This window comes from Girardinichthys multiradiatus, chromosome 7 (genome assembly GCF_021462225.1).
Source record: "Girardinichthys multiradiatus isolate DD_20200921_A chromosome 7, DD_fGirMul_XY1, whole genome shotgun sequence".
Lineage (NCBI taxonomy): Eukaryota > Metazoa > Chordata > Actinopteri > Cyprinodontiformes > Goodeidae > Girardinichthys > Girardinichthys multiradiatus.
In genome coordinates, this window is record NC_061800.1 from 11,608,692 (window position 1) to 11,749,026 (window position 140,335).

The following is a 140,335-nucleotide window of genomic DNA, read 5'->3' on the forward strand; positions in this document are numbered from 1 at the left end:
GAGACCTCTCCCCAACCCGAAGGCGCAGGGATACGATCCTCTCATCCACTGGGATAAACCCCAACACGAGACGGCTCAGGTGGGGGGCAACAAGCAAACCCACACCAGCCCGCCGCCTCTCCCCGTGGGCCACTCCAGAGTAGAAGAGAGTCCAACCCCTCTCAAGGAGATGGGTTCCAGAGCCCAAGCTGTGCGTGGAGGCGAGCCCAACTATTTCTAGTCGATATCTCTCGACCTCCCGCACAAGCTCAGGCTCCTTCCACCCCAGCGAGGTGACATTCCACGTCCCTAGAGCCAGCCTAAGCATCCGGGGATCGGGCCGCTGAGGTCTCCACCTTCGTCCGCCACCCAATCCTCTTTGCACCGGTCCCTCACGGTTCCCCCTGCAGGTGGTGGGCCCACGGGGGGATGGCCTCGCATCTCTCGTTCGGGCTTGGCCCGGCCGGGTCCCGCGAGGAGCAACCCGGCCACCAGGCACTCTCCGACGAGTCCCGACCCCAGGCCTGGCTCCAGGGTGGGATCCCGGCTCCGCCGTACCGGGCGACGTCACGTGCCTCGATATTTTGGTCCTCATGAGGGATTCTTGAACCACTCTTTGTCTGACCCATCACCTAGAGCCTGTTTGCCATGGGAGACCCTACCAGGGGCATTTAGGCCCCAGACAACATAGCCTCTAGGATCATTTGAGCACTCAATCCCCTCCACCACGTTAAGGTGGCGGTTCAAGGAGGGGTAATAAGTATGAATATATTTTTTCATTGCAAGTTGTGTTGCTTAATAAAGAGAAAATATATTGAAATATGTGGTTGTACAGCATCACTTGTGGAACAACATTATGGGGTATGAATACTTCTACCAGTGTTTTAAGAATGACAACTAGACTAAAAAGTGTAGTGAGACATTCTTAAAATATGTTTTCAAACCACATAGAATTGGTTTCCCATGTGGTCACATGGGAGAAGTTTGAAACCACCAGGACTCTTCCTAGAACTGGACGGTTATCTGAACTGAGCTATCGGAGGAGAAGAGCCTTAGTCAGGGAGGTGACCAAGAACCCCATGGTCACTCTGTCAAAGGACCAGCATTCCTCTGTGGAGAGAGGAGAACCTTCCTGAAGGACAACCATCTCTGCAGCAACTCACCAATCAGACCTTTATGGTAGAGTAGCAAGATGAAAGCTACTCCATAATAAAAGGCACATGACAGCCTGTCTGGAGTTTGCCAAAAGGCACCAGAAGGACTCTCAGACCTGAGAAACAAAATTCTCTGGTCTGACTACACAAAGATTCGTCACGTTTGGAGGAGACCAGGCATCGCTTATCACCAGGCCAATACCATCCCTACAGTAAAGCATGTTGGTGGCAGCATCATTCTATGGGGATGCTTTTTAAAGCAGAAACTGGCAGACTAGTCAGGATAGAGGGAAAGATGAATGCAGGAATGTACAGAGATCCTGGATGAAAACCTTCTCCAGAGCATTTCTGACCTCAGACTGGAGCGACGGTTTATTTTTTAGCAGGACATCGACCTGAAGCCCACAGCCAAGATCTCAAAGGAGGGGCTTCAGAACCACCCTGTGAATGTCCTGGAGTGGCCCAGCCAGAGTCCAGACTTGAATATGATGGAACATCTGGAGAGATCTGAAAATAGCGGTGCACAGACCTCTCTCATCCAACCTGATGGAGCTTGAGATGTTCTGCAAAGAAGAATGGGCCAAACTGGTGTGCTAAGCTTTTGGTGTCATATTCAAAAGGCTTGAGGCTTTAACTGCTGCCAAAGGTGGATCATAAAGTGTTAAGCAAAGGCTGTGTATACTTACAGAAATGTGATTTCTTTTCTATATTTAATAAATTTGCAACGATCTCAAACAAACTTCTACCAGATTGTCATAATGGGTTGTTGTGTGTAGAATTTTGATGAAAGAAATTAAATTGATACCACTTAGAATAAGGCTGTAACATAACTAAATGTGGAAAAAGTGCAGCGCTGTGAATACTTTGCGGATGCACTGTATGTCATTTATTTTAGTGACAAGTACACCTTCTGAAAGAGAGGTATTATTAAAACTCTTCACAAATAGATCACTGGTTTATATTGCAGATTTGTTGATTTCCAGTCATGTTTAACTCAGTAGCTGATGTGTGAGAGTTTTACTTCTTACATTGGCACAATATCACAATAAACAAACATATATATTACCTTTGGTTAACTGTGAGGAGGAAGCTCTGTTCTGTCACCAAACAGAATCACACCAGCTGTGGAGGGATTTAGGAGGTAACTGGCGTCCACCACTCCTGATGCATGGACAGCCACATTAAACAGGCTTGCAATATTCTGCATAAGCAACATAATCATTTATAAATATTTAAAGTGGCTAAAACTGTCTTTGCCAGCAAATCTGAACATTTGTTGATATCAGTTTTAAAATGATGAAGTAAATGTGAAAAATAAGTGAAATATGAACTTAAAAAATACAATCACACACACACCTCTCCTGTCAACTGCTGATGTGGACAAAAGGAGCATAGCTCTGAATGATGGACGAACGCTTCAACCCTTGATTTGTGAAGGGATGTCTGGGCCCCTCTTTTTCCAAGGTAAGGTTAACTCACAATCAGATATACCACGAAACTGGTTCATGCATTGAAGACTTATACAATAAAGCTGGACTGTTTAAAAAAAGCAGGTGTGATCTGCTAAAAGGAATGTTTTACATTTGACTGTAGCTTGTAAGCTTTAAGAATTACCTTGCAACTGATAGTATGTATTATAATGCTATGTTTAATCAAAATGATCAATTGTGATTACAAAAATTCTTTAAAAAGATGTGAGTCTCATCTATTCCGTGTAGTAGAATGATTTCACATTAGATTTGTATCATTGGGTCATGTGACCTAAAAGCTATTGAAAACAAATCATGATTTGTGATGAAAGAAATTTATAAAAAATAGAAAATGCATTAAAATCAGATAGAAAAAAGAGAGTGCCTCATCTATCTAGTCTAGTAGAACAATTTCACACAGATTTTGTGTCAGTGGGTCACATGACGTGGAAGCTATTGAAGAAAAATCACAAATTTTGACCAAACAAATTCCTAAAAAATGTAAAAAGATTTAAAATGGAATAAAAATTAGTGTGCTTCATCTATCCAGTCTAGTAGAACTATTTTAGACAGATTTTTGTGTCAGTAGGTCACATGACCTGGAAGCTGTTGAAGAAAAATCAAAATGTTTGACAAAAAACATTCTTGAAAAATATAAAAAGGCTTAAAATGGAATAAAAATGCATGTGCCTCATCTATTCAGTAGAACAATTTCAGACAGATTTTGTGTCAATTGGTCACATGACCTGCAAGCTATTGAAGAAAAATAGTAATTTTTAATGTAAAAAATAGGAAATGCATTTAAATCAGAAAACAATCAGTGTGCCTCTTTCTTCCAGTCTATTTGGATGATTTATGATTGGTTTTGTGTCAGTGGGTCACATGACCTGGAAGCTATTGAAGACAAATGCTAATTTTTGACCCAAACAATTCCTAAAAATACAGAAAAGATTTAAAATGGAATAAAAATGAGTGTGCCTCATCTATCCAGACTTGCAGAACATTGTTAGACAGATTTTGTGTCAGTGGGTCACATGACCTGGAAGCTATTGAAGAAAAATGCTAATTTTTGATTTTTTTAAAAACTAAAAAATGTAGCCTTAAATTGGAATAAAAAAGGGTGTGCCTCATCTATCCAGTGTAGTAGAACAATTTCAGACACATTGTGTGTCAATTGGTCACATGACCTGCAAGCCATTGAAGAAAAATAGTAATTTTTAATATAAAAAATAGGAAATGCATTTAAATCAGAAAACAATCAGTGTGCCTCTTTCTTCCAGTCTATTTGGATGATTTATGATTGGTTTTGTGTCAGTGGGTCACATGAACTGGAAGCTATTGAAGAAAAATCACAATTTTTGACCAAAGAAAACCCTAAAAAATGTAAAAAGACTTAAATGGAATAAAAATGAGAGTGCCTCCTTTATGTAGCATGATTTACTATTGGTTTTGTTTCAGTTGGTCACAAGACAAGGAATTTATTTATTTTTATTTCCCAAGAGTGTTTGGTTCGGAAACTTATTGATGGTCCCTAAGTAAACAACCGCGCATCGGAAGAGGCAGCAACAGAGAGCAGCTGGCCGAAATCTGAGTGCCTGAAGCGGATCAACTGTGAGCTAGATGCCGCTAACTCTGCGGTGCTTGAATATCCAAAAAAGCGGAGCCTTGGACGGTGATGAGGAAGAGGAAATGCGGACTCGATGCTGATTGGTTGGAGCGAAAACGAGTCATTGGACGGAGCAGAGGAGGGGGTGAGTCTTCCAGACTAAATTTTCGTCAAAACCCTATTATGTCCCAATACCCACACTACACCTTACGCCCCTCTATGAAGGGTGTACTTTGTACAAGTGCATGTAGGAGTTGAAGTGCGCAGGTTACAAGCGTGCAAAATTGGAGAATAGGGGTTACGTCATCGACTTGCACCTCTGCATCGTAACTGCAACATCAAAAAGGGCGGGAACCAGCACTGTTTTCACAGTCTTGCTGCTGAAAAAAATATTTAAAACTGCAACAAGCAATTGTTTTGAGGAGAAGAAAGTGCAGGAAGCGAAGGAAGCTTATACACCAGACTCTCGCTGCGCCAGTTTGTTTGAAAGGTAACTTCAGTGTTATGGCCTACTGACTGCCCAGACTCACTCTGAACCCAGTGGTATCTGTCGAGGTAGGAAAACTTTACTGGCCTTCCGTTAACTCTTACATTACTCCTCACCTCTCATCGATTCTTTTTATTTGGCACCCCAAAGGACAATCCTCAGTCAGAGATCAGTTGTACGTTTCCACAAATTTATTAAAACCAATCTGAATTCAGAGAGGAGACACACACTTACACGGGTACCTGGAAACGTGTGTTGTCTCCTTTGGAGGTGCGCCACAATACCTTTATATATATACCCCTCGCTGCTATGCAGTACACATACACAATCATTCTGTCTGTGGGTGTCTCCCAGCAACAATATAACCAATATAACCATTTCTCATGTCTAAAGCAGCACTGTTCTCCAGACCTGGAATCCTTCGTCATAAACTGTAAGCCTTTCTATTCCCCCCGTGAGTTCGCTTCGTTCATCCTGGTCGGTGTTTACATCCCGCCGCAAGCTAACGTGCAGGTCGCACAGCGCATGCTCGCCGACTAGATACTGAGTGTGGAGCGGACCAACCCGGACTCCTTAGTTATCGTCGTTGGCGACTTTAACAAAGGTAATCTGACCCACGAACTCCCCAAATATAGACAGTTTATAAAATGTCCGACCAGAGAGGACAACATTCTGGATCACTGTTACACCACCATCAGAGACGCTTATCACGCCGTCCCACGTGCTGCACTGGGCCAATCCGACCACATCATGGTCCACCTGATTCCTGCATACAGGCAGAAACTAAAGCTCTGCAAACCTGTTGTGAGGACGACAAGGAAGTGGAGCAGTGAGGCTGTGGAGAATCTCCAGGCGTGTTTAGGCTGTACAGACTGGGATGTGTTCAGGACTACTACCAACAGTCTGGACGAGTACACAGAGGCTGTGACTTCCTACATCAGCTTCTGTGAGGACAGCTGTGTACCATCATGCACCAGGGTGAGTTACAACAACGACAAACCCTGGTTCACAGCTAAACTCAGAAGGTTAAGACTGGATAAGGAAGAGGCCTTCAGGAGTGGGGACAAAGACATATACAGAGAGGCAAAGTACAAGTTTGGCAAGGCAGTGAAAGAGGCCAAACGACTGTACTCTGAGAAGCTCCAAAACCAGTTCTCAGCCAACGACTCTGCGTCTGTCTGGAAAGGGCTCAAGCAAATCACCAACTACAAGCCGAAAGCCCCCCACTCCATCAACGACCGACGCCTCGCCAACGACCTGAATGAGTTCTACTGCCGCTTTGAAAGACAAAGGGACAGTCCTGCAACCATCCCCCACGACGCCCCCCAACAGCTGCAGCCACAATCCACCACCCCCACCTCCCCAACCTCAAGAGGGGCCTTGGCACCTCCAACCCCCACCCTGAAGTTCCCCCCCACCAGCCCCCTACCCACGCCGAGGACGGCTCTTTCCATCCAGGAGAGGGACGTCAACAAACTCTTCAGGAGACAGAACCCCCGGAAAGCTGCTGGTCCGGATTCTGTCTCACCAGCCAGCCTGAAGCACTGCGCTGATCAGCTGTCTCCAGTCTTCACAGACATTTTTAACACCTCACTGGAGACATGTCATGTGCCAGCCTGCTTCAAGTCCTCCACCATCGTCCCTGTTCCCAAGAAGCCAAGGACCACAGGGCTTAATGACTTCAGACCCGTCGCCCTGACCTCTGTGGTGATGAAGTCCTTTGAGCGCCTTGTGCTCTCACACCTAAAAGACATCACCGACCCCCTCCTTGACCCCCTGCAGTTTGCCTACAGAGCCAACAGGTCTGTAGATGATGCAGTCAACCTAGCCCTTCACTTCATCCTCCGGCACCTGGACTCCACAGGAACCTACGCCAGGATCCTGTTTGTGGATTTCAGCTCTGCCTTCAACACCATCGTCCCAGTTCTGCTACAGGAGAAGCTCTCCCAGCTGAGTGTGCCCGACTCCACCTGCAGGTGGATCACTGACTTCCTGTCTGACAGGAAGCAGCGCGTGAGGCTGGGGAAGCACGTCTCTGACTCCCTGACCATCAGCACCGGTTCCCCCCAAGGCTGTGTTCTCTCTCCTCTGCTCTTCTCCCTGTACACCAACAGCTGCACCTCCAGTCACCAGTCTGTCAAGCTTCTGAAGTTTGCGGACGACACCACCCTGATCGGACTCATCTCTGATGGTGATGAGTCTGCGTACAGATGGGAGGTGGACCATCTGTTGGACTGGTGCCGCCAGAACAACCTTGAGCTCAACGCTCTAAAGACAGTGGAGATGGTTGTGGACTTCAGGCAGAACCCAGCCCCACCTGCCCCCATCACCCTCTGTGACTCCACAATTGACACTGTGGAATCTTTCCGCTTCCTGGGAACCATCAACTCCCAGGATCTCAAGTGGGAGCCAAACATCAGCTCCCTCATCAAGAAAGCCCAGCAGAGGATGTTCTTCCTGCGGCAGCTGAAGAAATTCAACCTGCCAAAGACTATGATGGTGCACTTCTACACAGCCATCATTGAGTCCATCCTCACCTCCTCCATCACCATCTGGTACGCCGCTGCCACAGCCAAGGATAAGGGCAGGCTGCAGCGTGTCATTCGGTCTGCTGAGAAGGTGATTGGCTGCAGTCTACTGTCGCTCCAGGAACTGTACACCTCCAGGACCCTGAAGCGGGCAGGGAAGATTCTGGCTGATCCCTCCCACCCCGGTCACAGACTCTTTGAGACTCTCCCCTCTGGCAGGAGGCTGCGGTCCATCCGGACCAAAACCTCACGCCACAAGAACAGTTTTTTCCCATCTGCCACCAGCCTGGTTAACAAAGCCCGGAAGCCACCCTGACACTCTCCCTTCCCCCCACACCCCCCCTTTTTTTGCTGACAGGACACTTGTAACCTGTAACTCTATGTGTTACATTAACGCTCAGCTTGGACTCCTGCTTTACTTGCACTGCTTTACTTGCACAATGATCACCTGCACTGTTGTATTGCTCTTGCATCTTATACTGCTCTATATTTACTCTCACTCACTTAAAACTGTGCACATATGTTTATATTATATTGTAGATATGTTTATACTGTTTAATTTGTACTGTATTGCACCGACTACGCCAAAACAAATTCCTTGTATGTCCAAAAACGTACTTGGCAATAAAGCTTTTCTGATTCTGATTCTGATTCTAAATAAGGAGTGCTTCTGGTTACTTCCTTCTGGCAAACTCATCTTCTTTCTGCTTCACCCCCATCCTCCATCTATTTACGACCTTGCCCTCTCTCTGGCCTTTCTCCCTTGTCATTCACCAATTTATGACCTTGCATTTTCTATGCTTCAGTCCCTAAGCTTGACTCCCCTATTTCTGCACACAGGTTACACACATAGATAGTTTATATTCTACATGTCTTACAATGTTGAGCCTGGAAAACCAGTAAAAAGTATATAGATTTGTCGGCTTGCTGTCTAAAGTTTACGCAGTTCTTGTTATTCTGATTCGATGGCTGATTACGTTGACGGTTGTGATTGGTTTTTGCTCAGAACGTCATCTGCAGCAGTGAATTGTGGGTAAAATATTTCGGCGAAGTCCGCTTAGATGCGGGCTTCGGCGAAGTGTGGATTGAGGGCACAAAGGGGGCGGGGCTAAGGACCACTCTGGAGACACACTACGCACTCGAACCCATCAACGGGAACGCGCAATTCAGGGATACAAGGGTTCTAGTATGCTACGGAGCCCCGCGGAGCTCGCGAGGGGACTTGGGGGAATTTATTACTTTTGCGTCCGCACGCAATACTTTTGCGTTCGCTCGCAAAAGTTGTTAATCACCTTGAGAAAGCTGTGTATTTTGGAGCAGCAGCACAGATGACAAACTGCTCACAAAACTAACAACATTATGGCATTGGTATGGTTTATTTATCATATGCAGGTTCACATGTAGTCAACAATGCGATTAAATGCTTAGGTAAGAAGAACCGTTCAAATCACGATAAAAACAAAAGCGCTAATGGCGTGCAAAAAAAGTACACATCATGCAGCAGCAATAAGCTAATTAAGTGTCACAGATGAAGTTTTGTGCAGTATTATTGTCCAGAGTTCAGCAGTTTGACAGCTTGTGGATAATAACTGTATTTAAGTCTGATTGAAGATCCTTTTATTAAAGGCCGATTTCAAAATAAAACTCAATAAATCTCATAAACGGGTGTAGTGTTTGTTCCATTTTTGCGGTTATCTGGTTTGGAAACTCTCCCACAAAGTATTGTGAGATAACACAGAGAGAACGCAAAAAGTATTGCGTGTGGACGCAAAAGAAAAAAATAAATCCCCCCAAAATCCTCGCGGGATCCGTACCGTAGTATGCTATGTGTGAAGGATTGCTGCAAAATTAAAGACCCCATGCAACGGAGACTGCCAGCTGGTACAGCCGACCCACCATGTGCAGAGGCTAGAGTCCTCAACATGGTTGTAAGCTTACATTACGCTTTAGAAGCTCTTTCTTGTCATATCACTCTTAAATACTGTGAAAAAATCTTTAAACACATATATACATAAACAGATAAGACACAATGTAACTGATTGTCGCTACGGGATCGTTGAGGGGGTGTAATTGCTGCAAAGTCAGTTACATTTCCCTAGATAGAAAACTTTTTACTATTTAGAATAAGAAACTGAACTTATATATATATATATATATATATATATATGTTCATTCATATAGAAGAAATTTGAATATTAATGGAAAGTTTGTCTTTTTCTGTCACTCAATTCACTAAGTAAAACACATCATATAGATTAATTACACACAGTTACACACATACAATTACAATAGATTAGAACATTACACCAGATCAATAAAAGAAACCATTTTAAGACAGAAATGTGAGTTTAATGAGAAGTATGTTTAGTATCTCCTTGAAAGCTGTTATTTTCAAATAGTACTTTTAATCTGACAAAGGGGTCTCGTCGTAATGCATATTTAAATTTATTGAACATACTGTATATAATGATTTTGTTTAGATTCCCATGTTACACATTTTGAGTCTCGCTGTTTTTGTGATGGAAGCTGAACATTTTTTCCATCTTGTGAACCAACCTCAAGTTTGTGTCATTGTGTCATTTTTTGGTCTTAATGTAAATATTTAAGCTAGCGTCGATCATGCTTGCCACTTTATGTCACAATATTTAAAAGATGTGATAATTAATAAACAAACATTTGACTTAAATTGAGCTGAACAAGTTACAAATCCAAATTCTTCCAGTTGACATGTTGAAGCTTTTATAAATGAGCTGCTGTGACAACAGAACAAAGCCCACACCTAAAATGTAATATTTACTCATGGCGTTGTGCTATGCTTGCAGTTAGGAAGGCAGCACATAATCACTATGCAGGCTGTAGGAAAGAATATGTGTAGGAATTATCTTTGCAGATAAGTGGCACATGAGCACAATTTAAAGACCAGGACTGAGCTAATAAGCAACAGAACCAATAGTCTTCAAAGATTTTTAAAGAGAATATTTTAGAGACATGGCTACAGTTGGACAAATCATTTTTTACAGGTAAGGTTTGCAGATGTTCAGTTCACATACTGAAGAGAACTTTTTAGAAATGTTTAAATTCTTTTAACTCTGCTGCAGATTCTAGATTTATATTATACCAGTTTTGTAGCACTGTATTTAGGAGTATAATATAAAGCTATAATATTGTTGTATTTTTTTATTTTGTCTTGATGTACTTGCAGCTGCAGTATTAGGTTACTAAGTCTGAAATAAATTGCATGCATTTATATTTATTGTGTTATCAGATTCTTAAATTAAATGCACATATTTCTATTGCATGCCACTCATGCCACTGTCAGACTGAAACAAAGAACTTTGCATCTCAGTAGAGATGCAAAGTTCTTATGTAAGTGTATTGTAGCCAATATACCTGTTTCGTCTTTGTTTTTCTCCACATGTAGCATGGTGACCCTAAATGTCATATTAGCAGCCTTCATCATCCTCATCTTGTCCCTGGCCTTTTCAAGTAAGACCCGCAGATCTATTATTATTAGTAGTAGTAAAGGCCCAGTGAGGCTTAATGGCAGACACGGGTGTGTTCATTACATGTTGTGTTTGTTTATACTCATGAGCAGTTGATACTGGTTACTGTCATGCAACACTGTTCTAAGCATGCAACCATATGTGTTTCTTTCTGTATAATGTTGTACTGATAGTCATATGTAAACTTCTGTTTTGTGTATATGATTACTTACTTAAGTTACACATTTACCACTGTTGTGTTGTACTTCTAGCACGTCTTTTCTGTACAAATCTTCTTTGATAATTCAGGGAAAATTTAAGAAGTTGCACAGGAACTCAAGGCTTCATCAAACTTGTTGGCCGGGTTATTTTATGTTATATAATTATTTAAATGTTTTATTTAAAGTTTCAGTAAGCAGACATATTTAAACTTTGTCTGTCCACAAAATGTACACATTGAGTGGAAAATAATAGCAGAATGCTATTTGTTTTGCTGCTTCTAAACTGTGAATTCTCTAATTTAGCTGGATGTTACTGTATTTTCTTAATATCTAAGCAATGGTCACATCTGTCCAGGACTATTTCATGAATGTATTTTTCGAAACATTTAACAAATGCTTTGAAACCTCATTAGAAAAAGTTTGAGTTTAATCAAGAAGTCAACATTTCTGGATTTAAAAATCCTGTCAAATGTACTGGAAAACATGTACTGTATATCTCTTTTACACGTTTTGTAAAGTTAGTCACTAACTTCAAAGTGTTTTATTGGGATTTTATGTAATAGACACAATGTAGTGTGTAGCAAAAGTGGAAGGAAAATGATCCATAGTTTTCAAATTGTATTACAAATGAAAACGGGAAAGGTGTGTTGTACATTTGTATTCAGCCTCCTTTACTCAGATACCCTTAAATAAAATCCAGTGCCACTAACTGTCTTCCGAAGTCACCTAATCAGTAAATAGTAAACATATGTGTGTAGCTTTTGATCACTGTTTAATGCATTTGAAAATGGAAAGAGAATGGCACAAGTCCAAACCTCCAAATACATGGCCGGGGTGCATTAATTATAGAAGCAACTAAGAGGCACATGGTAACTCTAGAGGAGCTGCACAGAGCCACAGTTTAGGTAGGACAAAATTGTTGACACAGCTATGAGTCATACACTCCACCAGTCTGGCTTTCACGGAAGAGTGGCAAAAAGTAAGCCATGAGAAGATCTGACGGATAGTTATGCACACTGAATTGTTCTGTTATTTTTTCCTCTTTCTTGCTTGCTTCAAAGTTGTAGACATGTTCTGTAAATGAAATGGTGCAAAATCCATTTTAATTCCAGGTTGTGAGGCACCAAAACATGAAAAGTACTTTTGGAACTGTACAGCCTGACCTAGAATCGAATGGATTGTATTGACGCATCAAATAGCCCAGTCAAAGTCCTGACTTACATCCAATTAAAAATGTGACAACGTTTGAAAATTGATGTGCACAGATTCTAACCAACCAATTTGACTGAGCTTGAACTATTTTACAAAGAAAACCGGGCAAAAAGTGCAGTCTTATACAAAGCTGGTGGAGCCATAAAGTATTATTACAGATTTCTTGTTTTTGCTGTTTTGTCACACTTAAATGTTTCAGATCATAAAACTAATTTTAATATTAGACAAAGGAAACTTGAGCAAATACAAAAAGCCATTATCAAATGGAAATTACATTTATTTACATTTATAAAAGCTAACCAAACCCACCTGGCTCTTTATGAAAACTTAATTTTACCATAACGCTAATAACTTGTTAGTGGCACAACTAGAGGTAATGACTGACATCGGGTGTTTGTGGTACCTAACAATGAGTCTTTTACTTTGCTACTTTGCCCACTCTTCTTTGCATAATTGTTTTAATTCAGTTTAAGGTCATTCCACTGCATTTCAATCAGATTTGGGTTCAGAATATCACTAAACCACTCCCAATTCTTTCTTTATTTTGTATTTAGCCATTCAGAGGTGACCTTGCCAGTGTGCTACAATTATCACCCTGCGCTTGACCTAATGTCATGAACCGATGACCAGACATTTGGCCATCAGGATTTTCTGGTAGAGAGTAAAATCTATGGTTCCAACAATGATGGCAACTTGTCCACATCCTAAAAAAAGTAAAACTGTCCCAAATCACCACACCACCACCACCATGTCTGACTGTCAATTTTTTCTTTTTAAAATCCTGTTAGTTTTACCCCAGATGGCATGGGATACACACCTTCCAAAAGTGTCCCTTTTTTCATGTTAGTCCATATTTACTCAAGAGTCTCTGTGATTATCAAGATGTTTTTTGGCAAATGGTTTTTGTTTGGCAGTGATTTTGGTCTTGGACCTCTCCCACTAAATACAAATGCATGTCACACTTTTAAATTTTTATTAGTAAAAAAAAAAAAAAAAAACATGTATTCTTATAGTTATGCTCTACATTGTGTTGGTCTATCACACATAATCCCAAGAGTAAAATGTGGATGTAACATGACAAAATCTCAGTAGTTTCCAACATACAGAAATAAAAACACTTGACTAGAACACATCATATATATTTTGAGATTAGTTGTCGTCCACAGAATCCACGTCAAAGGTGATGAGCAGTAACACAAAACCCGTCGCCAACCTCGGTGAGGACCACATTCTCAGCTGCTATATCCCTGCAGAAATTCAACAAAACAGCCTAAGTGTGGTGTCGGTCAGCTGGAAGAAGATGGATCTGGGACCGATTTATCACTACGAGAATGGAGCTCCGGCTCTTGATGGGCAAGTTTCACAGTTCAAAGGCAGAGCTCAGGTCTTCCCTGATGCTGTAGCCAGAGGTAACGTCTCTTTGCTGTTGCGGAGTGTAAGGCGCAGTGATGAGGGAGAGTACATCTGCAGCATTGGGTCCTCTGTTGGGCAAGGGAAGGTCAGCATTCAGCTCCGAACAGCAGGTAGAATGACTCATCCTTCTCTGGAAAGTTTCCTGTGAAAATTATCTTGTGCGAAATAAATACATTACTTTGTCGTTCCAGTCTTTTCAGCCCCAACACTAAACTTCTCTAACAGCATCCTGACCTCTGAGGCGAGCAGGTGGTTCCCTAAACCAGATGTCACGTGGCTGAACCAAACTGGAAAGGTCCTGAATGCAAGCACAAGGTTCACAGAAGTGTCAGCAGGAATATACAGTGTCCTGAGCACACTACAGTCAGCGCAGGTCAGCGAGACCTACAGCTGCAGGATTGAAAACAATTTAGTGGTGGCAGTCACTGAAGCAACTATAACAGGTATAGTTTTATCTCTTGGTTGAGTATTTATGACGTCTCTTTGCTGACCTAATAAGAACTATTAATTACTGTACAAAAAGAAAATCTACATTATATTTACCACTGATGAAATGCATGAAGTACAGCATACATTTCTCCCCCAAAATAAATACTCACTAGCTTTGGGAATAGGTTATATGGTGACATCATCTATGAAGTTTAGATTTCCAAAATCTAAATCGTATTTTTTGTTGTGCTTTCACATTTTATACTGTTCAAAGCTTTTTGTCATAAACTTCACCGCAGGGTGATTTATATACCCTATTTTAGTATATCAAAGCAGTTAGAAAGAGGAGGGGTTTGGGTACGGTTTTAAGTGAGTAGGGTCCTGTTGTAATTTTATGATCATTTAATTGGTTGTCTGCAGATTGTTAACTTAGATTCTCAGTTATCCAGAACATGGCGATCCTAAGTTCTTAAAAAGAGGATAACTGGACTTCTTCTCTTGTTTCTTCAAGATGTTTCACCTTTTATCCAAAAAAGCTTCTTCGGTTCTGAACATGGGTTGGACGCATCAGGCATATGATGTGTAGTCAGGACAATCATACTAATAGGGTTGTTAAGGTCACATGAGTCACAGGCCCTACCCTCTATTCGGTTCAACGTTGGGTTGTTGTCACTTGACAAGCATGTTACCTAACGATGCCAACATGTGAGCTGTTTTGGTCCCCTCTTTCCTCTCCAAAATGTGCACTTTGCTACTTTCAAAAGATAATCCCTTGTCCATGAAGACAAGGTGTTGCCCCTAAGAGATAAATGATCAACACAAGGGAAATAGCAGATCTCTCCTTGTGGTCTTTTAATAAAACAAGCTTCATGGGTGTTTTTCTTCTTCTTCTTATGACCTGAACATTTTTTTGCCATCTGTGTTTGGTGCCACCCTCTGACTCAGATTATTCCCTGTTGGCACCCACATCTGCAACTTTTGTGCTTGAAAAGAACATTAGACAGAACTGCATTTTCATTAGCATTATTTGCTAATAATAGCTAGCATTACAACAATTATCATATTGCAGCAAAAACACATTGATCTCGGGTGTGACATCTTTCTGAGACTCATGTATTGTATCGTTTTTTGCTTATAAAGAAGGGGCAAAACGGTTGCAAATTTTTTAAGAGTCATAAAAAAAGGACAAATATATCGATCAACACAAATTAAGTGGACCTTGACTCACTTTCTGAAGAAACAAACAAATAAGGACTAGTAGTTAAGACCCTAAACTCATCAATGACATTTTTCATGGAACAAATCCATTGGGTATAGGACCATTTTCTCAAACATTCACCCTTTCTACTAAACCATCTTGTAATTCTAGTATACCAGAGCATGACTTAAAAATTACAATTTAGGGTTTTTCAAAATTTTTCAGTTTAGAAAAATCTTTAGCTTCAACATAGGGGCAGCACCAGGACTGATAAATTACTATCGTTTATAAAATCAGATGGCATGTTGTAGAATTTTTTAGTATGTAAATATGAACCAGAACAAAGGTTAAAAAGAGCAAATTGTTTAATTTTTTAGAGTTTGATTTTCCAAAGCATACAATTCTGCATTCAATATCTAACCCTGTGTGTTTTCCAGGCACTGGTGTTTTGGGAAGGACATTCTTCATCTTCAGTCTTGCTTCAACCCTGCTTGTGTCATTTTATCTAAATCTTATAACTGGTGTCCTCTGCATATTTCATGTGGTCTAATTACATACAACCATATAATCTATACTTTAAAATCACACCATCTAGTTTATTGTCTGTGTACTGGGTACTTTAAAGAACAGAAAATGAGCACCTGCTTGTCTTCGATAAACAATGTTAATTTTGTGTGCTCCTGAAAAAAATGCAGCAAAATAAGAAGACTGTCACAAAGTTGGATTAAAGGGAATATGCAACATATAAAATGCTCTAAGGTAAGGTTTACTCTGATTTTGCACAGGAAGTCTTTAAAAAACACAATATCCCAGTCAGAGGAGAAAGAAACCGTTTGAACACATGACTTTGCTTCAATCTAAACATGCCAATGTACGTAGCTCTGTTTGTTTAGGGTTGGTGAAACTCTGGCCCAGGCTCAGGTTTACTTTCACGATTGCCCTGTATATCTGTATCCATCTTCCCATCAGGTTTGGCCAACTTCCATGTCCCTGCTGAATATAAGCGTTCCCCCAGCAAGATGCTGTTACAACCATTGTTTCATCTTGAGGATGGGTGTTGTGACCCGAGTACCTTGTTCCAAATGTTTACTGTGCCCCCCACACTGCTTGTGGCAAACTGCAAAAAGGACCTCTTATGGCTTTCTTTTAAATAAGATTTGTGGAGACCACAACTGATATGTGGTTTCGGTATTATATTGCTCAGGCTGTGGACATCTGCAGCTCCTCTAGAGTTATCATGGGTCTCTTGGCTGTTTCTCTGATGTCCTTGCTCAGTGTAATGGAAATTCTTTTTTTTAAGTGTTCCAAATTGTATGACCTTTAGGTTACCTCACTCCTCAGAACATCTGTGTTAGAGGAGGAAGCTGTAAAAGCCATTATCAGAAGTTTAATTGTTAAGACCCATTTTTTAGGGTGATGTCAGGAAGGGTAGTTAGGTCTGTTCCTAGATAACTGTCACCTCTGAACTCAAGGAGGGTATGGGCTATAAAACACAGACTCTTTGATGTTGAGATAACACTGTCATGTTTAGTATAAATACTGTTTGTAAATGGTGTTCGTGGCTCTGCTTAACTGACTTGCTCGGTGACAGAGTCATTCAAACGCTGAATGCCTTTGAATAAAACTTATAAAGATAAAGTCCGGATTTGCTCTTGTTATGAGTCAACTTCTATCCACTTTGATAAGAAAATTCCACGACAATTTTAGCGTCATTGTCAGCCAGAGGCCTTTGCGGCTGGATTACCAGTGAGAAATAAAAGTGACGGCAGAGGAAGGTGGAAGTAGCAGTGGATTTACAGCATCAAACCTCCTAACAAGACACAAATGCAGCCTTAAATAGGCACAGCTGATAAAAGGACTAAACCATTCTCTACATGGAATTTAACATCTCACAACTTCCAACTCAAACATACATTTTATCAAATATATACATATTCCCCCTTACTTTTTATAAATATTTTATATTTTTTTAAACCTACACACCCAAACACCATAAAACCTCACAAATACTAAGTGTACAACTCCCCCACATTTTCCATGGTCTCTCCCGGAACCTATAAATGATGTCTGGACCCCCGGGGAAGTATTTGTCCAAACACCCTGGAGAGGACACAGAAAAGACAGGTGAGTCACTTCCTTAGCACAACACTTCTCCTTCACTGACACTTTTAAACAGACTTTACACAAACATTTGCTCAAGTTTCACAACAGTAGGCCTTATTTGCTCTGACTAACAATTCTCCTTTCACAGACACTTCTTAATGAGGAGCAGCTGTGCAGAGCCTGGAACAAAAGGCTACATGCTCATCACTAAAATACTCAATAAATATTCAATTAAAAAGTTAAACTTGTGTGCAAATGATTATGTGCAAATCCATGCCTAAAGTGCAGTGCTAAATAAAGTGTTAAAGTGCTAGATAAAGTGCATTTAATAAAGTGCAAAGGTGCTCTTAAAGCGCTATGAATTACTTAAATAGGAATAGTCCACGTAATGAAGACCTCTTCATTACAGTCACGAACAGGATCTAACGTGCCAGAGGAAACCGCAGGAGGGGGACACGGACGCCTGGCCAGCCTGAGAGTTGTCCTCAGTCCACCTCCATATTACGGAGGGGAGTCCTGGTGCCCCCCTGCGGCCTCCTGCCGATTGGATCAGAACTATTTGTCTACAAATATATCTGGGTGAGAAGTTGCTCTGTATGATATAATGTATATATATATATTTTTTTATTACACATTAACCATCATCTCCTAATTAATTAATTAGGTTCCGGAGTTGCGAGAGGGAGGACATCAGCTGAGGGCCCGGTCACCCTGTTAAGGAATAACAGGGAGGTTCTTATTGGTAACAATGAGATAAAGCAAAACACAGGGTTTTGCGGGTGGTTTTTAGCAATTTTCTACACCTCATAAAGGAGAAAAGCCAGTGGGCAGACGTGCCGCTGAACGGGTAAAAAAAAATGGTTCCGGAACCTTGAGGCATCAGGGGTGTCTCCTTCTCCAGACTCTGTGATTTATAAAATAATGAAAGGAAAAAGTGGGGATGATTGTGTTAAATGTGCTTTAATTTGGAAGATAAGTTTGGTTTTTCACAGCGTGGAAGTTTGTGTGTAAATAAGTTAAATAGTTAAAAAAATATAGTATAAATAGTTTAAAGTAAAACAGTTGATGGATGGAGATGGAAAAATAAAATTAAAAATAAGAAAAAATTAAAAAGCACAGTTAAGTTATCAATTAAGGGGTTAAAGAGTTAAAACTCTCCTGCAGGAAGTTTCGTTTGTCTTAAATATTGCGATCAGTCGGAAAAGAAGGTAAAAGTGAAAAGAGACATTAGAGATGCGAAAAGAAAGTTGTTTTAGAAAGGAGTATAGTGCATGTTGTTGAAGGAAGGAAGGTGGACAATTGACTGACTGACTGATACTATTCTTTGTGCAAAATCTGAACCTATACTAAACTTTTTCTTCTGCCTCTCTATCACACACACACATACACACATATATGGGATTTGAGTGCAACATCTGCGTTTTTGAGTGTGGACTTTAGAAACCTGCCCTTCCCTACTCCATCAGAGACGCTTCTTCAGCATGGCCAGAAAGAGAGAGGATCTGCCTGCTTGTTGCAAATCACAGTGTGAGTTTCCACCAAAACGAAACTCAGAAGAAGTCTGGCCCCAAACCCACTGAGATGGACAACGATCCATGCTGTTTGCCAGAGCCAGAAGAGTGAATGCACTGGATTTATATTGAAAGCACATCTTATGCGGGCAGAAGAGAAACAGGCCAGAGCAAAGTTCTTTCTCCCTCCTGGAGAAGTTAAAGTGGACAAGGAGTGAATGTCCCACCAACAGACCTGAAAGGCCCGGGTTGTTTTTTGGACTGATAGAGGACTGTGTGCCTGACAGTCTGACTCTGGAGCGATTAAGAAACTGATCGGGGTAACGTACAAACACACACACATTTGCATAAATCTTTTCCTATTTTATGCAACGAAGAACACTTATTAACCGCTGCTCATGTGACGCTTGCTTGACGTGGACAGATCTAGCGGGTTAAAATATTATTTTAGGGTTAGAAAAGTATCTTTAAAAGGGTGATAACTTAACTCATTTGATACTTCCTGGTTAATTCTTTCAGAGAAGCAAGTTCTCTTTTGTCATGAAATATTCAGGGTCAATTATTATAGTTATTAAAAGTTATTAAAATGCAGAGAACGTTACAACATCTCCAAAACTCAGCAGTAACCAAGTGTTTCTATGTTATTCTCAGGACAGATCTCATGAAGGAGTATTTTTAAAACCCATTGCATGCGTAACACCTGATGGGTCTCTTTCAGGTATTATTTTCTGTTGTCAGATTTTGTATTCCATAAATCTAATGGGTAGAGACCTCATTAAAACAGGCTTAGTTTTACTGCAGATGGTCTTCATACAGTCTCTGACACAGTATTTACAGTTTGGTGCAGTTTTTGTCCGCAAGTGTTAACTGACGCTTATGGAAAGTACAAATTCATTGTTTTTCACAGCAGCTGCTGGGAAGAGGTTATATTAATTTTTCCTTCCCTCTTCTGATTCATGCAGCGTGTTGATTTACACTGTACCTTATATCAGGTCCTGACAAAAACTATGAAAGGCTTGGTTCTGCAGTTTCTTTTTTCTCCCTTTGGAGAAGGAAAGGACACCTGATCAGTTCTGTGTTGCATAGAAATATTAAAACACTTGTTGTTTTCTAAGATATCACCAGCTAAAACATTTAAAACTTTTGAGAGTAATTGGTTTTGTTAAACACATTTTCCTTGGTAAAACAAACCTTTAAAATGAGAATGGGAAAAATTGGGTTATTTTTTAAGGTAAGAAAGATTCTGATTGAACAGTGGTACCACACAAAAAATTAAACTAATCTCATGTTTCCTAAAAGACTCTGCATGAAAAGGCCTCCAGAACCGTGGAGTTATTTTCCACCACGATACCAAGTTTTTATCCATGCTTTTTCTTTATTTTAAAACAAATCTGTGTTTTTGTTTTGTTTTTAGCTTTTTAGTATAATGTTGTCTGAAGCTTCTTATGAACTGTGTTAGAAGCAAATATGATCTGAGGTAAATTAGGAGCTGTGAACTAATAATTTTAAATCTGATTATTGTCCAAGCAGAAATAATACACCAACAGGTCTGGGGATATTTAGCCAATCCTCTCTTCAAACTCTGCAGAAAGCTAGCATCATTGTTCAATGCAGTAGTACTCAACCAGTGGTTCCTGGACTCCTGAAGCCCGTGAGCCATAGATTTTGGGTCCATAAAATTATAATATTTAATTAAAGGTAAACCGATTACCTATTGAAACAGATCTAAGCCAATGATGGGTTCCAGTCATTTGGTGGCTTTTAAATGCAATAATACTCAACATTTCTACTTTGGGGAACACAGATTGGGGCTGAAGAGTTTAGTTTTGGAACCAAGGTTAGGATTTTTATAAAGGTAATTTCAGATGACTAAATCATAAAATATGGGAACATTTATTAGCATTTGGATTGTAAAAGAGGGGTTCTAGTAATAAGTTTCTCCCCAACTCTCAAAATTTAAATAGCCCAAATTAAAGAAAATGATGTTTGTTCTCCTTTTGAAACACTATGTTGGAACAAAGTCCAGTTTGGAGTCAAGCTTCTTAGCTTCATTTCTGGTTAAGTTTAACACTGCATAAAATGTCAATGCCGACTTAAAATACTTCTTTGCATTTAACCTGAAATTCTTGAATGCAGCTGCAATCAAATTGAGCCAAACAAAAAGAGAATTATAACAATAACTCTCAAGATTGTAGTTATTATTATTACAGAGTTACAGTACAAAGAATTGGCAAAAGGTTTCAGCATCAGCAGATTTGGATTCAAGGTTAATGAAAACTGTTGCTGTGCTTCTAAATAGTTTGAGATCTCTTTGGATTATGTGCACTCGTCTTAAAAAGGATCCTGAAGATTGTCATAACAAGATTGATCAATTATAGCATTAAAATATATGGCTGAGAAAACATATTCTGAAAAGAGATTGTTAATAATTTCTTTGAATTCTTGAAGCTTCAAATTTGGCCATTTGTCTGTCTTTGATGTTTTGTGTTTGTTTTGTTGAACTGAATGTTTGATTATTTGTTGCATGACACAATAATCCATGTTTAGAATAATGTTTCTAAATCCTAGATTGATTAAAACTTTGAGTTTTCAGGAGAGTTAAGAAGAAGCTTGTTTCTGAGGTAGGTGCATGTTAACAGTTTTGCAGTTTACGGTTCACTAAGATGGGTTGGAATGAAGAAACTGTGGGTCCGCCCATAGGCTGCCCATCAGAGGTTAGTTCTGCCTGACTCCGCCCACTTACCAGGTTGGTTCATGCCTTTGCTGTCATGGAAACGCTCAGCACCTCCCTTCCTGAGTTTTAACACTGTTTATGAAATAGAATCAAAATGCTTGTAGTGATTGTTGCCTTAATAACATGTTTTTTTGATGTAGCATGACTTTTAGATTCATGTGTTTTACTATTAAAAGGTTAATGAAATAGTTTAAACTAGTTTGAAGAATTTGTTTTGCATGCAGAATCATTGGTGATTTATTAGATTGAAAGTTTTCCCTGGTGCCATTAAGCTAACTGACAGTTCAAGATATGCCAAAAGTAAGGAATATATTTTTGATAAAGAAGCATGACTTCATACTTGGTGGGAATTATTTATTAAATTCAATTTGTAGGATTTATGCATCTGAATTACATTAGATGTCCATCAATCTAATACTCATTTTCATACAAAAAGGGTAGCTCATACCTCCAGTGAGGAGGTATTCCATTTACAGATCATGGATTGAACAGTGCACTGGGAGATGGTCAAATATTGTGATGTTGTCTATAACCTAACCCTGCTTTAAAGTTCTCCACAACTTTATTCCTGACCGGTGTGGTTTTTCCCTTGTTTTCTTCTGTCCATTAATGTTCTTCAGAAGCCTCTGAATCACTAACGGAACATTCAAATTTAATCTCAGACTGAATTACAGACAGATGGACTATTCAGTGATGTCCGAAGGCAATTGTTACACTGGATTTAAAAATTTTAAAGACCATGTATCATCTTCCTCACACTTAACAAACCACACTACTTTATGTTGGAAAAGACCATGGAATTTGAACTCTTTACTCTGATACCCATAAATAAAAAGCAGCTCTCTTTAGAAGTCAAAAAAGGTTTAAGGGGTGTGTGCACTGTTGCAAAGTGACACTGCTCTTTAAGACAGGTCTGAGAGCTGCTTGCATTCTAATCCAGCAGGAAAATGTAATAACAGGGAATTTACCTGCGCCGTGGCAAGTATATAATCTGTCTGGTTTGTATACAGTGGGTAGTCCGAGTCCCAGTTTGGCTGTAAAAACTACTAGAAAGTTTCTGGACCACCCCGGATAGTGAGGAGGAGCTTCCCATTAGTCTGTAGTTAGTGAGGTGTCATATGTCCCATGCAGCTTTGAACGCAGCCTACTTCACACCGAGGAAAAGTGGATTTTAATTAAGCAGACAAGTTTTTAAGTACTTTTGTGTTACTACTGTGAGAAAACAGTAATTTAGCCCCCCTGCCATGATCAATAAAGACACAGGCATGAGTTTTTTCTAAGCTCTGACGACTCGTTTCAGCTCTGTGGGTTTCACGGTAAGTTTTACTCAGATTTTTGCACAGGAAGTCTCCAAAAACTCACAATGTCCCAGTCAGAGGAGAAAGAAACTACAGAGAAGGAAATGGTGAGCTCGGAACCGGGACCTAAAACTGCTTCAGTAAACCCCAGAGCAGTCTGCAGCGTGTGCAAACGTTTGTACCGGGAGCCCAAAATCCTGCCCTGCTTGCACACCTTCTGCTCCGACTGTATCGGACAACTGGAGCCGTTCTCGGCGTCTCCACGGGGCCGCTCGAACGGTCCGGAGGGCGGCGGTAGGAGCGAGGAGGCGGCGGAAAAGGACCGAGGCGCCGTGTCGGTCACCGTGCTTTGCCCCGAGTGTGACACCGAGGTGGATATCCCTCAGTCAGGACCGGCCGGACTCAGTACAGACCACCTGGCGCTGGACGAAGTGTTCCTGGAGACTCTGGTGAGCGACGGCCCGCTGGGCTGCGACCTGTGCGGCGAAGGAAGCGCCGAGAGCCGCTGCGAGGTGTGCAGCGTGAACCTGTGCGAGTTCTGCTGCCAGGCACACAGGTGGAGTAGGCCCTGCTTTCTGTACTGTTCTACTGGAGTCCAACAAAGTTCTGAATTAGTTCCTAATACTCCAAATTACATCAACGTTTGTTTTCCTCAGGTTAAACACTCCTGAGAATACATGGTGTATTGATGTGTTCTGAAAAGAGTAAATTTCTAAACTTTCTCAGTAAAATAAATATAAATTGAACAGTTTTTTCAGAGTCAGTTTCAATATTTTAAAGCCTTGCAAAAGAAATAATGCTCCTTGATTTGTTTTAGTTTTTTCCAGGTTACAACCCCAAACCTTAATGTTTTATTGGGACTTCATAGACCAATACAAGGTGGTATACTGGTACAAGGTAGACAAGGTGACTATACATGATTTTAGATTTTTTTAAAGCTACAAATTAAAAATGTTTGGCCAGTTAAACTTTTTTATTGCAGCCTTTGCCTCAAACCAAGTTACAGCTGCAAGTCTCCAGCTTTTTCAGCCTTCAACAGGTTTTCTTCCAGGATTGCCTTGTATTTAGCTCCATCCATCTTCCCATCAACTCCCAACTTCTCTCACCCAGCAGAAAAAAGCTCCCTGCCCCCACACCATAATGCTGCCCCCACCATGTTTCCCAATGGATTGGTGTGTTTAGGAAGATGTGAAGTATTAGGTTTCTACCGCTAATGATGTTTTGCATGCAGGCCAATATATTCAGTTTTGGTCTCAACTGACCATAGCCTAAGACAAACTGCTAATGAAACCTTTTATTCCAACACTCGCCTTCTTCTTAACACTCTTCCATAACAGCTAAATTTCTGGAGGGCACAACTATTAGTTGCCCTATAAACACACTCAAGAGGAGTCTCCACGGGCCTCTTAGCTGTTGCTTCTTGCCTGGTCTGGTGGATGGTCAGTTTTTATTAGGTTTGCACCTGTCTTCATACTCTGTCCGTTTTCAGATATTGCATTAAACAGGGCTGTCTGAGATTTTTTTTCTCCCTGACCTGTCTTGTTGTGTTCCTTGGTTACATGATGCTCTTTGTTCCCTAATGTTCTCTAACAAAGCTCTGAGGCCTTCACAGAACGGTGGATTTTAAGAGAATAAATTACACTTAGACAAGCTCTGTTTACCATTATGTTTCTTCTGAAGATAGTTGGTTGCACCGGATTTTATTTAGGGGTGTCAGGGTAAAGTGTGCTGATTACAGTTTCCGATTTTTATTTGTTAAATATTTGGTTAACCATGTATCCTTTTCCTCCCACTTCACAATTATGTGCTACTCTGTGTTGGTCTGTCACATAGAATCCCAATAAAAACACTGGAATCTGTGGTTGTAACATGACTAATTGGCAGAGCAAAGAATATTGTTGCGAGGGACCGTGTTTTGTTCTTTGCGGGTTGTTGACAACACACACATAGCGACCTGTATTTCTTGTGACCTTTGTTGTTTAGTTGAACCTTTTAATCTGGCATACCGACAGCATCAATAAATCTGTCTGTTCTTCCTTCAACCTACAGGCGGCAGAAGCGAACAGCGTCTCATTCTGTTCAGGCCGTGGCGGAGCTGAAGGCTCGTGGTCGTCTCTGCCGCCCGGTCCTCTGCTCCCTTCACCCCGGACAAGAGCTGAGGCTCTTCTGTCAGCCCTGTGACCTGTCTGTCTGTCTGGAGTGCGCGGCCACACTGCATCGAGAACATCGCTGCTGTCCAACACATGACGTCATTGACCATCATGGTGACCGGATCCGAGAGCTGGTCAGCGTCCACCTTCGACCTCGTCTGGAGCGACTGGAGGAATCCCTGCAAAAGGTCCTAAAGACCCATCTATAGATTTGTGTTTTAAAACCCGCGTCAGTGTAGTGTTTCAACTTAATTTTGTTTGCATAGATTTTTAGTGCACATATTTAATTGTAAAAGGTGACAAGGGACACATAACATTTATAGCTTAATTTTTTTTATCATTATTGTTTTAAATACAACTTTTGCCATTCTGATTCTCCTGCAGGTGGAAATTTCCCAAGAAAATTTGCGGGTGCGAGTAGATGCAACGGCCAATGAAATTAGAGCTTTTGCACGAGGGTACGCCAGTGCTGTAGAGGCTCACTGCTTGTCTTTGCTGCGTCGGCTGGAGGAGCTCAGGGTGCAACGCAGGTATGACATCACTGCAGGTCGATTCAACACTAATAAGCAGTTACCATCTTTGATGTCAGGGATTAAAACAAAGTCTGCCAAAATGTTAGGTGAACACGCAAATTTATAAAGTCGTATAATTTTCTTTTCTACAGTATTTCATAAATAATCAAAAAATGTATAGTAAAGAACAAATGCTTTTTCAAGTAAGCTCTTTCCTGCTATTTGGTTTTGGTACCTCCAGAAACCACCTCCACCTGCAGAGGGCACAGCTGGAGCAGGCCCTGCTGGACGTCAGAGGGAGTGTGGAGTTTGCAGAGCGGCTGCTGAGCTGTGGGTCTGACGCAGAGATCCTCAGTGTTAAAGGAGTGACTCTAAGAAGACTGACCAGTCTGGCAGAGAGAAGATATGGCCCCCAGCTGGCGGCGGTTGCCCCTGACGATGGCAGCAGCATTTGCTTCCTGCCCGGGGAGCCGGCAGGAGAGGTGGAGGGCTACCCAGTGGTGGGTGTGATCAGCTCGAGGACGGTGGACGTCAACAGGTGCACAACTGAAGGAGAAGGTAATCAACTAACACAATTTTTTGTCTTTCATTGTTATGTCAGTTGCTTGTAATGCTTTGTAGAATAAAAGATTAAAACTCTTTTGAGGACCAGGTGTACCTGTAGCCTGGAGACAGCACAATGTGTTTACATCTGTGTAAGAATAGGTTTGTTCAAGTTCATGTTTTGGGGCATTTCTTAACGCAGGTCTGCAGCAGGGAATGGAGGGCCAGCAGGGACACTTCACTCTGATGTGTCGAGACTCCCGTGGGGAGCAACTGGCTCGAGGAGGAGAACACGTCCTGGTTAGCATCGTCCACAAGGAGAAGAAAAACTGGTGAGTATTCCAGTTTGCTCCGTCAGACTAAAAACTGCCAGACGGTCTTGGAGCAAGGCACCAGTGGTTCTATTAGTGTTGAAACTTGTGCTTGTAGCTGGAGAATGTCAATGCCGCAACATGCCTCGGTGTTAGTGACCAGTTAACTCAAGTTTGTATGGAAATATTTAGCAGTGAACATTATTTATTTGAGCTCTGGCTTGTCACATTCATTTTTCTGCAGTAGCTGCATCCTTCATCCACAGCTGCTTGCAAGGCCTAATACCTTTCTATTGAAATACCCAGCATCTGATTGCAACTTCCATCTACAGTGTGTCACTTTAGGGGTGTGCTTTGCTACACTGCTGACTTTAATGCAGTCACTTTTATAGGCAATAGTGAAACAACGAGACAAACTCTGAGACTTCCTTATGTAAGTAGCCGAATGAAACACTATTTCTACTGACGCTCAGGTGCTTTAGAAACTGGAAGTTACACTGGTGCTCCACTGCTGATCCCACCATATGTTGCCTGTTCTGGATTTGTTAGCTCCCTGTAGATTGAATCATTTACATATCCAGCACTAATCAATCAATCAATCAATCAATCAAAGAAACTTTTTACACACACAAACTCATTCAGTACTTCCCTTATTTTTATTCAGTTCAGGTGGCGACCCCATGCAGCTTATTAAGAGAATGGCAAGCAGTAATCAAAGCAACAAGGGCTGTTTTTAAGCATCTAAAATATAAAAGAAGTTTTAAGTTCTTTTTATTTTTTGTTTGCTTCATAGTTGTGATATCTTCACTATGGATTTACAATGTAGGAAGTAATAAAAATAAGGCAAAACCATTTAATGACAAAGGTGTGTCCAGACTGGAAGTGTATATCATCTTTTTATAATGTTGCGCAACAGAAAATGCTTAACAAGAGCAAAAACAGGACCCGCACCATAAGAGACAAAATGGTTAGAAACACGTTGAAACAGGTTAATATGAACCAAAAAGTATAAATTCTGTCAATTATAAAACAGGCAGGGTGTGAATGTTGTTGAGACAAACTGTACCAAGTTTCTACCCTAAACTGATAAGGAAACACTAAAGAAATAAAAATAAGTAAACATTTACTAAACTGATGAAAAAACAGTATTAAAAATACATTATAAAATTAAACATTTAACAAAAGAAGTAATAAAAATACAGATAAATAAGCAAAAAGGGCTAATATGTAGTTGAGTCTCAAATATGGCTATCACTGTTAGGTAGCAGCTGTAACTTAAAGACATTTCTAGAGTGACGCTGCACAAATTGGCAACGTGTTGCTGTAGAAGCAACAGTGAAGGAAGGAACAAAGCAGACTTCTTCAAGAAGCCTGGGTATTTCAGTGTTCGCCGCAAGATGCTGCAGAGCTTCTACAAGTCTGTTGAGGAGAGAGTAACATCTTCTCAGCTGTTGCCATAGCAGCATCTGAACCAGTGACTTAATAAAGCTCAACAAGTTGATGAATAAGTCTGGCTCTGTTCTGGGACTGACTGTGAAAAATAGGATGCCACAGAAAATAAAGAACTTAACAGACAGCCCTGAGCATCCTCTTCATTCAGAGGCTTCATCAGATGCGCTGTAATAGAGATCGCTGCAGGAGATGTTTCCTGTCTACAGCCATCGGCATCTCTAAGGACTCTCAAGAAACTTAGGATCCTGATAGCTCCTTCAAAATCTAGTTTCCCTTTGAGATTAATAAAGTATTTTCAGCTGAATTGAACTATTTCCATAATTTTGTGTGCTTGATAAATGGTTTCATTTAGAATGAAATTAATGAAATTTCTAAAACCTTTTATTTCTAAAAACCTTTTATTTGAAATAAGATAAGTCAGAGAAGTAATTTTTTTGTTTTCTGTGCTGATTTGTGCTTTTAAACCTAATATAAAGATGTGTAAAACAGCCGGTGTGGATCAAATGGCAAGAAATTATCCTTTTCTTACAGCTAGGTTTCTCGTTTGGTGATCTGTTATTGATATGAATTATTACCATCGTAATAAGTTTTTTTTTTTTCTTCAGCACAGTGGAGACAACAGTGGCAGACGGCAAGGATGGAAGCTACATCGTCTCATACAAACCTGAGGAACCAGGAGAGTACTCTGTGTGGGTTTGTGTCAGAGCCCAACATGTTAAGGTACTAAACCACTCCAAAAGCAGAAAGTGTACTGTAAAATGAAGTGATTGAAGATGAATTGCTTGAATTTATTTACGGTTAATAAATTATTTATGTATCTCTCATGGTGGTAATACATTTTTTGTTTGACTATAGCACATGCAACAGATATAGACTTGAGTATTTAGAATCCAATTTAGCAAAATTATGCATAATTGGGCATAACTCTGACCACTAGATGGCAGCAAACGCTTTCCAATAGATCGTTGAGGCAAATCTGCAACAATAGGGGACAAAACCTGTTAAATTAGAATTTTTCTCAAAGCCAATATACTGTTAGCTTGTGTGGGTTAATTTGTTCTTAGGTTTACAGCTGATCACTCACTGCTCACCTTGCCTGCCTGCAGGGTTCTCCATTTATTCTGAATGTGAAGAAGAAGTTTAGGCTCCACAGTGGGACTTTTCACTGCTGCTCCTTCTGCTCCAGCGGAGGCGCCAAAGAGGCTCGCTGTGGCTGCCCAGGAACCATGCCAGGTACGCAAAAAATATCAGCAGAACGATCACTTTAATGGTTTTCATTTAGGTGTGTTTTAGACTATGCGAAACATTCTATCTCTGCTGCCTCTCATGTCGGTCTTCTTGCAGGAGGATTTAAAGGCTGCGGACACGGTCATAAGGGACATCCCGGTAAACATCACTGGTCTTGCTGTGGCAGCACAATAGAGAAGTCTGAGTGTTTGCCTCAGAGCATATTTGCTGCTGTTTCCCCTCGTGGCCTCCTGCGAACTGTGGAGCTCTGATGTGGCCCAGAGATGAGATGGGTGAAGATGATGCAAACCCTTGAAAGCTGCAAGCAAAATATCAGAGCACCCGGGAGCTAGTCCTCAGGGTGATGGTGCAAATTTATGGAAAACTTAAAAACGGTCCTACAAGGAGAGAGAGACTCTAAAGACACAGGAGGGGACTCAGCTGTAAATTTGTAAGGTACTAAGTCCTGACCATTAGTGGAGAATACATGAATCATACAATCAGTGTCATTTTTTTAAAATAATGTACAAAAAAGATCTTAACTTACAGCCTACTTAAAACTATAATACTAAAAGCCTGCAATAATCTCTGCTTTTCATCTGTGCTACACTAAACGGCTAATATTCTTTTATTTTTCTTTCCAAGTGTTTCAATATAGTAATTATCTAGTTTACCAATTATTATTCACTGTTTTAATTAAAATAGCGAAACATTGATGTATTTGGAGAGAGTGACAATTGTTTCAGGTGGATGTTCAGATATTTTTAAAGAACTAAAGTTCTTCTGTAAAACGTAGCCTGAGGGATAACCAGTGGAAAGAGGATAAGGCGTAACAGTTTTTTTTTCACTACTAACGTGCCTTCTAAAGTCACCCAAACATACGCCCCCTGTCTTCCGAGATGTTGCTTTTTTGTTTCAGTTTGATATCGCACAGAAGCGTGGCACTGGTAATGAATAGGAAGATTCCAGCCTGGGATGATTTCTGGAGGTTTTGAGACACTTTCCAAGTGTCCTTTCGTGCCAGGGGGCCCGATATGACGCGATGGGGCCAACACTCGGAGGTTTAACCCTGGGACAGCTTAGCTGCCGGGCTACCCACATTCCGGATCTGTGGTGCTGTCCACCTTGCCCTGGGGATACCATCTTCAATTCTGATGTGGGCCCCTTGTCCCTGTCCAGGTCAGAGTGACAGTCATCTGCGACCCGCTGAACGCAGTGGCGCTGTACCAGGAGATTTGCATCTTGCTGGCCAAGGCTGCAATAATACCTGTGAACCCCCTGTTGGATCCAGGGGGCTTTTATTCCAAGTATTTTATTGTTTCAAAGAAGACAGGGGGTGTGCGTCCAGTCCTGGATCTCAGGGGCCTGAATGTATATCTGAAGGTCATAGCCTTTTATATGCTGACCATCAGTGATGTGTTGCAGGCAATTTCCCATGGCAACTGGTTCACTAATATCGACCTGACCAATGTGTATTTCCATGTCCCAATTGCCCCTTATCACTATCATTTTCCTCGCTTTTCGTTCCAGAAGAAGGTTAGTCCTCCCATTTGGATTTTCGCTTTCTCCCTGGGTGTTCAACCGATGTGTGTCAGTAGCCCTCTCCCCTCTGCATGTATGGGGGCTGAGAGTCCTGCCTTATCTTGATGACTGGCTCATTTGTGCGGCGACCCACAACCAGCCTGTCTGGGACACTCAGATGGTGCTCGATCATGTAGGTCACCTGGGCCTGTGGGTGAACATGAAGGGCAGTCGGACTGCCTCACAGAAGACGGTCTTGGCATTGCCCTGAATTCTGTCTCAATGAGCGCTTGCCCTGGGACCTTGCGGGTCAGCTGTATTTTGGGCGACCTCCCAGACTTCCAGTGCGGGCGCCATTTTGGCATGCTCATGGCCGCATCTAGCGTACTGCCCCTGGGGCTGCGGTCATTGCTGCCCCAGAAGACTGGTGCCGTATAAACAGCTGCACCCAGTACATTGTTCTATGACATAGTGGCCTTCCTTCATATGCTTTGAAGGTGTACTTGGCTGCCATCTTCCATTGGCATGTTGGGCTGAATGGCTGTTCTGTGGGCAGGGATAAAGATGTTGCACTATTCTTGAGGCACCCATGTGCCCTTTGGCACCGGTATGGAACCTTTCTCTGGGGCTGGGAGCCCTTCGGTCCCCCCCATTTGAGCCCTTAGCAGGGCTGGGCCTCAAAGGGCTCTCACTGAAGACTGCATTCCTTCTGGTGATGGCTTCTGCAAAACGAGTGGGGGAATTACACACTGTACAGGTCCTTCTCAAAATATTAGCATACTCACCTTGTAAAGATGAATTGTAAAATAAGGCAATGCTAGTATAACTTTGAGAATGTGGTGCACAATCAGTTTCTAAAACGGGCATTTGAAAATATTTCTGTCTTTTGACATGCATCTGTACTGTACATTAGAGTTTCTCTTTTGCAGAATTTTTCCTGAGTTGTAGTCTTACGTTTAAAGGGAATAAAACCTTTTTTCTCAAGTTCTGATGTGAAGTGTCTTTTATTTGCATTTAATGTTTTTAAATTAGAACTGGATGAGCAAACGATCTCTAATAATGATGCTTGAAATATGAATACTTGCAAACTGTGCATTTAGCTCCACCAGGTTTCCAGCTGTAGGTCACAGTAAGCCTTTGAGCTTTAGTGCAACAGAGAACAGTATCCTCCTGACATTCAGTTAAAACTGCTCCATTAAATGACAGAAATCAAGCGTAAACTTTGCACCTAGAAAGTATTCACAACACACCGCCTTTTCCTCTATTACCTTATTCTGAAATGGATTAATTACATTTAATTAAACTCTAAACCTCCCATAACTGTAAAAAAGAAATTACATGTTCATAAGTATTAACAGCCTTTGCCATAAGGCTCTAAATTGAGCGCGTTGCATCTGGTTTCCACTGGTCGTCATTGAGATGTTTCTACAGCTGAAGTGGAGTTCACCTGTGACTTGATTGGACAGAATTTGGAAAGGCGGGCACCTGCCTATATAAGGTTCCGCAGCTAATAATGCATGTTTGAGCATAAACCAAGTCAAATGAATTGTCTAGACCACTGGAACAGGTTATTTTTTTTGAGGGGAAGGGTACAGATACATTTCTGCTGCTTCGAAGGACCCAATGAGCACACTGGCCTCAACCATCTGTAAATGGAAGAAGTATGAACCACCAGGAGCTGGCTGGACATCTAAACTGAGCGATCATGGGAGAAGGGCCTTAGTCAGAGAGGTGACCAAGAACCCAATGATCCCTCTGTCAGAGCTCACCCTCCGAGTGACAGTTGTAGCCCATGCTCTCGATGTGTCGTATGTAGTGCCTTTTGAGTAACTGACTCCAGCTGCAGTCCACACCTTGTGAATCTCCCCCAAACGTTTAAATAGGCTTTGCTTCATAATCCTCCCAAGGATGCGGTTATTGCTTTTGCTTATCTTTAAGATTTCTTCCTTCCACTCAACTTTCAATTGATTGCTTTTTCTACAGCACTCCGAAACACCACATTCTTTAACAATGACCTTTTGTGGTTTACCCTGCTTGCAGAAGGTGTCAACTCTAAAAAACTAACATGGCTGTGAATGCTGTCATATTTTGGTATTAAAATCCTTTTTTATTGGTCTTATGAAATATCCTAATTTTCTGTTAAATTGTATTTTGGGTTTTCATTAGCTGCAAGCTATAACCATTAAAATAAACACAACTAAAAACGTAGCCACGTATCACTGCTTTATGAACCCATATTTGAGTTTTCCCTTTTAAAATCAAGTACTGAAATATATTTCACACATTTAAACATTTGTTTACACTCAATCTGTAGTATCTGAAGTCACTTCAACACATGTTCAGTTAAATTTCACTCTGATTAAAATGTTGGCCTACATTATCCTAAAGGCCAGAAGCAGATTGCTGTACTTTACCTTGTATTCAGCCATTTTAGGCTCAGTTATGATGACCACCAGAACTGGGTGCTAACTCAAAGTCCGGTGTGAGAGGGTGACCGGGCGTTTTCCTGAAGAATTTTTCATTTTGCTAGGTGTGATGTTTACAGCTTCATCATCAAATCCAGCGTAATAAAGAGCTGCTGCCCACATTTTTTTTTACAACCCTTTAAAATAGTCAATTTGGTTTTTTGTTGGCTGTGACATTAAAACGTGAACAGTGAGCGGGAGGTGTTTTAAAGGCCTTCGTGTCATTATTTCTACAGTGTTCCACGGTCAGGAAATAAACACAGTGGAAAATGACGTTTCTGATGTGGGCCTGAAACCTTTTTGAAGGCCAGGCGTTCAGAATGTAGTCAACCAGGAGCTGAAAGCTTTGCTGGAACATTTTTCTCCTCAGCTACACGTTCATCACCTCAAGCAGGCCTCAGGATAATAAATCCAGAATCTCTCTCCACAGGTCCAGTCCTCTGCTGCCACATCCAGAACATCTCTGGCTGCATTTGGCTCGACTTGAACGGCTCCCTTTAGGCTTGAGACAGAAACCAGCCTAAATCAAACATGTCCTCTGTGTGAGGTGATCACGAATGCAACACGGCTTTAAACATGACATGACTCTATTAAAAACCTGACCGCGCCTTACTGCGTTTTATATCGGCTGCAGTGTGTACACAGACGGCTCTCTCAGCCACGGAGGATTTATTCGTTACACATGAAGCTGTGTGAAAACGTCAGACACTGTTTATTTGGGAAATAAAGCATGTCACTGGTTACCACTAAGTTACATCCTGTCAGGATCTCATAACATATAAAAGTCAGCAATGAAATCCATCCGGTCCAGTCTGGAGTAAAGCTGGAAGGAAATAAGGAGGAGGAAGCTTTTACACAAAACATCAAAAATCTTCTTTATGATTTAAGCGATGGTCAGAACGGCCCGCTCCCTTTTCCTCCTTCTCTTCTTCTTCTCCTCCAGTTGGCCCGTGGCATCAGCAAAGAACATCACATCCTCTTTGCTCTCGATCTCTCGTTGGAGGAACTGGAGGGCTGCGCTGTTGAAGCCTAGCACATCCTGAAGCAAATAAATGATGGAAATCAAACATGTTGCAGAGAAACAACTCTATGCAAATGGTAAATACTGATAAATATGTCGAGTAGTTAAGTGGTGATCCGCTTTAAACTCCATGGCAATGAGACATGAGGTCTTTTTTCAAATGGAAAGGTTTAAAAAGCTGGAATACTCTGGAAGGGTTGTAAAGGCTCTACCTTTAATTTGTATTGTGAGCATAATGTTTTCTTTTTTGTGGCGTTAAAGGCAATTATTTGCTATTTCTTTTGTCACTTTTTACCAAGAAATTCCATACTGTAGTTTTATCATTATGAAGATTTAAATTATTGAATTAAGTGCTGATAAAATTGTTATTTCTGTAATTAGACTTGGAGCACATGGTGGATCAAAAAGATTGATGGACTGCAGGGTATATAAATATCAAAAGATTGGACTGTTATCCTTGTGTTATGTCTTCAAAATGTTAACAAAATATCTTAATTTAAAACAGCCCCGCAAATCCTGAAACAGAAGAGAAGCCGATGAAATAAAACAAGGTTACTGAGATCAAGTGTGCTGCTCTAAACCCAGAGGCTGCTTTTCTATGCAGATGATAACTTACTCTGATTTGGCACACTTTGGAGAACGTACTGGTCTTTAGCTCGTCGATGACGGACACCAACATCTGGTTACTAGTGATCTGACCAAAATGGATCCTGAAAGGAGACAATGCTGTTCAAAACCAAAACAATCAACAGCAGCTGCAATCACAACTACATCTGAATTAATGCTTCCATAAATCCAGTGGAAAAACATCATTCAGATTCCCACTATTTATATTTCCTTTGAAAAAGTAATGCTGTCTGCACTATTAGATTTATGAATCAAATTTGATAATAATCATTCAGATTTATCACTTTACCAAATTAATTACATCAATTGAAAAATGACACACTGAATGAGCACACATACTGGCTGGCTATATACAGGTCCTTCTCAAAATATTAGCATATTGTGATAAAGTTCATTATTTTCTATAATGTCATGATGAAAATTTAACATTCATATATTTTAGATTCATTGCACACTAACTGAAATATTTCAGGTCTTTTATTGTCTTAATATGGATGATTGTGGCATACAGCTCATGAAAACCCAAAATTCCTATCTCACAAAATTAGCATATTTCATCCGACCAATAAAAGAAAAGTGTTTTTAATACAAAAAACGTCAACCTTCAAATAATCATGTACAGTTATGCACTCAATACTTGGTCGGGAATCCTTTTGCAGAAATGACTGCTTCAATGCGGCGTGGCATGGAGGCAATCAGCCTGTGGCACTGCTGAGGTCTTATGGAGGCCCAGGATGCTTCGATAGCGGCCTTTAGCTCATCCAGAGTGTTGGGTCTTGAGTCTCTCAACGTTCTCTTCACAATATCCTACAGATTCTCTATGGGGTTCAGGTCAGGAGAGTTGGCAGGCCAATTGAGCACAGTGATACCATGGTCAGTAAACCATTTACCAGTGGTTTTGGCACTGTGAGCAGGTGCCAGGTCGTGCTGAAAAATGAAATCTTCATCTCCATAAAGCTTTTCAGTAGATGGAAGCATGAAGTGCTCCAAAATCTCCTGATAGCTAGCTGCATTGACCCTGCCCTTGATAAAACACAGTGGACCAACACCAGCAGCTGACACGGCACCCCAGACCATCACTGACTGTGGGTACTTGACACTGGACTTCTGGCATTTTGGCATTTCCTTCTCCCCAGTCTTCCTCCAGACTCTGGCACCTTGATTTCCGAATGACATGCAGAATTTGCTTTCATCCGAAAAAAGTACTTTGGACCACTGAGCAACAGTCCAGTGCTGCTTCTCTGTAGCCCAGGTCAGGCGCTTCTGCCGCTGTTTCTGGTTCAAAAGTGGCTTGACCTGGGGAATGCGGCACCTGTAGCCCATTTCCTGCACACGCCTGTGCACGGTGGCTCTGGATGTTTCTACTCCAGACTCAGTCCACTGCTTCCGCAGGTCCCCCGAGGTCTGGAATCGGCCCTTCTCCACAATCTTCCTCAGGGTCCGGTCACCTCTTCTCGTTGTGCAGCGTTTTCTGCCACACTTTTTCCTTCCCACAGACTTCCCACTGAGGTGCCTTGATACAGCACTCTGGGAACAGCCTATTCCTTCAGAAATGTCTTTCTGTGTCTTACCCTCTTGCTTGAGGGTGTCAATAGTGGCCTTCTGGACAGCAGTCAGGTCGGCAGTCTTACCCATGATTGGGGTTTTGAGTGATGAACCAGGCTGGGAGTTTTAAAGGCCTCAGGAATCTTTTGCAGGTGTTTAGAGTTAACTCGTTGATTCAGATGATTAGGTTCATAGCTCGTTTAGAGACCCTTTTAATGATATGCTAATTTTGTGAGATAGGAATTTTGGGTTTTCATGAGCTGTATGCCAAAATCATCCGTATTAAGACAATAAAAGACCTGAAATATTTCAGTTAGTGTGCAATGAATCTAAAATATATGAATGTTAAATTTTCATCATGACATTATGGAAAATAATGAACTTTATCACAATATGCTAATATTTTGAGAAGGACCTGTATAACAAGCCTTTTTTAAAGTCCGCACCGCAGAAGATCTAGACAGATTCATGTAAAAATGTGGAATATTGTAAAAATAATAATAGTTAATAATTACAATATATAATAACATTTATTATATATATAATTATTCATGAAAAACTGAAAGACCAACAGAAAGTTGCTGAGTTATTAATGAAGAACACGTTAAAGGATTATAAGAACGTTTGGCTGCTTGGAAGCAAATATATCTACATGTAATAAGATCTCCAGCATAAATAAATACAACAAAAACAATACTTGAATAGCTGTGAAAACAAATGAAGTTACAAGTAAAAACAGTGAGCTAAGTCAATGTCTACAAAAATAACTAATGCATTATAAAAAGCATAAATTCATACATTTGCTTTCTTGTTTTCTCAGCCATAAAGAGTTAAAAGTCTTACTTGAGCAGGAAAAACAGGCAGCGGCAGACGAGCTCCACCTCCAGGCCCTGCTGGACGTAGCTGCTGAACAGCTTCAGCAGCTCAGGGATGTAAGGAAACGGCAGCACCAGCAGAGAAACCTCCAGCTCACTAATGATCGCAGCAGAACAAAAAAAAAACAAAAAAAACACTGAGTATATTTAAATACACAGACGAAACGCAGAGGAAGGTTTGTTTTGTCTTCTTCTGTTCAGTTCTTACCTCGATCTGACTTTCTTTATGACATCTAAAATATAGCGGGACGGCTGCAAGAGGGACAGTGACACACAGAGTGAGATAAAGGTTACTAACAACATATTAATAGTTGTTTCTGCATTAATGATATGTTTAAGGGATAAACGTTCACTTTTATGAGTTGCTTCACTTACAGTAACATTTCCCGAAGCCACCAGGATAGGATTGGGTTTTGGAGGAGGCAACTGAAAAACAAGCCAATTTCAGGTCAAGTGTCGAAATATTCAGATGTTTTTACAGTCCGGTTAGGGCTGAATGAAACAGAATGTGTGACGATGTGACACGGTACATCTCAAAAAGGATGAAGAGCTACAGCCGAAACATGCTTATACCTCTTTGCCAGCTTTCTCACAGAGATACCTGTGGTCCTCCAGCTTCCTGGTTTCTTCTCTGTAAAGCTCCAGAGCCTCCATGATTCGCTCGGCCTGCAAACAAATCGCAGAGGCAGTGGTCCATAATTACAGGGCGCACAAAGCCTGCTTAGTTTTGCCATATTTATCCATGGGTGACTGATCAGACGGATTCCATTTGTGACCCAAATAATTCAGCCAATCACATTTGAGTACCTCAGTGAGAATTTTAGCATTAAACAAAAATAAAAAAATCAACATTTTCCAGAAGAATAAGAAAATAGAACAAAAACAAAAATCAGACAAAATCAAACAGAAAAAAAATATTGAGCATTAGTTAAATGCTAAAAGTCCACTTTAATAATTTATTTAACCCATATTGCTGATTTTAATATATTTAAGTCATTTTTTTAAATCACGTGTTAAGTTTTATATTTTAAACCATTTTTTTGGGAAATCCATTTCCAAAAAAAATGATTTGATTACTCTATTTGTATTTCAATATTTTTGGTAATTTTATAAATGAAAACATCACATATTAAACATCTTTTTAAAAAAGCTCAACTAGGGTTCTTTTATAGAAAATAATTCATGTTCTTTATTTAACATGAATAAAATGACTTGTTGGAGCTTTGATTATTTATATGAACTCTCCTGTTGGCTCTTTTCAAATGTTACATTGGGTTTATTATGGAGCACCGAGGTTTATCACTGCACTTTATACTATCAGGTTGAATGGCTTCAATGTCTACAGGCAACCTGAGTGTAATACAAGCCTGTGAGCGGAGGCTGTAGACTTCGAAGGTTAGATACACAGTCTTCCTTCAGTTCATACATAACTTGGGGAAAAAGGTATTTCCCTACAATGGTCGTTTTACTTGGAACTATCTACAGCAGGACCTGCATGTGAGCAGCTTCGATGAACTGAGGGGTTTTAAACATATTCAAAAGAAAAATGGAGAAAGCATCACTAGATGGATGTTCCTGTTTTGTTATATTGCTACTTTTTTGTTTTGTTGTATTGTTCAGTTAATTTGCTGCATGAATTATCCTGACTATTTGTGTATAATTTATCTGTCTAACATTTTTTGTCTCTTATATATATTTAAAACAGGTTACTCTTAGAAATTAGACCCTGTGTCTAAGTGAGATTTACCTTTAGAAATAGAGGTGAAATAAAATGAAAATCTACATCTTCTTAACCATTACAATTTTATTTATCATTGTAAATGAATATTTTACATAGTCTACATTTTCAAGTGATATTAATGGGTTTCTTTTTGCCTATACTTCCTTTGCTTCCTTTCACTTTATATTTCCTTAAAAGTCTTTCTTCTTATATTTGAAACAAAACAAATAGATTAGATAAAGCGAGTTTTGTAACTATTTAGTTAGAGATCCCGATGCTAACAACACTGAACTGAAGACTTACAGCTTTTACGGTCTCGATGCTCTTCTTCACGGCTGGTGCTGCCTCTCCCTCCGTCTCTCCTGGTACCTGCAGACAGAGAAGCTCGGTGGCATCAAACAGCAACAAACAGGCTGAGCTGAGGGGTTTGCTACAAACTTGGGCTTTCTTTATGAAGCCTGACTTGACAACACTTAAAATCACACTAATATATAATCAGTACTACATCCTTGATCCTACATCTTAGTTTACAGTAGGTTCATTTGATGCTTTGTGTTTTATATATATGATTTACAGTAAGAATAAAAGGTTAGTTGTATAGGTTAGAAATAAATTGTAGAATATATTTTAACTTCACAGGGTCAAAGTGTATTAATTAAGGCAATCATGATTGTGTGAAGCAGGTAGTTTCTCTTTAGCAGCAAAAACAAATTGCTTAACGACATATATTGGACTGGCCAATACTCAGAACAATGAACAAGAAAGGTCCAAGGATCTCTGAAAATCCGAGAAGGCAGTCTATAGATTTACACAAGCTGGGAAACACGTTTGAAGCCATTTCTAAACAAGTGAAGATGCCAAGAGTTTGAAACAGGTGTACACAAGCACACATTTGGATTTGTCAGCAGTACGCTGAGGTCTGAAAGAAGAGCCAAACTGTCACCATCAGATGAAAGGAAATTGATTAGGGTGTTCAAGAACAACCACAGGGATTATGCAGAGTCAAGATTTATTTATTGTAGACGCTTCTTTTCAAGTGGTCAAACCTCCATCTCCTGGAAGCAAAGGACTCTTTTGTTTCACACTTCTCTTCCACATCTGCCCCACTGAGGGCTTGACCTGACATACCAACGACCCCTTACCCTGCATATGTACTTGGGACAAAAGCCTACTTCAGCTGCCTCTATGGGTGAGGACAACTGCTTTTAAGCCTGAAGTCCTCAAAAAGATTCCCTGATCAAAATCTGTCTGCATGGGTTGCAGAAGAAGAGAAGAGAAAGAAGGAAGGAAGGAAGGAGCAGAAACAGAAACAGAAAGAAACAGTAGAAGAAGAAATAAAAGAACCACTTTTCTTTTCACCAGCATGGAACACCTCCCCCTGGTGGGAGCTATGAATGGATTGGAGATAAAAAGTTGGAGCTGACCAGATTTCTTCATCAAAGATCACAAAGATGACCCACCATGGACCACGACCAAGGACCGGGCATAGCTTAGCACACAGATCACAGTTGAGTATAAACAGCTAGTAGGTTTAGATTTGATTTATCTGAATGTTTCTGGATTTAACATTAAGGTTGTTTTTTTCTAATGGTATTAGTTGTATTTGGGATGGGGTCTTTGCATGCCATTCAATCCATGCTGGATCGATGTCAGACCTCCGTTTCTTCCGCTTGTTAAGCCCTCCAACAGCAGAAATGACTTCCTTGTCTATGACTGACGCAGTGCTACTATTGGCTGCAGGCCCGTCATGTTGCTCCTCACCATTAGTGGAATGACGTCACCCGATTTGTGCTTAGCAGCTAACGGGAAGAGCGCCGTGATATGACGCCGTTTATACCCACCCTTCGAAGCTGACATGATTTTAGAAAGCTTTACTGTTAGTGGTCGCAGAGGGTCATAGGGTGAAAGGACGTGGGAACAGACTCAGCGCAGGCGCAATAGCCGACACAAAAACCAAACAGATGTCAGTCACCATTACGCTAATTTCAGGGTAATGGTGACAACTTTCAGCATGGCGGCCCGCCACGCTCAAATGCACTAGCGAGAACCCTGACATAAGTTTAGGATATTTGATTTCAAAGCGCTGCATAGTTGTGTACTTTAAAGAGTTGAGATAATAATAAGGTTATTATCTGAGGTTAATAATAAATTAACTAAGATCTGATTTTATGCAACCATAACAACCATACTCACCATATTGAGCTGCTTGAACTCAGCCATAATGTTGTTTTAGTTCAAATGAGTTCAACATGTAAAGTTTGGAAATGAAAAAAGGGTGAACTTACCACAGGTAAATTTTCTTTTGCCATGCTCTCCTCAAATTCTGCTTCTCTCTCCTTTAAATGCAAACTCAGTGTGAATACAGACACAAAGACACTGAATGCTTGGCCAATGTAATCCTGGCTCCCAGCTCACCATCTCCCGCTCCTCCTCCAGGATGATGGGCTCCCTGGTCCTCTCCCACAGACGCAGAGACTTATCGTGAGACGACGACACCAGGTGGTCTCCGTTTGGGCTGATGGCCAGACACCAAACCTCCCGATGATGACCCTGGGACGCAGACAGAGCAGATATCATCAGGCCTTAAGTGAGTTAGTCATAGCAAGGTAACTGCTTCAAAAGGGGAACAGAGAAGAGCGGCACCTCAAGAGTTTGAATGTGCTCAAACTTGTCAGCGTCCCACTGTTTGATCTTCTTGTCCTTCCCAGCGGTGAAGAACAAATGAGTCTTGGGGACAAACTGAAGAAACATGACACTGAGGAGAACAAACACGAAGTCAAGACAAGCAAAACTTTCAGAACTGCAAAGTTTTAATAAAGACAAAGACACAATGAGGTACACTGTGAGCAAAATAAACAGAGATGTAAATTGTGTAAAAAAAAAAAAAAAAAGAAAATTAAATGAAATACAGAAAAAACAAGGTATCATGATTAGGAAGAAACAAGCTGCGAGGTGAGAAGAAGGGGCAGCTGGTGTGAAATCCCAGGCCAGAGGAAAAAAACGTTGCTGTTCCAGTGAACGAATGACTGGTTATATTGTGTGTATGTTGGTGGCTACCTGTCATCATGAGCGAACAAAGATCTGTGGCAGTCGCCAAAATCCAAACCCCAGATCTTCACGTTCCTGTCAGCAGAGCCGGTGGCGATGATTGTGCTGTCCTGTTTAAAATAAGCAGTCAGAGTCTGACAGTCAAAGCAGGAAAATATCTTACTGGAATTAACCTTAGTTGTATACCTTCTTCTCTTTAACCCCATTAGATGATTGGCTAAGAGTTTGCCAGATATACACTGACATCAGACTTTTTGGTGTTTAAGTTTTGATGTTTTATTTCCTTTATTTACAGATCAATCCTAATTTTTCCCTCTGTTTTTTATTATTTTTGTCAGATCTTTGATTTAAAACAAAAAGGATCTTGTAGGGTAAACATTCATGGAATCCCAAACCCAGCGTTTCCTCTACCATTATCCAAGGGGGGCACCCCGCCCCTCCAACAGGATCACAGCATGTAGTAATAGTACATCTTCACTGTTAATGTCACTCATATTATTTTATCACGTCATGGGCGATTCTAGTCCCTGCATCGCCGCTACTCTACTTTCTAACAGCTGGACGAAAACACATTCCTCATACTCTGTGTCATCGACGCTGACACGCTGAGTTAGGTGAACATTTTACAGTTTTCTTTTTCCTTAGGAATGTTCTGTCAAATATGTAAAGAACTTAAACAGGCTACAGTCAGAGGAAACTATAGGTCTGGCCATTAAATAAATGTAGATGTACCCCCCCCACCCGGAACAAAATCCAAGGGAAAAAACTGCAAACCATCAGGCTAGAACTATCTGAAGAAAGTCCATTGATTTCTCAATCAATGGACTAAAACTCATGTTGAGGAGAACAAAAGGCAGAAGTCCAAAGTGTGTAAGCGTGGCCCTGAACAGTTTATGGTAAAGACATAGAAGAGTCACATGGATACAGCCAGTACCTTCGGCACTAAAGGAGGTGGAAGAAGAGCACCTGATCAACCATCAAGCTAGCACTTTACCATCTCTCTTGTAGGTCGGATGCAATCACCCAATCATTCTTAAAAACCAATATTAAAAACCAACATAGATTGTTTAACTCACATGTGTGATGTCCAGACAAAGTACAGGCAGCTTGTGTCCATAGAGAGACAAGAAGAACTGAAACAGAAACAAAGGTGGAGTTTAATTAGAAAGCAAAATTCATTTCCTCACTGATGATTGGCTGTGATGTCTCATGTATATGTGAAACGTACCTTTAGGGTGTCTGTGTAGAAGATCTTGACGGTGCAGTCTAATAAAGAGACAGCCAGCAGTCTGTGATCAGGAGAAAACTTCACACACAGAACATCTTCCTCCAGCTGCAGAGTTCGAGTGTGTTTCACCGTCAGCCGCCTGGATCACAAACACATAAATGTCTCTCCTTACAAACATCATTCAAAATTACAGAGATTCAATGATGCAGAATGAGGAGTGCCTATGAATTTCCATCACCTGAAAGAGTTATTATGGAGAAACAAATAAAACATATTTTAAATGAATACGACTCAGGTCCCTTAAAATGGCTTGAGAGGAAACCTGTATTCTAAGTGTAGGGGTAATATATTATCATTCAACATGGAACTAGGGGATCACTTACTTCTGGCCCGTCCCTTGGTCCTTGATGAGCTCAAACTCCCAGAACTTTACTGTCTTATCAGCACTTCCAGAGACAATTCCCCTCTGCAGGACACACAGAAAACCTTTAGAAAAGCCTGCAAATTATAGTGATTTACTATCAAATAATAGGGCAAATTTAGACAGAGGAGCTAAACTGATAGATAGGAACAGGTCTCTCTTGAAAATGAGAATTTATGTCTCAGTGAGATTTATCCTGTATAAATAAAGGTCTGGAAAGACTACAGATCAGGCTGGAGTTCTCCTGGGTGTCTGTTGTACCTGATCTGGGGCTAGGCACAGGGACCACACAGCTCCACTGTGGGCATCTACAGTTTCTAGAAGGCTTCCTGAGGCCAGCTCAAAGATCTGTAGCTTTCCACTCTGAAAAACAGAATCAGAGTTTTCAAGAAATCGGGGAAACTTTTTGACACGTTGAAGCTGACCATAATCTAACCTTGCCTGAGAGTTCAAATACCTTTGTTCCTAGGATTATCTGCCTGTCTCCGGGCACAAAGAGGGAGCAGAGGGCATATTCACACGCCATGGTGCGAATCACCTGCAGAGTTGACCTGTGACAGGCACACGAACCTCCAGTTAGAAGATAAATCCATAACATCCGACGAATGAGATCAGAGATAAGAACTTATTTCCAGGTTTTGCTGTCTGAGCTGCACCGTCACCTGTTCCAGACTTTAACTGTGTCTCCAGAGGCCGAGAGGACAGCCAGGCTGTCGGAGCTGAAGGCCAGCGTGCGGACGTCTGTGCGGTGACCGCCCAGCGTGAGGCGAGCCGTTTTATTGGCCGTCGGGTTTCTGTCGGAGGTCTTCAGGCTGTAGGTCTCAACAGTGTTGTTTTGAAGCAGCAGCGCTACCTTCAGCTCACCCCCTGCACAAGACTGGACATCCACCCACCTGAGAGAGGACAGAGAAACATACTGTGATGTGTTGGATAGCTGCTTTTTGAGCTCAGCTTAGTGGAGTCTAAATGTTTTGAAAATCATCACCTCTTCCCTTTGCCTTAGGATCCTGTTTGCTCCACACTAACCTGATCTTTGCAGAAGCCTTGATGTTTGTTAGTCTGATGATCTCGTCCTTCAGTGTCCTCTCCACCACTGGCTCCGCTGTCTGATCGCCTGAATCTTCCTGAGCTCTGCAGCAGAGGGCGGCAACACAGCAGGTTTCAGCGATCTGATCTCAGATACTGTATCTGAACAACCATTGCACTCACAGAAACAGGGTTAGCAGCTTTAAGTAAAAAGCCAGGATGCAGCCGTGAGTTGAATAACATATGTTATGGATATGGTTTCTGGAATACACAATATAAATTATTTATCATCTCATAACGCCGTTTAACTACATACGCATCAGTATTATTTTTGTTACAATGTAATATATTGCTGCTAAACAACATTTTCCCTAAAAGTCATCAAAAACTTTATTCAGTGGTGAAATTAGATTAAATGCCTAGAAAATGCAGCAACGAAGCCCCAAGATACATATCTAGTTTTCCCACCAGAAAACACTAAGATCTTTATTTAATTGTATCCCACTCCCTTTCATCTTTTAGAAAAGTCAGCCCATGACTGACACTTGGTCAATATAGAAAACTGAATTATCTGCTATGAAGCTGTCTAGAGGTGTTCCACATGGATCCATCTTTGCACCACTGTTGTTTACCCTTTCTAATAATGATCTTCCATCTGAATGTTTTAACGGTAGCATTTAAATGTGTACCATGATACTGTTATTTATACACATTGTCATTGGTGACTGAAAGGTTCTTTGGGTTAGTCTGTGTTTGTTGTAAGGGCTGCACTGGTCTGGAACTTTATTTTGGTGATTATTACAGAGCTGGACACTTATAGTTTATTTAAAACTAATTTCAAGTAATTATCCTCTACCTAGCTTTGTCAACGCCAACATCAAATTTGATATCATAGCAAATTTTTTCAGTTTTATTAACGTAGTAGAATATAGCTTACATAAGTTATAGTGCTATATGTTGCAAATGATTATAACCAACAGTAGTAATCGATATTACATTTAAAAATGTGTATTTTAAGAAGGGGGTTTAAATATTATATTTGGGACATATTATGTTATCATTTTGTTCATTTTTCAGGCATATTTATTCTAACTGCTTATTGAAGTGCTGTCCCTGTTAAACGAAACACATTTAACTAATGACAAAAGTCAGAAAGAATAGTTTAATTAGTTCCTTTCCCCTCACTTACATGAAAAACAAATACAGCTATTTAGAAAAAACTACCAGAATGCCTTGAGTGATGGTTCAGAAACAAGGAACAAGGCCCCCTACAAATCCAGCAAAAACTGTTTCTACCTGCTCAGTACCAAAAGCTATTGGCTGCCCAAAGCACTGCTAGAAGTTATGACATCATCATCTTATTTGTATAATTTGCATTTAATTGTGCTGGATGCTGTACAGGAGGGCAAATAATATTTTAAACTTGATTTATTTTTAGGTTTTTTTTGGTTTATTTTCCTTTTTAGTAGTTTTAGTTCTAACTTCTACACTTCGGAGCAAACATGTCACACTAAAATGGGAAACTTTAACGTTATGTATAAACTGTGCATTATTAATCTGTATTAACAGGAAAACATGTCCAATAGCGATGTGAGAAAAGGGCTCAACAGCTTTGAAGTGATTAGCCAGCATGTTGGATTCATTTCTGTATGCAGAGGAGTGAACATCACCTGTCCCCGGCAGCACCGGCCTGTGGTGCGGACTCCTAAACAATACCTTAGGTGCCATTTTAAAGACTAAAATGAACGCATGAGTATCACCTGAGTTCCAGTCCTCTAGTTTATCCTGAGATAAAACTCATCAAGAGTATTTATTTTTATCCCCAATACAAACAGGATAATACTTGCAAATAAACTGACACTGGAAACAGAAAACATGTCAACCTTTCAAAGAAACTAATCACAGCAACATGTCTCATCTGAGCTTACTTGGTTGCCTTCTTCTTGGCTTTCTTCAGCTTCTTAATCATTTTTCTCTGTACTTCCTCCTCTGATAGCACCGTGAAGACTTCCAGAACTGCATCATTCCCCTGATCCAGATGGGAGAGATAAGTTATTTATTTTCAATACAGAAAATATAAACCATAAATGCACTAAAGGGCAGGTTTCTCCCACATTTTACAGGTACAAATTCCAGACTTAGCACCTTAGTATATAAAATGCTAAAGTTGTTTGAAATACGTTGGAAAGGGATGGAAACTGAAGTCCAATTCCTGGTTTGTACTCACAAACCTGGCCATTAAAGCTGATTCTGATTCATTACAGATTTATGGCAAATATTTCTACATCAGGCAGGTTTTAAATATGTAACAGAAAGAAAGAAAGAAAGAAAGAAAGACAGACAGACAGAAACAAAGAAAGAAAGAAAGAACGAAAGAACAATTGAGTGTAGGACACAAGGAACGAAGTACAAAAGGAAAGAGAGACAAGATGCAAGGGATGGAAGGCAAGGAAGAACACAGTGAAAGAAGGACTGTGTTCTATCAAAGGAAAGGTCCTCTTCCTTTCCAAAGAAAGGAGGTCATGTGGAGGTCAAGGTAGAAAGGACACAGGGGAGAAAGTAAGAAAGGAAGGAGTCAAGCAGGGATGGAAGGAAGGGAAGAATGAAGGACACAATGGAAGAAAACACACAAGGAAGGGACAAATGTAGGGCAAAAGAAAGGAAGGACAGAGCAGAGGTAAGGAAAGAAGGCTGGGCTCAATGAAGGAGGGAAGAAAGGAACAAAGGACACAAGGGTATGAAGGGATAAAAGACACGAGGAAGAACAAAAAGAATGGAGATAATGCACAAGTCTGGAAATATAAAGATTTTTCCATGTCCTTGTTTTCCATACTTTTCCAGACTGGTAATGTTAAAGACTTCTCCCCAGAGCCAATGACATTTTATTAAAACCACACAACAGAATGTCAAATTGTGAAAGAAAGAACAAGATGTCTTTGGTAAGTGAAAAATAAATAGCTTACGGACATTTCAGAGACCAAAGGACCATTTAGAGGGAACTGAAGAGCGCTTCACTCACATGGCAGGCGATTATTCTGGCCCTGGTGTCTGCTGTCACTGAGACGACTCGATCTCTGGCTTCTCTCAGGATGGAGCCGGCCTTCTTACAACTCAGGATGCGCTGACGAGGAACGAAAAGCAGACAAAACCTCAGTTACAGCCATGCAGAAGAACTTCCTGCGTATAAATGTGACGACATTTAGGTACCAGACATTCTTTCTTAGAATCACATGTTCTGGTGAAAAGATGGACCTATCTTTTAAATATTTAACCAGTGTTTTTCACATTAAGAACACGCTACAGTGCATATCCTGGAAATCTTTTCCCCTTTTGTGACGTTACAACCACAAACCTAGGAGCTTTTTATCGGACTTCTGTGTGACTGACCGTCTCAAATTAGTTCACCGTTTGCAGGACACTCCATTAAGAACCTCTGTACCTCTTCCAAGGTCTCCTCTTCTTTGTCACCGCTTTCATCATCATCATTTTCATCCAACAGAGTTTTCCCCTTCTTTACTCTGGGCTCACCCTCAGCTTTTTCCTGAGCAGGATGCAAGAAGACAGACAGAATGAGTCGGGGAGAATACGTGGCTAATGAGCTGGAAAATGGCACTCAGCACTGACGGGTTCTGCTTCATTTATGAGCTGATGCAGACCACTACCAAGCGAAAGCAAATATGACCTAAAACGTGGCATCTTCAAAGAGAAGAACGGCCCAAAACCCTGTCACAGTTTCAGGGTTCTGAGAAAATATCCAGACTCCTGTTTTTTCTTAAACATTCAGCAGATGGAAAGTTGTGTTTACTCGTTTCTCTCTGCATCGTTTGGACACCAGAATATTATATTAGGGATCCGCTGCGCTCTTCCTCACCTCCTCCAGGTAGCTGATGTCCCAGGCCCGGAGCTCGCTGTCGGCTGATCCCGTCAGCAGCTTCTTCTCCTTGTTCAACAGAACCATTCCCCACACCTGAGGGAAAGTCCACAGCGTTACACTTAATCCTTGTACAGGAAAGACACAGCAGAGCTTAACCTGTCTACTGGTGAGTTAGCTCCAGCGGCTTGAATAGTCTTTATTTGGATCAGCGCCGAGAATTAAAACGTGTTTCCCAAGTGCTGGTCCGAGCCCGGTTTGCTGTGTGTGCTGTACTAAAACAGAGATTCTCTTCCTGGATGTGTTCTTTGATTTTTTTGTCACACAAGGAATCAGATTGTTTGAGGTGTTGCCTTAAAATTAATCCACTAAAATGTGACTCCATTCAACTCAGATGTGGCAAATTAACCTATCAGAAGCTTACAAAGCCGTGACATCATCATCCAGGCTTTGACCAAATTTGTTTAAAGACATAATACCGCGACCCGGTCCTGGATAAGCGGAAGACGACGAACGAACGAACATAATAATGTTCCTGCATGTAAACTTCTGACTTTGAAGAAAGCAATAAAAACATCTCATTAAAAATCGTTTGAATTTCTGGTTTTAGCCACAGCACTGTCTACTGCTTTTTATAAACACAATATCTTCTTTCTTTTAGAATTTAAGTCACTTTAATATCATTATAATGTGAAATGCTTAGACGGAAAGGCCTCCTCTATACATGTGAGTTAACTGAAATACTGTATGTAGCGTAAGAAGCTCTCACCTCACTGCGATGGCCAACCATAGTCTTAAAGCAGTGCTGTGTGTCCAGATCCCACCACTTCACAAAACTGTCCTTGGAGCTGTAGAGCAGCAGAGGTCACACATAAACACACAGTATTACAAAGGCTGTGAGACAGTCTCTATTCACATTATTAGAACGTGCACAACTAGAAGGTAAAACCCAAACAGAAGTAAAAACCACACCACTGTTCCACGTGCATGTACACAGTGCTGAGCCACATTTTTAAATAGACTCTAATTTCTTTGTGTTCTCTCGGTCGAGCAGCCAGACTTTCTGGTTTTAATCAGCATGGATTATAACAATGTTTCCAGGGCCTTTAGAAGAGAAACAGGCCCACAGCATCACAGATACTCCACCGTACTTAACAGTGGGCAAGAGGTGCTTTTCCACATGCTTACTCTTTATGCGATTTATGCCACACCGTCCTGGATCGTTCGCTCAATCTTACCCCCATCTGATCAAAGAACGCAGCCCCCAGTACAGTTGACCAAAGTGTCTTTTTTTGTGATGGCAGAACACCACAAGCTTTCTTCCTGGCATTCCTTAAACAATCATGTAGGTATTTCCTGATGGCTGTTGTAGCATCTTGGTGAACACAACATGGAACTCAAGCCAGCAGTTCTCTTTTACTGTTACTAGAACATTAAACTTCCAGCGGCAGATCTGCGCCACGATCATTCAGGTGAGCCTCAGCGAGGGACGGGAGGGGCTGAGGGTCCGCCTTTCCACAGCTCTGCTTAGTGAAGTTGTCTTCCCACTTCGGGAGATGAAAACGCCTCAGTTTATATGAACGTTGACGTAAATGAGTATCTTTAAATTAGTAATTTTTTTAATATGAATGAAACCAAAATGATTATTTTAACAACCCCACTTCCCACTGGACAAAGTAAATAACACTTTTATGACGCCTAGAAAAGACTCAGAGCTCAGTAGCGTTTATAGAGCAAACGCCAACAGCCTTTTAACCACTAGATGCCACACAGAAGACATTTTGTTCCACCTGCATCAGGACCCAATTGATCATTTGAGGGTATCAGGTTCAAGGCGTGTTACCTTGTGACCAGGAGGTTCTTGTCTTTAAGGAACAAGGCCTGTGTGATGAGGTCCTTATGTCCCCTCAGTCTGTACAGTCCACACTCATTGATGATGTCCCACACGATCACATCGGTGTCCTGAAGAGAGAGAGACAAGCTGCAACTAAACAAGACTCCGGATTTGTTGCTGAGAAAAGGGAAGTTGTAAGAGTTACATGTTGCCATGTTACAACCACAAATCTTAATGTGTGTTACTGGGATTTGATGGGATAAACCAACACAATGTATGGTATGACTGTGAAGTGGAGGTATAACGAGACAGCTTCGAACATCTAGAGCAGGGGTGTCCAAAGTGTGGCACGGAAGCCATTTGCAGCCCCTGGACTGATTTTTTGCGCGCCCCCCGACTGAAAGTCAAGAATGACACTCGTTTGGTTCGGCAGCAAAGGTGGTTGATCCAGATGAAGAATTTCTTATTTTTATTGAGGGCAAAATTACTACTGATGAAATTAAATGTTAGGACAACACAAAGTATTCGTCCTTTAATAATCACCACAAGCAAAGTAACTAGGACCCCATCTATGCAGTGACTTTTACTAAGAAACAAGGAATTAATACAGGAAGCTTTTTTCAAACAAAGTGACACAAATCCGGCTCTTACTGCTGATAATAAATGATTTGGGTGTTTTTTAACAATTATGCTAAAAGGAATTAGCAAACTGGGCACTTTTATTTTAATAAGATCAACAATAATTTACATATCTCTTTACTACACAAATTCTGACTACTTTATTTGTTTTATAAAAATATTCCAGCCTTAGTTTATTGTTGAGCTAGCAAAAAAAAAAAAACAACAACAATATAATCTTCAGTGATTTTAGTTTTTAAGATTATTACTTTTTTTGGCCCATGAGTTGGACCATTCTAACAGGCAAATATCACTAGATCAAATAAGAACAACTCATTGTAGCTCCGGCTGTGTTTTTATGGTTGTTGTCCTACAGGAAGGTGACCTCTGCTCCAGCCTCAAGTCTTTCACAGCCTCTGACAGGTTTTCTTCCAGGATTGCTGTGTATTTGACCCGATCCACATCTCAATCAACCCCCTGGTATCCCTGCCTCTGCTGAAGAAAAGCCACCCCAAAGAATGATACTGCCGCCACCGTGTTTCAGTGTGGGGATAGTGTTTTCTTGGTGATGTGCAGTGTTACTGAAAAGCTGTTTTTATCCAAGTAAGGTGGGTGAATACAAATACACACCACTTCTCTTCCACTGCACAATTGAGCATGACTTTGTGATAATCACATTTAATCAACCACTGGTTCAAATGATCTCAGAGGCTGTCGACGTTACCTTGGAGCCAGTGACGAGCCGCGCTCCAAGGGCATCGTAGCTCATAACTGTGACACCAGACTTGTGTCCGTTGAAGGAGACGTTGCTCTCCCCGTTCAGCAGGTTGAAGATCCGCACCACACCATCCTCATAACCCACAGCGATGTGAACTCCATCAGGAGAAGGACAGAGGAAGCTCACCTCGTGCTTCTGGCCCTGCAGGATCAGGACCTGGGCAGAAAGATAGCAGCTATTTGAGGCAGCCAGTGGTCATTAAGCTGCTGTTATAACATTTTACTAGACAACTCATCAAAATCTGCCCAAACCTCCACTCTAAAGCCTCACCTTCTCTCCTTTTCGGACATCCCAGATGAAGACATGCTCGCAGGCAGCCACAGCAACGTAGCGGCCCTTTTCCCCTCCGCGACGTGTGACATACGTGATGTTGGCCCGCTGGCTGCCGATGACGCCGAAAACTGCGCTGGCAGCGTAGCGCAGGTACTGTTTGGTCAAACCCATGAACAGCGACCTGAGGTGGAGCTGGATCCTGCAGCACAAGAAGGTTTGTCTCACTCACGGTCCAAAGCCAAATGACTCGCCGCAATCAGCTGGGCTTTCATATATGGATAACCTTTAGGCAATTGGCATAATAAACTAAATCTGATCACATTGTATTATAACCAGGATGAAATTGAATGTATGTAATTACACTGGAATCTGTTTCTTTGACTGTATTGTATTGTATTGATTATATACCTCTGGATATGAATTAGATCCATTTCACTAGTTAAGTGTTATGAATAACTGGAATAGAATAGAATTTTTTACATATTCTTTTTTGCAAATTGGCTCCAGCTCAGTAGGAGAGCATCTGTAAACATCAATATCCAAGTCTCTGTATTAATAATCGTATGATTGTTATAGACGTTTATGTTCTCATTTATTCGACTGTTTAGGGGGTGGTTACCTGCGCAGTCGAGCCGGTAGCGTTTATGTAATTCAGTTGTTCATTGTTTGGGGAATATCTCCTTTCTCTCCGTCTTTCCAACATCTTCTCTGCTTAAGACACTCTTAGGCTCACTAAAAGTCCTCCTCACTATTCTTAACATCTCCTCACCTTAGGAGCTCTCTTAATGCCTATGGTGCTTTGTGAATAACTTTTATCTTACCGAGGGAGAATTTGAGAAATTCAAAGATTTTTTCTTAGAACGACGTCACTAGGAGCTACTTTTAGTCTTAGGATTCTATGTGAATAGGGGCCCAGATCTTTAAGGAAGAAAGGCAACTAGATAGCCTGGGGACGTAGAAAACCAGTGGAAGAAGGTGTTATGGTCTGATCAGACCAAAATCTGTCTTTGCCTACATGCGAATGGCTATATGTGGGTGGAAAACTACCACTGAACTTCATCCTGAACTATTAAAGGCTGGAACACTTAAGGTTGTGACAAAAGCTCATGTTCCAGCACGACGACACTAAACATAAAACCAGAGCTACAATGGAACGGTTTAGATCAGACCTAAACCCAAATAAGAATCTGCAAAAAAAAAAAAGAGTTAAAGATTGCTGTTCCAGGAAAATGTCCATCCAATCTAAGCTTGACCGATATTGCAAAGAGGAATAGCAGAAATTTTAGTCTCTAGATAGGTAACTGGGCAGTAGGCGGTTCTACAAAGTATCATTTTACAATTATTTAATACTCTGTGTTGGTCTTTCATATAGAACTTGTACTGCAAAACATGTTAGTTGCAGCATTATGCTGTGGGCAACTTAAAAAAAACTTCAAGGGGTGTGAATGTGTGTTTTAGGCACTGGTAGTGAAGCACTGGTGAGCAATTTTCTCATTAGAATAAAGTGATTTAAAAGGTTTTTTTTTTCCTTATACAGTTTAGACAGTATTATATAAAAAATAAACCTTAGTATGGCTTTTAATAAAATAAACATACAGCAACACATGGTCAAAAACATTCAAAACAGGCAAAACGTGAATCCCACGTTTGGTTTCCATGTTGACCTACCTACGGAAAGTTTTCTACCACTGAGCTTCCTGAGCGTTAGTTTCAATGTTGCACAGTTCAGGCTATTCCTACTATAATATATTTCATGTTCTATTACGTCCCTGTAGTTGATTTAAATCATCATGGTATGGGTGGTTTGTTTTGCTGCATAGGACAAGCCCTATGTGTGGAATTTGGCTTAAAACAACCCCCAGGCCCCTTAAACTCCGCCCGCGCAGATGCCCAGAGTACAACAAATCGAATGCACCTTTACGGAGCAGTCTGTGCTCCTGTAACCACGTGGCGGTGCTCTCGTTTAAACGGGCTTATAGGAAACAACTGAAACTTATAATTATGTAAATCAGTGCTGCAGACAACGCTGACATCGGTTATAATTATAACGTGTTTGCGTGGAGTCAGTGTGTGTTCTTACCTCTGAAATGCGGCGCAGAGCTGCTAAGCTGTTTTCTTCCTGGAGCTGCTGTTTTTTGAATCAGACCTAACAGATCGATCCCACATCGATTTACAAACACTCTAAATGCTCATTTTTAGTCATCTCTCTTTCACTTATCTGGTAAAATATAAATGAATAAATATGACAGAACACGTGGAATAATTATTCTAGTCATATTTTAAAGCAGCTATTAGGCATAAGTTATCGTGTTTGTGTGTTCTTATTAACCTCGATCTTTTGCTTTTGCCTGCGACACCCAGAACAAACTTTATGACGTTGATGTTGTGAGAAAATAAATGGAAATATTTATCCCGTGGCAGTTTTTGTGAACACTTTCGATTCGTGCGTAGTATCAGGCTTAAAGTCGAAGTTATGCTGCTCGAAGAAGTACGTTGCACTCCCGCAGGTCCCTGAACAACCACAGCGGAAGTGCTTGTGTCCACCAGTCAGCTGATTAACAACTGACCAACAGATGAGTCGAGTAAGCGACAAATAACATGAACAGTACCGGAAGTGTGTTTATAAACTGGACACAATAAAAGCGACAGAGAAAAGGCAGATTTGGAGATTGCAGCTATCTATCTGTCACAAATTACCCCCGAAACCCATGTCAATCTACTCTGCATCTGCCCTCTCTTCTTCATCTCTGCTGTGGGCTCGCCCTTTATTTGGGTTGGGTGACTCCAAGTACTTGAACTCATGCACCTTACGTACCTCTACGTCTGTAGCAGCGTCTCTTTCCCACATGGCTCTCAATCTTTTACGCACATTTTTTCATTCTTGCTTAAACCGGCTTTTATTTCTCTTCTGTCCTAAACATAGCCCCCACACTACAGACATTGTCTACAGACATTCATTGCCCTTTCTATACTAGCCATGACCAGTATCCTGAAGGTTTTAAAAGATTACAGTCTCAAAACCACTAAAAGTCTCCTTCATGCAATTTCTTTGGTTTAACGTCCTTTAAATGAGAAGCTAGGAAAAAAAGAACATAATGCTTTGCTGCCTCTTCTCTACCTTTGGTTGTGCACTTCTTGTCAGCTGGCAGAAACAAGTCTTTTATACTATTTTGTTAAAATATTACATAACCAGCTAATATTTGCTTGCAGTTTGCAGGTTCTCCCCATGAATGATGAATTCTTTCCGGATACTCCAGCTTCCTCCCATAGTCCAAAAACATGACTGTTAGGTACATTGGTCTCTCTAAATTGGTTGTTTGTCCTGTGTGTTTCTGTGTTGCCCTGCGATGGATTGGCGACCTGTCCAGGGTGTACCCTGCCTCTCATCCATAGACCGCTGAAGATTGGCACCAGCTTCCCTGTGACCGTTTATTAAAGAAGCAGTTGTAGAAAATGGATGGATGGATATTTGCTTGCCCAATGATAAAAATGGATTCTAATCTGTGCAATGATAACTGAAAACTACAACTGAGTTCAGGACTTGTTTAACATATATTTTTGATGTAACTATAAATAATATTTAAAAACTATTTAGTAAATGTTACAGATTGCATTAATATAGCAGTGATAATAATACGTTAGCCTACATTAGCAGAATTAGAAATAACTGTTGCTTTTCTTTAATCAAAAAATATTCAAGATTATGTGATACGTTTTGGTTTTGCATTTTTCAGTAAATATCTGTAAAACTATTCAAGGTTATCTCGTGATGACCCGTGTTTGCTCTCCTGTTTCCCCACAGATCCCACTGTCAACTGCAAACATCATAGAAAGGACAACCAAGACGGAGCAAAGATCCGATCTCTGATGCATTTCATGGAGGAAATGAAATAGGTTGAAAAACAAAAATGAACAAAAACATATTGGTTCTTCTTCCCCATTTGAGGTATTTTATTTTGAAATTTCCCAGCCGGATGTTGTTTGGTGTGCTGCAGCTCCGATGTAGCGTCAGTCAGCTAGTAACACGTTTGCTAAGTGAGTCAGCCTGGATGTTTGGTCCTTTTTAATGACATTTTTCTCTCGGTTGGAGTTAATTTCCTTATTAAAATGACGACTTAGCGTAGCAACAATCCCACCTGAGCCTCCAATGCGTCGTTTCAACATTTCTATGCATATTTTATGATTATTTTTGGCGTGGACATCACCTCTGCCAGTAGACACGGTAGGTCAGCATCTGCTGATTCTGGTTTTAATAGACGCCAGCTGGACAGTAATACTACAGGTTTCAACGTTTCATAAACGTTGTTGTCTTTCTGTAAAGAGAGATAATTAAGTGTTGGGAGGAAATGGTTTCACGTTATATTTTTACGGTAATAAGAGCTCCTTCAGACAGCCATTTCTTTACTAATAACCAGAGTTATTAACTGGTTTATTAACTGTTACCCGGCTGTCATGGAGGCTTGCTGTCCCAGAAACACAATTCAGCATTGGACGTTAAACTATAATGGTTTCTAAATTAGGACTGGGACAATTAACAGGATTATTGAAATGATCATCAACTAATTAGTAATCGAATAATCGTCAACAGGGAAATACAAACTCTAAATCATGCCATTTGCTGAAAGAACAACCAACTCAAAGCAAAAATTAGGCCAAAACTCTACAAAAATATATACATGTTGCATTCAAATGAAAAACCTTCTTTGTCTGCAAATATGTTCTATCCAGATCTCAAGTGGCAAAGTTTTAGCTTCACCTGGTTCAAATTCTGTCAAAAATCTTATCAAGCACTTTCTGCTATCAGATTATCAATCGACAAAACAGTCGACAAATTAATCGATCAGCAAAATAATCGTTACTTGCAGCCCCAGTCTAAATTTAAACATATCTTCCATTTTTGCTCATTTGTTGGCATTGTCCAAACCTTGGTTTGATTGGCTGTAATTGCAAAGGAGCTTTGCAGATTGTATCTGATTGTAACCCTAACCTGTTTAACAATTGTGAAATCCAAATGAAATAATAAAAAAAAAAAAAATTGATCGGACGTTAACGTATTCAAAACCTCTTGTTAGTTGTGTATTAAGATTTTAAGTGCTAGAGCAACAAAAAGTAGTGCATCGCTGTGACGTGGAAGGAATATGATCAATGTTTTTTGAATGTTTTACAGATAAAATGGGAGTAAATTTGCATTCAGCCCTCCTTTAGGACCGTGGCTCTACCAGCTCTACACATCCAGAGCCGGACGTTTCTCTCCGTTCTTCTTTGCGTAATAGCTCAAGCTCCATCAGAGTTAAAGGAGAGCTTCTGTGAACAGCAGTTTTCAAGTCTAGCCTCAGATTCCCAGCTGAACTTAGGTTTTATATCGAATTTAGGTTTTATATTGAAACCATCCCACTGTAGCTCTGGTTGTAGGTTTAGGGTCGTTCTTCTGATGCAAGGTGAACCTCCACCCCAGTCGCCAGTCCTTTGTAGCCTCTGAAGGGATGTCTTCCAGGATTGCCCTCAATGTTGCTATAACAATGTTGCCATCATCTCTGATCAGGTTCCCTGTCCCTGGTGAAGAAATGGACCCTCACACCAGAGCACATTTTTCCACTTGTTTTCTGCTCCTCCTGCATTACTTTAATCAGACAAACCATGTTTTTGTTCATAGCAAACTTTGCTATGAGCAGATTTATGGGGTGCACGCTGCAGTTTTTGTAACTGCTCCTTTAAGTTCTAAGTGAGATCTTCTTGGTTTGGTGTAGAAATATGTGTCCAATGGGTAAAATTAGCAATAACTGCTATGACATTTTTAAATTACATATGCCTCATGTTTGGAGGGCTGATTTAGTCGTGGAGTTATTTAAATGGAAAAAGAAGCACACACACACAACCATTAAGGCAAAACAGTTACTTAAGGGCTTAATTGAAACATTCTGGCCCACAGTAATGAATTTGGTCAAGAGAAAGCTGTATCCTGAAAAAAAAAACAGGTCAAAGTGAAGTTTAATGCTTTAAGAATTATTTTGATGCACTCTGATGTTGAGCAAAAAAAAAACCCACATAGACGGCATCAAAGTCAGACAGAATTTCCTTAAGAACAATCAAAATAAATAAAAGCTATATTAGTATGAAGAGAAATTGTACTCTCATTAAGCAGAACTGAGCGTCTTTTAGGACGTGTCAGACATATAGATAACAATACAACTGCACATTTAGCAGTTGTTTAACAGTTTCCTCTGCTTTGCAGCTCCTCTGCTTGGAGACCCTGTGTGAGCTTCTAGTGCCAACCTCTGGGAGGTGGGATGGATCCTCTGGGCGCTCGCTCTCAGTTTGTGGATATCCAGACTCTTCCAGTGTGGCAGCAGCAGCTGAGTGAAGACACCAAGGAGACGCAGGTGCTCCAGAGCGACGGGCTGCTCAGCCAGCAGGCCTTTACTTCCCCCTTCCCCTTCAGACCGGACATCAACCGCAAGATCATCCTCTTGTGAGTCACTCCACGCTGTTGCTGCAGAGTGGGAATCTCAATTTGCAAGCTGTCAGCTTTCCTGGCCTTAGTTTAGATTGGTCCGACTTTCATTTCTGTGTCTTTTCCACAGAAGTGGAGCAGTGCGACAATCTCAAGGGGAGCTTTTACTGCTGCCTTGCAAACTTATTCACACCCATGAACCTTTTCTACATTTTGTCACATTGCAAATTTACAGCCTCTTTTACTTTGATACCCCTCAATAAAGTCCAGTGCATTCAGTCGGTTCTCTTAAGAAGTCACTTAGTTAAGTAAATTGAGTCCACCTGTGTGTAATTATGGGACAAACCTGGAAGGATTTGACGTGGTCAGATGATACCAAAATGGAGCCATTTGGCAGAAAATAAAGAATAGAATAGAATTCTTTATTTGTCATTGCTCCACATCATCCCCATGTTGAAGCACAGTGTTGGCAGCATTATGCTATGGGATTGCTGGTCAGAGCTGATACGAAGACAGATGGAGCTTAATGCAGAGCAATGATGGAAGAAAACTTGTTAGAGTCTGCGAAAGACTTGAGCCTGGGGCAGAGGGTCAGCTTCCAGCAGGAGAATGACCATTAATATACAGCCAGAGCACCAATGCAATGGCTTAGATTTATGATGGGCAGTCCGGGTCCTTAAGAGACACTGTCCTGCATGTTTTAGACGATTCCCTTCTTGAACACACTCAAATCACACGAACTAGGCTTTAAGAGGCTCCTGTTGAATAGGTGACATGTTGAGGAGATAAGTCAGCGATTTGATTCAGGTCTGTGTTGGCCTGTCAAAAAAATCCCAATGAAATGCACAGAATGTTTCCAGTTTGGATAGTTTAGCAAGGAACTGTAAAGTTCTTGTCATTATCCTGGAAAATCTAACACCTGGGTTAGACTGTGAATCGATGATATTTGCTCAGGTTTATGTATCAGTAGAGTTCATTTATCAACACTTCCTGACTTTGTATTGAATAAAAGTGGTGGTTAGTATTAAAATGTATCCACTACTGCAGAGCCTTGCTGTGCTATAAACTTATTTATTAGGAAAATCGATGTAAAATGAACTTATTTAGCGTTGTATTCAGATGGTTTGCCCTTTCTGTTTTAACCTCACGCATGCATGTTGTGTTGAGGCCAACAACAGCCATGTTATCAGTCATGTGTGCACTTTGATCCCGTGTCATGATTAAGCTCTTTTCACACTGAAGCTATTGTTTAACCACGAGTCCAGGCCTTTGTGTCTGGACACAATGAAACGGACATTTTGAAAGTAGGCTGATGGGATTAATGACATGTTATGATCGCAGATCCACATGGTGAATTTACAAGCATTCAGTCGGTGGCCATTCCAGATGTTTGCACAGAGATGGCATTGGTAACTGTTAACATTTTAAAAATGCTTTTTTAAACATTTTTTATGAAGTATTGAAAAAAAAATAAAACAATTCATAAGGCTGAAAGATTTTCAGGTGCAAATCCAACAAATTCATAGGAAGAGTCAATATTTACAATGTTGACCTTATTTTTCGGTGCGGCCATCGCAGTAATGAGGACGCTGTTCCGGTCTGTTGTGGGGAAAAGTTGAGCTGAAAGGTGAAGCTCTCAATTGTCTGGTCACTCTACATTCCTTCCCTCACCTATGGGCATGAACTTTGGGTCATGACTGAAAGAACGAGATCCTGGACACAAGCGGCTGAAAGTGAGCGCTGGGTGGCCGGGCATTCCCTTAGAGATGGGGTGAGGTTAGCCATTTTCACCTCTGTGAAAATGGCTAACTTTGAGCTTACTTACTTCTATAACTACTTCCACACCAAAGAGTCTTGTTCTCGACCCAGTCTGATAGCACTCAGGCATATTTTGGTCTGAAGTTTTAAAAGTCTTAAATCTGAAACATTTAGGTGTGACCTTGAGGAAAAAAAACAGAAGAAAGCTATAAGAGGGCAACAAGTTTTTCACAGCACTGCGGTTTGAGCTCATTAGCAGAATCCTTTTGCTTGTAGCTATTTCACCAAAATCAAAACCAAACCAAGCTTTGAATTTCTTTTTTGTCTTCTCTGTCACTAGAACATCACATCATTAATCCACATTTTCTTTACATATAACATTTGTGGACTATAAGCCTCAGTGTAAATCACTATTTTAGAGTAAATTATACTATTGGATCTAAGGTAAATGCAAACAGAACATTAACTTAAATTAGATCATGCCTCTCCATGTTTTCAGGCAGACAGTTTTGGACTCCTTGATGGAGGACCTGACGTTCCCAGGGTCTGACTGACTGTGCAGTAGCTTCTCTGTAGGATCTTGATGGTTGCAGCGGCCCTCACCAGGAGGAGGCACATTCCTATTGCAGTAACATGACCAGAGCTCTGGAGCTACAGGCCTTCAGGCAGTGGCACCTTTTAGCTTGTGACAGCTCAGAACAAGCTTATGTATTATGACTCTTCAGAGGTCAGCAGAAGGGATTCTTTCAGCTGTTACACCGACTATTCAGAGAACCCGGTGGCCCACGCGTAATTAAAAAACAGCAACATTTACACAAACAGTGAACCTCCACTGCTGCATTTGCTCAATAGATTTACTCTGCGTGTTTGTTCATGTTTTACAAAGTAAACAAATAAATGTCAAATAAGCAGCCTAATGTACAGTGTAGATGGATGATTAAGATGTCATTAGAGATGGCATTTGGCCTGCAGCCTGACATGACTCAGTTGACCCACCGTTCTGCTCCGAACAGAAGGTCTAGTTGAAGGTCAGAACATCATATTAATTTTGGCCTTTTGCACATTTGTTTGACCCGTTGGTTTGTGTAGATTTGCTCCAAATCACATATAGTTGGAAATTCTAATTACATGTTCAAGATATACCAACACCCCCGCTAACGTTTGTTTAGATTTCCCTCAGTAAGTTGCAGAGAATCCGCAGGCTTATTGTAGCTTGTTAAAAATAGCGGGGCCCTATGAAGTCTGTTGTTTTTCCTGCTGGATCTAACTTTAAGCAAAGTCCAGTAATTGACAGTAGGGTTGAGGTTGGGGCTCCCGTAATGTTGTAAAAACCTGTTTTGATGATGTATTGTCCTATTGGAGTACTCTGTGGTGTCCAAGCTTCGTCTATCTTTTGATATGAAGTGAAGTGGTCCATCTAGTTTAGAAAGCTCTGCCCTTCTGATGGGAATAATGCTGGGATATAGCTTGAAGGCATTATTTTTCTTCTGCAGTCATCTTGCATCATCTCTCTATTCTTGCTTCACACTCATGGTGAGATGGTTAATAATTATTTGGTCAGATTAGGCTACATTTTTACATGCACTTCACTGTCCAACCGAATTCTAAACAAGAGTTTTTCTCCTTTCTGCCACAGTCCCGGTGACATTGCCCTGCTGAACTGCACTGCCATTGTGAACACCAGCAACGAATCGCTAAACGACAAAAATCCAGTGTCTGACAACATCCACAGGCTTGCTGGGCCCGAGCTGCGGGAAGAGCTGGTGAAACTCAAAGGTACAGATGAAAGGAAGCTTTAAACAGAGGAGATCTGACTTTATAAAAATAAATCAACAGTCTGAAGCTGGAGGGGACAAAAATGTCAGATGGAGATGTGGAGCTCAGAGCTCATATTTAGGTTTTATGTGATGGACCTACACAAAGTAGAAGGAAAGTTATATATAGTTTGTATTGTTTGCAGGATGTCGGACAGGGGAGGCCAAGCTGACCAAAGGCTTTAACCTGGCGGCAAGATTCATCATCCACACAGTTGGACCCAAATACAAAGCCAAATACAGGACTGCAGCAGAGAGCTCGCTATACAGCTGCTACAGGAACGTCATGCAGCTGGCAGCGTAAGAACCAGCAGTTTAACTGGTCGCCCTGTCAGTTTGATACAGGCCAGCTTTATTATATCCCCAACACACTCTCTGTTTTCATCTGGCTTGGAAACAACTCTAAGTCATGTAAATTCCTTCAGTTTTATTGAAAGTTTCTTTTCTCATAGATGTGACGTGGTGTGATAAACATGATTTTTGTTTCTCTTCAGTCTAGTTCTTTCAGAAACAATACAATTATATCTTTGGGTCATTAATCAAATCTGCAGCTGTTTTGGCTCGTAAACTCGAAAGTGAAAGTGCACAAAAACCCTGAAAAGTCTACAACTTAAAATTTAAAGCTAGCCACGCACGACACATAAATGACCCAAATGACTGAAGGTCACACAAGCACAGGGGACTATAACATATCTATGGCCTGCCTGCTTGGATGATGGATCTAGTCTTTATTAAATGAAGTCAATTACATTTAGGTGTTAGGTGTTTTTTTTAAGTAAATGTACTAGTTTTGCAATACGTTACCTTTGTATGATGTAAAGATCTCGGTCTAACCATGCTGCAATTCTTAATGGGCTTTCATTTTTTATATTTGTTATGCTTTATGTATCATAATCTTGATTTAAAGATGTCCCTGAGGTTTGAGTGTGCTCAGATCTTTGCAAACCAAAGCATTAGATCAGGGGGTAATTAAACGGGCTGTGAAATGAGAGGGGTTGTTTTCCTTTTCCCTGCAGAGAACAGTCGATGGCATCTGTCGGCTTCTGTGTGGTGACTATGGCCAAAAGAGGGTATCCACTGGAGGACGCTGCACACATCGCTTTCAGTAAGGCACATCAAGAAACGTTTGTCTCCCAAGATACAAAAACATTTATTTATTTTACTCTGAGGCAGCGGTGCTCAAACCTTTATTTCTTATAAAAGTTTATTCCGATAAATCTCTAAGAGGGCTGCGGGCCAAATGCTATAATATAATAACAAAATGCAAATGCTTACAGCTATGTAACCTTCCTTTGCGTTTAAAGAACATTGCAGAACACAAAATATAACAAATATGTCACATATAGACATTTAAAGCAAATATCTAAATTTCAGTATTTCAGTATAATTTTGGCATTTTACACTGCATATAAAGTGCCTGTCCAACAGGAAAACAATTTAACAGCAACAATAGTATAGCACTAGTGAGAAACATGAAGCTGGTCTTTGGGTTTCATCAGTCTGTCAATATCAGGCAGCAGCTGACTCACTGAGAGGGTGAGTTTGTCCTGGAGGTGTGCTGCTGCCAAACAAATATAACATTACCTGTGCATGTCTCATAATGCCCGGGGATCTTTCTGATGACACATCTGTGTAGAAATCTTTGAGGTGTAGTGACATGAATTTATTCCTGAGCTCACTGAAATTCAGTTAGCTCCATCTGAATGTGATCGGGCGTCTAAACTCATTAAACGCCTGGGAAAGCAGCTCCATGTCACCTTCACCTTTCTAAAAGTCCTCCAAACTCCTGGTCCAGGTTCCTGAAAAGTGCTGCATATTCAGGCAGTCTCTGCTTCAGCTGTTTATCTTCTCTCAGACTGGGGTCGTGTGCAAGATTTCCTGAGAACAAGTGAAATGGCTGCTAAGACTTCAAGCACCACAATAGCAAATAATGCAACATAAAGAAAAAAGTCTGGGATGCCTGCCTGTCAATCAAGTTTAGGTACCACAGACAGCGTTGTCCGTCCGCAAGTAAAAAAGACTGTGTGTGTAGTGTATTAACTTACCTGCTGACAGATGTTGACAGAGTAGCTGTAGCTTTGGCCTGAAGGCCTCTATGTGGTCAATGAGCTGAGTGACGATCTGTTCCATTCCTTGAAGCAGAATATTTAGGATGTTGAACAAGTCAGTGATGTCCACCTTAAAAGCCATTTGTCATCTGAAGGGACTTGAGTGTCACTGGTATTGCTTGTCAGAGATTGCTTGTCAGAGACGCTGCGATGACATGATGCAGCTCTTTTGAGGACTTTCCCGAGGCTCAGCCACCTCACCTTGGTGGTAAAGCACATCTTTGTACTTTGTATCAATCTCCTCCAGAAGGGCCCTGAACTGTCGGTGTGAGAGGGCTTTTGAGTGTATGCAGTTTATTATTGAGAGCTCAGCCAGCAGGTCCATAGTCTTGATCTTTAGGACATCACCTTTGTAATGTGAAAAAGTTGGATGCTTCGTCTTGTACTGATGACGGTTATTGTACTCCTTTAGAACAGCAGACAACTTTAACGTTGATGTCAGTAAAAAAGTATTCTTCCTCCAAGATATTTTTAAATGTCTTTTGTCTTTGTGCCACTGACTATGTCGCTCCTTGTTGGTGTTTGATTAACCATTAGCTATAGTGGTAGCCCGCAAACCTTTTTTTTAGGTCCAAATCTTTGAGGAAGTTTGACACTGTCCGCTCGGGCAGCGAAGGACATTTCATAAAGTGGACATTAAACTTACAAAATGTCCAAAACTACATGTGTGCTTAAATCTAATAGAAATGTCTCTTGTAGTCACTTGTATTTCTTGTTTACTCTTAGTATATAGGGTTTCCCCTCGGTTTTCTTCTATATATATATATATATACATACATATATACAGTACAGACCAAAGGTTTGGACACACTTCATTCAAAGAGTTTTCTTTATTTTCATGACTATGAATATTGTAGCTTCACACTGAAGGCATCAAAACTATGAATTAACACATGTGGAATTATATACTGAACAAAAAAAGTGTGAAACAACTGAAAATATGTCTTATATTCTAGGTTCTTCAAAGTAGCCACCTTTTGCTTTGATTACCGCTCCGCACACTCTTGGCATTCTGTTGATGAGCTTCAAGAGGTAGTCACTTGAAATGGTTTTCACTTCCCAGGTGTGCCCTGTCAGGTTTAATAAGTGGGATTTTAAGCCTTAAAAATGGGGTTGGGACCATCAGTTGTGTTGTGCAGGAGGTGGATACAGTACACAGTTGATAGTCCTACTGAATAGACTGTTAGAATTTCTATTATGGCAAGAAAAAAGCAGCTAAGTAAAGAAAAAGGAGTGGCCATCATTACTTTAAGAAATGAAGGTCAGCCAGTCTGAACAATTGGGAAAACTTTGAAAGTGTCCCCAAGTGCAGTCGCAAAAACCATCAAGTTCTACAAAGAAACTGGCTCACATGAGGACCATCCCAGGAAAGGAAGACCAAGAGTCACCTCTGCTGCGGACAATAAGTTCATCCGAGTCACCAGCCTCAGAAATCGCAGGTTAACAGCAGCTCAGATTAGAGAACAGGTCAATGCCACACAGAGTTCTAGCAGCAGACACATCTCTAGAACAACTGTTAAGAGGAGACTGTGTGAATCAGGCCTTCATGGTAAAATAGCTGCTAGGAAACCACTGCTGAGGACAGGCAACAAGAAGAAGAGACTTGTTTGGGCTAAAGAACACAAGGAATGGACATTAGACCAGTGGAAATCTGTGCTTTGGTCTGATGAGTCCAAGTTTGAGATCTTTGGTTCCAACCACCGTGTCTTTGTGCGGCGCAGAAGAGGTGAACGGATGGACTCTACATGCCCATGCTTATTTGCCCATGTGAAGCATGGAGGAGGAGGTGTGATGGTGTGGGGGTGCTTTGCTGGTGACACTGTTGGGGATTTATTCAAAATTAAAGGCATACTGAACCAGCATGGCTACCACAGCATCTTGCAGCGGCATGCTATTCCATCCAGTTTGTGTTTAGTTGGACCATCATTTATTTTTCAACAGGACAATGACCCCAAACACACCTCCAGGCTGTGTAAGGGCTATTTGACCAAGAAGGAGAGTGATGGGGTGCTGCGCCAGATGACCTGGCCTGCACAGTCACCGGACCTGAACCCAATCGAGATGGTTTGAGGTGAGCTGGACCGCAGAGTGAAGGCAAAAGGGCCAACAAGTGCTAAACATCTCTGGGAACTCCTTCAAGACTGTTGGAAAACCATTTCAGGTGACTACCTCTTGAAGCTCATCAACAGAATACCAAGAGTGTGTGGAGCAGTAATCAAAGCAAAAGGTGAAGAACCTAGAATATAAGACATATATTCAGTTGTTTCACACTTTTTTTGTTCAGTATATAATTCCACATGTATTAATTCATAGTTTTGATGCCTTCAGTGTGAAGCTACAATATTCATAGTCATGAAAATAAAGACAACTCTTTGAATGAAGTGCGTCCAAACCTTTGGTCTGTACTGTAGATATATATATATATATATATATATATACCTTTTATTCTGAAGGTATGGCTGCTTTTATTTTGCCGTGGCGGTGTGCTGCGATCAATGAAATGTAGCGGATATTTCAAAGCTAATGTCAGCACCATAAACCATAAAAACTATATGTACTTACAGTCCCATATACAGTTATTGTGGGTCTATAACAGACCATGGAAGGAATGATTGTGTGAGTGTATAATGATCAGCGGTTTCACCCAAGTAAACACTAGTATTAACATTGTTACCAGTGCAACGTCTGGCAGGCCAAATTAAAAGGTCAACCGATTTGGCCTACGGGCCCCTCTTTGGGCACCCCTGCTCTAAAGCCATGTTCGGACCCTGTTTTAATATGCGTCCTGGCTCATCAGGATGTATCTAGACCACCCTGACAACGACCAACTGCACTTGGTGGTAAAACCTATCCCAAGTTTTCAAAATTACATGCAAATAAACACACCACTACATCACAGAGTGGGCTGTCTACCCAGCATTACACAGGACATCAAGAGGTCTGCTGACATTTTGTTTGACTGCACAGAGACGTTACTCTTATTACTCTTCAGGAACCACAACTCATTCCTTCACATTTTTGTGAAGTTATTTGGCCTAAAACGCTGTATTAGATGAACTGTGTAGCTTAACAGACATATTGTGACAGAGGAAACGGAGAGTGAACCACCATACAGGCCACAGTTGATGTAAGTGAATCGGTGGACCCAGTACAACTCATTCCCCACCGAGTATCAAGACAGCAACCCAGGGCACCTTCTAAAGCCCCCTCTAACAGAACACAACAATGCACAGCCCCTGGCATCTCATTATCCGGAAATACACAGTACCAGCTCCCCATGCTCCACTATGTTCATAGATAAATGAGAAAACCATAACTGCAGCCTCCACTCTAATTCATCCCAAAGGTGTTCAAGAAGGGTTAGGTCAGGACTCTGAACAGGCCAGTCAAGTTTCTCCACACCAAACTTTATACACCTGCAGCCATGGAAGTGATTGCAACACCAGAATTCATTTATTTAGTGGTGGAACCCAATACTTTTGGAAATATAGTGCATATCAGGCAACAACTGTTTGTGCTGTGTTTACAGGAACAGTGCGCCGGTTCTTGGAGAATCATGGAAACAGCATTGATACACTGGTGTTCGCAGTGTCAGACACAGAGGAGGTCGGTATGACTGATTTGTGCCAAGATTAAAGAATTATTTCACCAATACTACACAGAAGAAAAAACATTCGAGCAAAAATGTTGTTTTTAAAACTTAATGCCCATGTTTTTGCCAAAGTAAAATACTTTGTGTTGTGAATGTTCCAGGTTTTCTTGTATTTTTACCCAGATGAATTATATTTTTATTTAAAGAATGTCTTGTTTGTAGCAACCATCACAGCTAAGTGCCATTTTAGTTATGTCGAAATGGCAACTTTTATACAATTCTTTAAACCACTTCTGCAAAGGAGAGTGGACCAGGGGCCTCATGTTCTTACGCAAAAAAGTCTTGTGGCGAAATGTTTTATGCACAACTCGTCATGTACAAAAATGAACGTTGTGTGAAAGTGTGCGTAAATCCACACAAACTTTTGACCTGCCGTGAAAATGTGCAGAAGCCAAGCAAACGTTTTCAATCAACAATAATAAACTACAGAAAACTAAAACTCAACTAAATCCACTGAAATATGACTCCATCCAGTTTTATCAAACCTGATGTTTCTTCATAAGTTTGAGCTTTTAAGGTTTAAACCAGAGCAGTCAAACTGAATCACATTTAGCCTCATACAATAACGCAACACACCTCAGAAAATGATGGAAACAACATCAGTCGGATGGAAACTGGGAAACTTCTTCTGTTTTTTGTCACCTGGAGATTGAAATGCTCATCGGTCTGTGCGCTGAGGAGCATAAAATGCATGTGAATAATCTGAGGGGCACTTTCATTCTCTGAAAAAGAAAACAGTGTCTAATCAGCAGATTAATTCCAAACAAGTCAGGTTTGATGATTCTAACGGTGGACAAGCTGTAGACAATCACACATATCTATAAGTAGCTGCATAAAGTTGTGCGTGATTGTGGAATGATGGCTCTGGCACAGCTGGAGGACATCGCCAATGGAAGACGTTGGAGGGAGAGTTTTATGCAGAGATCGCACTGATCTGCTGGTACATGATGGTGCATGGCTCATCGGGCGCTTTAGATTACCCTTGGCAGTTATTTTGTGAGCTCTGCATGGAACTGGCCTCAGTATTACAGAGGGAAATCAGGAGGAACCGTGCGTCACCGGTACCAGTTCCAGTTCTCACTATGCTGCGGTCCTTTCAACCGGAGCTTTTCAGAAGGAGCTGACTGACAGGTTGGGTATTTAACAGTCATCCCTGAGCTGGGCCATGCCAGCCATATGGGACGGCCTCATCCGTATGTTGCTCACATATAAAAAGTTCTCCTGAACTGAGGCTCTCATTTGCAGCGAAGAGCCGATTTCTGAATTTAATCGGAGCTGTACACTGCACTCATACTGCTATAAGGGCACCATCTCCAAGTAAAAATGCTTTTATGAATAGAAGACATTTCCATTCAATATATGCGCAACGTTTTTATGACATACTAATGTGTCTCACTAATGCAATGGCACCTTGGCCTCCTCCGCTCATGATTCCTTTATACTATAATAATTATAAGTGTTGGTAACAAACCTTAAGCAGACTCCGTGCGCGGTAGCTGGCTTCTAGGTGATTTTCAATTTTTTTATGTAACCTCCTGAATGGTTGTAAAGATTTAAAGTACTTCACATAGTGTGTGTGGTGACAGTCTTCCTAATATAAATAAATATGGAAGGAATATTCACATCATTATAATGATCAGTATTGAGCTTAGTGCAGCACCTAGAGTGCCGTCTGGATTTAATGCAGACATTGTAGAGCTAAACAGGTTCGATCAGGTTCAACCTTTTTTTTCAAGTCAGGTTTGAGTCGCTGATGTCATTCAAGAAGTAGTTGGTTTGCTGTATTTCACTGCAAACATCCCTCATGGTGTGTAGACACAGTCTCCCTTAACGTTTTTCCGCCGACAGAAACCAGTTCTTTGACGGTCACAGCACCGTTGCCATGGTTATTTGGACACACGAAGGGTGACATCTGGCTACTTGTACTACTTTACATATGTATTTATTGGCAGGGGCCAGGTGGTCCAAGCGCCACGTTCAGATGTGCCAAATTCACCACAAATTGGGATGTATGAAGGCTATGTGTGCAGTGACATGTCTATGCACAGTTTCGTACATCTGCATTTTTTTATGTGCTGTAGGTTTCAGAATTTCTCCCTTACGCAAACCTTTAGTATGAAAGCTACGCATTCTTGCATATATGAGGCCCCAGATCTCTATCTTTGCCGGTTTTCACGATTGATGGCCAAGGGGGGAACAACCAGTTATTATGTTTTCAGATAGGGTCATGCTGTTTGGATAGCTTTTTTTGGGAACATTTGGAAAAGAACAGAAGCTCTAAATGTTCAGACACGATTTAATGTCTTAGAAGCACTTTGATGAAATCATGCTGACTCTTTCTAAAGACGGTACAGAAGGTTAGATGATCCTACTGAAAACTTTAACCCTTCTCTCAAATTGTCAGTACGTATAGTAAATTACTGGGATAAATAGAAAAGAATAGAAATATCCTTAATTGTCCCACAGTGGGGAAGGTCAGGTGTGTTAGCAGGAAATTAAATGGCAAATGGAAACACACAGTTACACACTACAATGTTTAGGAAGTAGACTGTACAGTAAAGGACAAAACATAGAGCATAAGAAAAAGAAATACTGTCGAGTTATAAAAGAAAACATACTACGATTAATGAAATGTGCGACTGGGTAGGGTTATTTGGAAATTTACAAAAAGCATATTTGTAATTGTGCATCAGGAATCAACAACTATTTAGAAAAATGGAAAAACTCCAAATAACAACAGGTATGTCAGCACTTATTGAGTTTGTTGGGAGCAGTGATGGTTAGAAAGTCTAACAGCTACTGGGAGGAAGGATCTGTGATAACGCTCCTTTGTGCACCTAGGATGCAGCAGTCTGTCACTGAAGGAGCTCCCCAGTTCTACAACAGCTTCATGCATGGGGTGGAAGACATTGTCCAACAATGATGTTATATTTGCTATTTTTCTTTATATTTGAGTCTTGCTGTCTCCCGCCACCTGTAATGTGCCCAGTAGCCATACTAGGACCGAACTGGCCTTCCTGATGAGCTCAACTAACCACTTCTATATTGAGTACTGAGATATCTGTGTGTATTCTTTCAGTCTGTGTACAAGAAGCTACTCCCGCTGTACTACCCTCGCTCCGAGGAAGAGGAGAAGGCCTGCCTTCCTCTCATCCCAGCTGACATTGGCAACTCAGAGGGAGAACCTGTGGTTCCAGAGAGACAGATCCGCATCGCAGAGAAACCGGGCAGCCTGGAAGGTACCCTTTCCCGTCATTAGAGCAGAACAATCTGTTTAATAAAAGACGTCATTCTTTTTCAGGTGGTTTTTATTAAGTTTGGAAACAGAATCGTTTTGTTTCCCAGATAAAACATTCATTCTTTGGCTTAAAAGTCAGCAAAATAAGCAGATGTGTGCACAATTTGATATTTTTCTGGTTCCAGTATTCGCTCTCAAAAGAGAAGCATGTTTTTTCCCCTCTTGCCTAAATTCTTCAGATGAAGGCTTTTAATTTTGAATTGAATCAATAAAAGAATTACCACTCATTAAACACACAACAGCAACAGCTAATGGGTTAGAAATGTTTCTCAGTGGATAGTTTGGAAACCATTCGGTGTGTCAGTCAGATTATGAAAACATCTATCATGTAGATGCAGCTGGATTTAAGTAAAAATGAGAAGTAAATAAATCGCATTAAGCTGAGTCTGAAGGAATGAAGTCAAGACTGTAAAGTTGCACAACATAACAGTAACCTGCTAATTTTAGAAACCTGCATTTATTTAACATTAATGTTGTATTTCTAACACACTGTCTATTTGTTTTTTTTTGGCTTTTAATTGGACTGTTATTCAGCTAAGCAAAATGTAGTTGTTTCATTTGGGATCATCGTGTTTTTATAATCCCTTAAAGAAAAGCGTTGAGAAATATAAAATCAAGAGTTCAAAATAACTTAATTGATGGTTTAACAGATAAGTGAAGAATATTAAAAGGAAAGAAGCATATAATGGAGATTTCTGAAAATGAGTATGTATGTATTATATATTTGATTCTAAAGAAAGTTTAAAAGAAAAAATTGAGAGATTCACTGATCGTGCATTTTTCTTTATATATTAATATACTTAAAAGTGTGGTGAGACACCTGCAAAGCCACTTGGGGAGGCTATGGAGAAAGACTTTTGGTTGGCCTCAAGGAAGTTCTGGAAAACCATTCAGCAACTCCGAAAGGCGAAACAGGGACCATCCCAAGCTGAGTATGCTTTGGGGCGGGCTGCGGACCCGGACTGAGGACATCATTGAGCACCTCCGTGTCCTCTGTGGATGAGGCAAAGCCTGACAACTCAGGAGAATACGATTCAATCACTGGGGCAGAGGTGGCCGAGGTTGTTTAAAAAGTACCCGGTGTGCTTCCATGTGTGGATGAGATTAGGCCTGAGATGCTGAAGGCTCTCCACACTGAGGGGCTGTCATGGTTAACATGCCTCTTTATGTCGCATGGAGGACCAGGACAACACCACTGAAGTGTCAGACTGGGGTGGTGGTCCTTATTTCTTAGAAAGGGGACCGGGGAATGTGTTCTTGAGGGATCAAACTTCTCAGCCTTACTCCAGAGTTTTGGCGAGGAGGCTCTGAATGATAGTTGAACCTAGGATCCAGGAGGAGCAGTGTGGCTTTTGTCCTGACCGTGAACCAGTGGACAAGATCTTTACTCTCACGGAATTGCTGGGGCGGGTCATGGGAGTATCCTTCTTTGGTCTACTTGTGTTTTGTGGATCTGGGGAAGATCTATGACCGTGTCCCCCGAGGCATTTTGTAGGGGTGCTGTGGGGTATGGGGTATCTGGGTGACTTTTAAGGGCTATTCAATCTTTGTATGTGCAAAGCAAGAGCTGTGTTTGTATTCTTGGCACAAAGTTGGACTCTGCCAGGGCTGCCCCTTGTCACCGATCCTGTTTGTGGTGTTCATGGACAGGATCTCAAGGCATTGTCACAGTGAGGAGGGTGTCTGGTTTGGGAACCTCAGGATCTCATCTTTGCTTTTGCTGATGATTTGGTTCTGTTGGCTTCTTCAGGCTGTGACCTCCAGCGTGGACTAGAGCCGGTTCTCTGCTGAGTGTGAAGCGGCCAGGGTGAGGGTCGGTTCCTCTAAGTCTGAGGCCATGGTAAAAGATAAGATAAAGGTAAAGATCAAATAAAGGTGCGGAGCCCTTCTGAGTTCAGTGCAATTTGAATATTGCGTAAAAGTGCAATATGTTTTTACTAGTCATTTTAGAAATTGAAACGGTTATTTTATAGAGACTCATCCCACATAGGGTAAATATTTCAAGCTTTTATTCCTTGTAATATTGATGATTATGGCTTACAGGTAAAAAAACAAAATTCAATGTTTCAGAAAATTAGAATATCACATTAGACTAATCAAGAAAGAATGTTTTGAGCACATATGTCAAGCTTCTGAAAAGTATGCCCATTTCTATGCAGTCAAAACTTGGTTGGGCCTCCTCTTGCATGAATCACTGCATCGATGCGCCGTGGCAATGAGGTGATCAGCCTGTGGCACTGCGTAGCTGTAATGGAAGCCGATATTGCTTTGATGCCTTCAGTTCACCTGCCTTGTTGGGTCTGATGTCTCTCATCTTCCTCTTGACAACAGCCAGTAGATTTTCTGTTAGGTTCAGGTCAGGGGAGTTTTCTGGCCACCATGGTCACTGAAACAGCTTTTGGTTCATTTGGTAGTATGGGCAGGTACCAAGTCTTGCTGGAAAATAAAATCAGCATCTCCATAAAGCTTGTCAGCAGAGGGAAGCATGAAGTGTTCTAGAATTTCCTGGTAGATGGTTGCTTTGACTGTGGACTTCAGAAAAGACTATGGACCAACACCATCATATGACATGGCACCCCAAACCATCTCTGACTGTGGAAACTTCACAATGGACTTCAAGCAATGTGGATTCTGTGCCTCTCCACTCTTCCTCCAGACTCTTAAGACCTTGATCTCCAAATGAAAGGCAGAATTTGCCTTCATCTGAAAACAGCACTTTGGACCATTGGGCAACAGCCCAGTTCCTTTTTTTTTCTTGGCCCAGGTAAGAAGCTTCTGACATTGTCTCTGGTTCAGGAGTGGTTTGCCACAAGGAATGCAACATCAGAATCAGCTTTATTGCCAAGTTCGTACATACAAACACGGAATTTGACTCCGGTACACTTTGCTCTCTGGTTTTTGTTTTTTGCATTAAAGAATATACAGGTCCTTCTCAAAATATTAGCATATTGTGATAAAGTTCATTATTTTCCATAATGTCATGATGAAAATTTAACATTCATATATTTTAGATTCATTGCACACTAACTGAAATATTTCAGGTCTTTTATTGTCTTAATACGGATGATTTTGGCATACAGCTCATGAAAACCCAAAATACCTATCTCACAAAATTAGCATATCATTAAAAGGGTCTCTAAACGAGCTATGAACCTAATCATCTGAATCAACGAGTTAACTCTAAACACCTGCAAAAGATTCCTGAGGCCTTTAAAACTCCCAGCCTGGTTCATCACTCAAAACTCCAATCATGGGTAAGACTGCCGACCTGACTGCTGTCCAGAAGGCCACTATTGACACCCTCAAGCAAGAGGGTAAGACACAGAAAGAAATTTCTGAACGAATAGGCTGTTCCCAGAGTGCTGTATCAAGGCACCTCAGTGGGAAGTCTGTGGGAAGGAAAAGGTGTGGCAGAAAACGCTGCACAACGAGAAGAGGTGACCAGACCCTGAGGAAGATTGTGGAGAAGGGCCGATTCCAGACCTTGGGGGACCTGCGGAAGCAGTGGACTGAGTCTGGAGTAGAAACATCCAGAGCCACCGTGCACAGGCGTGTGCAGGAAATGGGCTACAGGTGCCGCATTCCCCTGGTCAAGCCACTTTTGAACCAGAAACAGCGGCAGAAGCGCCTGACCTGGGCTACAGAGAAGCAGCACTGGACTGTTGCTCAGTGGTCCAAAGTACTTTTTTCAGATGAAAGCAAATTCTGCATGTCATTCGGAAATCAAGGTGCCAGAGTCTGGAGGAAGACTGGGGAGAAGGAAATGCCAAAATGCCAGAAGTCCAGTGTCAAGTACCCACAGTCAGTGATGGTCTGGGGTGCCGTGTCAGCTGCTGGTGTTGGTCCACTGTGTTTTATCAAGGGCAGGGTCAATGCAGCTAGCTATCAGGAGATTTTGGAGCACTTCATGCTTCCATCTGCTGAAAAGCTTTATGGAGATGAAGATTTCATTTTTCAGCACCACCTGGCACCTGCTCACAGTGCCACAACCACTGGTAAATGGTTTACTGACCATCGTATCACTGTGCTCAATTGGCCTGCCAACTCTCCTGACCTGAACCCCATAGAGAATCTGTGGGATATTGTGAAGAGAACGTTGAGAGACTCAAGACCCAACACTCTGGATGAGCTAAAGGCCGCTATCGAAGCATCCTGGGCCTCCATAAGACCTCAGCAGTGCCACAGGCTGATTGCCTCCATGCCACGCCGCATTGAAGCAGTCATTTCTGCAAAAGGATTCCCGACCAAGTATTGAGTGCATAACTGTACATGATTATTTGAAGGTTGGTGTTTTTTGTATTAAAAACACTTTTCTTTTATTGGTCGGATGAAATATGCTAATTTTGTGAGATAGGAATTTTGGGTTTTCATGAGCTGTATGCCAAAATCATCCGTATTAAGACAATAAAAGACCTGAAATATTTCAGTTAGTGTGCAATGAATCTAAAATATATGAATGTTAAATTTTCATCATGACATTATGGAAAATAATTAACTTTATCACAATATGCTAATATTTTGAGAAGGACCTGTACATATTCAATTCAATTCAATTAAAAAAATATATACACATATATAAATAAAAAGGTGCATTTGCACATTTGTAGCTCATGTCTAGTATTTGTCTGTGCATAGTACCTCTTGATGCATTAACTCCAGCATAAGTCCACTCCTTATGAAGCTCCCCCAAATTCTTGAATGAATTTTGCTTAACAATCCTCTCAAGGCTGTGGTTCTCCCTGTTGGTGTTGCACCTTTTCCTACCATACTTCTTCCTTCCACTCAATTTTATATTAATGTGCTTGAATACAGAACTCTGTGAACAACCAGCTTCTTGAGTACTGGCCTGACATTTTTTTAGATGTACCTGTAGATATCAGGAGTAGTATAAAAAGAATTGTTCTTAAAGTATTAGCATGTTTTTATTGCAAATGGAATACCACTGTTAGAACATCAGGCAGAAAGTAAAGGCAAACTTTCCTATTTGTTATGTAATGTGTCTATCCCTCAGGAGGTGAGGTGCTAACTTTGAACAGTAGATAATAAAGGTTCGAAGACCCTCTAAACACTTTGAAATGTGTTAGTTATTTTCTGTTGACTGTCTAATCATTATCCTATCAGCTCCACTGCTCTTTATTTAAATCAGTGTGTCTACCAGCCCACATAGCCTGACTGAGGATTAAGGCTAACAGCTTTAGGATGTGCACAGGTTTCAGTATATTATATATTATAAGTGTAAATGTGGACGTTTGGTCATATAAAGACATTTCAACAGATCCAAGCTCGGCTCACAGCCTGTCCCTCCCTTTGCAAGGGTTTTCAGAATCAGAATCAGAATCAGAAAAGCTTTATTGCCAAGTACGTTTTTGGACATACAAGGAATTTGTTTTGGCGTAGTCGGTGCAATACAGTACAAGTTAAACAGTACAAACATATCTACAATATAATATAAATATAAGTGCACAGTTTTAAGTGAGTGTGAGTGTCTTGTTGCAACCCAACATGGACAGGTACAAGTTCTTGGACCATGGAGGAGGTAAATATCCAAAGAAAATAAAGTTGTGGGCATCATGGCCTTTTTTTTTTTGGTATATAAAAGCAGCAGTTCTCAGTTCCACCAGAATGTTTGTATTAATTTCCATCAATGTTCAGATCTCATAGATATTATGGAGTTTTTAACACACAAAGGATGGTAATATCAAATTTACCCTGGTTAGTTTTATGCAAGTGACAGAGATACAAAGAACTATCATTTTACAATATTAAGATTCCTCGTCCTACGTCCTTCTCCAGTGATAAGTGTAAAAGACTTTGTGCACAAAAAGGCGAGCAGGGTGAACAATGAGAGATATTAAACTACTGTAAAATGTTTCCAGAAGAACTTGTGTGACAGGCAGCCATTTAAAATGTTTTTACAGTGCTTTGAGTGTCTTGTTACTGAAAAGCGCTATATAAATAAACTTACCTTACCTTACCTACCTTTTACTCCTCAATGGTAAGTAGAATAAAGGGTCAACATGATACTACCAGAGGAGGAGGGTTTCTCTCTTGAGAAGTTTAAAAAGGTTTAAAGATTTAAAACATGAAGTCATTATTAAGAGTATCAAAACCTTTCTTCCTGTGTAGATTTGTAGGTTTAATAAAGGGTCTCATATGAGGGGCAATTATTTTTCCAAAATACGAAAGATCCATTTTCAATTTAAGAGCAAAATTCCCTATTTTCACTCTCCTGTAATGTACTTCTCTCACTTTTGTGGTGCAACAAAGCATTTTCATTATCTATCCAGATTCAGTATTTTCACTGTCAGATCATTGTAGCTGGAAGTTTGGCTCACTCGGTCCTGCCGCTGGCCGGCAAGTGTGTGTTCCTGGTTTCAAGTCCAACAACTTCCAGATTTTCATCTCTGTGTGGTTTGGCTCATTCACAAAACAGGACAGGTCCAAACTGCAACAAACAATTAGATCTGCAGAGAGGAACATCAGGGCTGACATTCCCTCCATACAGGTCAAGGGTCAGGAAAAGGGTACCGGACATCTTCGGACCCCTCACTGCCTGAACACAAACTGGTTAGACTTTGACCTTCAGGATGGCGCTACAGAGCCGAATGACAAAAACGCGTCGACGCAGAGACAGTTTTCTTCACCAGGCTGTCTCTCTGTTGAACACTGAACAGCTCACAGCTAGAGTAGTCAGCTGCTCTGCTGTGAAACAAATAAGCACATTGCACTACCACAACTTGCCATGTATATGTGTCTGATCTACTGCTTTCACTTAGAACTCAAAAAAAGTTGCTTGCTCAAAATGTACCCCTCAAAACTGTCACATTGTGCTCAGATTGATATGTGCTTCCATTAGAACCGTGTCCAACGTTTGAAAATCAGTGTGCGGACAGGGCAGATCTGGCAGGTTGGGTTTGAACTGTGTGCAGAACAGCAAGATTTAATCAGGAGCAGAAGATGCTTGTACAAACAGCATAAATCTGAGTGCAGAAACATAGATTTGAGGGAGACCCGAGCATATTTGTAAGCATGTAAGGTTTTAATAGTGGAGTAGAGCTTTATGTGAGAGCAGTACAGTATCAGAGAGCAAAATTAAAGACTGCTGCTCTTAATTTGAAAGTGAATGCTCTTCTATTTTGAAAGAATAAATCCCGATTATGCCAGAAAAGTGACTTCAGTGCATATATACACCTGTTTGTTCATAATATAACATAATGTCAGCCAAACTTCTGTTCAGGCCTTCAAAGCTCCATGTTCTCTGTGCTCTATATGACCTCTGGAACTCACAGAAGCTTTTTGCATGTACTCTAAACGTTGGGTTTCTGGGAGGTAGACTGAAAGCCAAAGCCATTGTGTCAGTGAGTGAGTGAGTCTTCCATGTTGAGCCTGTTGCCTCGTTTGACCTCAACTACAATCTGCTGGCACGAAGCTTCAGAATGGGGAGATGTGGCTTTAGAGTGTGGCTCCAAAGCAAGCATGCTGACTGCAAAGGAAGCCCAACAACAGCACTAACGTATGCCAGGTGACTCACGCATGGCTCTGTCAGTGTTGATCAAATGTACACGGGACGTGTGGTTGTCTGAGAACCAGCAGAGCTGCAGACTTGATGCTCTGCCTGGATGTTGTCAGCTGATGTTATGACTTCAATCCCCAAACACAACTAATGTCATGTACATCTGCAGCTGTGCAATATAAGAAACAAGGACAAGCAAATATTCGCATAAATTTGGCAATCAGGTTTGTATTTTTGAAATAAACAGTAAAGCTAGGTTAGGTTTTCTTCCTTACAATGTTTTTATTCCATAAAAAGCCACATTTTGGTATCATAGATCTAGTATAGGTCAATTAAAAGTGAAGTATCATCTGTTTTTGTCTAGATGAGTGTGAAGAGGAGAGCCTGGAACTTGATTTGGGCCAGGTGGGGAATCACGCCTTTGCTCGGATGGAGGATGATGTGGACAAACAAAGGAAGCTGATCCTACAGGGCCAGATGTCTGAGGCAGCGATGCAGAAACAGCACCAGAGAAAGTAAGATTCCTATCAAACTAAAAACTGCTGGAATCTGCGGTCAAAGTATGGCTTAATGTTTTCTGTGCCATGACCCACACACGCTGTGTTTGTGTGTGTTCTTGTACTTGCTGCTGAGTGAGAAATTTTGTTTTTGTATTTTCCTAGCAAAGTAAGAACAATTTTGGAAAGTGAGGACATTTTCCTGGTCCTCGTACTCGTCTTACTCGCCATCTTCCGCTTTATCCAGGACCGGGTCGCAGGGGCAGCACACTCCGTAGAGACACCCAGACGTCATGACCCAAAGTTCATGGCCATAGGTGAGGGTAGGAACGTAGACCGACCGGAAAATCGAGAGCTTCGCTTTTCGGCTCAGCTCTCTCTTCACCACAACGGACCGGCACAGCGACCCCATTACTGTGGCAGCCGCACCGATCTGTCTGTCGATCTCCCGCTCCATTCTTCCCTCACTCGTGAACAAGACCCTGAGATACTTGAACTCCTCCACTTGAGGCTGGAACTCCCCTCCAACCTGTAGAGGACAAGCCACCCTTTTCTGGTCGAGAACCATGGCCTCTGACTTGGAGGAGCTGATCTTCATCCCAGCCGCTTCACACTCGGCTGCGAACCGCCCCAGTTCATGCTGTAGGTCTTGGCTAGAGGGGGCCAGCAGGACCACGTCATCTGCATAAAGAAGAGATGAAATCCACTGGTCCCCAATCCAGACCCCCTCCGGCCCTTGGCTGCGTCTAGAAATCCTGTCCATAAAAGTTCTGAACAGGACCGGTGACAAAGGGCAGCCCTGCCGGAGTCCAACATGCACCGGGAACAGGTCCAACTTTGTGTGCCGGCAATGTGGACCAAAATCCTGCTCCACTTGTACAGAGACCGGATGGCCCCTAATAAAGGGCCCCCGATTCCATACTCCTGGAGCACCCCCCACAGGGCATCACGAGGGACACAGTCGAATGCCTTCTCCAGGTCCACAAAACACATGTGGACCGGCTGGGCAAACTCCCATGAACCCTCGAGTACCCTGTAGAGGGTATAGAGCTAGTCCAGTGTTCCACGGCTGGGACGAAAACCACACTGCTCCTCCTGAAGCCGAGGTTCGACTATCGGCCGGACTCTCCTCTCCAATACCCCGGTGTAGGCCTTACCAGGGAGGCTGAGGAGTGTGATCCCCCTGTAGTTGGAACACCCCAGTCTGCCAGTCCAGAGGCACTGTCCCTGACCACCACGCAATGTTGAAGAGGCTGTTTTCATGGTCCTCACTTTTTTAAATGCTGTTCTTGGGTCAGGGGTCAGGTTTAGTACTAAGGTGTGAACTGAGTTTAGGTTATTCATGTACTGGTAAAGGGTTAGTGGTAGAGTCAGGATTAGGCCATAGAAATGAATGAAAATGAGTGGAAATCCTCATAAAGACAGTAAAACACAGACACACACAGATGTGTGTGTGTGTGGTGTGTGAGAGAAAGCATTTACTGTGAAACAGTGTTACTAATTTAAAACAGACTAAATTTGAACACATGGTTGATTTTAAATTTTTTGTTTTTTAAACTTATCCAGCTTCCTATATTAGCGTGGTTAGCATTACCAATTGTGATCACCACAATGACCTCAACTGTAAGATTTCCAAATGGTCGCCAATATTTCCAGATCCAGCATGTTCCTTGGCAGACAAGAGGCTGGAAACTCAAAAGAGTAAAACGGACCAACTTAGCTCTAAATCAGACTTCCAGTCTTCTCCTAAATGCTTCTCCTGGTCACTTTGCTTCTTCCCGCTTTGACAAAATGTATGCAAGTCGAGAACAAAGTATGTAATGGTGAAGGATGACCAGCACCCTTTAAAGCCTAGCTATCTGTTGTAGTGGCCAGAACGAACAGTGGAGAAGCCTCTACAGAAAACTGGTTTCTATAAATTAGCTTCTTCCAGCTTATTTTGGTGCTTTCTCTGACTTCTTTGGAAACACCTCACAAATGTTTCCCCTCATTAACAACCTCCACTCCGGAGACTGACCTGGTAATGACACATATGGTGCATTCACTGATCCGAAATAGATCAGATGTTTCCAGAGTTTGCAGTGCAGGAAGGGTCTGAAAACCGTCCAGTCCTGGTCGACCACTAGTTTGACCAGGATTGACCTAATTAACTACTTTAGTTATTTGAAGTTAAAATCGGAGTTCTTTTGTGTTTTAATTGTGTTGCAAATGTTTGTTTTACCTTAAATCTAATTTTTTAAAGCCAGTTTTGTTTTTTACTTACAATTACAGTTGATTGATTTAACCGATGCACCAATCAGGACACTTTTTCCTCAGTTGTCTTGCTGACCAAATACTATATAAATTCCCTGTTACTCAGTGCATCAAAAATGAATTTTCTCACCATTTCAGTCTGTAAACACAGAGTATGTTCTTTGGTGTATAGTAAAAATAAGAGAGACAGGAGCACGAATAGAGAAAAACTACCATCCTCGTCTCAGAATCTACAGCACGGTTTTTCCTTTATGGTCAGTATTTGTTGCAATACATTTTTGAATATAATGGTCAAATTTCTATAGAGGCAGTAGTGATGTGGCAGTTCAACAGCAGCTGCATCCCGACAACAAAGTTTCTGGTTGGACTTCTCCTTTTTATTCCAAATTTGTTAAGAAAACCATCCCCTGCTTTAACATTTGAAACCTTGTTGAGTTAGAAGATGCTGCAACATTTTCATAGTGTGCCCACTGTGCAGGTATGATGTCTATTCTGCTCTTCAGTCACATAACGTAAGAAAGAACAACATTTTTTGTTTGTGTGTTTTGATTGTGCAGCTACAGCCGCTGGCTGTGTCGAGCGAGAGCGGAGGATCTGTCAGACATTGCTGCACTGAAAGCTTTATATCAGACTGGTAGGTATGGGAGGGTTTCATTCACAGGAATGAATTTGCTAAACTCTTAGACAATTCTTAAGCACCAATTATTTTTTTTATTTATATTTTGCATTTCTTGGCCTTCTGAAAGGTTTTTAAAGGTTTTGTTCTGACAGTGGCTGCTTTATAATCCCTTTTTTGCTCCCCAAAGCATTTTGAATGTTGGTCAAAAACAGAGCAGGGCATCATGTTCACCTGTTTGCTGTGTCCCCTACACAGCTTTTGGGAAACTGCTAATGGGACCTCTGATAGGTTTCTTTCAACAATGTGTGTAACACTTGGCTGTATTTACTTGTTGGGTTATTTCTTAATGCAGTTGGTTGCTAATTACAGCCCCCTTAGTTATTCATTAAAACCTGTAAAAAGAATAGAAAATTAAAAGATGGTCATTTCCTCCTACTTAACAGTTATGCAAAACTTTGTGTTGGTCTATCACTCAAAACTCCAATAAAAGACCTTAAAGTTTGAGGTTGTAACGCAACAAAATGTGGAACAACTGAAGGGATAGCTCTGCTAGGCTCTGCAACAAGCTACTTCCAGAAGAATATTGTAGAAGAAAACTGCAGGTATAAACAACATAAAGCAAATGAACAGCATCTAAAATGCCGGTCTTGTTCTTAAAATAGAAATTGAATCCCATAACCAGGGTTCTTGCACAGTTTGTAAAAGACTGTTAAAGTCTGATAGAATTTGCACCCATCATTTTCCAGCTCTTGAAAAGTATGAAAAAAAATTTTAATTAAAGGAAAAATCTTTGTTTTTCCCTAATTTGTTCGTTCTTTCGTTTTCCAAATGACAAAAGTATAATCATGCTTAATGAATGCAATAGTTTCCACTTTGATTTCTTGTTGCTTTATCTTTGATTTGCCAAATCACACCTTAATTTTAACATTTTCCCCATTATTATTACTGCCTAAATGAGCAGTCATTTTTCTGCATGCGTTGTCTCTAATCCAGCTTTAAATTTAGGCTGAGCTGTATGTTGTGTTCTTAAAGTGAGCTAAGAAGAATCACATTTAGCTTACGTTCCTGCATATCTTATTATACAAGTCCAAGGGTTCTAGATTTTGAAATAAAGGTGTTCCACGTTAGTCCGGATTCTGCTAAAGCATTTCATTGTTGTATTATTGTGGGACCTGCAGATAATAGGACCAAATTACTATTCAAAAAGGTCCACAGCAATATTTTAAGCTCTGGAATATGTTAACAAAAATACTGGACAAAAATCTAGAAATTTGAGGTCATTTTGTAATGGACCCTGAACAAAGACCCAAGAGATACATTATCCTTTAGTTGAAAATAAAATCATTTTTGTCCAAATGTTTATTTATAAGTTCCAAGGAAAACAATAGAACTGCAAATCCAGACCTCAAACAACAAAACCTTTAATCAGCCTATAAAGCAGCTGATTTGCCAGCTTTACTATAAATTGCGCCAGTAAGAAAAAACCATCAGTGAATCAAAGAATGTCTCAGAAAACAAGAGTCTGTGTTGTGGCCTGGAGCGTCTGAAGCAGGAAGGTGCAGGTGTTGTTATTTACCAGGAGGAGGCAGTGTTGTTGTTTACAGTCCAGCATCATGTTTTGGGATTTGATTGGAAGTTTTTTCAACATCTGTTATAACTTAATAGGCTCCATATGACATCTTTTTTCTTTAAATAAAGTTAGAACGTTTATACACTCTTGTTAAATATTTCATGGTTACACTCGAAACTAAAGTTATTTTCTTTTTCGCTTTTTATTGACCAGAGATTTTTTACAGTGAGAAAAAAAATCTTCATTTCTTTTCACCAAAAAGTTTAATTTAGTTAACATTTTAAACAGCTGAAGCCACGCTGCTTCATCACCCTGTCTTTTATAATGGTTTGTTGTGTTTCTTTTTGTCATCAAACCTGACTGACAGGGTTGTGTTGTAATTAGTTAGAGGATAGAAACTGTCACTCAGTAATCCAAGAACAGAAAGCAGGCATTCAAATCGGGCCTAAGCAAACTATGTTCTCAGAATAGTTTCATGTTTGTCACAAAGTTCAAACAAAACCCAAGTTTATGGTTTGAAATGCTGATACTGGGCCAGCCTGTTGTCAAGCTGACAGCTGATTCTCAGCTTTTCCAAAGCAGATGCAGATAGCTACTAAAATGTAGTGCCCGGATTCACTACAAAACCTTTAATGTTTGCTCTGTTTAAAAGGGCTACATTATAATTCCTTTTGTCTGGTCTATTTTCTTCTTGTGGAAGAAAACCCTAAAATAAACTAATAACTAGAAATGCACCGATAAAAGATTTTGGGGCCAATTTCTGATTACAGATTTTTGTCAAGATCCTTTGGGCCTTCTCTGACTTACCACTGCAGTTATACTGAAAATAATAGTCTTCATTCAGTAACAACTTCTATAATGAAGAGTGTTGTTGTCAATGTGACCTGAATGCTTGAGTGGAAATAGATCAGATTTGTGGTTGCTGACACCAGCCAATTCCTCGGTGCATGCCTAAATAACAGTTAAAACCAATCATGAGAGTCTGGCTTTCTTGTGCAACATACATCAACCATGTTTGGTTCTGACTCGGTGGTTGATTGCTGCTGGGGGTACGGTTCTCTGGTTACCAGCTTCAGTTCTAGGTTCAGCTGTTTTTTGTTCTGTTTTTATGAATCTGAACTCTGATTGTGGTTTCTGACCTTTCCCGTTTTTTAAGGTGTGGATTTATGCGGCAGAACGGTGATGGTTGTGGTTGGACGAAACATCCCAGTGACCCTCATTGATATTGAGAAGGTATCTTAAAAATCAAGGCATCTAAACAGAAACTGTATTTTTTTTTTTTTTTGTCACATTGGCTTAATTTTCTCTTGTGCCTCGTGTCTGAATGTGCGCATCAGTTGCTGGATCTACATATTTTAGGCCTCTCTGTGTATTTTTGTCTTTTAATGTGTGCAATTGTGTTTGATCTTTGAAGAAACCTTAATAATGAGCTACAACAACATTTAATTTCCCTTTGGGATTAATAAAGTATTTTTGAATTGAATTGAATTGATGTAATGTGAAAAAAAAAATGCAGACCTACAAATTAGAAGTGTACACTGGTAGGTGTGCTTTACATCAGCATGTTTATGCTGACTGTCTTAACTCTGTGTGGGGGTGTTGCCAACTGAAATGTTTAAAATGTTTTTGTCTTTTGGGTTAAATGTAAATACATTTCCCAAAGAGAATGATTTTTAAAAAAAGCAGCACTTAGACAAAGTATGCTTGTGTTTTCTGTGCAGGCGTTGTTGTATTTCATCCATGTGATGGATCACATCACAGTGAAGGAGTATGTGATTGTTTACTTCCACACGCTGACTGGAGAACACAACCATCTGGACTCAGACTTCCTCAAAAACCTCTTCGACATCGTGGACATCAAGTCAGTCTGATCTTTTACTCTCCTGAGTTAAACTGGACTTAAGACTTTCAGTCATTATTATTTCTTAAATCGTAGCTGGGAAATGATCAGCCAACTCTTAGTGATGACCGTTTCAGTCAGCGGTGTCGAGACCTTTCTGCGTGTTAGACTGGAGTTCATCTGGGGCTTGACAAGTGAACTAGGCTTGATTGACCTCCTGAACTAGCTTTCACTTGAAGGTGTTCTTCTTTTTAATAAACTTGCTTTGCAGTAGTGTATCAGGGGGATGAATGCATTAAGATTTATGCCACATTTAAAAGCACACCAACCTCATTTATTCTGAGATAGAAAATTAAAACCACCAACAAACTTCAAAGATTTGGTGGCTCAGACAGACAGTGATGAAGATTGAGTCCAGTTAGACATGTAGCCAGCTAGCTAATGGTCTTAATAAATTAGATCCAGAGTTCCTTAAAGGAGCATCTCACATGGAGACAAGGATCAGTGCATCTGACAAACTCAGTATTTCACCACAGTGTTTATGTTAAACTATTTAGTTGGAAAAGCATTATCTACTCTAAATGAAGTACATTGATTGTTGCTTAATGCACCTTTAAGAAACTCATTACATGCTTGTGTGTTATACTGAAGTACAGTTAAAAACAATTCATAGGTCTTAAATTATTAAGTATCGTATGAACTGGATTTTTGCTTTAGTTTATGGCATTTTATTTCACTAGTGCTTGGAGTTCATCACATGTAGTTGGCTTCTGTTTATCCAAATGCTTTTTTTAAATTGATCACAGTGGAGTTAAGATCTGAGAAATGTCTTCACCGTGTGTCCAGAATTTTTATCTGATCATCTCAAAGCTCTCTTCCTTATCACATTTGCTCTGTGTCCTCCATCATGCTGAGAAATATGCAGATCAGCAGCAAATTGTTGCTGGATTGTTGGAAGGGGTTGCTCTTTCCAGACGTTTTGATCCAACTCTTTATTCCAACAGTGTTTTTTGGTCAGATAAGAATCAACCCTTCACAAGGATTGTACCAGGATGTTTCACTGTGAATTTTCTGACATCTCAAACTGTTTTGAGGGCTAATTGGATATCAAAAGAGCTGTCTATTGTTGAACTTCTTGCAGATTTTTAGTATGTCTTCATGGTTTTTCTTAGACAGAAGTGATGCTGCACTACCTGTTCCAAGGCTTTTGTACAAAAGTGTTCGCATCACGGCACATGAAGGTGACACCGATACCCCCATTAGCTGCTAAAGCCGAGCCAATTCTGCACTGGTACCTACATGATTCCAACATGTCCTAACTATTTCTATGTGTGTGGTACAAACCACACAGCTTAACATGACTGAAGCAAGTAGGGTTTAAAATCATTAAACTTTTTAACCGTCGGTAAATCGATATTACACATGCACAGTGTTAAGACATACAGAATATATTTTTGCACTTCTGTGAGCATTAAAAAACCCCAACAAAATCAAGCTCTGATTTGTGGAGGTTCTCTTGAACATAATCTAAGAGCGGTTCCCAGGGCAGAAACCAGGCGGTTTGCTGACACTCTCATTGGTTTACATGCACCCATTTTTAAGGAGCTGTACCAAGTAAACTTCAGTCCAATTTGCCCCTTTCCTAATTGATGTCCCCATTTCCTACCGACTTGTTGCCATTTTGTCCCTCCCTAGAGCAGTTTTATACCCGTAAAGAAGTCATATTGTACCCATGTACCTAAAAAATCAGTTTATTTCTCTTAGCAGTTAGGTCCTCATTCCATTGGTTGTGGTTCTGGTCCCTATTTGGAGCATTTAACTCTTATGAAATTTGACAGATTATGACGCCTGAGGGATGCGGAGTGGTTGTGTCCTCTTTATGGATGTGTGGTCACCGGCATTTGGATCGGCTGAGCGGTGATGGTGGAGCTGAGCTGATCTGTGTTTCTCGTTGGGCTGTCAGTGCAGTGGTGATGATGTGGTGTGTTTGTGTGGCTGTGGAGGCTGTCGGCCTTGGGTGTGTGCTCCACGACCTCTCTCTCTGCTTCCTTCCTTTATTTTCCTTTTTGGTTTCTGTCTCCATGTGCGTTGCAATTGAAATAGTCTTAAGTGCAATTTGGAGGACACGTTAAAATCTTTTTAAAATGAGCTAAAATCATATGTTGTGAAAGGAGTTGTGAAACACTTCCCTGGAACATCCTGTGGCAGACAGCTCCTTTCTGGACCTGTAAACGTTGGGTATGAAACTACCAAAGTTCAATTGCAATTTATAAAAAGGGAGGATGGTGAAATCACCAACATCCAAAGGAAGATTTTAGGTACTCATTGCTTAATAATTACCAAAATACTCATTCTGGATTCTTGTTTGTTAATTAAAAAGAAATAAAACCGATCTATAAGAAATGGGATAAAACCTGTCATAGCCACTAGTCACGAGTCAGTTGTTGTGTTAATATTACCCCAACACCAACTGTCTGAACTGGATTTCATTCAAAGTTTGTGGACATATTTTATCATAAAGAAAGTTGAAGTGTTTAAAGGTCCATATAGCCCTGAGTGCAGATCCACAGCCATGTCTGTCTAATGTCCAAATTGCTCCTGTACCAAAAAAACTCACTGGAAGGATTTTTGTTTTTCAGAAAAATCTTAAACTGGGCCCAGTGCTTGCTTAGAACCAGTTCTTTCTGTTTCCGTCAGGTAATGTTGCCCAACTAGAGATGCACCAATCAGTTTAATCGAGCTCTGACCTACCCATTGCACTTTTAGAAAATGTTGGTTTCTCTTAAAATGTGTAATTTGCAGCAATCAAAAATATTTTTATAGCCTTCCAGCTTTGAATGATCATTAATTATTTATATTAGAAAGAGAGGCAGTGTGTAGCATCTTATATTAGCATAATGGAGCAACTTTGCTATGAGACATTCAGCCTTCCTCTTATCCATTGAGCTGGGTTTAATTGAAGTCTCCTGAATTTCTTTCACTTTCATTCTGCTGATTATGACTTTATACAAGTAAGGTCAGGCCACCTTTGGAACAACATAAGCCCACTTTCTATGGTTTGGTGTTTGTTTTGTTTAATTTCACCCATCACAAGACACTGAAAGACTTGGTAGTAGAGCAGGCGCAACATATATGGAGGCTACAATCCTTAACCAAGTTGTCTCGGTTTTAATTCCCAACCCCGGGCCATTCATTGCATCTCATCCCCTTCTCTCAGTGCCATTCTTCTTGAGATGCTGGTATTGAATAAAGGCAACTAATGCCACAATATATTCATTCATTCATCTTCTATACCGCTTATTCCATAGTGGGTAACGGGGGAGCTGATGCCCATCTCCAGCAGTCTACGGGCGAGAGGCAGGGTACACCCTGGACAGGTCACCAGTCCATAGCAGGGCAACACAGACACACACAGGACAAACAACCATGCACACACTCATTCACACCTAAGGGCAATTTAGAGAGACCAATTAACCTTACAGTCATGCTTTTCGACTGTGGGAGGAAGCCAAAGTACCCAATGAGAACCCCCACATGCTTGGGGAGAACATGCCATGCAAACTTGACGCAGAAAGACCCCCAGCCGAGAGTCAAACCCAGTACCATATAATATAAAAGAATATACATTACAGGGAATTTAGGTCACTATGCAGCATAGAGAGGGCTTCTTAATTACTTTTTTTTCACTCAGTTTATAAATATTGTCAGCTCTTTTAATATCACCAGGTGGTGCCTATAGATCTTATAGATCTCTGGAACATTTTAGTGAAAAAGCCTTCAGAGGGCTGAGATTATACTCTGGTCTCTCAGGTTGCTGGGAAATGCATCAGTCTTTCCAAAGTGAAGGGCGATACTATTACTGCTTTTAGTAATTGTTCATCAGACTCTTTGTTCTTTCTTATCTAGATTTGATCTCCTGGATTTGTATGCTGTGCTTTTAAAATATTGTTTTTTTTACATGGGATACTTCCAGCAATAGTTATGAATGTTCCCGTTTTTAATCTGTAAACTTAGCAGTCCACAGAATTAAAATGATCTGTTTTTTTTTCTCTTGATCTAAAAATAGTTCTTATTACACTAGAATGTCCTTGGTGGGTGTTTCTTTCTGTTTCTTACTTTCCCAACAGACTAGTCACAGAGGTTAAAATGCATTCAAACCCACACACAAGCGCCTTTTTCGTCCATGATAGCCTACATAAAAACTCCAGGGCTGAAACTCATTCTTTTTCTGTTACCCACATCTGAACCAGCTTCCTGTGTCAGATGGAACCTCCATGCAGCCATTACACCCCTTCTAACACTCATGTTACTATGTTCTCTGCTTCCTGTGAATGATGATACAGTTTGGTTTCACCAAATCTTTGTCATTCGTTTTCTATCAGGTAAATTCCAAGTAGCACCTCTTTCCTGCGTCATAAATTAACACGAAGGCTGACACACGTACAAAGGCGAACAGTCCGCCACATGGTTGAGAATTAAGATGGTGAACAGTACGGGTGCAGCCCAGAATGCAGCCTTCATGCTGTCGTTACAGAGTCTGAATGAAATCGCCCATGTTTTGCTTCCCCTTTCAGTGGAACAGGGAAAGCCCATGCAGTCATTCATAATACCAGTGAACGTTTTAATGCTCTTTGCTGATTCATCACAGAAACACAGTGAGTGGAGATGAAATGTAAATTACACTGAAATGTCAAGAGATACATATAAGTTATATATAGATCCAACAAATGTCCTACATGGCCGTACGTGAGCTTCATGTGCAGATTGCTTCTTGTTTGAACATGTTTTCAATGACAGAATGCCATGTGGCTGCCAGCGTATAACTAGACTTTCTTTTGAGGCTTGTAGTGAAGTTATTTGTCCAGTTATCTAGTAGGCAGTATACATATTTTAGCTTAACATGACTTAAGAAGCAGACTGAAGCCAAACTGGAATGCAGAACCTTCCAAGCTGCCTGACTAAATGTGGGCTCTTGTGTCGCTCTACGTTTTCCAACTAAAAGAACAAATTCTACACTACATCAGCCAACCGTTTTTTAATGAAATTTATTTTAGCAAAGTGTACAGCATCAAGAAGATCTAGAAACACCTCAGATGGACCAAAGTTACAGTTGTGGAGACGTTTAAAACAGGATTAGGTTATAAAAAAATATCCCAAGATAGAACATCTCACAGAGTTCTGTTCATTCCATCATCTCGAAATAGAAAGAACCACAACTGCAAATCTACCAAGACAAGGCTGTCCACCTAAACCAATAGGCTGGGCAAGAAAAGCGTTAACCAGAGAAGCAGACTAGAGGTCCATGGTATCTCTGGAGGAGCTGCAGAGATCCACAGCTGATGTGGAAGAATGTGTTGACAGGACAACCATTAGGTTTGCACTCCACAAATCCAGCCTTTATGGACGAGTGACAAAAAGAAAAAAAAAGAAGTCAAGTTCACAGTTTACTTTGAGCCATGTAGGGGACATGGTATAGACGTTTTGGCCATCAAGCAAAATGCTATTTGTGGTAGAAAACAAACATTGTGCGTTATCCTCAACACACCATCCCCACAGTGAAACATGATTATGGCACCTTCATGCTCTGTGGGTGCAAAAATTATTAACATGTTAGAAACAGTAAAACACTTACGACTGAAGCTTACTTTCCAGCAGGAAAGTGATCATAATAAAACAACCAGAGCTTGAATGGAATGAATTAGATGAAAACATATACATGTCAGAATGGTTCAGTCAAAGTTTGGACTTAAATTCAACCTGGAATATGTGGCAAGACAAACTGCTGTTCATTCCATATGTCTGAATTTGAGTTATTTTTATATAAAGGATGGACAAAAGAATTTGGTTTCTACATGTACAAAGCTGGTAGAGACATATCCCAAATGACTAATAGCTGATTATCTGGTTGTCATTTGAACCTGACTTGGTATTTCAGGATGGTAAGAAGATCCTCTACCACCAGGTTTGTCAGTGACCGACCAATCACATGTTTAGCACCAGGTCCCCATACTCCATTATTTGCATCCATGCTCACCTATGGTTTTTTTGGTGTCTTCCCTGTGGAAACTTTGGATTATTCGCTTAAATGTTCACGTTGAGGTTAGTCTGGAACAATAGTTTTCTGGTTTTTAGATTTTGGTTTTCAATTTTTATCAAGAAAAATATGATAAAGTTGTTGTTTGCCTTATTGTGGTAGTTCTGTATTTTTTCTACTTTTGCAAGGCGTTGTCAGTGTGGATCTTCAATTGTTAATTAATTATTTCATTGCTGATGGACAAGTTGGAGCTAACTGTTGGTGACTGTTGGAAATTGTCGTTTTGGACCTCAAACCTGCACTTTTAGAAATGCAGCTACAGTGACTTCACTATGCACACACCTGTTTTTTTCGGGGTTTTTTTCAATAAATTAGTCATTGTTTCATCCTTTCAATGATCTTCAGTTTTACACAGATTTTTTTATTTTACTTTAGGAGCGAGATGCATGCTGAATGAAAGGGAATCTCTCTCATATCTACTGTTTTTTGTGTTGCAGGTATAAAAAGAATCTGAAGGCCTTTTATTTTGTACATCCAACGTTTCGCTCAAAGGTAAGAGTCAGCAACCCTGATGGCGTTTGTTTATCTCTCAAGCTTACTAAGCTATCACTGGTATTTAAAGCAGACAAGATCATACACCACATTTGCTAGTGGCAGGCTGAATTTGTTTTAAAATTACACAACTTTCTCATTTCATAAACACTGGCAACGTTTATAATGATGGCTGTTAATGATAACTATTAAAACAACACTCTTAGCAACACCGAGGTTTAGAAGTAATAACCTATCACACTCTTGTGTATCTGCTTTGCCTTTCAATAGTGTTGTAAGATGCTCAGACAGAGCAACTTACAACATCTTACATTTGATACAGTCAGTCGTAGCTTAGCAACTGTAGCTTTAAAACTTTGTTGCTTTATTAAGAGGGATGGGTGCTGCTGCTTCAGTTTCTACACCAAAACTGTCTATTTTTTTGCAATGTTTCCAGTTAGATTTCTCTTTTTTCCAAGTGAAGGAAAAGTGTAGTAGCCTTCTTTCAGCCAGCTGACCTGAAACTAGATTCAGCCAGAGGAAAAACTCTGGTGACTCTGGTAATTTAATCAGAATCAGAATCAGCTTTATTGCCAAGTTCGTACATACAAACAAGGAATTTGAGTCCGGTACTCTTTGCTCTTCGGTTTTGTTTTTGTATTACAGAATATACATATTTACAATGTACAATATACACATATATAATAAAAAGGTGCATTTGCAACATCTGTATGCTGTTGTTTTGTACTCTATTGAATGTTCATCAGAGAAACAGCCTGGGGGAAGAAACTGTCTCTGTGGCGGCTGGTTTTAGTGAACAGTGCTCTGTAGCGGCGGCCTGAAGGTAAAACTCTAAACAGTTTATGTGCAGGATGTGTGGGGTCTGCAAATATTTTAGCAGTTCTTTTCCTGACCCTACATCTGTAAAAGTCCTGGATGGAGGGAAGGTCAGCCCTGATTATTCTCTCTGCGTTCCTGATTATTCGTTGCAGTCTGGACCTGTCCTGATTTGTGGATGAGCCAAACCACACTGAGTTGGATGAAGACAGGACAGATTGAATGATGGCAGTGTAGAAGATGACCAGCAGCTCCTGTGGAAGGTTGAACTTCTTGAGTTGCCTCAGGAAGTACAGTCTCTGCTGGGCCTTCTTTCGAACAGTGTCTATGTGTGAAGACCATCTCAGGTCCTCAGAGATGGTGGTTCCTAAGAACCTGAAGTGGTCCACAGCCGATACAGTGTTGTTGAGGATGGTGAGGGGGGTGTATGGGGGTGGTGTTCTCCGAAAGTCCACCACCATTTCCACAGTCTTGAGTGGGTTGAGTTCAAGGTAGTTCTGACTGCACCAGTGTACCAGCCGATCCACCTGCTGTCTGTATGCAGACTCATCACCGTCCTGGATCAGTCCAATGACAGTGGTGTCGTCAGCAAACTTAAGGAGTTTCACGGACGAGTCGGATGAGGTGCAGTCATTTGTGTACAGAGAGAAGAGGAGTGGGGATAGAACACACCCCTGGGGGGCACCAGTACTTATTAATCTGGCATTCATTCATTTAAAAAGACTCTCCTCTGTAGGAAGAGTACGATCAAATTTGTTTTTGCTTTTAAGACCTCGGTAAAGTGGTTACTGACCTATTCCGCATTTGTGCTTATAAATAAACTTCTGTTCTGATGCTACGGCTCTTTAGCAGGCCCGCTCCCAGTTCTAATGTCATGTACATTATTCATGTATTTACTAGTAGGTGTTGTAGAGTCATAGAAAACCAACAGAACCAACATACATTATATACATGCTCCCGAGTGTGTGTAATTAAATAACTGATTGAAAGAGGCATGTTTAAAATAATAGCAGTGTGGAGTTCAATTACTGAGGTCATTCATTCTGTGAAGAAACAGGTGTCAATCAGGTGGCCCTTATTTAAGGATGACGTTAGTACAGGTTATACATGCATTTCTCTCTGTAAACCTCACAAAAATTTGTTTTTCCAGGCATTGTTCAGCAGAGCAGCGTACTTTGCTTAGGATGTAGATGGGAGAGGGGATAACGTATAAAGAAGTGCAGAAAATGATAGGCTGCTTGGCTAAAATGATGCTTTAAAACAAAAAGACTACCATTAGAATGGATCAAACAATAGCCAGAATGGCCAATAATCAGCTCCAGGTTGATCAAAGGAGGTCTGAAGTTAACGGTGAGTATTGGGACAATTAGAAGACACTTGTGTAAGTTAAGGTAAGTTTATTTATATACCGCTTTTCAGCAACGAGACACTCAAAGTGCTGTACATACAATTACAATACAATCACAAAGCAAATAAACACAGAAAAACAAATCAAATGACAAAATCAAACAACAGAGGTAATTTAAAAAAGTAAAATAAAATAAAGAGAATAGAATAGAATGATGGACAAGAAAATGTAAGGAAAATTGGACTGAAAACGCAACTAATCATGCCTAGATGGCACAGTCAAAGGCCACTCTAAAGAAATACATTTTTAATCTTGATTTAAAGCAACTTAGGGTTTCGACGCTTTTACAGTTTTCTGGGTGTTTATTCCAGATTAGTGGAGCATAAGAACTAAAAGCCGCTTCTCCATGTTTGGTTCTAGTCTTGGGTACGCAGAGTAGATTTGAGCGAGATGACCTGAGAGGTCTGGGTGGTTGATACACTGACAACAAGTCTGTAATGTATTTTAGTGCTAAGCCATCCAGTGATTTATAGACTAACAGAAGTATTTTAACGTCTATTCTCTGAGCTACAGGGAGCCAGTGTAGGGACTTTAGAACCGGGGTGATGTGCTCCACTTTCTTAGTTCTAGTGCCCACGTGGGCAGCAGCGTTCTGGATCAACTGCAGCTGTCTGATCGACTTTTTAGGCAGGCCTGTGAAGACACCGTTGCAGTAATCAATTCTACTAAAGATGAACGCATGAATTAGTTTTTTAAGGTCCTGCTGAGACATTAGTTCTTTAATCCTGGAGATGTTCTTTAGGTGATAGAAGGCCGACCTTGTTACTGTCTTTATGTGCCTCTGAAGGTTCAGGTCTGAGTCCATCACTACACCCAGGTTTCAAGCCTGACTGGTGGTTTCTAGCTGTATTAACTGAAGCTGTGTGCTAACCTTTAAACGCTCTTCCTTTGGTCCAAAGATTATTACTTCAGTTTTGTTTTGATTCAGCTGAAGAAAATTTAGGCCCATCCATGCATTGATTTCTTCTAAGCATTTACCCAGCGCTTGAATGGGTTCATGGTCACCTGGTGACATCGTAACATATAGCTGTGTGTCGTCTGCATAGTTATGATAACTTACGTTGTTGTTTATTAAAATCTTAGTTAGGGGGAGCATGTAGATATTGAATAGGAGGGGCCCTAAGATGGACCCTTGGGGAACGCCACATGTGATTTTTGTGCTCTCTGATGTAAAGTTACCTACTGACACAAAAAAGTCCCTGTCCTTCAAGTAGGATTTAAACCAATTGAGTGCTGTACCAGAAAGGCCGACTCAGTTTTCCAGGCGCTCTAATAAAATGGAGTGATCAACAGTGTCGAATGCTGCACTAAGGTCCAATAATACCAGCACTGTGGTTCTTCCACAGTCTGCATTTATACGGATGTCATTGAACACCTTGATAAGAGCAGTCTCTGTACTGTGGTGAGCACGGAAGCCTGACTGGAAGACATCGAAGCGGTTGGTCGTTGTTAGGAAGTTGTTTAACTGTTGAAACAGCTTTTTCAGTAATCTTACTGATGAAGGGGAGGTTTGAGATATGCCTGTAGTTCTGTAGTAGCAGCTTGTCCAAGTTGCTCTTTTTCAATAGAGGTTTGATAATTGCTGTTTTTAGGGCCTGGGGGAAAACACCTGACAAAAGGGACGTGTTTATTATTTGTGTTAAATCATATGTTATCACAGGCAAAGCTTTCTTAAGGAAAGCTGTGGGTAAAACATTGAGACAGCAAGAAGAAGAGCTTAGTTGCTGTATGATTTCTTCTAAGTATTTGAAGTTTATTTGGTGAAATTGGGAAATTTTGTCAAACTCCGTTCTAGTTGGAGACAACATTGGTACTGGAGTTGATGTGGATGTGCTGACTGCCCCTCTGATCTTTTGGGTTTTTTCAGTAAAGAATTTAGCAAATTCATTGCAGGCCCTGGTAGAGTGGAGTTCAGATGCTACAGTTACAGGAGGGTTTGTCAACCTGTCGACCGTGGCAAATAATGCACGAGCATTGTTAATGTTTTCGCTGATGATCTCAGAAAAGAAAGATTCCCTTGCATTTTTCAGTTGTAGGTTATATCTGTATAGTCTCTCTTTATAGATAATATAGTGAACCTGGAGTCCAGTCTTTTGCCACCTGTGTTCAGCTTTTCGACACTCCTTTTTTTCACTTCTGACTGGTGGAGAACTTCTCCATGGAGACATTTTCTTCCCAGAAACGACTTTCACTTTAATTTGAGCAATTGATTCAATGATGTCTGAGATTTTAGAATGAAAGTTATCTACCAGCTCATCTACAGTGTTACAGGGCAAAGTGGAGGTAGAAGAGTAAATCTGGTTAAAGTTGTCAGCAGCACCATCCTTAAAGATGCGTTTTTTTATCATGTCTCTTTGGCAAACTGAGTCATTGCAGATGATGCTTTCAAAAATAACAGAAAAGTGGTCAGATAGGGCAACATCAGTTACAGACACCTTGGAAATGTTTAGACCCTTAGTGATGATCAAGTCCAAAATATGTCCCTGTTTGTGCGTTTGCTGTTTAACATGTTGAGTCAAACCAACATTTCTAAGAGTGTCACATAGATCTATTGTACTTCTGTCTTCAGGATTGTCCATGTGAATGTTGAAGTCTCCCACAATAATTAAACAGTCATAATCAATACATATTACAGATAAAAGCTCATTAAAATCACTGATAAAGTTTGTTTTGGACTTACGAGGCCTGTAAATATTCAAGAACATTGTTCGGACCGGGCTCTTTACCTGGAGAGCCAAATATTCAAAAGAGTGAAATTTGCCCAGAAATAAATTTTTACACTCTAATAAATCTTTAAACAAAGTGGCCACCCCTCCACCTTTTCTTTGCTGTCTGCTCTCACAAAGAAAATTGTAGTTCGGAGGCGTCGCCTCTATCAGAATGGGAGCTTCATTAAATTCATGTAACCATGTTTCTGTTAAAAACATAACATCAAGATCATGGTCAGTAATGAAGTCATTGATTAAAAAAGATTTTCCAACAGAGATCTAATGTTCAATAAAGCCAGTTTATATGACTTAGTTGCTGATATTAACTGTGTGTCTTGTTGTACCTGACAGTTTATGGCTTTTCTTGATTGTTTATTACTGTCTCTTATCCTTTTGACTTTGTTCTTTCTGTCACGTATAAGCAGAGAGATTTTACAACTATCTCCTATCAGGGGCCCAAGTTTTTCCTGGACATGCTCATTTCTGATAGAGTTACCACTGGGGCCCAGACTGTATCACAGAGAAGTGATTTGAAGGTCCTGATTAGGAGATAGATTAGGAGGTGGTGGAGGTCTGCGGCATTTGGAAGATGTTGGTTTAGTAGCAGGGCCTCGGCCACGGGGGGTGTTGAATGGAGAAGATGTCAGAGCCATTTGGGTCCCAATTTTAAGAGCTCCTTTCATGTTATCAGAATCCAGTAAAGCAAAAAGCGGGCTCAGTGGGGAGATGGGAGAGTTCTGTGCGGTCTGTGTCGGGGTCTGGGGTGAGGGGGGCGTTTACTGGGGGTGTCGGTCTGGGTCTGGGTTTGGGGGGTATAATGTGGGGGTCCACTTCTCCAGTGGATTTCGGCAGGTAGACCTTTTGTAATGACCTCTCTTTCTCAGCCAACTGGCTGATTGTTTCTGCTGGAGCTGCTGGAGGCAGCGTTATCATTGTTGTTGATACTCCATGTTCTCTGCTGAAGGTCGAAGCTGCTGGCGGATTATTTACTGAATAGAAGAGATTAGATGTGAGACGTCTGGCTCCTGGCTTGTTCAAACAGACACCATCTTGCTTGAAGAGTTGTCTTTTTTCCCAAAAAATATTAAAGTTGTCGATGAAGTTCACAGGTGTGGTGGCACATGTTTTTTTCAACCATTTATTAATCATCAGAAGTCAGGAAAAAACCTCATCTCCACAGAAAATCGGTGCAAAGGGTCCGCTGAGAAACACCTTGATATTGAGACCTCCAACAATATTCAGAAGACAAGTGAAATCCTCCTTCAGTCCTTATGATTTTTTCTTAGCCACGTCATCCATGGCTCCACAGTGTATAATAATGTTTTCTAGAGATGGGCGCTTTTCTGTGATTGCAAGAATATTCTCTGAGATATCAGAGACCACGTTACTGGTACCAATCATAACTTCTGTGTTTTTCTTGTTGCAGAAGTTTTTAATCCCATCCACAGCTGTGTTGCCCACTATTAGGGTTCTTGGTCTGGTGGGGCGCTTTTTCTCTGGCAATTTAGGAGAAGACTGTTTAGAATGAAGGTTGTTCTCAAACCTTTTATTGTTCTCAGAAGATGGATCATTTTCCTGGTTTTCATTCTGTAATGGAGCAAATCTGTTTTGGAGGGGAATTCCATTATTTCCAGCTGTCTCACTCCTATCAGTTGTTGTGACAGCAGCTTGCTGTCGAAGTCTCCTTTTCCCAGGGGAAACGGAGGCATTTCTCTGTAATTCTGGCCATTCTAAATTATTTAATTGCTGAGATCTTCCAGTGAGTCGTCCACCTTGATTTTTTTGGGCATGCGGCTAAAACATACCAGGGGGGTCTGCCGGTAGGTTTATTCTCAGTGTTCTGATTGCCGGCTGAGTTGTTGAGCTGGCTGTCACTGTTTGGGATCACAGGCAGAGTTGAATCATCGGTGTACCCCATATTCACCTCCACATTCACTTCTAGTCGGTGGATTTTCATCTCCAAAACAGCCAATTTCTGTAAAGGTTTGTCGAAGTCCTCTGTGGTGAAGGGAGGCATTTTGTGCTGATTAGCTGGCGTCAACTTGTCCTGCTTTCGAATTCAATTATAAAAACATTAAAGTCCTTTAAAAAAAATAATAATAATAATAATAATAAGCCTTGGGAGTCGCTGGTAAGAATTTGTTTTAGTCCAATATTTCCGTAATTTTGGCTAAAAGATAAAAAGTTAGGAGTAAAAGAATGCAAGCAAGCAGGGAGCTTAGGAGAAAACGTCTGAGCAGGCAGCTCAGACGCTGAAGCTATCAGCAAGAAGCCCCCGCAAAGTCCCACTGACGTGCTGAAGATGATACAATTTGCCAAAGAACGCATTAACTGGGGCACGATGGTAAATGGGGTAAATGTACAGTGGCCTGTAGCTATGTCTAGAAGAGACGGGGTTAAACACTGAAAGACGGCCAAGTGTATCATCGGTAGAAGGTGAACATTAAGTTCTTGGCAGCAGCGGCTTGGGCAATGTCCTCCTCCAGGATGGTGCCACAGGTAAACACACAGCCAGGCCAGATGCAGCTTCTATAAAGAGAAAGAACAGAGAGAACTTGAAGTTGAAAGCTGAAATAACAGCAAATAACACAACATTGGAGAGTAGTATGAGAATGTAGCAGAGAGTGAAAGTAGTCATTATGTCCTCCAGCAACCTAAGTCCCGGCCTGGTGACTTTTGCTGCATGTCCGCCCCTCTCTCTCCACCCCATTTCCTGTCAGTCAACTTGAAAAGATAAAGGCCGCCCGTGCCACAAAACATAAAAAAAAGAAAACATCAGCTGTAAGATTCTTCTTTTTGGGTCCAAAGACCACAGACAGTTTGTTAGACGACCCCCAAACACTGAATTGAACGGTTACCTCTGAGGACAATGAAGCATGGTGGTTCATGCATCATGGTATGGGGATGTACCTCTGTGGTGTGAGGTCTTTTTATCACATACAAGAGATCATGGATCAGTTTGCATATATACAAATACTTGAAGAGCTTATGATGAAGAGGAAATATCCTTGAAATGGGTGTTTCAACAAGACGACCTCAACCCACCAATAAGCGAGCAGCATCTTGGTTCCAGACCAATAGGATCAAAGTTCTGGAGTGGCCAGCTGAATCTCCGGACCTTAATATGATTGAAAACCTGTGAGTTGACATAAAGACTCTGTTTCTGAGGCAAAACCAAGAAATGCAGAGGAATTGTGAAATGCGGTTAAATCTTCCTTAGCTGGAATACCTGTTCACAGGGGCCAGAACCGACTCCATGCCACACCGATGTGAAGCAGTTCTCAGAAACAGTGGTTATACAACCAGGTATTAGTTTAGTGATTCACAGGGATGATAAATCCTAAAGGGTTTTCAGTTTATACAATGAATATTTGAGTTTGTAAAGAAAAATGCAGATAATATTGATATTAATTTTTCTTCATTTTCTGTGATGTGTTTAAAAGATTGATATATTTTTCTCCATAGCTTTAGAATATAATGTGGAGTGTTCCCAATGCATGGAAATGGAAACTGTTCCAAGGATTTTGAGCTTTACTCGCATTTTTAAACACACTGCTTTCATTTTTGAACACTGCTGTAGTTCTGCAATGTATTTTTTACTGAGAGATTAAAAGTTTACCCAAATCCATTTATCTTTGTTGGGATGTGGATATTTTCCAGAAAGCCAGGGAGTGACATTGGAAACGGGTTTTCTGCCTATGCAGTTGGCCTCTGCTGCTCTCTGTCTGACCTGTTGACCTTTAATGCTCATCAGCTGAGATTAGTTACTGCATTTTTGACAGCAAACATAAATCATACAGCTTCTTGTAAAAAAATAAATCTTTAAAGACTCTCATACTGAAATGTACGTCATTATTTATTAGACATTTAGTTAACCTGACATGACAGTTTAGGAGATGCACTGTTTCATCTCAAACACGCATGAACAAGCTAAGTTTAAGTTTATTTAATGAGGACAGTGGATACTAATTGCAATAGCTTAGTTTCACCTGTGGTCCTAATATTAATAAGCTAATATTGACTGTATCTAATGTGTGAATAATGCTGTCTTCTGAGTAATAAAAACATATGCCAAATGTGATTTCATCAGACAATCTGCACCACTTCCTTTCCACTAGTGTCTCCTGCAATAAACATACTGAATTACAACTTTTAAATATTTTCCTTTTGGTGAAGAAAGTTACAGCTTGAGTGCATTCTGGTTTCTGTTCATTTCTTCATTGTTTAAAAGAACTACAGTACTTCTGCACATATGGCCAAGCTCATGGTCAGATCATTAAAGGGTCATTAGATTTAATCTACTTCTGTTGTTTTCTTTAGAAAGCTGTACTCAGTTTGTCTTTGGTTATAGCAGGATAACAATATGAGTTACCCCAAAAAAACATGAAACACCATTTCTACCGCTTTTGCTTTGTTGTTTTCAAACACTGCGCAGGTCTCCACTTGGTTCTTCACCACCTTCAGCGTGTCTGGCTTGAAGGAGAAGGTTCTCTACTTGCACAACCTGCAGCAGCTCTTCACCTGCATCAAGCCCGAGCAGATCGACATTCCTCCGTTCGTCCTGGAGTACGACGCACGGGTAAGCTCAGAGATCTAAGAGTGACTCACACAGAGAAACAGATGGTGTTCAAACATGGGAAAACTAGGAACTAAATTATTTGCATGTGCAGTGTTATTGTAAATGTATTTGCCCCCTTACAGATTTCTTGTTTTTCCGTTTTTGTCACACCTAAAGAATTTTCAGATCAAACAGTTTAATCAAAAAGTTTAATATCAGACTAATGTTACCCGAGCAAGTAAATAGTTCAGTTTTCTAATGATGATTTTATTTGTCAGGGAGAAAAAGCTATCCAAACCAGACTGACACTCCGTGAAAAAGTAAATGCTTTGACTAGGCCACTCCAACCTTCATTTAGCTTTTTTGAGCCATTCAGGAGTGGACTTTCTGGTGTGCTGTAGGTCAATGTCCTGCTCCATAACCCAAGTGGAGTTACGCTTAAGGTCATGTACCAATGGCCGGGCATTCTTCTTCAGGCTTTTCTGGCAGAGAGCAGAATGAATGGTCCCATTGCTTATGGCACGTTGTCCAGGCTCTGCAGCAGCATAATAGCCCCCGATCCCCACACACCACACTTACATTGCCTTGAAATGAGTTCTCAGTTGTGTGCACATACCTTCAGCTTGAAAATATTAATTTTTTTTGTTTTTGTTTCTGTGAATGACTATTGATGGTAGTTATAACTGGATCTGGTGATCATCTGAAAGTTTCAGAGGCTGTGAACTGAAATGATTCAGAATCAGAAAAGCTTTATTGCCAAGTACGTTTTTGGACATACAAGGAATTTGTTTTGGCGTAGTCGGTGCAATACAATACAAATTAAACAGTATAAACATATCTACAATATAATATAAATGTATGTGCACAGTTTTAAATGAGTGAGAGTAAATGTAGAGCAGTATAGGATGTGAGAGCAGTACAACAGTGCAGATGATCAGTGTGCATGTATGGCAGTGCAAGTAAAGCAGGAGTCCAAGCTGAGCGTTAATGTAACGCATAGAGTTACAAGTTACAGGTGTCCTGTCAGCAAAAAAGGGAGAGTGTCAGGGTGGTTTCCGGGCTTTGTTAACAAGGCTGGTGGCAGATGGGAAAAAACTGTTCTTGTGGCGTGAGGTTTTGGTCCGGATGGACCGCAGCCTTCTAACCTGAACGTATGATACTGCTACCCTGTAATGTAAACGGCTAACATGCTCCTCTTGGTGAGGGGTTTGTTTTTTTAACACAGACTATACACTCTACTAAAACAGCCAGACTGGCTGAGTTGGGTTTAGTCAGAGAAATAATTGGAGCACAATTTGTATATTGGGACAAAATTAAGCTTTCATGTACTTTGTTTTCTAAATGAAACAAGGTAAGGGAAGTACACAACTTACAGAATATTATGATTTAATAATGGTATGTTTTGAGTCACATCCCCTGACCGTTTTAATGCAAACGGTGATTTTTCCACAGGCCTCCCGGACCATGTTCTGTAATGTGTTTACACCCATGTGCGTTTCATTCCACGCACTTCTGAGTGGGCTTTTATCTTTAGTTTAATATTTCTCAGAGATGACGGAAACAATCAGCGATTAATTGGAGTTTTACGTGTATGCTTTTCTAAAAGTGGCACCTATTAATCAGCTTGCCTTCAAACCCAATTAGGATGACGAAGTCCAGGGCGTTCTTTGTTGGTTCCTAAACTGCATCAAATCACAAGCTTTTTGAGCTTTTAAACAAGAATCTGTTGCTGTAGAAAGAAGCTACAGCTTTACAAGCTTTTTTGGCTTGCACTGAGCCATCTCAAAATTCCCTGGATATCTGGGTTTAGATGTAGACAGAGAACGTTCTTGTAATGTTTGACCACGTAAAAGATCTACGTATGTTTATGTTCCTTTAGCGTTATGCTCTTTTGTGATGTTGGGTTGTTTAGTCTTACACTGAGTGACGTCTGTTCCATTGAAGAAATAAACTTTAGATAATACTCTGGGCTTAATTAAAGATTTAATTAAGTGACAAAAAAATTCTAATTAACTTCTATAGATATTTAGAACAAGTGGAGCAAGAAATGAAAAGAGGATTTGATATCAGAATATATGATCTTCTAGAGAAGGTCAGGTTGTCCTCTGAAGACGTCTCACAAACCAATCCAGCACTTTGCTCATAATTGTTGCACAAAAGGAAAATGAAAAGATAAACACTTGTTTGGACACACCTTTGTCATTCAATGGCTTCTCCTTATTTATGTTACATTGTAGATACATAGTGAAGACACACAACTATGAAGCAAAAGTATATAGAATTATGTAGCAAACAAAAAAGTTGAAAGATCTTTTATATTTTAGATTCTTTAAAACAGCTCCTCGTTGCTTTAATTGCCACTCTGCAGGCTCTTGGCCTTCTCTCAATAAGCTTCATGAGGTCATCACCTGAACTGAACTGGTTTTCCAGCAGTCTTGAAGGAGTTCCCAGAGGTTGGAATTAAAAAAAGACAAAGCATTGAATGAGGTGTGGCCAAACATTTTACTGGTAGTATGGATGTCGCACACCTAGCATAGGCTACGTTTATGTCCAAACTCCGGCTTTTTCAATGGATCCCGGTTTACCATTAGAAAACAAACAATTCAGTTTATTTATAAGGAAACAATTCACAACACGTTGTTTCATGGCACTTGACAAAAGAAAAAAACCCGTCCTTATTTTCTACAAACATCATGCAGCGACATACAGCGACATTCCAGCGCGCGTCACTCATTGAACCCTTTTAGAACCTGTTCTATTCAGGAACGTCTGATTGAACGTGATTGTGATAAAACAGTCCACAGCTGATGTGCAGCAACCTCCTTTGTCTCGGTGCACTTTAGCAAGAAGCCTTTAATTAAAAGTTAAAGGTGGCAACTAATATTCATTCACATGCTGCTCCACAGCAGTGAATGAACAGTTAACAGTTAATCATGTAATAGATGAACAGATTTAGACCAACTTTACATTTGTTTTGTTAACCGCACATTGAGTCTGTAATGTAGGTAGTTTAGGATGGATCACCTTTGACTTGTGGAGATCTTCTCTGCTCTCTCCCAGGTGAATAGACCCAACGTGGCTTCTGGTCTGTGACAGGAGAACGACTGGACCTCTTCGCTAGGCCGACGCCGTATATTCAGTCCGTTAGGTGGAAGTCATTAATGGACATCAAGCTGCCTGAGCGGTCTGAACTCATGAACTCCATCGGGCTCAGAACAGCAGGGGGTAAATCTCGCTGTTGATGTGTTCCAGAGGAGTCTCAGGTCAGAATTATCATAATGAGGTACTGTCTGTCAGTCTGACTTTATGGATTATTCCTTTACAGAAAGAGTCGTTTTTTTATGTATTTTCTTCGAAGCGAATAAAAAGTCACGTGTCAAAACCTTTAGATCACCATCAAATCCCAGAAACGTCAACCTAGTACATCACTATAACAACCAGAGGAGCTTATTCTGTGGGACAGAATATAAAATAAGTTGGGACAATAACTTGTCATCACATCTTCATCACTCATTTACATATATGTTCCAGGTTAAATCCAGGACATGATGTCTTTCATATATTGGTGTATGTGCTGACAATGTTTTGAACGGGTTGCTGCTGTTACAGTTAGAAGTCCTGTTGGCTTTAAAAACCTTCTTTGTTTCCCTTTTGGCTTCATGATTCAACTGAAAGCTCAGGAAATGTGTGGATCTGTCAGCATTTAGAATGAAATGAGTCAATAAACATACATTTACTCTGCAAGGTTTTCTTTCAGCTGACTTTATGAGTTATTCACTTTGCAAGAGTTTCAGTTAATAGGTTTTCATGTATTATCATGTCAGTGAACACACTGAAAAAAACAAATTTAGTTGGCCATTTTGCAGAAACTGGTAACGTGCATGTTTTACTATTTTTTTTAAAATCTGAAGCCCTAAAAAATCCAAAAGTCTACGAGACATTGTGTGGTAACGAAGAAATTTTAAACATATCTACACATAAAAGTTAAAGTAAGTAGTTGTCATTCCATAGATTATCCCACAGGTTTATAGTCGATTTCCTGCTGGAAGATGAACAGCCACTGTGGTTTCCTGTGTTTTGCAGCCACTAACGGGTTTTTCGCCCAGCATTACCTTGTTTTTAATCCATTCATCTGCTTAAGTGACCAGCTTGTCTGTCCCTACTGAAGAAATGAATATCCACGGCATGATGCTGCCACCACCATGTTTCTCCATGGGGTTGGTGTGTTCAGTGTTAGTTTTCCACTTCACATAGCATTTAGCATGAAGGCCAAATAGGTGGACTTTGGGTCTGACCAGAGCAAGAATTACAAGATTGTCCCCGAACATGCATCATGTTTTTACACCGCCAGGGGTTAACATTTTAGATGAGGGAAAACTGAGACAGATTCTCCTGTATTCTGTGTTGTAAATACTGTTATATATCTTAGAAAATGAATTAGGTTTGTAAAAGAAATCCCATAAATCTGCCTATTTATTAAAAACAAATTTTATTTTCGTCTAAATCGGCAACTTTATATTCAGAATTTCAACTTTCTCTCTTGATTTAGCCATCATCCACAGTCAGTCTTATTTTTTTCCCAGTTGTTTCATGAAGTCTAAAATTTGTCTCGTAACAATCATTTCTCTTATCCTCTCAATAATTAGAACCAGTTCTCTTTTTTAAATTATAAAACCGTTGTGGTTCCAAGTTTTGGTCCCTTTGGTGAAACTTAAGGAGATAGTTCAGATTTTCAGAACTGAGGGTTTGTGAAGATATCACCAGTAATAGTTTACTTAGAGAAAGATGCTGTTTCAGTGTTTGGAGTAAAGTGATTAAATCACAAGGTAGTGGAAGCTAACAGCTAGAAGAACTGATCAGCTGTTTTAGCTCCTTTCATTCGTTTAAAACAAACTGAAAATGTTTGTTTTCATGGGACATGATGCTCTATGAGCACATATTTCATTTCTACACTTTCACAAGACACCATTGTTAGGTTTTTACATTTTTTACGCTAAACTGTTACTACATGAAATTGCAACTGTTACAGTCCGTCTGACTGAGTCCTCTGGGACAGTCTCTAAACAACTGACACCTGGAAAAGCAGAGGAACCTACCGTCCTCTCTTAGTGGACGGACGAACACAGCTGATAGGACGGATTGATATGCTGCTGAGGCTGCCGGCTAAAAGTTCAACGTAGGAATCGTTAGGGATAACTACTGATAATAACTTCACAAAACCTCATGTAAAAAAAAAAATCAAAACTATCCCTTTTAATATCATTACATTGCTACACTTGGCTTAAAAAAGTTTTTTTTTTTTTTCAAACATATCTATGTCATGATGTTCATTTTAACTGTAGTTACCAGACCTCCAGTCAGTCCAGTGGAAACATTTGGTGTGAGCTTTCAGTCTTGGTGCAGCAGAGCCTTCCCCTCTGTAGTAATACTTTCACAGTAAATGCTGTCTGTCGGACTAGCGGCTGACACTGCGAGCAGATTTCACCTGCGTGTTGTCATGTCTTCACCCTCCATCGCTGCCATGGTCACCATCTACAGGTTTTCGTTTCAGCTCCATGGAAAGTCACAGAGCTCCTCTCAGGGTAATGCTTCATTTCTGCAAACGTCCTGATTTTAGTACGGATGAAACTCAGAATCTCTGACTCGGATATTAGGCCACATTTTCACTATAAAATAGAGAAGCTTTAGTTGCAATTCTCATTTTATTTCAGAGATTCATCAGAGAGAAAAGTGCCAACTCACTCATTTAAGAACCCAAGTTTTACAATAAAAACATAAAGCATTCTAGTTAGAGTGAATCATTATTGAAATTCCAAATATTATTTGTTCATTTGTGGAAAAAAATATTGACTCTGCTGAGATTATTATGAAGAACTGCAGGTGTTGGACAAATTCTGTAGTCCCTACAAATGAAGGTCCATTTACAAGCATGGACTTCAGAAACCGTTGTGATCATCTCAGAATGTATTTAACTGAGCCAAATTATGACTTCATGGAAATGTATCTTCTGGTTTATAAATATATTATAAATATATTTGTAATTTCACTGTTATAGATTCAGGCTAAAGGCTTTCAGGGTCTGAATGTATTGTCTTCTGTTTGGATCTTTTGTTTATGTTTTGATTAAAATGTTTGTCTTTCATTAAAGCGTTTGTAGTCTTCTGTCTTCCTTTGTCTTTAATTATCAAAAGCTGTTAGGAATATTAACTGTGTCTTAAATTCAAAGTAAAATAGAAAGATGAAATAAAGAAAACTTGGTTTTTATATCCTGTTATTTTTGCCTGGAAATTGTCTGTGCTTTTTGTTTTCTGTATGACATAAATAACCTCGTTTTGTGTTTAACTTTAAACAGTTGAGCTTAAAAGCTGCAGTAACAAAATCAAAGAGTAAGAAGCCAAAAATCAATGTTGTTTTAGTGTTTGTAGAATAAAAGCAATGTATCAGGAAAGTTCTTCCTGATAGGTGACGCATTTCAAATCGTAAAGTAATTGAAGATCACGTTTTTACACAGCCCATTATGTAGCTTTAGGTTTAAACACTTGTGGGACTCACAACCTTTAGGCCTTTCGGTCTTTGTATACAATATGCTATGTGGTAATTTTACTATTTACACAACATTCATCATCCTCAGTGTATTTTGGAGGAATGTAGTTGTAAAAGGATTGTGCTGCAAAACTGATTAAATACACCTCAGTGAAACTAAACATGATTACATTTTCTTGTACTAATGCTCCTATAGCTCTAACATAATATTTCATCTAAGTGAGAGAAAAAAACAATATTAAGGACTATAATTATTATTTAATACACTCTAAAACCTGCTAGGTTAAAAACACCCCGATCTGGGTTGATTGGCTAATCCAGTCCTGGGTCAAAAATGGGCACAATTCAAATTAGAAAAAGTGATAAATGTCTAATGTTAAAGCTAAGATATAGTGGGTTGAAAAGAACAATGCAAAAAAAAAAAAATTTCTAAAAAGACTGTTGACATGCAGTTGATTCTAGCCAAATACAGAATTCAAAACACTATAAAACAATGGCTTAAGTCATTTTTTTAAGCTTTTCGGGAAATGTTTATTAATAATTTCACCCCAAAAGGTAATAACAAATAACAACAGATGAGTGACATAGCCTTTAAGGTCACCACACCTCTTCTAGTCCTTTTACATATCTTTCTCAATTAGGTCATATAATGTGGAAAATTTAAAGAAAAATAGTCGAAGAAGTAATCTTTAAAAATGAAGAAAACGGTTGACAAAAAACAATTACTTGTTACAGCCACGGGTTCTGGAGCTCTTCCACTCTTTGCTAAATGCTAGCTTCATGAATGTAGCTACTTTGTGGACAACAATGCTGACTGAAGGACAGAATTAAAATACTATCTATGCAATATTTAATGCCTAGCCTATATTATGGCAATGCTCATCACTTACCGATAGGGGATGAGCCCTGAATTATGGGAGTATTTTGTTTTTTCCTGAAGCGGTCGGCATTTTTAAAAGCCTGTTAAAATGTCTAAGTCAAACTCTTGACATAGGCCATTATACAACAGGCATGGGATTACTAATTACTATTAAGAGGTGGCTAGCATCATGAGGAGATGATTTAGGCAAAAAAAAAATTTTTTTGACCAAAAATGACTTAGGCCATTATTTTAGGAAGGTGACCCTATGTAAATGTGTTCTTTTGATCAAAATGTTAACAGTCAATGTAGCTAGCATCAGCTTACGTTAACTATGTAACAGGTGTAAAGCTAAAGCAGCTGTTTCCTGTCTAGCCTTGTATGCTGTCATTTTGAAAAGCCGTGGGTCTAGACATGAGATTTCATGGACATCAGGTCTGGTCAGGTGTCTGGCTTTAGAGGCGCTAATGTTCAGCATAGTGCATGTACACAGAGTTCCGTTACTTTTCTGTGAAATCACCGTTGCGGTTTTTGTTTATACTGTACGATCAGCTGACCATTTAGGAATGAACCCAGTATCCCAGCTTTAGACAGAGGAAAGGGAGGAAGCACAAAGGAATGCCCTGTGACTCTTAGCATAGCAGCTCATCCATTGAACGTGGTGTTAGGGGAGTTAAAGTGGGAAGGTACTAATATGAATTTAATTTTTCAGAACCAACTAGAACCCCCATAGTCAATGCTGTGTGGATTACTTTAACAGACAAATGCTATTTTTAAGGTGCGTATCTTTATTGGAAATCTAGCTTTTGAGGAGCGAGAATTGGCAACCCTGCTGGGGTAAGGTGTAACACTACATGAATATGTACCGGAAATCTTTGCTACAACCCTTTCATTTCAGTACGCATGTGTACCGAGCGAATATAGCGTCGTTTTAAGGATGAACAGGTCCAAAATGTTCATGTGCAGAACTAAGTGCACAAAGCTATGGCCCGTTGCTCAACTTTAAAAAGTGACAGCGGACTGTTTAAAGAAAATTGAGGTTCCTTATTCAGCTACAGTAAGGTTAGAGAAAGAAAGATAGACCAAACCAAAGGTTTGTCAGCATCTTTCAGCACTTAAGTACTCACCTTAAACAACTTCAGTCCAAATGTAAACACCCTGGTACTGGAGAAAAATTAGCTAAGGTCCAAATCCTGCTGCCTGTGCCAGCATTAAACCAGCCTAAAATGCTACACAATGGCAGACGTGCCAATATCCCAACAGCTGAACTTTTAAGATGCATACAGGGCAACAAATAGACTATATATCAGAACAACTACAAAGTGATGTAAACAGTTTTTACTCTCCAATATCAGTGCAGTCTCCTTGAAAAAGTCCTAAACAACAAATGTGACTATTTTGGAGTGGTTTTAATGTTGCATAACTTATTCAGATCTTGGCAATACCTGATAATCCTTAATGAATTGAATATAATCAAAGCCAACCTCTAGTGAGTTCTCTAATAGCCAGTCCTTGAAGTTCTGAAACATCATAAAATCAAACTATTTTCACAAATTTGAAAACTTTGTTTACTGTTGAATGAAGTAAGAAGAAAACATTTGTTTCTCTTGATTGAAGCGTGCTGAACCATGACTTTAAAGTTCAGCCACTGAACTGGGATTTTAGTGTAGCTTTATACCCGTGTAATAATACTAAAGACTGTTTACGATATGAGCAATATGATCCGCGATCATTGCGTCTCTATTTTACATGGTCGATGTGGGATGCTGGGACACTCAGTGTGACATGGCCTTTGCTCTCAATATAAATAATTAATAATCGCTGAAAATATTTTCAGTTCTTTTCTTCTCTAAAGATTAATCAAAATTATACAAAAACCAGACCTGGAAAAAAACACTGAGAATATCGATGCAGAAAAAAAACAAGACTGCAGGAAACCGCTTTATGTAATGTAAAACACTGCTCCAATACTTCACTATTGCTTCTCTATTGCCACTGGAAAAGGTGGCACACTTTTTTAACAGTAACTTGAGTGACTCATAGGAGTTAATAAAAACTTTTTTTATGAATGCCAGCTTTAATATCATCATTGGCTGTTTCCTTAACAGTTCCTGGAAGCTGAAAGTTCAAAACAGTGAGTCAATAAGGGCATGGCAGTGGTGCAGGGGTAAAGCACACGGCCAATATGCAGAGGCTACAGTCCTCAATGCAGCTGGGTTTGAGTCCAGGCACCCTCAACCTTTGCTGCATATCTTCCCCTTTCTCTACTGGTCACCTTACAAAAAAAATAAACTGTGAAACAACACTGATTCAAGGCTAGCAAAACTCAATATGTGTGTATTATTATTAAAAAAGAAGTCATCATGATACACAACTGTCACAAAAAACGTGTTTTTTCTTCAAGAGCACAGGAACGATGGAGACGTAGAAGTGGCTGCATGAGAGGGAAAACAGCAGGTGTTGCATTCAGAGTGCTTTTTCCACTGGTCTCACCTTCCTTTTGCAGAAAACTGAGTCATGTTCCAGGAAGCAAAGAATTGGTGCTGTGCTGATTAAAGTCGGTCCCTCCACCTCCTGTCTCTTCATCCTGCTGACCACTGTTACCCTCCTTTCTGTCGCCTTTTCAGCCTTTTTTAATCTTTGCTTGTCCTGGTCGGATTAAAGTGCTGAGCGAGGGAGGAGGGTGGAAGGATGCTGTTGTAAATGGAGAGCTGTGAAGCATGGAAGAGCAAATCCATCTTTTGTGGACCTCCTTATGTGACAGGTAGGGATTAGCTGATCCAAACCGACAGAAATAATGTTTTTTGGCCAGAGTAGAATTTAAACAGAGAGAAAACAATTATTTTTAACTAATCCAGCGTACTCGATGCATGAAAAAACATACTATTCACTCATAAGTTCTAGTTTCTGTATCATTTACTCACATTAAACAAGTCTGGTTACCCAAGCTCACCTTCACTGTACATTGCCTGTAATTTGAATATCGCACCTTACAAAAGTGTTCCTTATCTATCATGTGTTGGAGTTATCCCTAAACTGCATGCTCGTTTGTTTGGTAAAGCTAAGACCTCACAAAGTAATAAAAGAAACACGGAGCCTGCAGTCTTTTGATGCCTCTACAGGGAGAAGATCGTCCGAATCCTTCTGAAACTTCCGAAACTTCTGATTACTTCCCCAAGAACAGCAGTCTTTATTCAAAAGCCAGGCATGTACAAAAATACATTTTAATCGAGTGTCTGATTTCATATCTGGCTGTCTGACACCCATTCAGCTGACTTTTCAACACTTCCAGTTTTTCTACTTTTGACCTTTAATTACATATGTAGAAATACAAAAATATCTGTTATCATTGGGCAGAAGTAAGTCTTACATACAGAAATATCTTGTTGTCACTGGGCAAAAGTAATCTAAGTCAAACACACACATTATTAAACATACTTAAGCATAGCATGAATATTTTCCAACACATGCTACAACCCCGAAGTTTTGTATTTTATTCAGATTTTATGTGATAGAACAGCACAAAGTAGTGAATAAAGGTTAAGCGGAAGAAAAATAAAACATGGCCTTCAACATTTTTTACAAATAAAAACCAAAAAACCTGATGTTCAGTTGTGTTTGGCCTCTCTTACTCTGATACCTCTAAATTAAGATTTACAACAGAGGCGAGAGAATCTCTTGACCGGACATTTGTTAGCCGAGCACCTCGAAAACTGACCAAACCATTTTTGAAAAGGTCATATGAAGTCCTGCCTAAAATGTATCAAAAGCCATGTAGGGACACAGCAAACATGTGGAAGGTCTCAGATGAGACCAAAATGGTTGAAAACTAACCCTGTCCACTATCTCTACTGTGAAACATGGTGTTGGCAGCATCATGCTGAGAAAATCCATTATCAAGTCTTCTGCTGCAGCAGACTTGATACTGGATGGGTTATTCATGTTGAATTGATACTTTAAAACTGCTGTTTGCAGACGCTCCGTCCAATCACAGTGAGTTGAGCTATTTTGCAAAAAGAACAGGCAAAAACAGGTGAAAATGTATGTCATCATTTCCACATACTACTTACTGTGCAGAACTGTTGCCAACACAAAGTAGAAGTTTGTGGTTGTAAAGTGACAATGTGAAAAGCCTTCAAGGGGTAGGAATAATATTGCAAAGCATTGTATAGTGACTTCACTTTTTCTATGTGAACACTTAGAAACACCATTTAAGAAGACCCATCCCCTGTCTTCATTTCCACCCTGGTTATACACCAGCCAGGCAGTAATGAAAAGGTAAACTGCTTGACTTCCCTCTCCTGAGTATAGGTCTGTAGGAAAACGTGCAAATCAGACTGTCAGTTCTCACACAGCCTCACATAATCAAGCAATGGCTGAGAAACATCTGACATTTTCCAAACAGCAACATCAAACCAAGCAAACAGGTCTCTGGTTGAGTTTAAGAAAATAAACTGTGAACATCTCATTCAGCGTCCATGTGTGGACTTTTCATGACTAATAGAGGCTCAGGGACGTTAGGGTTTAGCTCTTCCTTTGAAGCTCATATGTACAGTTCTGTATGAAGCATGGATCAATAGAAGCAGGTCTGATCTCCAGATGATAAAAAAATAAAAAACTCTCCACATTAGTAATTGGTAACAGGACACAATGCAAGAAGAGGTTTTTTGAGAGTGCAATCTGGAGAGCAGCGATGACGTGTCTCTTTTGTCGAGTGCATGTTCACTCAGTGTTAGGGTCAAACCCATGCAAAGAGTTTGGGTACACTAATGAGGCCACGGCTGGAATGTTGTTTAGTTTCCAACGTCCACATTTCCTGTCTCATATCAAGATTTGAACAATGATGTTGTGAATCATTCTGTACTTTTTTATTTCTTTGCAATCTTTGGGCAGTATGAAGACTTTTATCTTCTATCCATTAATGACTGCAAGTCGATTTAAATAAATAGGAGGAGGACAAATTCAGTCTGTTAAAAAAAATGTATTCTTCCCAAAACATTTGTTGTAATCTTGAATTGCAAGAGAAACGTATGTAAGTAAAATCTGGACTCAAAATGAAGTATTACCGCATTAGAAATAAAATGACAAGAAGACAGATACGCTTCAGACCGTTTAGTCTCTTCTTCTCTCTTATCTACCCACAGTGTAAAATATCTCCACCTATTGTGAAGTCAAAGTAATAGCACAACATAACCATAGTTGATACAAAAAATTGAAAAACAGTTTTTTAAGACATGCACTAGTGTCCAAACTGTTATAAATTCAGCCTGTTTTCATCTTCCCAGGTTGGCATACAATTTTAAACATGAATACTACAGATGCTCAGCCCCTTCCCTCATTTCCCTCACATTTGAAGTATGCATACTATATTGCCAAAAGTATTGGGCCACTTGTCTTTACACAGACATACATGCACGTCATTTTAAATGAAATGCTTTAATATGGCATTGTCTCTCTGTGATGGCCACACCTGCAGCTACACAGTCTGTAACCCCACACACCACCATTTTTTCATTTTGAGTTTTTATACACACATTCACTGCAGCAGAAATACATGGGTTTCTGTTTATATTTTCATTTGACAATATTGAAATACATTAGTTCCGTTTGTAGCGCGCATATTTGGTTAACCTTTGTATATTCAATTTTGTCAAATATTTAACATTTTTTGTGCTTTCTTTGCTGTTGCTGTGGGCGAGTACCTTGAACTAAGGCAATGGACTCTGGCTGGTACACTCCAATCCCAGATCGACTGATTGGGTGATACCATCTGGATTTCCACCAGGGGGGGGGAAGACCATGGAGTCTTTATTCTAATTTTTGCATAAGTTCTCTTTGCTTTTGTGATTTACTTATTTTGTTTAGTTATTTGTCATTCAAGTTAATTTTTAAACTAACTGTGTTTAGTTATTTTTGTTAGTTAAATTTCTGTGATGTTTTCCTTCCCTCTTCCTCAGTGTGTCAGTCTGGTCTGATCAGCCAGTATTTATATCCCTTTGTTTGTTGTGTGGGAGTTCAGTTTGTTTGTTTTCAGCAGTTAGTTTGAGGTTTTGTTATGTTAAACCCTGATTTTTTTTGTCTAGAGTGTAGCTTCTTCATTGGACCTCTTTTAAGGGCCCTGTAACCATTATTTGAATTTTGTTATTTTGGGGAAATAAAAACCATGTTCTTTGAAAATTATTACTGTGTCCTCATGCTTGACCGGCCCAGTGTCTCACACTCACCCTTGGCAGCTGCAACTGCTTCAACCTTTCTACAAAGTTTAGAATTGTGTTGATGGGACTATTTGACCATTATTCAAGGAGAACATTTGTGAGGTCAGACACTGATGTTGAACGAGAAGGCATGGCTCACAGTCTCCACTCTAATTCACCCAAAGTGTAGTGTTGTCGTGTTAGTGTAAGGGCTTTGGGCAGAGCAGTCAAGTTCTTCCACCAAACTCTCTTTTTCATGTCCTTAGGGATCTTGCTTTGTGCACTGGTGCACGGTCATGTTGGAACTCAAAAGGCCAACTCCAAACTGTTCCAACAGAGTCACAATCAGGAAATTGTCCAGATGTTTTGGTATTCTGCACCATTAAGAGTTCTTTTCATTGGACCTAAGAGGTCCGAGTCCATCTCCTCAAAGACATCCCCACACCATAATCCCATCTCACCAAACTTTACACTTGCCACAATACAGTCAGCCAGATGTGGTTGTCTTGACAACTTGATTTGTTCATTGTACTGCTAGTCATGGTTCATCATTCCAGAAGCACTCTGTATGCCTCTGAAATGGATATCTGATATCTGTGTACATGTTTAAATCCTGCTGCTGGCTGGTCACACATATCATATGGCATCACTGCATCACTCCCGTGACCCGTGAAACTAGATTGCCCCGTTACAATTCAGCTCCTGCAGGCCTGTGACAACTTCCCTTAGAGATCCAGGGGCGTGACAGAGGCAGATTGAATTCTACCCACCACATTGCCAAAATGTTCCTTTCATAAAACACATTACCTTAATCCTGCCTTTATGTGTTTTGTGAAAAGGCCAAAATGGTAGCTGACAAAACAGGGAGCTGGTGCCAGAAATTTTAAAATCTTTAAACATAGCAAGTAAATCAAGAGGACAGCCTACTGGACCCTTTTAGTTGAAAAGGCAGAAACAGAAGCAATGTTTATGAGGTATTGTGTCCATGAGGAAGATAAACAAAACATCTTAAAGTTGTTGATAAGCACTGATGCTAGCTGTGACACAGAAAGGTTCCTACAAACTTGGTGAGGTATCTTTAAGACACAAATGGTGACAACATTTATGAGAATAGTTAAGAGGTCAGTGACGTTTCCGTTTCAACAACAATGGAGCATCAAACAACACAAACAGCAGAGGCTAACATTAATTGTTTAATAATGAACAACTTCCCATTACTGGTCTGTTCACTAGTAAAGTAGTTAACGTTAACTGGTATGGCTTTTAATAAAACATAAAAATGTTAATATGGAAGATGTAATGTGTGATGCACATTAAAATTTTGATAAACAGTATTCATTTAAGAAGTTGAGAATTTTATTTTAAAACAGTTTAACACCTAGTCTGAACCTAAACAATTGACTAGAAATTAGTCAGAAACCATGGCAACCAATCCTGGTGTCTGGGTGACTTGTAAAGAAAATTTGAAGCCAACATTATCAGAATCAGAGGAACTGAACATGACTGTTGGGGAACCACTGGTAAGGATCGGTTCCCTGGTTACAGTGTTAGATGTTAATGAATCCAAAGTGCACAAATCAAGCAAGGAGAACCTTGTCTGCTGTTTGGCCACATAAAGCAATCTTTCAAAGAAATGGAGATTTAATTTCAGCTGTGTTTTTTTTAACTGTTCTTGCAAAATCTAACAATGTCTCTATTGGCATGCCCACTTCAGAAAAAAAAATGTTTTTTTCTTATGTTTGTCTAATGCTACTGTTGACTTAAGTTTCCATATCCATCTCAAAAGGGACTTTTGAGGCCGCAGAAGCTTTTTCAATAAGATAAGATAGACTTTATTCATCTCACAAGGAGAAATTAATGTCAAAACAAATGATTTTATCTGAAAGAGTATCAAAATAGATTCTAAATTATATCAGGACCGTGTGTGTAGGTAATAAATTAAGACAGCCACAGTATTTTAAAAGCTGAAATTCTGAGGGAAATTCAGTCTACATTGAACTTACCAAAATCTAGAAACAATTAGTCAGTCATTTTCTACCACTTATTCCATAGTGGGTCACGTGGAAGCTGGTGCCTATCTCCAGCAGGCAGGGCACACCCTGGACAGGTCACCAGTCCATCACACAAACAACCATGCACACACCTAAGGGCAATTTGGAGAAACCAATTAACAGGCATGTCTTTGGCCTGTGGGAGGAAGCTGGAGTACCCAGTAAGAACCCACACATGCACAGGGAGACAACATGCAAACTCCATGCAGAAAGACCCCTGGACAGGAATTGAACCAAGGACCTTCTTGCTGCAAGGCAACAGTGCTACCAACTGCACCACCGTGCAGCCTAACAAACAATTAATTTCAACATTTCAGACATTGTCTTGAAATGTTCAACAAAAGACATTCAATTGAAAGATCATATTTCACTGCTGTCAAACAGAAACCTTGTATTACCCAAAATGTAACTTTTCAGGATATGAAAAGACATGTTGCTTCTAAATGTAATTTCCTACTGTTTGGTCAGATCTTTTTGATACTATTCACTGGAAGTGTACCAGTGAAAACCCTGACAGATGTGAATAGTGATCAATACAGTTGATTTTCACAAAAAAACAACAATTTCTAAAAATGGAGATGCAAGGTTTTTGGCTGACAGCGATGACATGTTACTGTAGAACGAAGTTTTCACCAATAAAAATTGCTACTGTTTCTGCCTTCAAACAAACAGACATTCAGCTGACATTGTTTTTCAAATGAAACAGAGTTAAATCCTGAAATCAAAATATAATTATTCTTCCCGGTTATTCTTCAATGGGATTTGGATCTTGCACATGCTTGTATATCAAATCAGATGATTTTTGGAAAACAGGTAAACGAAAGCATTAAGAGACTAATTGGATTGACTCAAAAAAATCTATCTTCAGGTACCAGAAACAAGTTTTTGTTTGACAAAACCTGCCACAATAGGCTCTGGCCATCTGGTTAATAGGAATGAAAAATAAATAGTTAATAAAGTATATTCTAAGAGTGGTTATTGTCGGAATCTCTGAATTTATCCTGCAATAGCAAATAAAGAGCTGTTTTTAAGGGGCACGCACAGCCAGTGGCACAATCACCAATCAAGACAGAACAATCACTCAACAAATCAAGATAGTGTAGCACAAATAGCAGCTGCAGACTCACTAATAATAATATATCAAGTTTATCCATGATAGCAAGATCTGTAAACATTTGCTTGGGCAAAAAAAGTTGGTTTTGAGCCTGTTTAACTGTTTCCAAAGATCAACCACTATTGATAAGTGCCTGCAAGTTGACAGTGGTTCATTTGCATTCATTTAAAGGTACTTGGGTCAAAACAATGATTATAGGGTCTGGGAACCAAAAATGTCTTTTGGCCAATTAGTAAGAAATAAATAATGTGAATTATCTGCTGTGATCAGTTCAAACAATTATAATCACAATATTTTTGTCTGTACCACAAATGCTACCCACATGTTTTCAAGACATTTTAAACTGTCATTACAGAAAGTCTTCCAATCAAGTGAAGGCATTTGTCCATCTCTACTTCTTTCTAAAACACAAGTTGTTTTCTTGTAGACAGCTGAAAGGAACATGCTTTTAAGATCCATGAAAGCATATTTCACAAATAAAAAGCATGTCTGAATGTGGACTGCTCAGCTGAGGTTGTTCGTTCTGTGTTGTATCATGGCCCGGAGATGTGGCAGCGTTTCAGAAAAAGCATTTGAGTAAAACATTGCACCGCCTTGGACCTGACTCACTGAAAACTGTGTAATGGAAACAGAGCAGTATGACATCCATTCTTGAGTTTCATGTACAAAGACTCTTGTGGATTTCCTAAACGTGTTGCAAGATTGAATCAAGAAAACTGTTGTTGGAATTATGAATCTGTGAATATTATTTAATATTTAATATTAATATTTTATCAAATAATATTTCGGTCTGTTAAGGGTTGTCCTGTGAATACCAGCCCAGTAAGGCGATGGTATTAGGATAAAATAGAAAGATGTGAGACGAGCTCTGACATTATTGAACAGCAAAAACTCTGCACACACATGGAATGAATTCACATAATTTCTTAAAATACAAGAATTTATTAACAAAAATAAATCAACTCAAAGTCAAACATATTTCAATCAACAAACTCTTTACTATGCTAAAACAATCCAACTAAACTACCAAGCAGAATTAAAGAATAGGGAAGATTAATGGACTATGCACAATATAAACAAGTTGATTAAAGATGATTGAAAATCATGACCAAAAGAGTGATGCAACATTACCATGCAATGTTTATGTTTGAGAACCAAGGATTATCTTGAAGAATCTGGAAGTGAAGTTAAGTTAGTCTTGGAACTAACTTAGAAAATAATCAGCAAACATTTAGACAACCATTCACAATGCAAGATCAGATAAAATATTATTTTAATAAAATAATGTTTTAAATAATGATCTGCTGAATAAAACCAACCTTCTGGATGACCATTTCTCAACGGTGTCTAATTAGCTGCCTTTTTATTGCCTACTTATTAAAATTATATTTGAAGAAATATTATTAAGAGAGTATTTTGGAAAAGAGCCAAATCTTTCTGGAGAAATGGGGCTTAATGATGTTTACTTAGTTATCAAATCTAGTAAATGATGTTCACGGACTATTATTCACTAGCTTGAAAACTAACAACCTTTCTGTTAAATACTCTTTAGTAGCAGCACGTGTTCTTACCGGTTAGCAGTTGAGCTAACAAAGAAGCTAATAGCTTAGCACCAGAATCAACACATACCTTTAAAATACCGTTAATAAAAGGGTTAAAATGCGTAAGCGCGGACGGCGCGTTATGACCAATCTTCTGTTTAAAATCACCCTATAAGTAAAGTTTGTCTTAACTTTAAAAACACACAAAGAACACAACCTGAGCACATAGGGTTGCCAACTCCTTGATAAATAAATAAGGGATTCCTCCTGGTAGGGCTATCCAACTCCACTGTCTGCACCTCTACCGGCCTGGTGATTTTTTTTCACCATTTTTTTTTTGTGTGAAATGACTTTGGAAACATTGGAATCGAACCCAAGTTTAATTCAATGCATGTTTTGACTGATACAAATATCCATGGAAAAACAATTATTCAGCAATTTATAAAATAATTTATTCTTTTCGCAAAATAAAATTACTAGACAAAAACAAATATCCTTCTAAAATAAATAAAGCGCGTCTCTGTAGGGAACTTCTCTGGGACAATTTGCTTCACAGGCCTCAGAGGAAAAAGTAAGCAACTCTTACACCTTAATTTCCGCGTTCATGAATGAAAATACCGGATACACAGGCAGTATTTCATTCGTACTTATCTTTGCATATGATCGATGACCGTATGGCTTCCTTGGATCCAGTTGAAGAGTTTATGTCTGTTTGCCAGCAAAGAGACATCAGCGCGCTGGGCCTCCCCTGACCGGTCCCACTAGAGGCCGTGTGGAAAGAGGGCAGATGTAGCAACAGCTGTGCTTTTATTTTGGTAGTGGCGTCACAGGAAGTCCGCAGTTATCCCGTTTCCTAGCTGTGCTGGAAGAAGGTTAATGCACTTTATTTAAAAAAGTTCCAGAAGAGTTCGTACCAGAGTTTAATGTTGAAATCCATGGCTGTGGGTCCCAACACTGTAACACACGCAAACAAATCCAATCCAGATGTAGCCAACTGAAGGTAGGCATGTGTCCAATTATGTTTCCTTCATACATCCCAATCAATGTGGAGCCAAACGCACATGAGAGAATACCAAACAAGTCCCTCAACACACCTTCATTAAATTTGCTAATACATTTAAGTAAGCAATACACATTTGAATTCTGCCTGCATGATAGAAAAGCAGGAGGAAGGAGGTGCATTAAAACACTTCGTAACTAGTTATACTTTTGTACGCTGTCACTTACAATGTTAGACACCACTTACATGGATTACACACACTATTATTGTAGACTAATGCAGAAATGTTAAATGCAAATGGTGAAGATGAGGGATTTCAACCTTTATGCATGTATATATTGACATCACTTTAAGGCACTCATTGGGTTTGGTACAATGCTATAAAACTTTAATTCAATCAGCAAAAAAACAGGAAATCACTAACTTTAAACTCTTATTTATAATGCTGCTATGGAGACAGGATGGTTTGGGGCATCAAGGGAATTAATATCAGGACAGTTGAATGAATGCAGTCACTAAGGATCCACCAATGTTGCACCGTGCCAACTCATGTGCCCCTCTAACCATGCTGCCATTCATTAGAATAAATAAATCGTGTTTTGAAACAGGCTAGTTCCCCACATTTCTTGTTGAATTTGAGCCTCACGTATAGTGTGGTTTCAATGTGCCCGCGGTCCAGCTTAGACAAATAACCAGCATAAGAATGCTGGAGAACTATATTGGATAAAGTCAGTATATAACAGGGGTTTTTAAAGACATGTTGAAATGTACTGATGGACTGGAGTTATACCAGATGCAGAACAGCATGTGTAAGAAATGTATCAATGCTCTACCCAAAGGAAGACGTTGCTGTTCTCATCAGCAACATAAGAAGTATTTGTGGTTCTACTTAACTGTCGGTAAACACTGTCAGTTACAAATTCACAACCCAGCAACTTTTCTGAACCTACACTGCAGGAAACTTGTGTTCAAAACGCTCCTGCCTCCCTGATAAACAAAGTTGCAAACTATTAACTATTAACAACTTTATGTGCATGGGCTAATTCAAGCAGTTTAAGTTTTATAGAAAGATGCCCACATCCCTTTAGTAAATGTATTATCAGTCAGCTCAATCCTGTCTTCAGCCCAACATAGCTATACAACCACATCTCCTCTGGGAAAAATAACAATAACAGTAACAGAGAGTAACATGATAAGAAGTGATCCAAACAGACACAGACATGGTTTCAATCAAGCATATCTTCTTGTGCTAATCAGCACAACCATAAACGTAATCTCTGTCTTGATAATTCCTATTTATCCGCATCCCTTTTTGTGATAAAAGCTGTTCTAATCTCTCTGTCTGCTGTTTCCATAGTTTACAATAGACCAGAAAACATCTTTGTTCCTGCAGTGTTATTGCTCTGCTGTATGTTCACTAGAGTGGTTGTTATGAAGTTAGCTGGCTTACTACTGAAGCCACCTTATAATTTGTACCTTAACAGAATGACAATGCTTTGTGTTAACATAAAATAAATTTATGCGTGTTGGTGCTTTTGTAGCTGTTTAACGTTGCTTGTTTCAACTTCCTTGTATGAGAATATGATAGACCTTTCTGACAGATGGGTAACACCCACACAGCCGGCTTGGTTCAGTTCAGTTTGTGTTTGACTTTCACAGTCCTGGTTAGTCATCCAGCTGCTGCTGCTTGGAACCCCAGTGTGATCAGCAGATGTATGGGTATAGGCAGCACATGGCTCTTCTCTGTATCACGATCCAAGATCAGCCACAGCACCAAGCATGGTTCAGAAAGAATCACCTTCGGAAAGCGGAAGGGTCCGTCATCCTATTAGGTCAGAAAATCCCCTTGGTCTCCAGATACACACGAAGCCATTTATAATATCCTCTAAGGCCAAAGCCGTAGGTGGCTGCCAGGAGGACAAGCTGAGCTAAAGTTTATATTTGAGAGAGATGTCCCACATTTGTTCTTTCATTTTGATTAACTTCATCTTACTCCAAATCACATATTTAATGTGGCTTTATATGTTTACTTTAAAAAATCCCCGCCAAAGATTTACATTATTTTTAGTTTTTTCATTATCATGTGCTGCATTGTAAAATAACACAGAGAGAGAAACTTCTTTTTCCAAACAAGTGCTTATTCAGGATACTGAGGCATGCTGCATCTGACTGCTACACACGTACAGCAACAGTACGAATGGGGGAGTTAAGCTGCAGCCATGATAGGACGTTTTTCTACAACGTCTGTGGTGTGTTGATACCTGCTGAGACAGAGGCATGTAAATACTTTCTTCCTGGTAATGCTCCACGACTTCTTAGAAAACGAAACACTTCTCATGCACATATACAGCCAAGTTATTGAAACTACATCCATACTTCCTGCTTCTGGTGAAGTTCTTCTACATATGTAAAATAAAACGATTCTCAGTGACTGTTAGCATTCATGAGCACCTCTTTAAGCAGCTTTTTAAACCATTTTTGATCTTAGAGAAAAAATGTACAGGGGTTGGACAATGAAACTGAAACACCTGGTTTTAGACCACAATAATGTATTAGTATGGTGTAGGGCCTCCTTTTGAGGCCAATACAGTGTCAATTCGTCTTGGGAATGACATATACAAGTCCTGCACAGTGGTCAGAGGGATTTTAAGCCATTCTTCTTGCAGGATAGTGGCCAGGTCACTACATGATCCTGGTGGAGGAAAACGTTTCCTGACTCGCTCCTCCAAAACACCCCAAAGTGGCTCAATAATATTTAGATCTGGTGACTGTGCAGGCCATGGGAGATGTTCAACTTCACTTTCATGTTCATCAAACCAATCTTTCACCAGTCTTGCTGTGTGTATTGGTGCATTGTCATCCTGATACACAGCACCGCCTTCAGGATACAATGTTTGAACCATTGGATGCACATGGTCCTCAAGAATGGTTCGGTAGTCCTTGGCAGTGACGCGCCCATCTAGCACAAGTATTGGGCCAAGGGAATGCCATGATATGGCAGCCCAAACCATCACTGATCCACCCCCATGCTTCACTCTGGGCATGCAACAGTCTGGGTGGTACGCTTCTTTGGGGCTTCTCCACACCGTAACTCTCCCGGATGTGGGGAAAACAGTAAAGGTGGACTCATCAGAGAACAATACATGTTTCACATTGTCCACAGCCCAAGATTTGTGCTCCTTGCACCATTGAAACCGACGTTTGGCATTGGCATGAGTGACCAAAGGTTTGGCTATAGCAGCCCGGCCGTGTATATTGACCCTGTGGAGCTCCCGACGGACAGTTCTGGTGGAAACAGGAGAGTTGAGGTGCACATTTAATTCTGCCGTGATTTGGACAGCCGTGGTTTTATGTTTTTTGGATACAATCCGGGTTAGCACCCGAACATCCCTTTCAGACAGCTTCCTCTTGCGTCCACAGTTAATCCTGTTGGATGTGGTTTGTCCTTCTTGGTGGTATGCTGACATTACCCTGGATACTGTGGCTCTTGATACATCACAAAGACTTGATGTCTTGGTCACAGATGCGCCAGCAAGACGTGCACCAACAATTTGTCCTCTTTTGAACTCTGGTATGTCACCCATAATGTTGTGTGCATTTCAATATTTTGAGCAAAACTGTGCTCTTACCCTGCTAATTGAACCTTCACACTCTGCTCTTACTGGTGCAATGTGCAATCAATGAAGACTGGCTACCAGGCTGGTCCAATTTAGCCTTGAAACCTCCCACACTAAAATGACAGGTGTTTCAGTTTCATTGTCCAACTCCTGTAGCTGCACATTAATCTGGGAAGGGTTGTAATGCTATTCCTGAACAATGTAGAGTCCATCTTTTTAGTGAGGTAAAGATTATTAAGAAGCTGAAAACATTTAAAAAAATACAATTTTAAATGTTATGGTGGTATTTTTGAGAATAGAGTAAACCTGTACGATGTGTTTGGCAAATCTTTGGCTGTAAAAAGTTCCATGCATGTAATAACATCTGGAATAGATGTATTAGATGTAGATATTTGACTTTCATTTTTGTCATGACTGAAACATTCTGAATATAAACATGTAAAATTTACTGTAAAAAGCAATAAAAATGTAATTTCTGGTAAGAAATAAATCAGAACAACACCCACATTTATTCACATTTAAAATGCCTAAAATCAAACATATATGTATCTTATCAGATGCACATGATTAGAAGATTGTACTCAGCGTTATGAAGCTTTGTCCTGTTTAAACCTAAGAGATTTAGTCTGGTGTGCTCCTGACTGTAGAAGAGAATGAACAACATGGTGAGACCCTAAAAACTGCCTAAGGTTTTCAGAAAGAAGATTGTAATGGCTAATCCAACTCAATTCAAACTCAAAAATACTTTATTCATCCCAAAGGGAAATTAAATACTGTTGTAACTCATATTATGAAGGTTTCAAACTGTGGTCTGTTTGTCAGGTAGTCTTTGATGCAGGAGATTGTTGAGGCCTCCACCTGAGTCTTCTGGAGTTTCTGACAAAGCAAATCAGGTTGAATTGTATTAAATGCACTGGAGAAATCAAAGAACATGATCCTCACAGTGCTACTGGCTTTGTCCAGATGACAGTGGGTTTGTTGAAACAAGTGTATGATGACATCTTCAACTCCAACTCCACAGCGATAAGCAAACTGAAAGGGGTCCTGGTAGTTTGTTTGCTTACTCAGGTGGGCCAACAGGAGTCTCTCTAGGACCTTCGTGATATGGGATGTCAGGGCAACAGGTCCATAGTCATTGAGGACTGATGGGTGAGTTTTCTTTGGTACCGGAACAAGACAGAAGGTCTTCCATTACACTGGAACCTTCTTCTGGCCCAGGCTAAGGTTGAAGAGGTGCTGCAGAGTCTCACAGAGCTGCTCTGCACAGCCCTTCAGGACTCTAGGGCTGACATGATCTGGACGTGCAGCCCTATTTTGATTCAGTCTTTCCAGTTGCCGCTTCAACTAACTCCTTGAGACACACAGGTGTCACTATCTTCTGATTTGGTTGAAGGCAAACATGTAAAAGCAGAAGGGTCCATGGCTCAGGTGGAAGATGAAATATTTGAGGTGTGACAGGAAAGCTGTGGGTCAAAGGAGGGTGGGTTAGGATTGTGATAAGGGATTTAAAGAGGTCTCATGACAATTTGAACTGTACAGAACATAGTCTACAAGTAGACGATGCTCAAAACAATGGACGAAATGTCCAGGTTTGGCTGTCCAAGCAAGTCCACTATAAAAGATGCTAAAAGAAGAAGAAAAAAAACCTAAAATGTCCTTACATGCCCTACAGCAGACTCTTGCTCAGGTTAATATGGAAGTAAATAATGAGAAAATCTTTGATCTTTAAGAAAAACATGAAGACCAGAATGAACTTTGCCAAAGTGAACAGAGCAAAAGACCAGGACTTCGTGTTCTTTGAAAAGATGAGTCTAAAACTAAATTATTTAGAAATCAGAACAAAGGCCATGTTTGGCATCAACCACATACAGCAGAACATACAACATACAGAAGAACCTCAAACCAGCTGTGCAGCATAGAGGTGGAAGTGTCATGGTTTGGGGATGCTTTACAACAACAGGACCTGGCCAGCTAACCATGAATTCCAGCATGTATCATAAGGTGAGATCATGTGTAAAAAAAGAAGATAAAAGTTGAAACTGAATTGGAACCTGCACCATTAAAATAACTCAAGACATACCAGAAAATACACCAAGGGCCAACTGAAAAGACAAGTCCCGGGCTGAGTCAAAGTCTAGATCTTGCTCTTATTGAGAGTCTGTGGGGTGACTGAAAATCAGACATCGGGCGAATGCTGGCAAGTATACAATGTTAGATGCTAACTTATTCTGATCTTTTTTGTCTCAATCTGTAACAATGATTATCACATTTAATTCCAACTGCAAAACGCAAAATGTTAGACATAAAATACCAGAGTCCTATGGAAAAGTCAGGCTGTGTAAAAATCCAAACTAAAGCCTTTGCTTGAAGTCAATCCTTGACTTCATGCAAAGGCTCTCTGATATTGGAGTTGTTTAAACATGGAAGAAACTGATTTTTGTTTTGGCCCCACTTTGATTAGCTGCCAGCTAGGAACTAATCTCTGTTTCATCATTTTAAAGACACCACTACAGTTATCTTCTGCAGGTAAGATAGTGACTCCTTAGAACTTCTTAATAGAATCTCACTTCAGAAAAATCGGACCTATCTTTTAACACACAGCACATTTGTGAAAAAAAGACCTTATAGAACATATCAGCAACATATTAACAGTTCAAACATTTTGTAGTAGCTATGAGCGCAATAATGGGGTCTGATTATTTCAGTTCATTTTGCAGCAACAGGACCTGAAAACTGAATTGATTATATGTTGAGTGATATTAGACACAGGTGGTGCAGTTGGTAGCACTGTTGCCTTGCAGCAAGAAGGTCCTGGGTTCAATTCCCGGCCTGGGGTCTTTCTGCATGGAGTTTGCATGTTCTCTCCATGCATGCGTGGGTTCTCACTGGGTACTCTGGCTTCCTCCCACAGTCCAAAGACATGCCTGTTAGTTTAATCGGTCACTCTAAATTGCCCTTAGGTGTATGTGTGCGTGGTTGTATGTGTGTTGCCCTGTGATGGACTGGCGACCTGTCCAGGGTGTACCCTGCCTCTTGCCCATAGATTGCTGGAGATAGGCACCAGCTCCCCTGTGACCCACTATGGAATAAGTGGTAGAAAATGACTGACTGACTAGACACAGAAGGAAATCTACAACAGAGTGTTTTAAAAAAAAAAAGCTAGAATCCAGATCCGTACCAAATGGAAATACTATACAGGGACCTTTAGAGATATGTGAATTGAATTGTCGTGAATATAAAGATAAGTAAGATAAAATTGCACATTGTTACTGTGGAAATGATGAGGCTATACAGAAGACAATTATAGTTACAGCTGCCAATTGTGGCTCTGCAACCAACACCATGAAGTTGTTTTTTTCACACACTGCTCTACAGTTGTTCATTTGCTTCTCATGGGGTTTTATTCTACTGATTTGAATACATGGTGAGGATCAAATGATTTAAAGTCCTAACATGTGAATTTTGATAATTCAAATGAGCTTCACTGAGTTTTACTATAAAACTGCATGTTCATGAAATAGGTACAGAAACAAGCTAGCTGTTTACTAAACCAACTTCACCTGAACATGTCTTTGGATGTATGTGACAATGATCCAAGTTAACAAGGCTGTCTGGTCAATGTTAATCTTGTTTCCTTTATCATGTAGCAGATCAGGATCAGCAGAAGACTACATCTGTGCAGCTTCACAACAAACACAAGGATCTTGGAGAATCAGAAAGAACGGACGAACAAGGATCAGAAACAAAGAATAAAATGGCCCAATCCTGCAGTTGAGGACAGACTGGATAATAAACCTGATATAGTCATGGATGCAACATTAGGAGTCCATACTTTTCCTGTCATTCAACGTTCACAAAGAAATGTTCTACACTGCTCTGGTCCTGCATGAAACCTCCTGCACCTTTGCTTAGTTACTTCTCACTGATGGGGAAACAAGCAGGCAAGTTCTCACTGTGATTATGGTTTTCAACAGTCTGGCCTCAGCTGAACCTCTGATTAGGGTATTCCCTGCGGTCTCTCTGACCTTTGGGCATTTTGTTCTGTTTTTAGAAGTATTCTCACTGAAATTGGAAGCTTCCTGTGGATGAGCATTTCAGTACGAGGTCACATACATGACAGAGAAGGGTTTTTGCAACTCAACATTTCTATCTGCACGTTGTAAAACCAGTGGTTCCGTTGCTTTAATCTTTGGGCAAATCTTATCATTTATTTGTTCATCTATAATTCAACTTTTATTGGACTGAAATCTAATTTAGGAGTGTCATTTTGATATTTATAATTATTTTTAGCATTTCCTTCTTTTTAAACCCCTAACTAAGTGGCTCCTGTGACACTGAGAGTAACCGGACCGCTAACATCAGAATGTGCAGGCTCAGTAGTTTAGCTTTTGGTTTTCAGTATGTAAATGTCTTGTGTTTTTCAGGGCTCAAGGGACTTATGGCTGTTATTTTCAGCATGCTTTACTGCAGCAGGTGGGTGGATAAAAGGATCTGATGGACAGACAATTACCAAATATGATCAGGGCAGCCATGAAATAAACCAACATTAACAAGCAGTGTGAGACTCTGTAACTAGATACAGTGATAAAAAATGGTGACATGGATGAAATAAGTAACTCCAGCTGATATTCCTACAGCAACACTAAATGTGTCATCTGGCTGATCTGACAACCAGATACTGTACTTATCATGTAGCTATCATTTACATACCCCATAGGGAAAAACAGGTATACACAGGAAGAATTAAGCTAGAAACGCCTTCAATCTGGCCTATTTTTTTAAATCTTCAACCTGAAGGACATCTGTAATTCAGCCAATAATATCTCTGCAAATACGAGACTGAACTGGGAGTTTGTCCTTTTGACCGGGTCACTCACAGAGATAGGAAAAATTCTTACACAGAAGAAACTGGAATTATGGTGTTGCAAAATATGAACAGTTACACACGTGGACAATATTGTTGGTACCCCTTGGTTAATGAAAGAAGAACCCACAACGGTCACAGAAATAATTTGAATCTGACAAAGGTAATAATGAATACAAATTCTATGAAAATGAACAAATGAAAGTCAGACATTGCTTTTCAAACATGCTTCAACAGAATTATTGTACAAAATAAAGTCATGAAACAGGGCTGGACAAAAATGATGGTACTCTTGAAAATAATGTGACCAAAGGGACATGTTAAATCAAGGTGTGTCCATTAATTAGCATCACAGGTGTCTACATTCTTGTAATCAGTCAGTGGGCCTATATATAGGGCTACAGGTAGTCACTGTGCTGTTTGGTGACATGGTACCACACTCAACATGGACCAGAGGAAGCGAAGGAAAGAGTTGTCTCAGGAGATTAGAAAGAAAATTATAGACAAACATGTTGAAGGTAAAGGTTATAAGACCATCTCCAAGCAGCTTCATGTTCCTGTGACTACAGTTGCAGATATTATTCAGAAATGTAAGATCCTTGGGACTGTAGCCAACCTCCCTGGACGTGGCCGCAGGAGAAAAATTGATGACAAAACAAAGAGACAGATAATACAAACGGTAACAAAAGAGACCAGAAAAACTTCTAAAGAGGTTAAAGGTGAACATCAAGCTCAAGGAACATCAGTGTCAGATCGCACCATCCGACGTTGTTTGAGGCAAAGTGGACTTAATGGAGACTACCAAGGAGACCATTGTTGAAAACAAATCATTAATAAGCCAGACTGGAATTTGCCAAACTACATGTTGACAAGCCACAAAGCTTCTGGGAGAATGTCCTATGGACAGATGAGACAAAAACTTTACTTTTTGGCAAGACACATCAGCTCTATGTTCGCAGACAGAAAAAAGAAGCATATGAAAAAAAGAACACTGTCCCGACTGTGAAACATGGAGGAGGCTCTGTTATGTTCTGGGGCAGCTTTGCTGCATCTGGTACAGGGTGTCTTGAATCTGTGCAGAAAAAAATGAAATCTCAAGACTATCAAGGGATTCTAGAGAGAAATGTGCTGCCCAGTGTCAGAAAGCTTGGTCTCAGTCGCAGGTCATGGGTCTTGCATCAGAATAATGACCCAAAACACACAGCTAAAAACACCCAAGAATGGCTAAGAGGAAAACATTGGACTATTCTGAAGTGGCCTTCTATGAGCCCTGACCTAAATCCTATTGAGCTTCTTTGGAAGGAGCTGAAACATGCTGCCTGGAAAAGGCACCTTTCAAACCTGAGACAACTGAAGCCGTTTGCTCATGAGGAGTGGGCCAAAATACCTGCTGAGAGGTGCAGAAGTCTCATTGACAGTTATAGGAATCGTTTGTTGCAGTGATTGCCTCAAAAGGTTCTGCAACAAAATATTAAGTTAAGGGTACCATCACTTTTGTCCAGGTCTGTTTCGTGAGTTTATTTTTTTAAATAATTCTGTTGAAGCGTGTTTGAAAAGCAATGTCTGACTTTCATTTGTTCATTTTCATAGAATTTTATGCATTATTACCTTTGTCAGATTCATGTTATTTCTGTGACCATTTTAGGTTTTTCTTTCATTAACTGAGGGGTACCAACAATTTTGTCCACGTGTGTATGATGTTGGATCAGTTGTAATAAAAGTCTCCATTCTATGTAGTTTACTTTTAATATAAATTAAGTAAGAAGATTTTTAAGTAAAGTTCCACTTGAAAGGATTTAAAGAATATTAATTATCTTAGTAAAACATCTGCATAATGCAAAACTATTTGTATGAGTAAATCTGGATTAATAATTATGATTTTTTTCAGAGATCTTTGTACTGTAAGTGTGATTAGAAAGTCAGAGTTAAACGTTTTCCAAACGTTTTTGTCAAACTTCAGATATAAATACTTAAATACGTGTTATTCAAACAAAACATAGTTGCAAAAACCTTTAGGAGCATTTAGGAAATGCAATATTCTGCATTCTAAGAGCAATACTTACATGCATAGCTATAAATACTTTCAGACACTTTTTATTTTAGTTCTGGACATTTTGATTAAAGTACTATTTCTCACAGATCTACTTAATTAAACCTGATGCAAACTTGGAACGCCACAAGAATCTAACTACCTGGCTGGTTGAACTCTAAGAACATAAATTGTACTGTACAGATATGTTCATAATTATTCATACCACTGGTAGATTTAGATTTTATTTTCATTAAACCAAGAAGTTTGTTTCTGGCAGGAAATGAGACTAGCATCTACCAAACGATTATTGGGTTAAAAAATTACTGTAAACCTAAATCTGTCAGAATATGAATAACTTACGTTTTACTGTATCTAATTTTAGGGTCCCCCTTTTAGTGGGAAAACAGTCTCACTACATAGAATATAAATAATTAGGAAAAAACATGTATTTGTATTATTTTGAAGGTAGTAAGTATATAATTGATAACACACAGAAGAATCACTTTGAGATGTTTTTTTTTTACAAACACGCCACATCAGCTCAAATTTATTTTTATTTAAATAAATATATTGTGCTGATTAGAAATAAATGTAATGAACCAAACAAAAAGGAAATAGATAAATAGCTTACAAACAAAGCTCTACTAATAAGAATACAAGGATAAATGTCTGAAGTAATAAATATACATTCAGCAATTGTATTCAAACATTGACACACTTCATCAGACTTTCAAGAAATGTTTTATAAAAAGATCTTTACTTAATCTGGTTACTATCTGATCTAAAGCAAAGGGGTAAATGGTTTTTAGGTTCCTTTTTCCACATCCATTCCCATACAGCTTCTGATCAGCAGAGTAACACAGAACTATTCCCACTTCATGTCAGATTACAGCAAGGAAGACAAAAGAGGAAAGTTTCTCATTTTTCTCTGTTAAAGGGACTTTGGCTGTACTCTGTAGGATCAGCCTAGATTACTCTGAGAAAGGAAAGGTTTGTTTGACAGAACTGTATGTTGGATGGATGAGCCTCTAGTCCCCGCCTGGAGCAAATATCAGCATAACTGCAGACGAAACAAAAGTGATACTGAGAACCCAAGTGAGATAATAATTAAACAGTTTCTCATGCTCTCTTTTTCAGCAATGCAGGGAGACAAGCAGGCGATGTTGATGAAGAAAAACTAAAGATTTTTCCAAACAGTGTTACAGGTTCTGCTGTTCAGGGACTTGATGTAGACAATACAACTTGCTTAGGGTGAAGCTTACACTGACGTGGTGTTGAGCTGGCCAGCTTTAAAAATAATTTCTCCCTTTTTCTGGCTTTCTGTGTCATCAGAGGTGTCAACCCAATTGGTAGAGAACATAGAAATGTAGATGATATGTTAACAGAACTCTGATTAACCCTTTAGGGAAAACCCTCACTATCTGTTCACAAGAGATGTTTTTAACACAAGGACCCAGAAAACCATTCAAGGCCCTTAACTCATCAAAACATCACTTTAAATTATCATAAACATGAAAACTAACATTGTAACCATACTAACATTCCAAGTCTAAATTTAATAATCATTGCAGGAACACGTTCATATTCACAGCACAAAAAAGCATGTTCATTTGAATGTGTGACACAGTTACCATTTTAGAATGAAAGCTACAAAATAATCATAAACGTATTCTGTTTACCCTTCTCAAGTTGAAAAGAAGCACATTCTGTATGAATAAAATAGAGAAACTAGACTCTCAGCTGGAAGCTCATCAAACATCAAGGTCTTTAGGCGTTCATACTGAATCACAGCAATACCACTCTCTTTAAACCATAATGGTGGACATGACTTTCTGCATGATCTGAGGAGAAAACAAAAGGTGAAAATGTCATATCTTCAGCGACACATGCTAAGTTAATGTGAGAGCTGTTTCTTATAAACCCACTCAACCATAGTTTTCTCTTTTGAGACACTAGTCTGCCCATTGATTGGTATTAATTCTGAAACACACCAACCTGCTTGTTTAATTTAGTATCTCTGTAGATGGATGTAAAGTCAGCAACTGTCTTCAACTGAGAGGGCTGCAGGTTTAAAATGAGATATTATCCACTGCAAAGACTTATGTTTAAAAATATTAACAAAGAGATCAATGAAGGGTTGGTTAGCACAGAATTACCACACAAACAATACTTTGTTTGTGTGGTCATCCATTTGTCAGGTTATGGTTGTTTTACATTTAAAGATTATAGAATTGCGCCGCTCAAGGTGGCACCAGATTGGAGTGCCTCTGTTACTTTTTATTCTGATTAATTCTTTTTAACAACACAAATTCCTCTTGTGGTGGATAAAATTGATATTTTTTGGACGATTATTTTCTCCGTTGTCGGATACTGTGAGGCTAGAAGGATTTTTGCTGTAAATCTTTTACTTTTGGACATTTGTCATGATGCGTCGCCATGGCAACGGGGTTGTTTTTTTACAGCCAGGAGCAGGTGATTAATATCTCAAAAGCTCAAATAAAACGTTAACTACAACCCCAAATCCCTGAAGAGTTGAAAAGGAGGCGCCATGGATGCAGAGCAAGAGCAAAGAGAAGAGAGAGAAGGAAGTTCAAACCATCTCTTTCATCGATTATGATGGGCAATGTGAGATTGGCAGGAAAGTTGGATGAACTCCAAGCCCTACAAAGGACCCAGCCAGAATATCAGGAATGTAGTATTATGTGTTTTGCTAAGACATGGCCGCAGGATCATATCCCTGACTCCAGTGTCTCTCTCTGCCAGGCTTTTTGACCATACGAGCAGACAGAGATTTAAAGTGGAGCGACAAATGCAAAGGAAGTGGAATGGCAGTACTTGTGTACAACAGATCGTGTAATCCAGGACATGTTACTGTGAAGTGTCATCTCTGCAGCCCAGATATTGAACTGTTAGCAGTAAGTTTCTGTCCATATTTTTTACCCAGAGAGTTCACCAGTGTTATTTTGGCAACAGTAAACGTTCCACCTTTCACTGTTGTCGACACTGCATGTGATGTCATCAGCTCAGTTGTTGCTAAACTACAAACACAACACCCCAATGCGTGGGTGCCAATTTCTGGTGATTTTAACCATGATTCACTCTCTACTACACTTCAAATGTTTCAACACTTTGTCAGCTGCTCTACCAGAGAAAACAAAATGTTGATTTGTTTTATGTCAAGGAGTCATACATTTCTAAAGCATGACCTCCTCTTGGCAATTCACAGGAAGCTGAAGAAGCCCTGCGAGGTTGCTTTGAGGCTACAGACTGGGATGCACTGTACCAGCCACATCGAGAACACATCAATGCCATGACTGAGTGTGTCACCAACTATTTAAACTTCTATGTGGATACCACCATCCCCACCAGAACAGTGAGATGCTTCCCCAATAACAAAGCCTGGATCACCAGTGACCAAAAGGACCTGCTTAACATGAAAAAAAGAGCCTTCAGAGAGGGAGACAGGGCATTATTGAGGAGTATACAGAAGCAACTTAAAGTAAAGATAAGAGACAGCAAGGAGGTGTACAAGAAGAAGGTGGAGGACAAGCTCCAGTAAAACAATAACAGAGATGTGTGGTCAGGGATGAAGAAGATCACAGGCTTCAAGCAGAAAGAAGATAAGACAGATGGATGTCTGGACAGAACCAGTGAACTAAACACATTCTTCAATAGGGCTGTGCAGAGCAGTTCTGTGGGATTCTGCAGCACCTCTTCAACCTTAGTCTGGCCCAGAAGAAGGTTCCAGTGTTGTGGAAGACCTCCTGTCTTGTTCCGGTGCCAAAGAAAACTCTCCCATCAGTCCTCAATGACTATAGACCTGTTGCCCTGACATTCCATATCATGAAGGTCCTAGAGAGATTCCTGTTGGCTCACCTGAATAAGCAAACAATAAACTATCAGGACCCCCTTCAGCTTGCTTATTGCTGTGGAGTTAGAGTTGAATATGCCATCATACACCTGCTTCAACAAACCCACTGTCATCTGGACAAAGCCAGCAGCACTGTGAGGATCATGTTCTTTGATTTCTCCAGTGCATCTAACAAAATCCAACCTGATTTGCTTTGTCAAAAACTCCAGAAGGCTCAGGTGGAGGCCACAACAATCTCCTGGATCAAAGACTACCTGACAAACAGACCACAGTTTGTGAGACTAAAGGATTGTGTGTCTAACCAGGTAGTCAGCAGCACAGGAGCACTACAGGGGACTGTACTCTCACTATTCCTTTTCACTCTGTACACCTCAGACTTCCAGTACAAAACAGACTCCTGTCATTTCTCTTGCTCTTGGTGGAAGACACGCGTTTTCTCTCCCTCCCTCCCTGCTGATCCTTGCTTCTGCTTTTTGTCTGTATTTTTCTCAGAGCCTCGCTTTGCATATCCTCCAAACTTTTAAATTATGGATTTGGTCAGCTGGACTCTCAACGTAATTGATCAAATTTTTTTCTTTTCAACAGGAAGACAGGGTAAAGGAGACCCTCTTGTCCAGACGGGACGTTCTTCTCTGGATACACAATGGATTCTTGGCAGCAGTGGAAGATTGTGTGCCTGACTACGATGTCGGTCGAGGACATAGAAAATGTGTACATATTTGGACTTTTGATAACAGGATTTCTGCTTTTTGGAGTTGGTGGTTACATGGCTTATCGAGTGATTCGCAAAATGTGGGCGGCTGTTCAAAGCATTCCAAAGCTGCCTGCGATGTTGGATGGAGTCTGTAGAGCGATCAACACCCAGACTGGAATGTTAAGAGAGCAGAATCGCAAGCTGGACATAATTCTTGAACATAATCGCAGTGGCAGCGGTTGGACTCAGAGGTTAAAGAACATAATCTTGGAGAAGTTGTACGCTTGAGATCTGCAGAAAGTACCAGAAATTTGGCTATTTGGATTCGCAATTGAGACATACTAGTAAAACTCTTAAGGTAGTTGGAAATTCACAAGTGCTTGAACCACAACATTTATTGTCCTTCTAAATCTGACGCCCCAATGTGGCCTTGGAAACTTCTGCTAACTGGTTATCGACAAAATATCTCCTGGATGTTATATAAACACGACACTCTTCCCCAGAACTCCCCTACCAGCTGTGTGCTGATAGGACTATGCGGCCGATTGATAAAACTTCCTCCTCTCTTCTCAAAGACAATGCCGCTTCTATCAGTGTTGACAGTCCAATTCTTGCAAACACACTCAGAGTTACATTTGCACCCTCAAGATTCCACCGTACCCTTGCTGAATCTTTACTTATGTGTGTTGCTTAGCCCTGCTTAGGTTTTTTGTACTATTTCAGACTCTATTCTGTTAAGAATAGAGTCTGAAATATGATTTGTTTTTCTCCTATCTTACTTTACCTAAATGTGTGATTTCATTACTTTTCATAGATTTTCAGATTTCTCAGAAGGATTACCAGTAAAAGCCAATTATTATTAGTATTTCATTGGATTACCAGTGAAAACCAAATATTATTAGTCATTTGGACTTTAGCTGCTCTTTCACCAATGACCCAGCTTTCTTAATTGGACTACAATGGACTGTTGTTACTTAGTTCAACTTCAGTACCAGTAAAAGCAATATATTATTAGCACCTGAAAATGTGGATTAAAGCTGTTTTGTCTCAGCTTCCCTAGTTAGAATTCAGTGGAATGATGAGACTATTAGATTTCTCAGAAGGATTCATAGATTTTTAGATTTCTTAGAAGGATTGTAATATCATTTGATTTGTTTTTCTGTGTCTGTATCTCTGTTTATTTTCTTTGTGATTGTATTGTAATTGTATGTATAGCACTTTGAGTGTCTCGTTACTGAAAAGCGCTATATAAATAAACTACCTTACCTTACCTTTCCTTACCTTACCTTACCTTACCTTACCTTACCTTACCTTACCTTACCTTACCTTACCTTACCTTACCTTACCTTACCTTACCTTACCTTACCTTTCCTTACCTTACCTTACCTTACCTTACCTTACCTTAGCTTACCTTACCTTAGCTTACCTTAGCTTAGCTTACCTTACCTTACCTTACCTTACCTTACCTTACCTTACCTTACCTTACCTTACCTTACCTTACCTTACCTTACCTTACCTTACCTTACCTCACCTTACCTTACCTCACCTCTTCTGCAGAAATACTTGGATGATTCTGAAGTTGTGGGGTGGATCAGAGATTAACAAGAAGATGAGTACAGGAAGGTGGTGGACCGCTTTGTGGCATAGTGTGGAAATCTCATCTTGAATGTGAATAAAACAAAGAAGATTATTCTAGATTTTAAGAAAAACATGAATAAGTCAAAAACTATTTCCATCATGGGAGAAGAGGTGGAGATGGTGGAGGAGTATAAATATCTCGGTGTTCACCTAGACAACAGACTGGAGTGGATATGTAACTGTGAAGCCATCTACAAGAAGGGACAGAGCAGACTGTACTTCTTGAGGAAGCTTAGGTCCTTTGGTGTTTGCAGCAAGATGCTGCATATCTTCTATAAGTCTGTTGTGGAGAGTGTGATCTCGTCTGCCATCATCTGCTGGGGAAGCAGCATCAGAGCCAGGGACTTAAAAAAGCTCAACAAGCTGATAAAGAAGGCTGGCTCTGTTCTGGGGACTCCTCTAGAACCTCTGGAGATCATTGTGCAAAGAAGGATTCTTCATAAAATGAAGAACATTATGGAGAACCCTGAGCATCCTCTTCATCAGACTGTCCTACAACAACAGAGTGTCTTCAGTCAGAGGCTTCTTCAGATCTGCTGTAAGACAGGCCGCTACAGGAGATCCTTTCTGCCCACAGCCATCAGCATCTACAACGGTTCTTTGAAGAAACCTGCATGATATGAGCTATAACAACATTTAATTTCCCTTTGGGATTATTAACATATTTTTGAATTGAATTGAATTTGAAAAAAGCTTAATAAAAAAGGGAACACAAGCAAAGTAACACGTTTGTGATTGCAGCACAGCTTGCATTACAAAGCTGCAATCCAGCTGCTGAAAGCAACAGTGAAACTCCATTGTTGGAGTGGAGCCAAGTCAAGTTTCCTGTATAACCTCATACAGTTCTCATTAATATGTGGGCACATCTGTGATCAGGATGTAAAGGTAAGGAAGGATTTCTTCTTCAGGCTTATCTTCCAGAGTCAGAAAATAAAGCATTATGAGGGACAGTTTTCTTACTTAAGAGTTCTACAGACGTGGGAAATAAAGAAATTACTACTGCATTGTCATTGACTATTAAAGAAAAACAAAGTGAAAATGGAAAATCTGTGTTTGGAAACCTAATTACACCTTTGCTGTTTCCATAGGTTTTAAGATGGAAAGTTGAAGTCAGGGCCAACTAATCATTCAATCAATCACTAAAACGGTTCAATAACTGATTAACAAGTGTGACCACTTTGATAAAAGCAGGCAGTTTGTTGGACTGGTATGTGTTAAGACAATGCCAGGAAGAAAAGACATCAACATGAACAATGCAGAAGCAATCATTGTTGGGAAGGATTATAAGCCAATTTCCAAAACAATATGAAATGCGTTCTTCCAGTGAAAAAGCTTCACAGTTGGAAAACTTTTAAGACATTTGCCAACTGCCTCAAGAGTTCATTCACCCCAAGGTCAGACTGTGCATTGCTCAACGAATAAAAAAACCAAGAGCATTTTGCTCTATCTCAAGCATAACTGCTGGTGAAGAAACTATCCTTGTCAGGGTGTGTCACCTTTTGGACTCTGTCTTGGCTTTGTGTTTTGTTTTCTCTTCAGTTATTTTGAGTGTTAGGTTGTGTTTCTCTCCCTCCTTGTTCATAGCTCCTTTAGTTAGCGTTATCTTTCTTAGTTATGACTTAGTATGGTTTTCTCTTTGTTGTCATTATTGCTATTATTATCGTGATTATTATTATTGTGCTCTGTTTATCTTATTTCTCCAGCCCCTCTGGTTAGGTTGTGTTTACTTATTGTTTACATTTTGTTTGTTTACACCCTAGTCTTCATGTTCTCTGCTTCCCTTCCTGTCAGTTCAGTCTGTCTGGTGTTAGGTTTCGTTACTCTGTAATTTGGTTTGCTTTGTGGGTTCCTTGTTCGTTCTTAGGTTATGGTGTTTCTTATGTTCCCTCTAGTTTCTCGGTTCATGATTATTCTTTACTCTCATTTGGTTATTTGTTTATAGCTTCGTTTCAGTGTTTATTAGTCTCTCGTCATGTTTTAATCTATGTATTGTTTCACCTGTTCCCTCTGCCTTCCTGCCTCCTTGTCACACCTGCTCTTAGTTCCTTGATTACCTGCCTTTGTTCTCGCTCTGTATATTAGTTGGTTTTGTTTTATTGTCCTTTGCTGGTTCGTCATTTTACACCCGATCACAACTGTTGATAAGGTTCAGTTTTTACTACGTCCTGCAGGGTAAACTCAAGTAAGTTTTGAATTGTCTCATGCTTGAACCTGCTGAGACTTTTGCTACGTTCATAACTGTTTGAATAAAGCTGAAGACTGCTTGAAATGCTGCTGCCAAGCTCTTGCCTGCGCTTCGGTCCACCCCAAAACCCCACCGTGACAATCCTTGGCTGAGGTCCAGTAATCTGTTCTGTCACTTGGTTCATTTCATTTCTGCACTATAATATAATAATTGCACAATCCTGCTCCCTATTCACCCTAGTTACAGCTATTTTATTCAATTTGAGATTGCTTGAAATTCTTTTTTTATTCTACTTTAAATGGTTTTTCAAGTGTTTTTTGCTGTTATGCAAGAGGTTATTGCTGCTGAACTGTTAGACTGCTGGTAAAATGGTTTTATATAGTTGTATTGTTCTTTTTTTATTGTTCAGTTGTTGAATTACGGAGCTGCTTAAACAAATTTCATTTTACTGTATACGCTTGCACAGTGTGATGACAATAAAGTATTCTATTCTATTCTATTCTATTCTATTCACCGCAGCCCGTCCAAGGTGTGGTAATGGCTAGAAATGTTGTGTTTCTGCCTCGCTTGGTTTAATGGCTCAGAGGAGTAACAACAGTGGGTTGACTTCATCCCCCCCACTGTCCTAGTTCCAGTGTTTTGTGACAAAGATTGTAGACCCTACAGTCCCCAGTTTGGATGTTTATAGTTAAAGATCATGACAGTACAATTAGAAAATGACTAAACAAGTATCACTTGCTGAAATTAAACCTTTTCTTTTTTTTTTAAATGGCAGCATGAGTTGAACAACATT

The 140,335-nt window shown here is 40.1% G+C and overlaps 4 protein-coding genes across 5 annotated transcripts; 3 read left to right on the top strand and 1 right to left on the bottom strand.

The window, feature by feature from the left end:
* Nucleotides 1-10,113: 10,113 nt before the first annotated feature.
* vtcn1 (V-set domain containing T cell activation inhibitor 1) lies at nt 10,114-16,421 on the top strand. The gene is made up of 5 exons (XM_047371576.1): nt 10,114-10,243; nt 10,645-10,709; nt 13,305-13,661; nt 13,743-13,994; nt 15,616-16,421. The coding sequence occupies exons 1-5, from the start codon at nt 10,212-10,214 to the stop codon at nt 15,726-15,728; spliced, it is 819 nt and encodes a 272-aa protein (XP_047227532.1). The 5' UTR covers nt 10,114-10,211; the 3' UTR covers nt 15,729-16,421.
* A 1,062-nt stretch (nt 16,422-17,483) lies between these two features.
* Nucleotides 17,484-31,288, top strand: trim45 (tripartite motif containing 45). 2 transcript variants are annotated; one of them, XM_047371053.1, is made up of 8 exons: nt 17,484-17,860; nt 24,874-25,162; nt 25,359-25,504; nt 25,728-26,044; nt 26,232-26,361; nt 28,398-28,512; nt 28,899-29,025; nt 29,137-31,288. In XM_047371053.1, the coding sequence occupies exons 1-8, from the start codon at nt 17,670-17,672 to the stop codon at nt 29,289-29,291; spliced, it is 1,470 nt and encodes a 489-aa protein (XP_047227009.1). In that variant the 5' UTR covers nt 17,484-17,669; the 3' UTR covers nt 29,292-31,288. The 2 variants fall into 2 exon arrangements, with proteins under 2 accessions (XP_047227009.1, XP_047227007.1); XM_047371051.1 differs by lacking the exon at nt 17,484-17,860 and adding an exon at nt 22,059-23,380.
* Nucleotides 31,289-33,694: 2,406 nt separating this feature from the next.
* On the bottom strand, nt 33,695-54,403 carry wdr3 (WD repeat domain 3). The gene is made up of 28 exons (XM_047371054.1): nt 54,220-54,403; nt 53,971-54,036; nt 51,888-52,089; nt 51,564-51,773; nt 50,231-50,349; nt 49,157-49,235; nt 48,388-48,483; nt 47,956-48,057; nt 47,536-47,637; nt 46,445-46,545; nt 44,517-44,621; nt 44,153-44,383; nt 43,948-44,041; nt 43,752-43,853; nt 43,453-43,535; nt 43,070-43,208; nt 42,918-42,974; nt 41,851-41,951; nt 41,437-41,548; nt 41,209-41,343; nt 41,079-41,129; nt 39,097-39,162; nt 37,647-37,739; nt 37,449-37,499; nt 37,282-37,325; nt 37,042-37,170; nt 34,643-34,736; nt 33,695-34,044 (listed from the first exon to the last, which is right to left on the bottom strand). The coding sequence occupies exons 3-28, from the start codon at nt 52,059-52,061 to the stop codon at nt 33,889-33,891; spliced, it is 2,826 nt and encodes a 941-aa protein (XP_047227010.1). The 5' UTR covers nt 52,062-52,089; nt 53,971-54,036; nt 54,220-54,403; the 3' UTR covers nt 33,695-33,888.
* Nucleotides 54,404-55,879: 1,476 nt separating this feature from the next.
* On the top strand, nt 55,880-107,486 carry gdap2 (ganglioside induced differentiation associated protein 2). Its single transcript, XM_047370775.1, has 14 exons — nt 55,880-56,112; nt 58,123-58,359; nt 61,736-61,875; nt 62,060-62,213; nt 62,930-63,018; nt 67,551-67,627; nt 70,753-70,912; nt 78,849-78,999; nt 81,792-81,868; nt 84,580-84,656; nt 85,145-85,284; nt 91,795-91,849; nt 101,217-101,360; nt 104,400-107,486. Exons 2-14 carry the CDS (start codon nt 58,178-58,180, stop codon nt 104,430-104,432), a joined length of 1,479 nt encoding a protein of 492 aa, XP_047226731.1. The 5' UTR covers nt 55,880-56,112; nt 58,123-58,177; the 3' UTR covers nt 104,433-107,486.
* The last annotated feature ends 32,849 nt before the right edge of the window (nt 107,487-140,335 follow it).

What these genes read in the sequence shown, in the direction of transcription:
- vtcn1 (XM_047371576.1), top strand. Translation starts at nt 10,212, where the DNA reads ATGGCTACAGTTGGACAAATCATTTTTTACAG. An exon ending in CTTGTCCCTGGCCTTTTCAA is followed by an intron (nt 10,710 to 13,304) that starts GTAAGACCCGCA and finishes TGTCGTCCACAG; the next exon opens with AATCCACGTCAAAGGTGATG. An exon ending in CATTCAGCTCCGAACAGCAG is followed by an intron (nt 13,662 to 13,742) that starts GTAGAATGACTC and finishes TTGTCGTTCCAG; the next exon opens with TCTTTTCAGCCCCAACACTA.
- trim45 (XM_047371051.1), top strand. Translation starts at nt 22,890, where the DNA reads ATGTCCCAGTCAGAGGAGAAAGAAACTACAGAGAAGGAAATGGTGAGC. An exon ending in TGGAGGAATCCCTGCAAAAG is followed by an intron (nt 25,163 to 25,358) that starts GTCCTAAAGACC and finishes ATTCTCCTGCAG; the next exon opens with GTGGAAATTTCCCAAGAAAA. An exon ending in CACAAGGAGAAGAAAAACTG is followed by an intron (nt 26,362 to 28,397) that starts GTGAGTATTCCA and finishes TTTTTTCTTCAG; the next exon opens with CACAGTGGAGACAACAGTGG.
- gdap2 (XM_047370775.1), top strand. Translation starts at nt 58,178, where the DNA reads ATGGATCCTCTGGGCGCTCGCTCTCAGTTTGTGGATATCCAGACTCTT. An exon ending in CCCTCATTGATATTGAGAAG is followed by an intron (nt 84,657 to 85,144) that starts GTATCTTAAAAA and finishes TTTTCTGTGCAG; the next exon opens with GCGTTGTTGTATTTCATCCA. An exon ending in TTCGACATCGTGGACATCAA is followed by an intron (nt 85,285 to 91,794) that starts GTCAGTCTGATC and finishes TTTGTGTTGCAG; the next exon opens with GTATAAAAAGAATCTGAAGG.
- wdr3 (XM_047371054.1), bottom strand. Translation starts at nt 52,061, where the DNA reads ATGGGTTTGACCAAACAGTACCTGCGCTACGCTGCCAGCGCAGTTTTC. An exon ending in AAGAGGAGACCTTGGAAGAG is followed by an intron (nt 47,638 to 47,955) that starts GTACAGAGGTTC and finishes GTTCCTCGTCAG; the next exon opens with CGCATCCTGAGTTGTAAGAA. An exon ending in AGCACATTCAAACTCTTGAG is followed by an intron (nt 41,344 to 41,436) that starts GTGCCGCTCTTC and finishes TCTGCGTCCCAG; the next exon opens with GGTCATCATCGGGAGGTTTG.